Below are 144,179 nucleotides of genomic sequence, written 5' to 3' on the forward strand. Positions count from 1 at the left end.
GCCATGTATGACGTAGTGTGTTTCATGTATGTTTCACGGATTTAATCGTGATTATGTCTAATCTTTAAAATAACTCTATGCTTTTGTCTTGGGGCAAGGCTGAGTACAATCTCCACTTTTACAGATAAGAAAACTGAAGCTTCTTTCAGGGTGCACGACCTGTCTGTGGCAGAGGAAAACTCCGAAGCCAGGTGTGTTTTCACTCCAGAGTCTGTGTAATTCCTGCTCACCCTGATCCTCTTACAGAGCCGTGTGACATGATACGGAATAATGAAGTTTATTATATCACAGCATTGAAATGCCAGTTAAACACTAAAATCATGATGAGGATGGAATTCCAAAGAAAAACTTGGTGTTAGGGTTATGGGCAGTTTACGCGTTCGACAATTACATACTTTTGGATATTGATATACAAGTAAAATAAAGGAGGGAAAATTGTATTAATACTGTTTGCTGTGGATCTGCTTCTGGGATGGAAAGAGCTGTTTTAAGTAGCCTTGGTGCTAAGTAAATAAACCAGGGAGAACCGAGGACACACAACCTCATGCAGAGTAATAAAATCATCTCGTCCAAAAGGATGATAAAATCATCTCGTCCAAAAGGATGATAAAATCATCTCACCCAAAAGGATGATCAAATCAACACTAACTGTAGGAGTATTTCTAAATTTGGGTGCGTGTAATTATGCAATCTTAATAAATGACTTCACAATCTTTAACTGAGGAAGACATAAAATATTCATTTAAATGACCAAATATTTCATGAGAATGTACTTCATATGGGAAACTATGTTTGGCCCTGGAAATACAGAGATTAAAAATACTCTTCTTACTCCTAGGGAAATTATAACTTATAAAAGGGTTAACAACAAATTTGCTTTAAGGGGTCTCTAGCAAATGGATCCCGGTTTGTCACGAGCACTGCGACCCTTGGCAGATCAAGATAGCATGGTGGAAATGCCGTCAGAGCCAGGGAAATTAGGGCTTGAACACTGACCTCGATCCTTACTAGCTTTCAATAAATGGTGACCATTCTGAGGGCTGAAAGTAGATCTCTTAATGTGTCAAGGCTTCATTTTCTTATCTATAAACTGAGAGGTTTGGTTGATAGAAGAAAATCTCGTAGCTCTGGTATCTTTGACTCTATATCTTGAAAAATCAGATTCCACCATAGCAGATGTGGGAGGCTGTGTCACGGGCAATCACGAATATCGGGGAAAGAAAAGTAAATCGAGACTAATTTTTCTGCCACAGCTACTATTTCTCCTCAGTAAAGAATTCATTTCCCTTTCTCCACCCATTGTGCCTCCACTTGGCTATTAACTAGACTGCAACCTGACAGGCTTAAAATTCCATCTTATTTCTTGCCCACCCTAAGCTCAAGTAGCTAATGAGCAGAAAAACGACCAGAAGATGGGAAGGAGGATGAACAGCAGAGTTCTTCGACGTTAACGAAGGAAGTGACAGCTGAGAGCCGACCGCCACTTGTTGACCTTTTCGGGGAGCTTCTTGAATAAATACGTGTGGTTTAATTTCTTAGCAAGGTTCATACTCAAGACCCTCCCCCACCAGGATAGATTAAAAAAAAAGGGTAGAAAACATGATTTGATGAAAACAGTGTTAGGAATTCAAAATCTGAAGAAAGAAAGATGAAAGACAAAGCATTTAAAAAAACAGTCTGGCACTTTGAAAACCTTGAAGTCATGAAACTCCCTAGCATGATCTCAAGCTGCTGCCCTCTGCGACAGCTCCAGTTCCAGGACTCCAGAGTGGCACCAGCAGCACTCCTCGGTGTGTGGTCCCGAGTGGAGCCTCCCTGCAGCTGCCACTCGCCCACGTTGCTCCTCCGTGGTGACATCCACAGGTAGCGGTTCCCAGCTCCCCAGCACCTGTCCTTCCACGAACTGCCACGTGGTCACCCACTGTCTGAAGCTGGCATGCTGCCCTGTGCAACTGTCTCCACATCTGCACCAACTCTGCAGAAGTGGCTCTTTCCGTTAACTTAAGCTTTTAGAATGCGAGCCCTGAAGGGCAGCTGATATTTACTTGGTTTTCATATTCCACTCATGCTACTGCTGACCTCCACCACACACACACACACACACACACACACACACAGACACACACGAGAAAGCCAAGGTTCAAGGTCCAGGGACATAAAACACCTGGACTCGGAGCTGACTGCTGAACACGTACACCAGCGCTTCTGCCACGTGCCTCTCCCGGAGATGAGGATGCTGATATTCAGGACCACATGGTGCTGCCCAGTCACTCCTCACGCTCCCTTCATTGTTATCCGCACACTTGCCATAGGAAGCCTTCCAAGGCAATGTGGTGACAACTTGGTCACTTCACAATGGCCGTGCCTAAACTTGGGCACCAAGGACCATGACAAAGGAGATTGGAAGGATCGGGGACTTGGCAACAGCCGGTGATGTCATTGCTGCTTACCAACCTCGTCACTGTACACAAGTCATGTCAACATCCTCATGCTCCAGGGTTACGCCTGTTAATGTGTGGAAATAATTGGTCCTCAGTGAGTGCGTTGGGACTAGGGGGTTAGGCAAAAGCCCCATTTTTCTTCTTGTAGGTAATCCCCTCCTGAGAAGAACAAGGAGCGGATGTGAGAACAAGTTCAAGGTACAGTCCTAAGAGTTCTACAAGTTCAAGTTAGTCCGAAGCTAACTAACCTTCTAAAGGGACCCTGAACTTTCAAAAAAGAAAATTTTTTTAAATCCCAGCATTTTGTCAAATGGGCTGTAGCGCTCATTTGGATTTATATTATTCTTTATAGTTTACAAAAAGCTTTTTCTTTTTCTTTTTTTTTTTTTTTTTGAGACGGAGTTTCACTCTTGTTACCCAGGCTGGAGTGCAATGGCGCGATCTCGGCTCACCACAACCTCCGCCTCCTGGGTTCAGGCAATTCTCCTGCCTCAGCCTCCTGAGTAGCTGGGATTACAGGCACGCACCACCATGCCCAGATAGTTTTTTGTATTTTTAGTAGAGATGGGGTTTCACCATGTTGACCAGGATGGTCTCAATCTCTTGACCTTGTGATCCACCCGCCTCAGCCTCCCAAAGTGCTAAGATTACAGGCGTGAGCCACCGTGCCGAGCCCAAAAAGCTTTTTCTTTAATGAATGACAATCATAGAATCACTAAGCAGTGAATCTGGGTTTGAACAAAAGTCTTCTAACTCTCCTTCTCGTGCCTTCATCAGTTCATCATTATCTAAAAAGCAGATTCTGAAAGTAGGAAGGGTGTCCATGGACTGTAATGGTTTCGAGAAAATTAAACCAAGCAGACCATTAAAGGTAAAAAAGATCTTGTACTATTAGCAAGTCCACGCCACATTTTATACACAGGTCAGTGGAAAGGCACGGAGCTTTCTCCAATTCATGAAGCAATCTCATGTCACACCATGGCTGGAATTTGGATATCCAGCTGCCCACACTTCACCTACCCAGGACACACGCACACTCTCCTGTGAGCACACAGATCCGTAATTTAACCAGACATCCCATTTTCTCCATGCGGGAGAGTTTTGTCAACCAATTTACCTCGAGGATCTCATTCCTCTTCTTTCTTTTGTAATAATAAACAAGTGGATTAGCACGTGTTGTAATTCAGACCAAGGAAGAGGGAGCGTTGTGTTGAGGGGCTTCTGCGTGAAGTTCCCTTTCAAAGACACAAGAAAGAGTCAACACATTCTTCTGCCTCTGGATGTTGTCAGATGTGGACGTGATGCCTTGAACCACTGCAGCCAGGTTGCAACCCTGAGGAACCAGCCTTAGAATGAACCCAGTTTGGAGGAAATGAATTACTTGCCCCTGCAGTATTTAAACGTAACATTTTGTCTAAGCAAAATAACATATTCTTTTTTTTTTTGAGTCAGAATTTCACTCTTGTTACCCAGGCTGGAGTGCAGTGGCGCGATCTCGGCTCACCGTAACCTCCGCCTCCTGGGTTCAGGCAATTCTCCCGCCTCAGCCTCCTGAGTAGCTGGGATTACAGGCACGTGTTACCACGCCCAGCTAATTTTTTGTGTTTTTAGTAGAGACGGGGTTTCACCATGTTGACCAGGATGGTCTCGATCTTTTGACCTTGTGATCCACCTGCCTCTGCCTCCCAAAGTGCTGGGATTATAGGCATGAGCCACCACGCCCAGCCCATATTCTTATCATTTTAAAACCACTTTCAGTTGTAGTATCAGGCATTGTGCTTAAATAAGGAATAATGAATAAAATTTCTGTGTGGGTGATGGATATGTGGATTCCTATAAGCACGTAACTATAATCATCTATTATTTATTATTTATTCCTCATGACAATCACAGGCAGAGATTATTATTATATGTTCATTACCAATAAGGAAACGAAACAGGCTCAGAGAGGGTGATGATTTGCCCAAGGTCACACAACCTTGTGAATGGCACAAGACATCCCAGTCCCCGTGCCTGACACAGGGCCCAGGCCTTCATTTGCTTCCTCATACCACTTAGAGATATGGGGACTCTCTGGACAGGAACAAATCGTTTCCGTTCCAAAGTCTGACGCACTCACAGTAATTTAAGAACAGAAGTAAGGGTGAAGACCCAGAGAAGGGCTTTGTGAACTCTCTAAACAAAAGCAAAGCTAATGTATCTATTTACGGAGCAATTACTCGACAGTCCGATGAGAGACAGGTGAGATGATAGTCTGATAGTCTACCTTCTTTTTTTTTGAGACGGAGTTTCGCTCTTGTTACCCAGGCTGGAGTGCAATGGCGCGATCTCGGCTCACCGCAACCTCTGCCTCCTGGGTTCAGGCAATTCTCCTGCCTCAGCCTCCTGAGTAGCTGGGAGTACAGGCACACACCACCATGCCCAGCTAATTTTTTGTATTTTTAGTAGAGACGGGGTTTCACCATGTTGACCAGGATGGTCTCGATCTCTTGACCTCGTGATCCACCCGCCTCGGCCTCCCCAAGTGCTGGGATTACAGGCGTGAGCCACCGTGCCCGGCCGATAGTCTACCTTCTAATTCAGAGCACTTTTGAGAGTGAAAAACATGTGACTATTAATTAAGGCAGGACAACAGGCATGCACTCAGCCTGTTTGGGGTTAAAAGAGATGTGTGGTCAACAGACGGACAGCCAAGAAGCCTCCCCCACGTTTCCCTCTGTTAGAAACACCACCCTAAAGAAAACTGCTTATGAAACGCTCGAAAGGGTCCCATCATGTTCCTGTGTAAGTCTGTCCATTTCTGTGTCCTGTCACAGTCCATTTAGTGATGAACAATCTGTTCTGAAATTAAGAGAAACAAATCGAGCTAGGAGTTGGAGGGTAACTTGAGGATTAGAAGCAAATCGGTCCAGCGAGGCCTCAAGCTAGACGAGCAGTAATAAGAGTCCTTATCATTTTACCAACTGGCAGGCAGAGAAGAACAATGTGGGAGAGGAGAAACTGTGCCACGAAAAATTGAAATAAAGGAGAAAACAAAATAGAGAGGAAATACAAAAGAGCTGGGGCTGAAAGACAGCCGGTATCCAGGAGCGTATTTTACTTGCCCTATTTCACCATAACCCTGGGATACTTTTAATTACTTGGCTCTTTTACAAACAGCGTCTGACTATTTTGTCAGAGGGTCAAGGATAACAGCAGGACCTGCCCTTTCCTTGTGCTTAAAGGGACACCACCCCCATATACTTTCAGGGACACCCAACCTAGAACGGCTCGTCAAGAAGCACACGCATTTTTCCTGAGCGATCTTTCCCCAAAAAAAGCCTCTCCCGGAGGCTGCGCTTGCTAAGCTGGAGAGAAGAAGTCGGCAGCATCAGACACTGTCTAATAACCCAGAATGAGATTTTGTCTGAGGTGCGGCAAATGCTTAGCTGCTCTCCTGTTCGGTGCTCACACTGAGACATGTCCAGATAACGGAATTAGAGGACACGAAAAGAACAACCAGTGAATACAACGTCGACAATGAAAAGACCTGGATTTCGGAGAAGAAGAAGGCTTGAGTTTTGCTTTTGCCTCCTTTACTCTCAGTTTAGGAAATGTGCGCTTTTTTGAAGCAACATTAATAATGGTTTTCTCATTAACCTATTGGATCAAAACACTCACTTAATAAATTCCAGTCAGATTTGATCTGAGAGTTTATTATACACTACAGTTAATTAAAGCGATGCTTGTGTGAAAAATCTGGCCTCTTACTACATAAGAAAAAAAAAAAAAACTCATGTCCAGAGTGGGGCTGGAAATGATGAACATTTTCATATTTTAATTTGGTAAGTTTCACAATTCGCTTGTCTCCTTAACTGTAAATCTTTCAAATTGCTCAACCCCAATTAAGAAAAATAAAAAGCAAATCCAGAGTCAGTATTCACGGAGGAATGCTGTTGGCTAAGGCCCCAGATATTTTTTGTATCTCTGGTGAGTTGCTTGTAAAATTTCCAGGAAGTTTGGGAAAACTTCGCATTGACATCACTCAGAAAAACTTGGAAAAGATTTACCAGGGGAAAGACGGGAGGTCAAGCTGACTGTCTGGGGTACTGATCCTGTGATATTTGTAGACTCACTTAAGGCTGATGAATTTTGCAGAAATTTCCTTTTTCCCCTTCCTCCTTGCAGTTGTAGTCACTTTACTGTAGAATATTTTAATAATTTAACCACATTTTATTTTATCTTAGCTCTGAGCTTTCTTCCTTCTCAGGGTTTCCTTGTTCATCTTTATTAAAATAAATATCTGTTGAATACTTTCGAGGTATATGAAAAAGCGATAGAACTAAATTCTAAATTTTAAAAAAGTAAAATTTTTAGTTAAAAAAACAAATTGTTAGCCAACACAATTAATAGATTCATACATTAAAATGCTATAAATTGTTTTTTATATTTCAGGTTACTATGATTTAGGGGGTTGCCTGTTGATTTTAGCTTAAAAACAGTCACTTCAAAAAGCCCTTTTGACTGGATCAGAATTTCCCTTTTCTATATCTCCATTTTAATGCATACAGATTAATGTTATATTTCACAGAGAGTCTTTTAGAAATTTATAATAATCTTATAGATTAATGCAAAATGATAAAGTATTAAAATAGTAGATTAAACTCAGAAAAATATTTTTTCTGAGAGAAAAAAATGTCTCCTTTACAATACTACTTTTAAATGTGAATCTCACAGATACGTGCTACATTTGCAGGAATATATGTTTAAGAAGAAAAGTGTGGGGCTGGGCATGATGGTGCCTGCCTATGGTCCCAGCTACTTGGGAGGCTGAGGTGGGAGGATCACTTGAGCCCAGGAAGTCGAGGCTGCAGTGAGCTGAGATTGCACTACTGCACTCCAGTCTGGGCGACAAAGTAAGACTCTGCCTCAAATAAAAGGAAATAAAGGAAGACAGAGGAAGGGAGAGAGAGAAATAGAAAGATAGTGTTCACTAAATTGTATGCTTAGCTGAACACTGTTTTGGAAGCATCTTTATGGATATATAAGTTACATAGCATACAATTCTAACACATGATATGTGCAGTTCAATGCCTTTTACTCTATGTGCACATATGCACAGACACGTTGGGCTATCAACAAAGGCAAATTTTAATTACCTCAAAAAGAAACCCAATAATATCTGGATTTAGATATTTTGTATGCCTTTTTATTATAGTTTAAAATGGGATTCTGATAAACATCTTTTCATCTTGCTATACAATAGGTCTTCCAAGAATATACTGCTTTTAAATTCTTAACACTCGAAGTTACTCTGTATCTTGTGAACCCTTTCTTTACAACAGATAATGTCTAGGTCAGGTAAGATATCTTCTTCTAAAATCAGTGATCGCAGAACTCAGAGTACAGTAAGAATATGCACGACTATTCATTCAATATTAGTATTACATTTTAGGAAGAATGAATCAGGGAAGATTTATTATAGATATTCTGGTAGAAAACTTTTGCAACTGAAAAGGACTCCAGGCATGTTCTCCGTCATTCCAAGGTAGTTACTATTTACTGAAGATTCACTGTAGAGCATTTATGTAGAGTACTTTACAAGTGCTTAGCAATGAGTCTGCCACAGAATGTGAAGAGCTCTTTACGTATTCATTGTTCAATTAACTCTTGTGTTTATTTATTCCACAGTTTATAGATTAGATGTCAATATATCTTCCAGTTTTCAGGTGGAGGAACTGAGGTTTTAGAACATTCTAGAAGTTTCTCCAGATCACACAACTAGTGGAGTTTCAAACCACTAGCCTAGTTTTAAAGTTATTTTCAAAACTCCAGAGCTTAAACTTTTGTTCTCCAGGATTTTACCAGGGAATCTTAAACATCTGGATTCTGCAATTACACGGTATTTGGTTTATCACATATCTACCCATTATCCATCCCTCTACGCATTCATTAGCCCATATCATTTTTAAAATTTATTTCAAAGTAAGTTACAGACATCATCAGTACACTTCCCCAGCTTATTCTGCATAGCCTTAGAGTTTATTATCTGCTTACAGTTATTTTCTTTACTTTTTTTGTTTGTTTGTTTGTTTTTTGAGACAGAGTCTTGCTCTGTCACCAGGCTGGAGTGCAGTGGCACAATCTCGGCTCACTGCAACTTCCGCCTCCTTGGTTCAAGCGATTCTTCCGCCTCAGGCTTCCGAGTAGCTGGGACCACAGGCACGCACCACCACACCCGGCTAAGTTTTGTATTTTTAGTAGAGATGGGGTTTCACCATGTTGGCCAGGATGGTCTCGATCTCTTGACCTTGTGATCCGCCCGCCTCGGGCTCCTAAAGTGCTGGGATTACAGGCATGAGCCACCGCACCCGGCCTGTTTTGTATACTTTTTAGGTAAAATTGACAATCACTGAAATGTATAAATCTTAAGTGTACTAACAAACACATCTCCCTATTGAGATCCAGGACATTACAATCCCTCCATGACTGGACTCTTAAACTACATGACCCTACAGTGCCAGGGGCTGGTTTGTTACTCCAGTTAACAGATAGGGCAATTAGTCAGCTGTCACAAACACAAACTTTGGCACCATCCTCATATCAACCCAAAATGTCAGGGCAGGCATTATTTCATTCATGAGGAGGGAAAATCTCAGGTTAGAAGAGTTCACCTGAATATCGCACAATTTCAAGAACGATGAAAAAGCATGGTTAATATTGTCAGGGAAACGCAGTAGAGCGGAGTGCAGGTTCTGATGTCAGGCAGCTCAAACAGTAAGTCCTGGCTCAGCCTTCGCTTCCGTTTCCTCATCTGTAAAGTGGAAATAACCAGAGCATGCTGGAAGATTACTTGTGAAAATGAGCACAGCATTCTTCCTGGATCTACGTCCTGTTGTAATGTGACTTCACAACTCCTCCGTCACAACGTGCAGTCTACTTCCCCTCTCCTGAATCTGGGCTGCCCTGTGACTTGTGACTTGCTGTAGGCAACAGAAATCGTGGCCAGTTCTGAACCCGGACCTCAAGGATCTCCTGTGCTTCCACTCCTGCTTCTAGAAAGCTACCAAGGACTACGTGAAAAAGCTTAAGACGGAATGTGACCAAGGAGACACCACAGGGAGCCAGAGAAGCTACCACAGCCGAGGCAACGCTAGACCAACCAGCACCCACCTGGACAGCAGCTGACCACGGACTCACGAGGGAGCCCTCATGAGGCCTCCTCCCCACAGTGAACTCGAGCTTGAACTGCCAACCCACGGAGAATCAGGCACTAAATAATTGGTGGCTGTTTCAAGCCACTAAGTTTTGGGCTATACAGCAATAGAAAACTGTCACAAGTCTCTATTTCACCGAGGTATTGTGAGGATTTTAAGAAGTTAATACATGTGAAATGCTTTGAGCTTTGCATGCCCCTATAGGAAGGAAATATCAGTAAACCTTAACTATCACAGTCATCATCGCTGTTCTCCTCATCAGTGTTCTTAAGGCAAAGCTGCTCTAGTTTCTTTCTTTTTTTTTTTTTTTTTTGAGACGGAGTTTCGCTCTTGTTACCCAGGCTGGAGTGCAATGGTGCAATCTCAGCTCACCGCAACCTCCGCCTCCTGGGTTCAGGCCATTCTCCTGCCTCAGCCTCCTGAGTAGCTGGGATTACAGGCACGTGCCACCAAGCCCAGCTAATTTTTTGTATTTTTAGTAGGGACGGGGTTTCACCATGTTGACCAGGATGGTCTCGATCTCTTGACCTCGTGATCCACCCGCCTCGGCCTCCCAAAGTGCTGGGATTACAGGCACGTGCCACCATGCCCAGCTAATTTTTGTATTTTTAGTAGAGACGGGGTTTCACCATGTTGACCAGGATGGTCTCAATCTCTTGACCTCATGATCCACCCACCTCGGCCTCCCAAAGTGCTGGGATTACAGGCTTGAGCCATCTCGTTTCTTAATGATGACACTGAGATCCACTTTCTCCTGCGTACAGTGTATTTTCCTTACCTTCTTTCCTTAGAAACGTCTAATCATTTCTAAGCAGCTTTGTCCTCTGGTAAGCGCTTTGTACATTTCAGTTATCCAATACCGTACTGTATATACTAATATTGGTGTCTCTCCCCACTCCACACTGTGTGAATCCAAAGTGTATCTCGTTCACATTTGTACTGAGCACAGTACTCAGCTAACATTTATTGAATAAATGGTCAAAAATGAAAGACACAAGACATTTTATGCCAGGAACTCAAAGACCGTGTTTATTTCAGTGTCCTTTTATTTACGTGGTGTATCACCTTCGTCAGTTCATTTCTACTTATTTTCAGGACATATACCTTCTTCAAAATAACGACGTGTAAATTCCACATCTATTCCTGGGAGCCTGAATTTATACAAATATCACAGCCTTTCTAAAAAACTCTTCATCAGAGCCCACCCATACTTTAAATTGCTTTAAGTTGCTTTTCTATGAGATTTATGCCATAAAAGCTAATATTCATAGTTGAAGGCCTTTCATCATGGGAGGAGCATATTTGTGTGTTGTTAAATGAAGCTGTTCACTCAGATCCAGGCAAATATTAATTTATTTACAGTGAGATCAAGATTCTTCTCTCTGGAGAAGGAGACAACTTGTTTATTTGGGAATTATGTAGTGATAAAAAAAAATTTAGTGAATGAAAAATATGGCCCAGGTCATTAGGGCCCCAGGAGAAAATATCGTAATTAAAAATCGCACACGACTCTGGGATTTTCTGACGTGTCCGTTCATCCATGATTATGGGTCTTCGCTTCCTTCTTCTTTCCCTGTTGCTTGGTCACATTTAACCAGGTGGCCCTGCAGATCGCAGAAAGCACTGGCAGAGCAGGAATTAAATGAGGAGTAGGAAGGGTGAAGGGCAGGCTCTGTTGTCGATTTTAATAAACAACGTTTGAAAGTACGTTTTGCAACAGCTCTAACGTGGAATGTGTGCTTGGTAGCTGTGTTTTATCAGGCTATTCAAGAGAGATGCTTGGTGAGACCTGGGTATGGCGGAAAGCAGGAATGTGGAGGCAAGGTGGGTACTTCCAGCTTTCAGGCTGCCTTCTCACATTGGGCCCGGAGAACCGTGATTTTTCTGTGGCTTAATGTCATCGCCCTCCCTTGTCTGGCTCCTTTTTATCATCCTTTGGGAGCTATCTAGGACGTATATCCCCTGGAAAACTATTACCCAAATATTCTAGATTGAACAAGTCTCTCCCATTCATATTTGTCCCTACTCAAGGATCAATAGGACTGTAACTGTTTGTCTCTGCCAGTAAAGTTGGGTGGTTGTTTTGACTTTGGTTTTGAGTTTTCATTTTTGCTTTTGTATCCTGCATCCAACACCTCAAACAGAAAAATGATTCCGTAAAGGGTGGGGGGATAAACACGTGAGGAATATGTCACTGGATGAGCTTTGTGAGGGATCCAGAGTGGGGCCACCTGCCCCCTCAGTGCTGTCACCGTCTCTTTGATGACATAGGACATGTACATACCTAGAATCAACGCGTTTCATACACACACCTCTTCTCCAGCTTCCTGTCTACCTACAGTGTCATTGAGGATCTAATTGTTTCGATCCAGTGGTGACAGGGAGGTAACAGTAGCAGAATACAAAGTTTTAGAGACAGACTTAATTGGTTCTAAAATTGTAGTCAAAATCTGCAGTCTGTGTTTAAGTGAGCAAATTAATTATTTAACTGGACCTACTTTATTTTTAATGTAGGTTATTGACTGGTAAGTGAATCAATAAACTCAATATGGTTACAGCAGGTAGCCTAGTCTCACGGTCAATACGCAGCTCCAATCTCCAACTCACAACGATAAAAAGTGAATCAATCAGCATGAGCTGCCAAAGCAAGAAGGAGCGAATGTCTCTAAAAAATGTCCTGTGTATCCTTTCTCACATTTTAAAGCATCTCTTTGATACCTTTTAAATTATCCAATCCAGTGGCATTCACAGTGCCGTGTAGTGGTGAGCCCCATCCATCTCCAGAACTTTCTCATCATCTCAAACTGAAAATTCGTACCCATTGAGCAGCAGCTCCTCATCTCTCCTTTCCTCAGCCCCCGACAGCCACCACTCTGCTTTGTTTCTGTGAATTTGCCTCTTGCAGGTACATTATATAACTGAAATCACACAATATTTGTCCTTTTGTGTCTGGCTTATGTCACTTAGCATAAAGTCTCCAAGGTTCATCCATGCGGTAACATATGTGAGCATTTCACTCCTTTTTAAGGCTGAATAGCATTCTATTGTCCATTTACGTATTTTTTTTCATCTGTGGATGGACATTTCGGCTGTTGTGAACGATGTTGCTGTAAGCACTGGTGTGTTAAGTGTCTGTTTGAATCCCCGCTTTCCAATATTTGGGACATATAACTAATAGTGGATTTCCTGGACCCTCTACTATTTCTATGTTTAATATTTTGAAGAACTGCCATATTGTTCTTTACAGTGGCTGAAATATTTTACATTCTCAGCACCAATATACAAGTGTTTTAATTTCCCCACATCGCCACCAACACTTTTTATTTCCAATTTTTTTGACATAGCCATCCTTACAAATGTCAAGAGGTGTATAATTGTGATTTTGAGTTGCATTTCACTTGTAGCTAGTTATATTGTGTACATTTTCATGTACATATTGGCCATTTTTATACCTCCTTTTTAATTTTTGTTTTTTTAATTTTTTATTCTTTTTAGAGATGGGAGGTTTCCCTATGTTGCCCAAGATGTTCTCAAAATCCTGCCCTCAGGAGATCCTTCCACCTCAGTTTCCCGAGTAGCTGGGATCACCAGTGCAAGCCATGGCACCTGACCATTTTTATATCTTTTTTGGAGTACCACGTATTCAGATATTTTGCCCATTTTTTCAATTGGGTTGTTGTATTGTTACTGTTGAGTTGTAGAAGTTCTTTATATATGCTGGATATTATCTTATTATAGATATGATTTGCAAATATCATTTTCTATTCTGTGGATTGTCTTTTCATCCTCTTGACAGTGACCTTCCATAAACAAAATTTAAAATTTTGATCAAGTTCAGTTGATATGGTTTGGCCGTGTCCCTACCCAAATCTTAACTTGAATTGTATCTCCCAGAATTCCCATGTGCTATGGGAGGGACTCAAGGGGAGGTAATTGAATCATGATAGTGACTAGGTCTCACGAGATCTGATGGGTTTATCAAAGGTTTATGCTTTTGCTTCCTCCTCATTTTTCTCTTGCTGCCAACATCTGTGAAGTGCCTTTCACCTCCCACCATGACTCTGAAGCCTCTCTAGCATGTGGAACTGTAAGGCCAATGGAACATGTTTTTCTTCCCAGTCTTGGGTATGTCTTTCTCAGCAGTGTGAAAACAGACCAGGGTATCTACTTTGTTGTTATCGTTACACGTACTTTTGTTGCCATGCCCAATAAATCATTGCCAAATCCACTGTCATAAAGATTTTCTTCTATGTCTTCTTCTAAGAATTTTATGTTTTTAGGTGTAGATTTGCTACCCATTTTGAGCTAATTTTTACACATAATGTATGGTTACAGTGCAACTTTGTTCTTTGCACTTTGATATCCAGTTTTCTCAGTACCCTTTGCTGAAATGACTAACCTTGCCTCATCGAATGGTCTTGGCACTCCCACTGCAAACTCTTTGCAATTACAACAGGATTTATTTCTGGGATCTCTGTTCTACCTGTATCTTTTTTGACTATTTTTCATGCACTCAGAAACTGTATGTGCTGGTTCTATACACGGTGCAAGAAAAAAAATCAAAGAGAGGAAGATTAGAATCCTTAAAAGACGTAGACCTAGTGAAGTAGTGAGAAGATAGTGTCTTTTACATCTTGCTGAGTAGTATACCCCCAGCAGGATGACCAGCTACTTTAAGAACTACATGCAACAAAGAAGTGAATCTCACTTAAAATGAATGATTTTTTAAGAATGTATTAAGAATTGCCAAGTATCCAACCCTTGATGTTGAACTGATTGCTCTCCCTACATTACTTTTTGATCCATTAAAAAAGTTCCAAAAATTGTCCCTTTTCTACCATTTCTTTACTATATTGTTTAGCATCGTAAGAAATGTTGTGCTAATTGATCATTAAGGTTTCCAGTAAAAATAAGATACACACGAGAGAAGCTGCACATTTATGTGTATATGGATTTATTTCTCTTCCCACAACCAAAATGTTTATCCATTATATATTTTAAGTAGTTGTGAATGCAGAGGGAAGTAAAGGCAAATTTTACTCAGAGTAATACAGCTTGTTTTCTATAAAATCCTCAAGGTTATAATTTGAGAAGAAGGTGATTTCTCAGAGTTCCCTTTGCAGGGAAATGTTGACCCTTACCGTATTCACTGATGTCCTGCACGGCCTACCAGATTGGGAGCTGCAACCTGGCTCATTGAAGCCAGCCCCTGGTGAGGTTTCTGCTGAAGATCTTCATGGTTATCTGCAGAATCCCTTTCTCAATGTCTGAAGAACGTCTTTCCTAAATAATCAGCACTTGTACAACGTTAGCAATAACTTCATCCTTGTGTACGGATCATAAATGCACACATATCACAACTGTTGGCCTTCCAAGTCTTACCATCAGCTTTCCAACCTTTCAGAAGGATTTCTCCAACACTACCCAGCCAAAGCCATTGTTCCAAACCCACAGGTGGCTTGGCATTAGGCACCCAGCGGAATTCTAGATTCTTCAGCTCACTTCCTTCCCTTGGCCGCACTCTTGACCCAGGCCTAAGCAGAAAGTACCTCGAGGCGGGGATTGTATTCGTCTTTGGCACCATTTCATCCATTGTGCTCGGCCCTAGATGTCTCTTCCCTTAGATAAATATTAAATAACAACAAGACAATGATTGCTCTTTCCTCTGGAGGGAAGGGGATGTTCTCCAGGATTTACTTTCACCTTCCTCTTTTTTCATTTGCACATATCAACTAAAACCTTCAATTTTAAAAATAACTTTAAAAGGGCATATATAAACCAAACTTAATTTTTCTGCATTGTTGTGTCTTAAAGAAAATTTCTGATTTCTATTGCACTCTGACAGATTATTAATGCTGCCTTGGATACTTAGAAGAAAAATTATTAGAAGAAAAGAAAACATTAAAAATGAAATGAAGCATGTTCTAACTGCACCCTGCGAGCGCTCCATTTATTCTCAAAAGCCCTGCACATAGGTTGTAGCAAGTATGATAAACGTAAAATTATGAGGTGTAGCGTTCATTTTGTTAACTATCAAGAAAAAGAAAAAGCCGGTCCAAATTCAGGGAAGAAAATGTGCGCACTGTGAAATGCCAGGTCTTCCTGCCCCTGGGAGATGTATTTATTGGAAATTATATTGCAAGGAAAAAGTCTAAATAAAGTAAGTCCCTAGTTACTATGTCACGTGTAACTGCGTTGTAGAATACAGCCGCAATTTTGCAGTTATGTAGACGAAGCTGTCAAGCACTTGTTATTTTAAAGCTGGAACCAGGCAGCTGCCCTGACAGCCCTGTGGTCCCAGCTCCCGGCCTGATTCATGGCCGGCGCTGAGACACGGGAAGTTCATGTCTGCCCTAATCTAAACACCATGAAAATGGAACCTAAGAAGCAGTGCAGAAAGGTAAAAATAGGCTAAACCCCATAACCCAGACAAGAACCATGCAACACTCTTGGAGGAAAGAGAAGAGAAAATGGAAGCCTGTGAACCACAGCACCAGTTTATGTATAATTAGGGATACCCAGGACAGGCCCCAGTGCAAAATGAAAATGAAGGGCTCCTTGTTCGAAAATTAAAAGAATTCCGAGACAGTGACAGCAGAGCATCAAAGCAAGTGCAGGGACCTTCTAAGTGTGGGACCGCGAGGGACCGTACGGGTCACAGGCCCTGAAGCTGGCCTTGGAGGTATCTTTTAAACAACTGAATTGTTGCACAGCAATGAAACGTCAATTGCTTCAACGACAAGGAAATAGCGTCCCTCATCTGTACTATTTCATAACGGCATGGGGTACTTCAGTTGTAAATGTGTAAAGGTATTCAGTTTGTACACTTTAAAAGGTTTTTTGTTTCATGTATGAATTTACAGCAAATGGGCAAATGCTTGTGGTCATTGTAATTCTTTCCATATTTTTCTACTGACACATAGTAATCCGAATTCTGTGTCAACTCAACAGCAATGAAATCTGGACTCGTTTAGCCTGGACCATGACAGTCTTCACTGCTTTAGGGCCAGCCACTGGGGAAAAAGGAATATTTAAAATATACCACTATAACTATTTCTTTAGGGGCAGGGGAGGAGTTTGACCATTCCTACCCTAAATAAAGATAAGCTATGATTTATCTCCTATAACAAAAAAAGTAAATTTAGCCGTGCATATTTCTCATTTTAAGGAAATCACACTTTAGCCTTATTATTGCTCTGTATAAACAGAAAAGACACAAAACCTTGTCTTCCATCAAAAGCAATAAATTGCAATAGAGAAGAGAAGTGTCTACAGAGGCTGCTGATTTAAGCAGCAGATCTGGTCCTCAGAGTGCCTTCCTTTTTAGCAAGAGGGTGAGTGTTTGTCAGGAGACCCAGAGCCACTCCCTTTGGGTCCTCTCTGTAGCTCAGCTCAGAGCAGGGATCTGGGTGTACCTCAGGAAGCTCGTTGGACCCGTAACATAATCCGCCATAATTTGCCTGCACCAGAGCCCTGTCAGCAGGCAATGGTAGGCCATTCTGTTTAAACTGAAGTAATTAAATCTCTCTGCTCTCATAAAAATAAAAATACAACTGCCTGCTGCTGGTCAGTGGAATTGCAACGAGTGGAGGTAAATTTTAATTTCGCGGTGCAAGTGTTAAATTATTGCCCTCTAAGCTGACTGCCAATTCTGCCTGGAATCTCACCACATTTTAATAATTCGCCTTTTGTTTATAATGGAAAGAGACTTAGAAATAGCACATGTGTTATGATTTGGAAGGAGATTTTATGTGCAATTAGGGTCCTGAGAACCACAGCAACATAACCACGTTCAGGCTTCCTAATTGGGCCAGAGGAAGCTATCATTTCTGAAATGATTTGGGGGCCTTAACCTTTGTTCAACTTCTCTAAAATGCTTGGAATTATTTTGATAGCGTCTGCTTATTCTCAACATTTCCATCTAAAACTGTGTACTTTAGAGATGTGCTTCTCTGTTATGTGGATACTGTTAATGACCAATCTCTTTCATTGCGTTATGAAACTGTCAAAAATTGCCATTTATAAATGATTCTATGTGACAATTTAAAAATTTTTTAAAAATATAATCTTAGCAGAATTCCACTCTCTGCCAAGGATCAGAGCCAAATAACTATCAATAGGGAAATTATTTCTGTACAACCCATCAACAAAAAGCTGAACTTTCAAAAAAAGTCGATTTTGAAATATAATAAGTCTCTTGGGTTCTTACTGATGGTCATCGGATGATCTACAAATAGTCTCAAATATTCCTCATATTTATTGCATACCACTACTAACTAGTAAAATCCAAATGTAAAATAAAATACCTTTAAATAAAGAAAGTAGAGAAAAATCGCCTTAGTTTGTTTTAATCAATATTTTATTTCTTGCAAAGTACAATGACTGCAGTGTTCAAAATCAATGATTCCACGCATCCCTTGTAGTTCAATTGACTTGCTGCTCTTACACATTCTGCATAGCTATTAATGTAAAATGGAATTAAAATAGAGTGTTGTGCAGTCAAACCTGAATAATCGATACAGAGTTTATCCCACACCCCAGGGCATCTGCAAACACTGCTTAGGGAGTGAAGCAGCCTGACATCCTCCATATGCTATTGACTTGTTGAATCCCAAATTCTTTAATCTGAATAAAAAGAGCATTTTCAAACCGACTCACACTGGAGTAGCCCTGCTACATCCAAATCAATAATTCCTTAGAGATGGAAGAATGCATATTAGCCAAATAGAGCATGATACCTGCGCAGAGCTGAAGATAGACAGACAGATAGATAGATAGATAGATAGATAGATAGATAGATAGATAGATAGACAGATAGATAGATAGTAAGGTTTATATATATTGCAAGGAATTCCAATTGCAAGGTTTCAGCTCTGCCTGTATGGTACATACGAATATATGCCAAGAATAAAAATCAAGATAACCAGAATTAAATTTATAGAAAACTCGCCATTGGAGTCAGAAGATAAGAAAAAAATATGATAAGAATTAGGAATGGAAAGAGTAGGTGAAACCTGGTAAATCAATTCAGAGTAAAATTTTACGAACTGTATGGTGAGTTTATTCAGCATCTTAAATTTTCAAGCAAAGAATCATAACTTCTGCTTATTTCAGATATTCAAACTGTATAAAAATGGAAAGCAGTTTCCATTTTTCACATATACTCATTTAAATAATTTTCTTTTTTCAGTGAGATTCTGTCTGATTAACTTCATTGCTTTTTTTTTTTTTTGCCAGTTTTACTGAGGTATAATTGAGAAGTAAAAACTGCATATACTTAAGGAATACAGTGCGAAGTCTGGATTCATGTGTAAACTGTGAAATGATTACCACAATGAAGCTACTTAACATATCTGTCGCCTCACATGGTTACGAGTTTTGTGTGCATATGGTGAGAACATTTAAGATAAACTCTTGGGCCGGGCGCGGTGGCTCACGCCTGTAATCCCAGCACTTTGGGAGGCCGAGGCGGGTAGATCACGAGGTCAAGAGATCGAGACCATCCTGGTCAACATGGTGAAACCCCATCTCTACTAAAAATACAAAAAATTAGCTGGGCATGGTGGCGCGTGCCTGTAATCCCAGCTACTCAGGAGGCTGAGGCAGGAGAATTGCCTGAACCCAGGAGGCGGAGGTTGCGGTGAGCCGAGATCACGCCATTGCACTCCAGCCTGGGTAACAAGAGCGAAACTCCGTCTAGGGAAAAAAAAAAAAAAAAGATAAACTCTTTTGCCAAATTTTAAGTATACAATACGGTATTGTTACTACAGTTGTCGTGCTATATACTAGATCTCCAGAACTTCTTCACCCCACATAACTGACATTTTGTGCCCTTTTACCAACATCTCCCCCTGTGGCAACCACCATTCTACTCTCTGCTTTTATGACTTTGACATTTCTAGATTCCACATATAATATAAGTGAGAACTTAGTGTTTCTCTTTCTGTGCCTGGCTTATTGCACTTAGCGTAATGTCCTCCAGGTTCACTCGTGTTCTCACAAATGACAGGATTTCCCTCATTTTTAAGGCTGAATAACATCCCGTGGTATATGTTTGCCATATTTTCTTTATCCAGTCATCTGCCAATGGGCACTTAGTTTGCCTTGATATCTTGGCTATTGTAAATAGTGCTGTAATAAACATGAGTTCAGATGTCTCGTCCAGATACTAGTGTCAGTTTCTCTAAATATATACTCAGTCGTGAAATTTCTGTGTCAAACTGAATAGGACAAGATATTTGCAAACCGTATATCTGATAAGAAGCTAATATCCAAAATATACAAGAAACTCAAACAATTCAACAGCAAAAACACAACTCCAGTTTTTAAAAGTGAGCAAAGGACCCACTCAAAACAAGACTTGCAAGTTGCCCACAGGTAGACGAAAAGGTGCTAATGTCACTAGTCATCAGGGAAATGCCGATCAAACCCCCAGTAAGATATCACATCACGCCTATTAGAATAGCTATTCTCAAAAAGACAAAAGACAGCAGGGGTTGGTAAGCCCGTGGAGAAAAGGGATCTCTTGTCACTGTTGGGGGCAATGTAAATGGGGACAGCCATTCTGGAAAACAGCCTGGCAGGTCCTCAAAGTGTTAAAAATAGAATTATCTTCCCTGGCTGTGATTTTTAAGAAATTTAAGAACAAATGCACTTAGAATAGTCATAATCTTATATCTAATGTAGCTCCCTTAATCCCCTGATGCAAATCATCATCTCTAGTCTTCACTTCCTCACAATAAAATTGGCCCCATAGAATACAAAGGCAAACATACATATATACACACATAGGTATGTACGTGTTTATACACATGCGTCTCCCTCTATATTTCTATATATGTATGCATGCGTATATATGTGAATGAATATATATACATTCGATGTCCACCAAGGCAACAAATTTAGAAATCTTAGATCCAGAAGAAACTTCAAGAAGTCTTCTAATCATACACTCTGTCTATGAATAGGTCCCTTTCTTTGAACATTTCAAAAGATATGAACATTAGACTAATATTAGTAATTATCAAAGCTACATGAGGTCCTTGGGGATAAACTTCTCTATTTTTTCTGCTAATTTGCATGTGTTAAATGTCTGTAATAAAATGTTAAATACAAGAAATGGTGGGCTAGTTGCTATTATAGTTCTGTCTTCTTTTTTGTTTGGTTTTTGCTAATTATTTTGCCTCATTCACAATAAGAAAGACCACAATTTCCAATTCACGTGGATATTCCCTGGCATGTAGTTTCATAACAATTTGTCAATTTAAACCGTTAATGGTATTATTCACACTATTACCACCAATTCATTCTGCAAAATTTTATTATTCTCTGTTGTTATATGACACTCATGAGTTCATTACTCCATGCGCAAATAAACACAAGAGGAATTGTGTATTGCAAATATTTGACTATATTTTATTCAATCTAAGCTGCTATCACTACAAGACACACCATTGTTTTATGCATTACTAAGAAGGAACCTCTTCCGATTAAACATTGAAAATGCTCTCTTATTCCTTTATATTTTATTTCATTGAAACCTCTTTTGGAATTAGACATCATTTTTCATCACATAACACTTCTTATATAAAAATGAAAATAGAAACAAAATAAGTTGGTGAATGGGTTTGTAACTTCAAAATACTTTGTAAAAAAGTATTTCTAAAATTTTTTCACCTCCTACTCTGATGAAGAATCGCTGTCTGTGATTCCACACAGAACGCCAAGCCTCACTACCAGGAAGAACTTTGGTGACACAAGCATGTTCCATCACTGTCTACAGGCTTTTCTTCCAAGCTCCTGACACCATTCAAGTCCGTATGCGTGTATCTGTGTGTGCGCTCTACATGTATAATATTAGTTTTCCCCAGCTTTTCACGTTGAAAATAACAATCCTACAGGCAAGCTAAGGGAGTTATACAATGAACACCCATCCGCCTCAGTATGTTACATATATTGCACGGTTGCTTTACCTGTCTCTTTCCATTTAAAGTTTGATGAACCACTTGAAAATACATTACAGACGCCATGACACATCACTCCTAAATAGTTTAGTGTGCATCCTTCATGATGAGACTATTATCCAACATAACCTCAACACCATTATCCTCCCTAAGAATACTTAGGTTAAACCAGTAGCATATGAAATCCATATTAAAGCTCCCACAACTGTTCCAAAATGGTTTTTGGTAGCTTTCTTTTTCCCAGTCCAAGTTCCAATCAAGTTGGTTATTATATCTGAGTCTTTTCTAATCTAGGGCAGTTCCTCAAATTATGTGTGAGTGTGTGCGTGTGTATGTATCCCATTGACTTTGTCAGGAAGTCCAGGCCTGTCTTTTTGTAGAATGTCTCACATGATGGGTTTGCCTGAAGGTTTTCTCATGGCTATATTTAGGTTAAAGATTTTTAGCAGAATGTTACATCTTTAACATTCACTGTATTTCAGACACCCATCCCCGGATTACATGTATTATCTCATAATTGTCAAAGCAACCCTATGGATCATATTTTATATGCATCCTTATTTTATAGATGAGAGAGCTGAGACTTAGAGAAGGTAAGGCATGACCCACGGCACACACAAGAAGGTAGCAGAGCTGGGGTTTGCACCGTGGGGACATAAAGAGGTATGAAAGGACATTGCAGGAAGAGAATCCCTGGCCTGTTAGGTCTGATGGCACAAGACACAATGAGGGAGAGGATCAGGAAATAAAATTCAGGATGGGGTCTGAAGCCAAATCACAGGGAATCTTTATGTCAAGTTAATGAATTTGAACATTATCTAGAAGAAGAGTGACAAGATTAGATTTGCATCCTAGAACGATTACTCTGACGTCACTCCAGAGAACACACTGAAGTGGTGTGAAGTCTAAGCTCTAAGTGATGAGTGTCGGAAATAAAGCAGTGGCAGACAGAAAGAGACAAGGAGGCAATTCTGAAAATAACTGAGCTCTGAAATCAACAGCACTCGGTGGCCGGTTAGCAAAAGAGGGCAAGTTGGAAGGACACCGTCTGCCTGAGCCCCAGCTTCCCGGCTTGAGAAATTGGAATAGATGAATGAATTCTCTAGATAACCTAAGCACCAATAAAGCCTTCAAGGGAAATTACTCTTAAAATTTTAAAACACTCTATCCTAAAAATAACAGTCTTTTATGTAGAACATCAATGATACTACTTCTTAAAATTTTTTTACGTCATTTAAATTTGAACCCAAGGTTTCTATTTTCATTAATCTCTTCCCATGCTTCAACGTGTTGCAGATCTTCTTTCTTTCTTTTTTTTCTCCATCTTTCCCCTTTTTCTATTATATCTCATACTACCAAGGAATATTGGAGTTGTAAGAACTTTTCTGATAAAACATCTCTCCTTAGGTATTAGTTATCTATTAAAAAGAAACAAATTATCCTGAAAATGGAAACACAGATATTCATAGACATTTATTATCTTACATAGTTTCTGTGAGTTATGAATTTGGGAGCAGCTTTGCTAAATGGTCTGACTGGGCTTCTCTCATGAGATTTCTATCAACACATTGGCCAGAACTCCAGTCATCAGAAGGCTCAGCTAGGGCCGGAGGATCCGCTGCTAGGATGGCTCACTCCCACGGATGTCGGCAGCAGGCCTCCGTTCTTTCCCAGGTGAATCTCTCCACGTGGCTGCTTGATGCGGTGTTCTCATGACCGGTTAGTTGGTTTCTCCCCAAAGCCAGTGAGCCAGGAAAGTGAGCATGGAGGGAGAGATGACGCCTTTTATAACCCAGTCTTGGAAGTCACTCACCATTACTTCCACCACCTTCTCTTCCCTAGAAGTAAGTTACTACATCCAGTCAACACTCGAGGGGAAGGGGAATTAAGGATTATCAAAGCATCGGGGGATATATTTTAAAACCACCACATCGGGCTGGGCGCGGTGGCTCATCCCTGTAATCGCAGCACTTTGGGAGGCCGAGGCGGGTGGATTACGAGGTCAAGAGATCGAGACCATCCTGGTCAACATGGTGAGACCCCATCTCTACTAAAAATACAAAAAAATTAGCTGGGCATGGTGGCGCGTGCCTGTAGTCCCAGCTACTCGGGAGGCTGAGGCAGGAGAATTGCCTGAACCCAGGAGGCGGAGGTGGCGGTGAGCCAAGATCGCGCCATTGCACTCCAGCCTGGGTAACAAGAGCGAAACTCCGTCTCAAAAAGAAAAAACAAAAACAACAACAAACAAACAAACAAAAAACCACCACATCTTATAAATAAGTATTTTCATTCTATGCATTATTCATTAAAAGTAATTCTTAGTAATTAAAGTAATAACTCGATAAATAGCATTGCGTCCTACATCATCAGCTCAACACAAAGCTCACGTATTTGGCAGTTCACTTGTACCCGTTGGAGCCACTGTAAGTTTTGGAATCAGACAGAATGGATTAAGTACCAGCCCCTGTTACTTACATCTTTTAAATGTTAGAGAAACCTGCCTTGTAGAATTACTGTACAATGTAAATGAGGTAATACACATAAAACGTCTGGCTTGTATTATTCAACTGATACCATGTTTTTTCTTCTTTCCATTTTTAGTTATTCTTTTTGTGTGGGGGAAAGAAATAATTTAGAAAATGGATCTTTTTGTGTGGTTATATATTTAGACCACATCAGCTCTAAAAATAGTAATATACAGATGTATTGGATTGATGTGGATAGAGAATCATGTTATATTAACTCAAAGAGCACATCACAAAATATGACGCTTTGTACGATTTCATTTTTATAAATACATGTTTATGTTTATATTTACGTATATACACATGTGCATTGGTTTCCTATTGCTACTATAACAAAGTAACACAAACTTAATGGCTTAAAGAAGTATAAATTTAGGCCCAGTGTGGTAGCTCATGCCTGTAATCCCAGTGCTTTGTGAGACCAAGGCAGGAGGATTGCTTGAGCCCAGGAGCTCATTACCAGCCTTGCCAACATAGCAAGACCCCATGTCTACAAAAAATACAAAAATTAGCTGGGCATGTTAGTGTGCGCCTATAGTCCCAGGTGCTTGGGTAGCTGAGGTGAGTGGATCTCTTGAGCCAGGGAGGTCGAAGCTGCAATGAGCCGTGATCGTGCCACTGCAGTCCAGCCTAGGCAACAGAGCAAGACCCTGTCTCAAAAAAAAAAAGTATTATCTCATAGTTCCAGAGATCATACATCCGAAATAAGTCTCATTGCTAAATTGGAGGCATTAGCAGGGGTACATTCCTTCTGGAGCTTCTAGGGAGGCGTCCATTCCTTTGTCTTTTACAACTTGTAGATGCTGTTCTCAGGCTTTGGCTCAAGTTACCTTCCCTCATCTTCAAAGCCAGCAGCACAGTCTCACCAGCTCTCTCTGATCCTGATTCTTTGCCTCACTCTTTTCCTTACAAATACCCTTGTGATTATATGAGGCCCACCAGATAATCCAGAGAAATCTCCCCATCTCAGAGTCAGCTGATAGCAAACCTTAATTTCTCCTGAAACCTGAATTCCTTCTTGCCAAGTGACATAACATATTAATAAATTTGGGGAATAGAATGCAGATATCTTCAGGGGGGGTCTTATTCTGCCTACAATGTATATATGTGTTTGTATGTGTATATACATACAAACATATGAGATTGTAATTTACCAATATCAAAATATTATCAATGACTTCCTCTAAACAGTAGAATTTAGTTTAATATTAAGTTTATTCTTTATTTAATCTGAATTTTCTGTTTTTCGTTCCTTTCTTTTGTCTCCCAGGCTGGAGCGCAGTGGCGCAATCTCAGCTCACTGCAACCTCCGCCTCCGGGGTTCAGGCGATTCTTCTGCCTCAGCCTCCCAAGTAGCTAGCACTACAGGCCCGCGCCACCATGCCAGGCTAATTTTTGTATTTTTAGTAGAGACGAGGTTTCACCATATTGGCCAGGCTGGTCTCAAACTCCTGACCTCGTGATCCACCCTCCTCAGCTTCCCCAAGTGCTAGGATTACAGGCATGAGCCACCACGCCTGGCCCCTGAGCCACTGTGCTGGCCCCTCTGTTTTTCTGTTCGATGCATGAATTAATTTAATGGAATGACAACGAACAGATTTTTAAGACACTGAAAAGACAAGCCACACGTTGAGAAGAAACATCTGCAAAACTTGTAGCTGATAAAAGAGTGATATCCAAAACTATATAAAAAATAGTTAAAGTTCAACAATAAGAAAAAAGCCCAATTTAAAAATGGACAGAAGATTAGAAGAGATTCTTCATCAAAGAAGACCTGCAGATGCAGATAAGCACATAATCGTGTCGGCTGTGATGTCTGTAGGGAAACGAAAATTAATTCAACAATGGCATTCCACTACACACCTACTAAAATGGCAACAATCAGGAACCCTGTGACAACCACACGCTGGTGAGGATGTGGAGCAGCAGGAATCCTCACTCACTGCTGGCGGGAATGCAAAACGGCACAGCCACGGTGGAAGACAGTTGAATAGTTTGTTGCAAAACTGACCATTCTCCTGCCATGTGATCCAGTAACTATGCTGTTCGGTGTTGACACAAATGAGTTGAAAACTAACGTCCACCCAAAACCCTGCACACGAACGTTCATAACAGCTTTATGTGTAATTGCCAAATACAAATCTTGGAAGGAACAAAGATGTCGTTCAATACGTGAATGGATAAGCCAACCATGGTACATCCAGACAGCGGAAATTACTCAACAATAAAAATAAATGAGTTATCAAGTCACAAGAAGACATGGAGAAACCTGAAGTGCATATTGCTTGATAAAGGAAGCCAATTGGAAAAGTCAACATACTGTACGATTCCACTGTATGTTATACTGAAAAGGGGAAACTGCAGAGACAGAGAAAAGATCAGTGATTGCCAAGCGTTCCGTGGGTTGCAGATGGGAGTGGGGAGACTTCAGTAGGTTGATCGCAGGGACTTTTAGGGCAGTGAGCTGTTCCATATGACACCATTCTGGTGGATACATGTCACTGTACATTTGTTAAAAGCTGTAGGATGAATGACAGCAGGGTTTCTAAGGCAACTATAAGCCTTAGTGCATGCCACAACATTGGCTTAACCATTTTATGAAATGTACCACATTAATACAAAATGTTTAAAATAGAGGAAATCGGTGGGTGGGGGCAGTTAAATTTTCAGGCCCACAGTCAAGGCTTTTCTTTTTATGATAGAAGATGCTAAAAACCGAGGAACTACGAATTAGTAATGTCTCTCACCACCCCACATAGACCGACTTGGCTTCTATTAACTACTTTTACTAATAACACGAAGTGCAAAAGCCATTAATGCCGTCATCTAAAATACAATTGACTAAGTTTCCATCTCTGCAGGACTTTTAAGGATACCAGACATGCACCTTACTTTTCTGGAGCACTCAAAAGAGCTTAATAATCCTTTGCAAACTGAGTTGCCAAAGCTGCGCCAGAATTTTGATGTTTCCATTAATAAAAGATATATGCCTGCAGGAGGTACAGATTTGTGATCTCAGGATCCAGAGTTTAGGGGCAAAGGGAAAACGGCTCGCATCTGCACAATGATTAAATGCATGTTCAGGGAGAGGAACTCTGAAGTGTCGCTACAGATCTCACAAGACCTATTTGGACCTGGGGCTTGCCCCTGCGGGATATTTTTGATAGCTTTATCTGTGTCAGACACTGGGGCCCCATCCATTCTCACTTATCAATATGGCATAGTGGCTTCAGAGATGAAAATAAGATGAGGGGCCACGGGAAAAAAAATATAAAGGTCGGGGAACCATTTCAGCAAGCCTACACGTGGCCTGACCAAAATGCAGTGTCAGGGGAAAAAGGATAAATCACGACAACCAAGCCCCAAAATAGAATCTATAAATAGTAAAGAACTAAAACTGCTCAAAAGAAAACTAGAGGTAAACATACTTAGGAGCCAAATATCAAGTCCTATGAGTATGTCAACTAGATAGGCTGACAGAGAGAGCACCCTGAAAATACAGGCCTGGGCATTTATTAATAAAAAGCTGGAGAAACTGTAGCTCCATGAAGGCTCGTTGTGTTTTTAAGAATCACTTGACAAAAACGTGACAAGTAATACAATCTGGTCTTTAACTGTTTTAATCCATAATTTTTATTGTCCTTTTTATGCATAAGGCACTACACTAGATGTTGCAGCAGAGAAACAAGAATCAATTGAGTACTGAATTTTTTTGCACATTAAAATAGCTTTATTTTTGTTCTTACAAAAACTCAAGATAATTAAAAATAGCTATACAAATATACTAAAAATTGAAATTACTATCAGGAAAAGTAATTATTGACATTGCAGTCTACATTATTCAATTCTTTAAATATATATAGAAACATTATGCAGTGCGTCTGTAATAAGAATACAGTCTCGTGCGATATAACAGCATTTCAGTCAATGAAGGACTGAATATACAGTGGTAGTTCCCACAATACTACAAGGGAGCTGAAAAATTCCCGTTACCTAGTGATGTCCAAGCCATCAGAACAGAGTAGCACAACGCATTTCTCGTGTGTTTGTGGTGATGCTGGTGTCAACAGTCACATGCTGTCCTGGTTTGTACCTAGGGGCAATAGGCTATGCCCTACAGTCTAGGTGTGTAGTGGGCTACAACATCTCGTTTGTGTAACCGTACTCGATGTTTGCACAATGACAAAATCATCACCTAATAACACATTTTTTCAGAATATATCTCAGTCAAGTAACTCATGACACGTTTATACATGCATACCTAATCTGCAGTATTGGTCTGCTAGGGCTGCCATGACAATATACCACAACTGGGTGACTTACAAAAATGAAAATTTATTTTCTCACAGTTCTGGAGACTGGAAGTCCAAGATCAAGGTGTCTGGGTCTTGCTTCCAAGATCCAGCAGGTTTCCTTTCTTTTCTTTTCTTTTTTGCTGGATCATATGGTAATTTTATTTTGAACTTTGTGAGGAAATGTCTTACGTTTTCTATAGGGGCTGTGCCATTTTGCATTCCCACCAGTGACACACAAGAGTTCCAGTTTCTGCACATCCTTGCCAACACTTCTTTTTTTTTTAGTAAATGTACCTCTTGTAGTATTCTTCTTTTTAAAAAATGTCTATTTTATGGCATTTTAGGTTTTGGGGTACATGTGAAGAACATGCAAGATTGTTGCATAGGTATGTACATGGCAATGTGGTTTGCTGCCTTCCTCCCCATCACCTATATCTGGCATTTCTCCCCATGTTTTCCCTCCCCAACTCCCCACCCCTCACTGCCCCTCCCCTAGTTCCCCCCTACTGACCCCAGTGTGTGATGCTCCCGTCCCTGTGTCCATGTGTTCTCATTGTTCAACACCGTCTACAAGTGAGAACATGTGGTGTTTGATTTTCTGTTCTTGTGTCAGTTTGCTGAGAATGATGGTTTCCAGGTTCATCCGTGTCCCTACAAAGGACATGAACTCATCATTTTTGATGGCTGCATAGTATTCCATAGTGTATATGTGCCGTGTTTTCCCTGTCCAGTCTATCATCGATGGGCATTTGGGTTGGTTCCAAGTCCTTGCTATTGTAAACAGTGCTGCAATGAACATTCGTGTGCATGTGTCCTTATAATAGAATGATTTATAATCCTTTGGATATATACCTAGTAAGGGGATTGCTGGGTCAAATGGAATTTCTATTTCTAGGTCCTTGAGGAATCACCACGCCTCTCTTCCAGACTTGCAGACAGTTGCCTTCTCATGTGTCCTCACGTGATCTTTTCTCTGTGCATCACTGTTTCTGGTGTTTTGTGTGCCCAAATTTATAAGAACACCAGTGAGATTGGATTAGGGCTCACTTTAACAGGCTCATTTCACTAAATCATCTATTTAAAGCAGGGGTGTCCAATCTTTAAGCTTCCCTGGGCCACATTGTAAGAATTGTCTTCTTAGTAAAATACACTAACACTAACAATAGCTGATAAGCTAAAAAAAAAGAAAAATTGCAAAAAACCTCAAAATGTTTTAAGAAAGTCTACACATTTGCGTTGGACAACATTCAAAGCCATCCTGGGCCATGTGAAGCCCACGGGTTGTGGGTTGGACTAACTTTCTTTAAAGGCTCCATCTCCAAATCAGTCACATTCAGAGATACTGGGGACTAGAGTTTCGACCTGTAAGTTTGGTGGGAGAACACAATTCAGTATATTATATGTGTTTATATATATGTATGTATATATACACACACACACACACATCATGTATATAATTTCATATATATAATCTCATATTTAATGTCATATGTATAATGACAAATATATTTGAGACATTTTTAGTTTTATATAAGGATAGGATCATATTAGGCATTCTGTTTTATAATTTGTTTGCTAATCCATACCGATTGACTATGTACTAGGAATGAATGTAAGATAATTTATTTACCAAACTGTTCTTATTGAAATTTTAGATTGTTTATAATTACTTAATATATGCATAAGTATTTATCTATCTATCTATCTGAACTCTATCATAACTATCCTACTGTACACACTCATACATTTGGGGTTTGGGGCTATTTTTTCCTAAGAGAAATTCTTACAAGTAGAGTTGCTGGATTAAAGGACATGTATACAATACTATAACTTGCTCTTTAGAAAACTTTTATCAATTTAAAAAAGAAGTTTGCCTGTTTTCCAACATCCTGTTTATATTATCAGTGTTGATTTTAGACTTTGAAAATATAACAGATGGGAAATACCATCTTAATTTTTTAAGTTTGCATGTCTTTGCTAACTTCTGAAACTGGACATCTTTTTTTTTTTATCAGTTTATTGTCCATTTTAATTTGCTCATTTTTTAAAATTTCATGCTATAGTCTTTGCTCAATTTTCCACTAAGGTATTCCTATTTTTATTGTTGATTTGTACATATCAGATTTAGTTGTTTGCCTGATATTCACTAGAAGTGTGTTTTTTTTTCAAATTTGTTGTTTTCCTTCTAATATCGTTTATAGTAGTCTTCTGATATGCTGATTTTTTTTTAATGTTCTCCTTCTGTTCTTTTTTTTTTTTTTGAGACTGCGTTTCGCTCTTGTTACCCATGCTGGGGTGCAATGGCGCTATCTCGGCTCACCGCAACCTCCGCCTCCTGGGTTCAGGCAATTCTCCTGCCTCAGTCTCCTGAGTAGCTGGGATTACAGGCACGCGCCACCGTGCCCAGCTAATTTTTTGTATTTTTAGTAGAGATGGGATTTCACCATGTTGACCAGGATGGTCTCGATCTCTTGACCTCGTGATCCACCCGCCTCGGCCTCCCAATGTGCTGGGATTACAGGCGTGAGCCACCGCGCCCGGCCCTCCTTCTGTTCTTTGTATGAGGTTTTATTGTTATGGTTGTCAGCAACCTATAAAAATTATCCCCATAGTTCTGTAGTTGGCCATGCATGGAAAGGGCTGCCCCACAGGAAAACGATCACATTTTCACCAATCTGCATACAGTACTCTATGGACTATTTTGTATTTTGTTTTTAATCACATTATTGTTATTTTATGTATAACAATGACATAACAATCTAGTGTGGTTTATCAAATATAATTATCTTGCTGTCCTAACAGCATTAAATGAAAAGTTTGCCTTTTATTTAACGGTTTGAGGGGCCACGATGATCATATGCTATAGTCTTCTCTCTGTTCATCTTCATAGATTTTAGTCTTTTGGGCCGATTCTTCTTTTAAGAGACCAAGCACTGAAGTATGTCCATTTAATTTTCTAATTTGTCACAATGGCCATGAATTTTTGTCCTCTATCTCACTAATATGAGGACTCATGTTACTACATTTGCCAGTGCTTAATAAGCATCTCATTCTTGGGCTCAGTAAACTCTCTTAGATATAGTCTTCTTCTATTTTTGTTTTTTTCCCTCAATTATTTGAAACATACAACAAAAGTAATATATATAAGTTATAAAACATAATGACAACAAGAACTCTCAAGAAATCTCCATCCAGCTTGGGAATAAAAGCATTTTCGTTACCTTCCAACAACTTCCGTATATCCCTTCTGTTACTCCCCACAAATTTGACTCCTATCCTGACTTTTTTGATATAGTATTCCTTAAACTTGCTATGTGGTTGAGCATGCTAATATTTTCTAGAAATGTTTTTATCTAATTCATGTGTGAAAACAGTTTATGCTTTTCTGCATTATCTCAGTAATGTTTAAAGGCATCATGCCTCAGGAAATTGAAAAGCTTTCAATATTACCTTAATATCATAGTACTTATCTGTTTCTTGAAGACTTGATGGAACCCATTCTTAACTCAAGGGGTGGCCAGGCACCGTAGCTCATGCCTGTAATGCCAGCACTTTGGAAGGCCGAGGTGGGCGGATCACCAGAGGTTAGGAGTTCAAGACAAGCCTGGCCAACATGGCGAAACCCTACCTCTACTAAATATACAAAAATTAGCCGGACGTTGTGGCCTGTAATCCCAGCTATACAGGAGGCTAAGGCAAGAGAATCACTTGAACCTGGGAGGCAGAGGTTGCAGTGAGCCAAGATAGCGTCACTGTGCTCCAGCCTGGGAGACAGAATGAGACTCTGTCTCAAAAAACAAACAAATAAACAAACAAAGGGCAAGGAGGATTTGGGGGAATTCTGTCACGTCTTCTCCCATTCTTTGTAGGTTTCAATTCTGTTTAGGAGTGGTTTATTGTGAGTTTTGTTTTGTTTGTGGATTTTCATTTTAACTCTATCACTTTATTTTTAATGATGTATATTTTACATACAAGATGCACACATGTGCAAATATATCAGCCCACAATTTAAATTAACATTTGGTTTTTATTAAAGATCTCTCTACAAAATAATTCCTGGTGTTAGGACATGAATTTTTATGTGTTTGTCTTGCTAAGTACTGAGGTTTTTCTTGCTAGGTGCTAAGATTTTTCCAGGTACAGATTTTAGTTATCAATTTCATTATAATCTCCTTTTTAATCAGTTTTTTTCACCTATATATAATTACTTTATTTCTTTTTTTAATCAACAAATTTTCATTTCTATGTTCCGGAGTTGACTTGTAGGAGAAGCCGCTTATTCAAATGTATTTGTTATGAAGAATTTTAATATAGAAAAAGAAAGGAAGAGATTTGCTGGCAAAAACGAAACGGAGTAACTCTAGAACCACACAGAGAACAAGACTGAAAGAAAACAAAGGCCAAGTTTACACTGCACACCGTCCCATAGCTACAGATTTCCAAAGGGCTTAGTTACGTTCCAAACGAAGACATGTTGGCAGTTGCAATGTTAGAGAACACAGTCTGTGCACTCGTGTAGGATGTTCTGTGGGAACTCGCCAACCTTCAGCGGCATGTGTTTTCTGAAAATAGCAGTTTTGTGTGTTTCATACTATACATTGAAAAATGTTTTCATGTTTTCCTTACTGGCAACTTTTGTAAATGTCTCATAAATATTTGAAAATAACGTGTTTTTTTTAATGAAGTAGTTTCTTTGTATGTTTCTTAAAGTACTTGTCTGTATTATTTGGATGCTACATAACAGTGATTTTTGAACTTGTGTCCACAAACCCCTTGAAGAAATTTGAATTTTCTTCAAATTATAGGCACTGTTCAATGGCAGATCAAATTGAACGGTGCCTATAATTTGAAGAAAGTTGTATTTACCACTAATTTTATTTGCCTTAACAATAATTTAACTAAAATTTTTAGATAACGCTTAAAAAGGTATAAAAGTTTAAATTTATCACACGTGATCATCGATTTTGAAAATGGCAAGAATTACTACTTTATAATTATTTCTGGTTATTTGATTGGTAATATAAGTACGTTATATCTTCTTAATATGAGATCTTGTTTATAGCAGTAACATATATATTTTAAGAGAAACAAGACCTCATATTAAGAAGATATAACGTACTTATATTACCAATCAAATAACCAGAAATAATTAAGGGTATAATATTTTAGGTTCACAGCAGTACATGTGTTCTCATGTCTATTGCAATTCATACAACTTACCTTAAGATAACATTGTTTTACTCTGAATTCTTCTTTGATGTTAACATTGCTTATCTGCTTTCTGTTGGCTTTCATTGGCATAGTGTAGCTTGGCCTAGCCTACATTTGCAACATTCTCTTTCACTTTTGTTTGACGGGTCGTGTCTTAGAAACAGAATACATCTAAACCATTTTTTCTATCAATCTAAAAGTCCATTTATTTTAATAATGTATTCCACTTGCATTGATTTCAATAACTGTATGTTCTTTCATTTACATGAAAGAGTATGTTCTTTTCATACTCTTTTTATTAAGATGTCTTATTTACTTTTTTTTTTTTTTTTTGAGACGCAGTCTCACTCTGTCACCCAGGCTGGAATCCAGTGGTGCAATCTTGGCTATCTGCAGCCTCCACTTCCTGGGTTCAAGCAATTCTTGTCCCTCAGCCTCCCGAGTAGCCGGGCCTACAGGTGCACGCAACCGCACACATCTAATTTTTGTATTTGTAGTAGAGACGAGCTTTAGTCATGTTGGTCAGGCTGGTCTCGAACCCCGGACCTCAAGTGATCTGCCTGTCTCGGCCTCCCAAAGTGCTGGGATTACAGCCATAAGCCACCATGCCCAGTTGGGCTCCGTCGTTTCCACCACACACCAGAAACACAATAAACCCTAACCCTTCCGATTTACCCACTCGACTTTCTGAAATGTCCAACCTGCTTTTTTGTTGCCTCTCTGGAGTTGCTCAGTCCGTTGATTGTTCATCTCTGTTACTCTTTTACATTTGAGCTTGTTCCATTTGGTTTTAATTAAAGCTGTCATTTCAATCTCTATGTCTGTCCCATTCCCTGCAGTGACTATAGTTCTCTTTTGCTTTGTATGGTAATCTTCTTCACAATATATACCTTATGAACGATCTGAAAACTGTGGCTGTCCAAAAGAACAGTTAGGAATAAAGATGTTCTACCTCTTTCTGACAGGTGGTGTGGGAGGAAATGAGGCATTTGTATTTTTAACAATACCAACAAGTAATGCCATAAACTAAAATTTTATAATAATCACTCATATTAAATCATAAATAGAAGACGTTAGAAGGAAGTAAAAATTCAAGTGGTTGCTGTTTTTACTCCTCATAGAATCAGAAGTTTAGGGTGACTATAGTTTCCATTTTTCAGATATTATTTTGGGGAAAAAATTAACGCAGCATCAGAACACTGTCAAAATCCCACTATCTTCATTTCTTACAATAGCCGTAGTTACAGGAGTCTAAAACAGAGACATTTGACAAGTGTGTTAAGCCGCAGTGAACTGTTTACTTTTCAACAACCCTTTCAATTTGAGAGGGCATAAATAACACGTACCATAAATCACAATGTGTAACTAAGATAAATAACATCTTTAAAATGAATCACCTCCACTCTAGAATAGTTTTACGACAAATAATAAATGCTTAGCATTTAAAGAAACTTGGTTAACCCCATTTCTCAGTTGTAACATAAAGCTATTACATTAACCTAAAGGAATTGTTGGCCCAATACAGCACACATCCCAGATATAGCAGAAAACTTCAGTTTTCCTGGCAATGAATGCTTACCTTAGCTAGCTTAGCCATTTCATTACATTAGCTTGGTTTGTGACTGCTCCTAGACTTTAGCATAATTGATTATTTTATTTTATTTCTACGAGAAATTAGTAAACTGAATGGGAGACCCACTTTCCTCCAAAATGCATATTACAGTTTCAAGAAAGACAATTGCCATGGACTGAAAGTTTGCGTTTTTCCTCAAAATTCATATGTTGAGTCCCTAGTCTCAAGTGTGATGATTTTTGGAGGCAGGGCCTTTCAGAGGAAATTAGGTTTAGATGAGGTCATGATGGTGGAGCCCCCATAATAGAATCAGAGCCCTCATGAAAAGACAGAGAGACCAAAGCCCCCTCTCTCTCTCTGCTATGTGAGGATACGGCAAGGCCAGCATCTGTTAAGCAGAAAGAGAGCCTTCACCAGGAAGCAAATATGTAGGCCCCTTCATCTTGGACTTTCCAGCCTCCAGAACTGTGGAAAATAAGTGTTCGCTGTTTATACCTCCTAGTCTATGATATTTTGTATAGTAACTCAAATTTCTAATATACCAATCTATCTAGCAGCTCAAGCAACGTGAAACTACCTACTATTCTCTGCAAAAAGCAATTCAGATTATCACAAAGGAAAAATGTGTTCTCATTTGTGGTACTGGGAGTACTGAGGCAATTCAGGGGCCAGTAATGACATATCTTGACTAGTGAATGAGTGCCTTTATGAATATTCCCATAATAGACCACCACACCATTTAGGTGTGTGAATTAATGACTACAACAAATTAGTGTCTCTACTGTTTCTTGAGATTCTGCTATGTGCCTGGCTGTATTCCAGGTGGTAGAACTTCATGAATTCATTTCCTTTTAGAGATTAGATTATAAGGCATGAAACAAAAATGAAATAAGAAATAAATAATAGACTGCTAAATGTATAGTGAAAGGCAATAGTAAATTTCATGAAGAAACATAATCTAAGTATGGACACAGACATACCAGCCATGGCTTGTGTCCTTCACGTATGGGTTGTAAGTAGGGGAGAGATGCCACAGGGCCCACAGAATGTGGCCCAGAAGAGCCTGAAGAAGTGACATTTGAGAAGAATTCTTAATGATCCTGTGAAGGAAAGAATAAAAGTGCATATATGTCCCCGGGGCAGAAGTGAGCTCCATGTGTCTGAGGAATAGGAGAGGCGGCCGAAGGGACAGCTGAGGTCAAATCAAGTAGGACTTTGTAGAATGTGATTTTAACACATAGGATGTTTGAATGCAGTTTTTTACAGGGAAAAGGACAAGGATGTGATTTTGGAATATGCTGGTGGGAGACGGTGATGATTTGGAGTAGGGTACTAGCAGAGGAGGCAATGAGAACTAGTTGAATCCAGGCTGTACATTGAAAGCAGAGCCTGTGTAATTTTCTAGATAAAGAATTACGTTATCTGTAAACAGGGATCATTTGACTTCCTCTCTTCCTATTTTGATACCTTTTATTTATTTCTCTTGACTGATTGCTCTGGCTAGGACTTCCAGTACTACGTTAAATTGGAGTGGTGAGAGAGGGCATTTTTATCTTGTGCTGGTTTTCAAGGGGAATGCTTCTAGCTTTTGCCCATTCAGTACGATGTTGGCTGTGGGTTTGTCATATATGGCTCTTATTATTTTGAAATATGTTCCTTTGATGAAGGGACATTAAATTTTATCAAATGCTTTTTTTTTGCATCTATTGAGATAATTATTAGTTCTGTTTATGTGATGACTCACACCTTTTCATTTGCATATGTTGAACCAATCTTGCATCTCAGAAATAAAGTTTGGTCTATGTTCATCGAAGAAAATTGGCCTGAAGTTTTATTTTTTCGAGCGATTGTATAATTTTGAGTGATTTTCTTAGTATTAATTTCTGTTTTTATTGCACTGTGGTTAAGTGGTGTGGTTGGTATAATTTTTTTTTTAACTTGCTGAGTATTGTTTTGTGTCGATCATGTGGTCAGTTTTGGAGTGTGTGCCATGTGGCAATGAGAAGAATCTACATGTTACTGTTTTCAGGTGGAGAATTCTGTAGATGCCTGTTAGGTCTATTTGGTCAAGTGTTGAATTCAGGTCCTGTATATCTTCATTAATTTTCTGCCTCAATGATCTGTCTCATACTGCCAGTGGGGTATTAAAGTCTCTAAGAACTTGCTTTGTGAATCTGGGTGCTCCTTTGTTGGGTACATATATATTTAGGATAGTTAGGTCTTCTTGTTGAATTGAACCTTTTACCACCATATAATGCCCTTATCTTTTTGTGTCTTTGTGTGTTTAAAGTCCATTTTGTCTGAAATTAAAATTGCAAATCCTGGGTTTTTTTTTTTTTCCTGTTTGCTGTTTGCTTAGTAGATTTTTTTCCATCCCTTTATTTTGAGTCTGTGGATGTCACTGCATGTGAGATGGGTCTCTTGAAGACAGCATACAATTGAGTCTTGCTTCTTTATTCAACTTACCACCCTGTGTCTTTTATTTAGAGCATCTAGCACATCTGCATTCAAGGGTAACCTTGATATGTGCAGATGTGACCTGTCATCATGTCGTTAGCTGGTTACTATGCAGACTTGTTTTTGTGATTGCTTTATGGTACCACTGGCCTGTGTGTGCTTCAGTGTATTTTTGCAGTGGTAACAGATTTTCCTTTCCATATTTAGTGCTTCTTTCAGAACCTCTTCTAATTCAGGACTGGTGGTCACACATTTCAAGTCATAAGATTTGGGTAAACGTTTGGAAGTATTTTTCTCTATCTAATGACAAATACTACTACACGATAGAGTGTAAGACCCAGACAAATTATTATTTGTAAGACACAAACAAATACGTATACAAATACGTATACGAAATATACGTATTTCGCTCGCACGAAAATACGTATCGCCTCTTCAAGAGAGTGTGACAGTTTTGTTTAATGAAACCACAATAAATGCGTTGATGATGCTATAAAATGTTTATTACTTAAATATTAACTATGTGATAGCTTTAGATAATATCATTGTGCGTAGAAGGAAACACAGAAAAAGGCGCTAAATACTCAATTACTTGAGCTGCAGGCTGTGTCTTCTGCCATTAGCAGCCACACATGGTCGCCATCCGTCTCAGCACACATATTCCCTTACATCATCAATTCACTCATGTCACCATTGTATACACCAAGACAATACTCTGTTCTGTTCTGACTTCCCCCAACTCATAAAAAGTAATTTACTGGTTCTTTTTCTCCTCCAGCTCAATCACATGTCATTCATATCATTTTCTAATTGTTTCATGTGGGTCTTAGGAGCTCCATATTAGCCGAAATATTTGTTAACTAGCCAAAAAATGTGGCCCTTTTAAAATTTCAGGTTAAGTACCCTGTTTGGGGTTGGTACAGAGAGAACAGGCAGGGAAATGCCCCCTTGGCTGGAAGAAGGGGAAAGAATTGAGTACACGATATAAAAGTAATTATTCCCTTGCTGTAGAGTACACAGAGAGAAAGTAAGGCCAAAGAATTACTAAAAAGGAATTTCCTGCTTCAGTGACCCTGTTAGATACCTGTTAAGACCTTTAGCTTCCTCTAACATTTCCAACTAAACCTCAACAACAAAAAAGAGAAATCCAAGAAACGGTGGGAATTGTGTTAGAACTGGGCATTTTTGTCTTCAATGTCACTGTAGCTGTTATTCCCTGGCAGCTTAATTGTAACTAATTAGAATCTAGTTAAATAGAGAGACAGCATTAAAACCTTCTGCTTATTTTTCCTCCCTCGATGGTCGCAGTTGGTGTTTATATCTTCTCAGAGAAAAGGAAGTTGGAATTCTACAATCACTTGGAATTTTACTTCCATTTGTTTATTTTTGCTTCCAAATAATTTACACAGATTTTGACATTATGCTGTGGACTCTGCAAACCCCTGTCAGTGCTCACTGCCGGGTCGGTCACTGAATCCACTCAAGGCAGGATAAAACCCATCCATTACTCTGGTAGCTCTAATTGCAGGATAGCCAGAGGGTATCCATTTGGTCTATAATTAGGTCATTTCTCTCTCATCCCCTGCAAGTGTGTATAATTATAAATTAATTTAAAATCCCACTGTGAGAAAAGAAATTTGCTATAATATAAAAGGAAAGACAAAAGCTGCAGGAAGTATGTCTTTAAAAGCATTTTTTGGTGTTTCCTTCAGAATTAATCCTTGAAATTAAGTTTTTCGTTCTACTCTTCTTTTTCCTAGCTAGGACCTTTATCGTCGTACGTTTAAATTTTGGTTTGTTTTAAAGTTACACCACAGTCTTAAGGTATTCATGTGTCCTGCAGAAATTCATAGTAGAAGATCAAAACCATTCTTTGGGGAAGTAAAACCCATTGAGAGGCTGGCCTTTGAATGATGCTGAAAGGTGTGGTACTGTGCAGGTACTGACAGGATGACTTGTTACGTTCCACATTTTTCATTCTGTAAAGGTGCCACACTTGGGCTCTTTTAACACTTGCTTTTCTGTTTTCACAATAAAAAATATTATGTATTATACCAGGTGAGTAGAACATTAAAAAGAAAACAAAACAAAACCCGGCTCACTGCAGATCCTCCAGGAGTTGTTCTTTCCATCTGCTGGGTGAGCTGCTACCCCATTTGACTTCCATTATTCCAAACTCGAGTTAAATGCATCGCCCTGCGCATTTTTGGAGAGATGCTGCGGGTGAAAACACGCATGTCTGACAACAGATTAATCTCGACCAAGCTTTTGAGGCAATGTTTTGACTTGCTAGACTTCCCATTTCTGTCGGGGAATCAACGTCTTTTGTGAACGCGGGCAAAACATGCCAGGTGTTGCCTGAGTAAAAGCACGTAAAACTTAAACTCCGTACGTGAGCTTCTTAGTTCCTAAAATCGGAAGAAATGAGAGACATACACAGATGAAGAAAGATATTTTGCCATCAGATAAAGAGGAGGTGCTGTATTTGAGTCATTTCTCTAAAAGTATTTTGAGGCATTCATTATGATTCCTACAGAAATGTGAAAATTTTTTTTTTCAAAAAGTTAGATTATTTTGTTATTTCACAAAGACCCTTCCTAGCTTCTGACATTCCGCTTGGGGGATAACACCGGGAACGTGTCACACTTCTAAATTCTTTGTGTTTACCCTCTGAGATGGTGCTGTTACGATTCCTTTTTACAGGTGAGAAAAGCGAGACCCGAGAGGTTAATCAATATGTGTGAGGCCTGCCCAAGAGGTAATCGGAGCTCAGTACTCCTGATGTGGGAGTGCTGCTCTCAAGGCACAGTGTTATATTGGAGAAGGAGGAGTAATGGGAGGCCAGGTGGGTACCACACTTTGTCAGCCTGGGAACTCGCAGGGCAGGAAAGGCCTTGACTAATATTCTGTATGAGCTCACCAACTACTTTCCAGACTGGGTTTAGCAGTATGTTCTTAGAGCTGGTGGCGAATGCGCTTTAGTTTTCCATTCAAAAGGATATCTGTAGCTAAGGACTCTTTAAAGATATTTTACCCCAGCAGGAAATGTCACGGCTAAAAGCTGCAAAATCAACTTCTGATCAAAGTCTAGCCTTTAATTTGTGTTTATTTGGCAACCAAATGAAAGTGGAAAAGGGAATGTTATTGAAATCACTCCCATCATTAAAGGCTTTCAATTATTAGCAAGATAGCCTGTCATGAAAATAAGCAATAAAGAGAATTTTAACAAACACAGGGAGGAAAAAATCCATACAACACCACATTTTGAAAAAAAATACATAGTCTTCAATTTTCCACTTTCAAAACACCATAATTCCCACTTCTATTGTTTAAACCTTTAAAGACATTTAGATTTCATTCATAAATAACACTGAACCTTATATTTTATGGAAAACAAACCTAATGTAGTTTCTTCAAATCACTAACAGTCGGGGTTGGCCAATTTCTTATGTAAAGGACCAGATGGCAAATATTTTAGGCTTTGTGGGCCACACAGTCCCTGTCAAACCTTCCCTATCATTGCAGCTCAAAAGCTGTCACTGGTGATATGTTAATAAATGAATGTAGTCGTGTTCCAATAAAACTTTATTTATAAAAACAACCGGTAGGTGAGATCAGGCAGCCAGAATACAGATTGCCAGCCTTGACTTTACGCCATAGAAAAATCAGATGCATTTTTTTACCTTCTTCTAGAAAATAAGAATCTATTTATAAATCAAATGATTTCTTCAATATAATAATAACCAATAAGACCATTTCTAATAATAACGTCAAGATTTTATCCAGTGGCATAACAACAGTTCTATAAATTCCCTCTAATTCCAATGTGAATAACATGAATTGTATTTCTCTGTTTTAAACATATGTATATATACTCAGATACAACCGAAGTTTCAGAAAACTAAGGGATACTTCCTAGTCGTCTACACAACCGTGAGATCTGAATAATTCTAGATGCTACATTTGACTTCTTAAATGCTTTTATCACTGTAGCCCGTGAACACATGGACCATCACAGGGCAAGACAAAAATCACACCCATCTTACAATAAAGTAAGCTATTAAGAAAATCATAAGAAAGAGAAAACACAGTTACTATTAACGAAGTGGAAGTGGATCATCATAAAGGTCTTCGTCCTCATCGTCTTCACCTTGAGTAGGCTGAGGAGGAGAAAGAAGAGGAATGGTTGGTCTTGCTGTCTCCTGGTGGCAGAAGCAGAAACAGTCTGCATACGTGAACCCGTGCAGTTCAAATTTGTGTTGTTCAAGGGCCAACTGTAAGTTTAGGTGACTTTAACTTTGGTTATTACGTATTTATTCAAAATAAATTACTTAACCAAATAAATTAATTATCTGGTCAAGTCTCTCATTTAAAAACAAAGTCACAGACAGCTCCACGCATGGCATCCAGCACTTCCTTTTCATCTTCCTGCTCCCTCTCTCGTGAAAACAGACTCACAGTCGGTATCCAAGCCAAGTTCAAGGACACACCAAACTAAACAGGCTGAAACGCATCTCATTAAATTATGTCCAGGGAAAGAACGGAGAGGAATGAGGTGGTGACAGGGTCTGGCTCGAGTGCGCATGCTCATTTGTCTGTAGCCAGCCTCAGGTTTGGGACACCCAGGTTTCCTGTCCGCCAAGGATAATTAAGAATTTAATGACTTCTTAATGAACGAATAGTTTGGAGACTCCTGAACAAATTTATGAGACATGTCACTGCTTTATGTCTAAGATAAATCCTACTAGTAAATAAAATTCTCCCAGACAACTGGAAAAATCCACTAACGGCTATCAAAAAAATAAACAGTCACAATGAAATATCCTGTTTAGAATCACTGACTGAAGTGCTTCAGTTCTCTTTTAACTAAATGGATTCCTAAAATAAGTATTTCCGAGCGTGAACTATTCCAAGTACATAAATGCACCTAATGACTATGAACAAATTAGTTCTAAAAGTGGTTAATTGACCTTAGAATCATGATTTTTTTCCACCAAGCAGATAGAATACCATTTTTCTATTGCCACCTCAGAAAATGTCTACTCATCTCAAATCATATCACAGGATTTTGGAAAAAAAAAAAAAAACACTAGATTTTAACTTACATAACCAGTAAAGGCACTGAAAATAACGTAAAAGCAAGCCTAAATCTATGACAGCTCCAAAGTGGGTGGGACTTATGCCCTCATATCATTTGTGATGGTCAACAATGTATGTGCACTCAGATTTAGGGCAGTTGTCTCTGGAGGATCATGACAAAAGCTTTGCTGCTAACACGAAAGTCTGCTCTTCCCTTCTTTTCTCTCTGCCCAGCTAGATCCAAGCCACAGCAGCTCAAGAGAACCCGACAGGCTTGGGAACACTGTAAATGTAGCAGGACACTCCTTATTCTATTGTGAGTAAAAACGATGTCTGGTGCATGTCAGAATTCTTAGCTGGGCAGCTCAGCAGAGCCAACATGAAGCAGGGAGAGAGGATTTTAAAGGAAATGGCTAATTACTTAGGGTCCTGGCTCAATTTCCTACTAGATTTACTGCTAATTAATGTTCTCTTCTTCATTTTTACAGATCTAGTTGGTGAATTGGGGACTGCAAGTCACTTTCTGCTTTTCCTTCTGTAACTATCACCAACTTTTGCTGCTCCATTAGCAAACTGCCCTCCTGAGAATCCCTTTTCTGAAGGTTGGCTGCCTGGGCCATCTCGGTAGTCTTGACCTCGGGAATGACCTTTTGCAAAAGGACTCAGGGCAATAAGCTGTGATCAGTTAAACACAACAAAATGGGGCTCTAGTAATGGATAAGGTTTCCTTTCTGCTTCTTTCCTCTGTCTGCCTTATAAGGAAAGAATATTATTTTTCATGACTCTGTTATTTTTTTTCTGTTTCCTGAGCAGTTCATGTCAACAAGGCATGTTTCTAGGAAACTGCTCATCAGGGAAGTAAATTCTTGTGAATTTGAAAATCATAACTGCACAGAGGGCTCATAAACAGCACTGAATGATGAGAGGGAGAGAGAAGAAAATTTTAAATACAATTATTTAGATGTTATGAAGATCTGCAAAGATATCTTATCTTAAGCAAATATCAACTCCCTTGAATAGATAAGAAAATGATGGAGGCTTATTTCCAGGCATTATTTAATATTTCTAGAGGATCGCTCTTTATGAAAATAATAACAACTGTGATACAAGTTTATCATATGCCAGAATTGCAGCAAAGTAAACTTGTATCACAGTAGCACCCCTGAGCGGTTTTTTAAAATAAACTAAAGGGAGGCTTACTGACTGGTTTGTTTCAAAAACGCATTTGTATGGTGTGTGCGATGTGTCTCTTCTGTGTCCCTGCACAACATAAAACTCTACTCTTAGCCTCCTGAACCGAATGTAATGAGTGCTCAGACATACGAGCTTTTCAACTGAAACAACATGGTTTTGAATCCAAGCTGTATTAAATTTACTTTCTAGAGCCAAGTCTATGAGCCAATGCTGTCAGTTATGAATCCTGGATTAGAAGAAGTTGGAAAGTGGAGCAAGAAATTAATTAAAATAAGGCTGCAAAAATACAGAGGGGAAAACAAAAACATGTTCTTAAAATACTAAGTCTTAGATACTGCCTATGGAAACATAGGCTCCTCGCCTCCCCTCCCCTCCCCTCCCCTCCCCTCCCCTCCCCTCCCCTCCCCTCCCCTCCCCTCCCCTCCCCTCCCCTCCCCTCCCCTCCCCTCCCCTCCCCTCCCCTCCCCTCCCCTCCTCTCCTCTCCTCCTGTCTGTCTGGTTTTACTCACATTATAGAGGGCTCACCCTGGGCTCTATGAACTGCCCAGGGTAAGCCCTCTATAACATGAGTAAAACCACACAGACAGGATGGTACCCTGCAGATTGTGGATTTTCTCATCCAGCTCATGGGACCAGGTGAGTGACTGAAGACCTGCTACTCTGCCTAAAAAATCAAAGCCCAGTGGTAGTAGGGTGCATTATCATGGGTTTGCCACAAGTCACTTATTAGGGCTGGTCTAAATAAATAAACCCAACTTCCTGGATTAAATATCTCTGTTTTTTGTTTTGTTTCATTTTGTTTCACCATGAATGTATTGCTCCTGGGATCTTAGACTTCAGAAGGACATGGACATCTTTGGAGAAAAAAGTGTGTAAAATTTGCAGGTTTAGGGGGCATTAATATATAAATATTAATGACACAGCTACAATTAAGACAACCGTGAAAGGTGGCTCAGAAAACAGAAGGAGATTCTGTTTAAGAGAAAGGAAAGAGAACACAAGACTCTTCCTGGTAATCCAGAGAATTCTCCTGGATCCTGCCCAGGACCATCAAAGTGGTACTTCTATGAGTCTGCAAGAACCACAGCATTACTAGGCTTGGATATCTCCTAAAGTAGACACAGCTTAGATCACAACACCCAAGTTCTTTCAAATATCTGGAAAGCCTTCTAAAGAAGGACATACAAATAAGCCCAGACAGGGAAGACTACAATAAACACCTAATTCTTCAATGCCCACACATCAAAGAACATAAATTAGGATCAACACCATCCAGGAAAACACAACCTCACCAAATGAATTAAATAAGGCACTGGGGACCAATCCTGGAGAAACACAGATATGTGACCTTTTAGACGGAGAATTTAAAATAGGTGAGTTGAGGAAACTCAAATCAATTCAAGATAACACAGAGAAGGAATTCAGGATTCCATCAGACACATTTCACAAAGAGAGTAAAATAATTTTAAAAGAACCAATCAGAAATTCCGGAACTGAAGAATGTAATTGGCTTATTGAAGAATGCATCAGAGCCCTTTAATAGCAGAATTGATTAAGCAGAAGAAAAAATGAGTGAGCTTGAAGACAGTCTATTTGAAGATACACAGTCAGAGGAAATAAAAGAAAAAAAATGAAGCATGCCTACAGGATCTAGAAATTAGCCTAAAAAGGGCAGATCTAAGAGTTGCCCTACAGAAGAAGGAGATAAAAAGATATGAGTAGAAAGTTTATTCAAAGGAATAATAACGAGGACTTCCCAAACCTAGAGAAAAAATATCAATATCCAAGTACAAGAAGGTTATAGAACGTCAAACAGATTTAATCCAAAGAAGACTGCTTCAAAGAATTTAATAATCAAACTCCCAGAGGTCAAGGATGAAGAAAGGATCCTAAAAGCGGCAAGAGAATTCAAACAAATAATGCAACTCCCATATGTCTGGCAGCAGACTTTTTAATGGAAACCTTATGGACCAGGAGAGAGTGGCATGACATGTTTAAAGTGCTGAAGAAAAAAAAAAAAAGAAAACAGTTTTACCCTAGAATAAAACATCCAGTGATAATATCCTTCAAACATGAAGGGGAAATAAAGACTTTCCCAGACAAACAAAAGTTGAGGGATTTCATCAACATTAGACCTGTCCTCCAAGAAACGCTAAAGGGAGCGCTTCAATCAGAAAGGAAAGAACATTAATGAGCAATACATAATCACCTGAAGGTATAAGACGTGCTGGTAATAGTAAGTACACAGATAATCACAGAATATTATAGCATTGCAACTGTAGTATGCAAACTACTCTTATCCTAAGTAGAAAAATGAAAAAGAATAAACAAGCAATAAAAAATAATAACTTCAAAACTTTTCAAGACATAGTCAGTACAATAAGATGTAATAACAAAAGTTAAAAAAAAAAGTTGAAAAGCCAGGGGATGAAGATAAGGCATCAAATTTTTATTAGTTTTCCTTCAGCTTGTTTGTGTGTGTATCTGAACAGTGTTAAGTTGTTATCAGCTTAAAATCATTGGTTATAAGATAGTATTTGTAATCTTCATGGTACCCTCAAACCAGAAAACATACAATGGAGACATAAAAAGTAAAAAGGAAGAAACTAAATCATATTACCAGAGAAATCACCTTCACTTCAGGAAAGCAGGAAGAGAAAAAAGAAGAAAGACAAGACCGAAAATCAACCAGAAAATGAATAACAAAATGGCAGAAGCAAGTCTTTACTTATCAATACAAACATGGATATAATTGGACAAAACCTAGTCATAGCGTGGCTGAATGGATGAAAACACAAGCCCCATTGATCTGTTGCCTACAGGAAGCACTCTTCACCCATAAAGATACCCATAGACTAAAAACAATGGATGGAAAAAGATATTCCATGTCAATGGAAACCAAAAAAGAGCAGGAGTCTCCATACTTATATCAGACAAAATAGACTTCGAGACCAAAACTGTAAGTAGAGACACATAAAGTCACTATATAATGATAAAGAAGACAGTTCACCAAGAGGATATAACAATTGTAAATATATGTGCACCCAACCATGTCACACCCAGATACATAAAGCAAATATTGTGGACATAAAGAGAGAAGTAAGCCCCAGTACAGTAATAGCTGGAGACTTCAACATCCCATATTCAGCATTGGACAGATCTTTCAGACAGAAAAATCAACAAATAAACATTAGACTTAATCTGTGCTAGAAACCAAATGAACCTAATGGCTATTTACAGAACATTTCACCCAACAACTGCAGAATACAGCCTTTTCCTCAGCACAGGTATCGTTCTCAAGGATAGACCGTATCTTAGGTCACAAAACGAGTCTTAAAATACTCAAGAAACTTGAAATAATATCAAGCATCTTTTCTGACCACAATGGAATGAAAGTAGGAATCAATAACATGAGAAATTTTGCGAGTTATACAAACACATGGAAATTAAACAGTATGCTCCTGAATAAACAGTGTGTCAATGAAGAAATGAAGAAGGAAATTAAAAACTTCATGAAACAAACACAACATACAAAAATTTATGGGATATAGCAAAAGCAGTACTAAGAGAGAAGTTTATAGCTATCAGTGCCTACATCGAAAAAAGAAAAGAAATTTCAAATAAACAACATAATGATGCATCTTAAAGAACTACAACAGCAAGAGTAAACCAAACCCAAAATTAGTAGAAAAATAAAAAAATGAAAAAGATCAGAGAAGAAATGAAATTGAAATAAAAAATACAAAAGATCAATGTAACAAAAAGTTGGGTTTTTGAAAAGTTAAACAAAATTGACAATATTTTAGCCAGAGTATCTAAGAAAAAAAAGAGAGAAACTACAAATAAATGAAATCAGAAATGAAAAAAAAGAGACATTACAACTGATACTGCAGAAATTCAAAATATCATTAGTGGCTACTATGAGCAACTATATGCTAATAAATTGGAAAATCTGGAAGAAATAGATGAATTCCTAGACGGATACAACCTACCAAAATTGAACCGGAAAGAAATCCAAAACCTAAACTGACCAATAACAAGTCATGAGATTGAAGCTGTAATAAAAAGTCTCCCCGTAAATAAAAGTCCAGGACACGGTGGCTTTACTGCTGAATTCTACCCGACATTTAAAGGACGAATACCAGCCCTATTCTGAGAAATAGAGGAGTGAATACCTCCAAACATGTTCTGTTCTACGAGGCCGGTATGCTGATACCAAAACCAGATGGAGACACATCAGAAACAGGGAAAACTACAGGCTAATATCGATGGATATTGATGCAGAAATTCTCAAAAAAATACTAGCAAACTGAATTCAACAATATATTAAAAAGATCATTCCTCATGACCAAATGGGATTTATCCCTGGGATGCAAGTTTGGTTCAACATACACAAATCAGTGTAATACAGCATGATAATATAATGAAGGACAAAAATTACGTGATCATTTTTACTGATGCTGAAAAATGATTTGATAAAATCCAACATCTCTTCAGGATAAAAATCATACTGAATGGAGAAAAACTGAAAAGAAAGCCTTTCCTCTGAAACCTGGAACGTGACAAGGATGCCCACTGTTGTCACTGTTATTCAACTTAGTACTGGAGGTCCTAGATAGAGTAATCAGACAAGAGAAAGATATAAAGGCTATCCACACTAGAAAGGAAGAAGTCAAATTATCCTTGTCTGCAGATGAGATGATGTTATACTTGGAAAAACCTGAAGACTCCACCAAAAAAAGTGAAAAAAACTGTTAGTACCGATAAATCAGTAAAGTTGCAGGATACCAAATCTACATACAAAGATCAGTAGCATTTCAAGAGAAACCCAGCTATTATGAAGGCTGGAGGACTTCTGGAAGGCTGGAACAATCCTAAATTACCTTCAAGGATCACATTTGCCCTGAGAATTGGTTTCAGCATTCAGTGGACCCAGAATGTTTAGGTTATTCAGATACTCATGTCAGAAGCTAAGGGGTCTTAGAATGCCTGTAGTCCCTCTAGGGACTGAATAAATGCTTGGCTCTGCTGAGAGATGACGGTGATGCTAAGGACAGATATTAATAGCAATAAAAAGCAAAAGCTGAAAGGCGAGCTTGGCAATATCCTAGACCTTGATTAGTAAATTACAGTTCCCCCAGACTTCTCTGCTGCCGATGAGTCTTAGCATCACTCAGCTACATGACATAGCTAAGGTCACTTGTAAACCTTTGCATGGTTATTATAAAATATTCCTGGAAGATCAATATGAGCAATTGTGTCCTCTGTTATGACATAACCAAAGGAGAAAATATTTAGTTCATTGGATGTAGTTGGGGCCTTACTTTGACACCTAAGGAAAAGACATGGTCCTGCTAGTCTCAAAACGTTTAGTAGCACAGGAGGAAGAGACATTCTTTAGGGCCTTTTTCTTGCAAACCAAAATGACATGGGCACTCAAGTCAGGCATGCCTTGCCTTCAATCCCTTCTCAACAATTAAAACCTATGCCATCATGGGCAACTCACTTTACTTCATGAGTTACAATGTCTTTATCCGAAAGGTAAATACAAAGGTAAACTTGCAATGTCATTGGGAAGGTTAAACATTAGACTTAATAAACAGATATGTGTAATATACTTAATAAACAGTAATGTGTAATATAATGTCTAAGAAATAGTAGACAGTCAAGAAAGGCCACAGGTCTTCACATAAAGGGAGTAGATACCATAAAATTGGAGAAGAAACTTACATGTATATGTCAAAAAAGACTTCTCTTATGATTTTACTCAAAACATATTACAGATGTTCTAAGAGGATAGTAAGTCCTTGAAAATTAATTGCAAGCCACCCTGAGCTTAAAGAAAGAATTTTTCAGTAAAAGGGAAAATTTCACTTTGAAATAATGCAGACTAATTATACCATCTTTCCGTATTACTTAAGAACCAACTGATATAATCAGGAGAAAGCATACATGTGGGCGGTTTATTTTTCAAAAAAAAAAAAAGCTATGAATATCTGGTTAAAATTGTTTATTTTAAATAAAACTATTTATCTCAGTAGTTAGGATACTAATGAGTATACTTAATATAAGACATTTCCTCCAGATTTCAATCACTACAAATAAAACTGTATTAATCTTCATTATATTAACTCCTTTTTGCCTTATTATTATTTTATCACTGCCACTACTGTGATTAATTTAAATAACTTGTAGGAACCTAGGGACACATGCTGAATATAGCTTCTTAATCATTTTGTGAAAACATTTTAACAACTAAATATATCTAAAATTTTAATCAAGTATGTTGCTCATTTTCCTGAATTTCTGAAATGGATCTTCCTTTTAGAGTTCTAATTTTCCCCATTCCAGGCAAGGCTGCCCTTGCCCATAAGTAGTGTGAGAAGCCATCTCCTCTCTCACGTAATGAGGAAAGCTGCCGCCCAGGAAGGTCATCTTTATCTAAAATTCTCTCCTAGTGTTAAACTTTTGACTTCTGTATTGATGGTGACTAGGAAAGCACTAGTATTATCTTCAAGGCATTACACAGGGAGCCATCACGGGCCCTTTCCTACCAAAGTGTGAGACCTGAGGAAATGGATTTGGGAGGGAAGGAAAGACAGAAAGGCCAGCAGTAGATGCTGCAGGCAGTGGGCAAAGGCAGGTCCTGCTCAGGAGCACAGGACTTCCTGCAGGGAAGGGCCCAGTACCCTGTGATGAGGCTGGAGGAACCTGAAGGAAACCCAGTCTATTTCACAATTCAGCCTTGGGCCAAAGCAGAGTCACTGATGTCCTTCCTTCCCGCAGCCCAGAGAGCACCTTTCATTGATAAATCTGCCCTGTCTCAGGCGGGTGGGAATGTGAGTGCTACCTATGTCTGCCTCCTTTTCCTGAAACTAAGCTCACAGCTTGGTGCTCAGTCTAGTTATTAGACGAGGCCTGTAAATCCTAACAGTTACTGTGGAGTTAGCATCATTGAAAAATGGAGCTATTTAGCTGCAAGAAATCTATAACCTACTTTGCGTTCAGCCTCTAGGCAGTAAGAGCCTCCCGACAATTCTAAGTAGTAGCCTTGGCCCTTTTCTTACAGAGCTTTAGATAAGGAGATTTAAAAGCTTCTCTTTTCAGTCTTTTACTTCCTTATTTCCAGGAAAACATTCTTACCGGAAAAAAAAAAAAATCTTTCTGGTACAATTTAAACCAATTTCTTTTTGTCTGGAGGTCAAGTGAAACCAGGTGAATTGCTTGAGAGTGTAAACCTTATAGGTTTATGGGACACTCATGGTATTGGGAAGATCCTTAGTGAACATTTTTCTTTCGCAGCTAAGGATTAAAACACAGGGATGTATAGTAACTTGAGCAAACACACAGTCAATTAATCATAGATCTCCTGAGCTTTAATCATATGCAAATATAATAATTCTAAGCCATTAAAAACTTACTGGAATTATGGAGCTAGTAAAATAAAGAAAAATAGAGTAAAACAAAGAAAAATAGTAAAATAGAGACACTCAAACAATCTGAACAGGTTTGATCAGGACTCAGACTGCCTGGGTTCTATTCCTGGCTCTGCCACTTATTAGTGTGATCTTGGGGAAGTTATTTCATCTGCCCTTCAGTTTACTCATCTGTAAAATGGTGTCAATGATAGCACCAACCGTAGAGAATTGTTATAAAGATTAAATGAGCTTAGGCGTGGTAATAATAGCTAATGTGTTTTTACATGTCCAGCGTCTTTTCAATTGCTCTGTCTGTACTAAATTTCCACAGCAAATCCTTGACGTAGATACTATGGTTCTCCCCATCCTATAGACGAGAAAACGAAGGAGCTTATCAAAGCACCAGGTACATAGTGAGTGATCAATAAACCTTAGTTCAGGACATCATCGCCGCTGTCATTAGCATTATTATTTGGTGATTTACATGAAGATTATACTTCAAACTTTCTTGAGCAGATTGGTTTGCTTTTATGGTACTTCCAACCCAGAGTTTTTGGCAGCTCAGAAAAGGAAAACAATGAAAAGAAAATCTCACCTAAAAAAAAAAATCGCCTGCCCAAAGAAAAACCACAAACAGAATTCCAAAGCTGAATGTAAATGACATCGACATTACCCACTCTTTGGTATCATTGCCACAATGTTCCCTTTCATTATGTAGATGATAACACACACACACACACACACACACACACAAACTTTTTCCCCCACTCACCAATGAAAACCACAAAAATTTCAATAAGTTACAGTAGTATTAAAGGTCATGAAACACTTGAAATTCACATATTTTTTTCCTGAAATGCTCTTGTGACTCTTGACAACTCATTAAGGATCCACACATGTCCAGACTGGGCCTACATGATGGACAATGAGCAGCTTTCACTGGCTGCCTCTTAGAATGCATCAACCACAGGTGTGGACTGGTCAGTCTAGAGGGAGGACGCATCCCTGCAGAGAGAGGACGTTTGGTGAGACTTCCTGCCATTCCTTGCTGGCTTTTATTTTGAGATATAGGGCTGTAACCCAAAGCGCACAAGGATTAGAGATGTCATTTTATGTCAATTTTAAGACAGGAAACAACAAAAACCCAGAATAGCTATAGCATCGTTTGTCTGACGTGACACTTAGAAAGGAAGATGCCCCAGTCACATCAAACAATCGCCTTTTCAGGTAGGTTTTTTCTTATCCACTCAAGCTGGCAGCAGTTCTTACTGGGAATTTCATAAGCTGCACGACGCACTTTTTGCAAGAGAACAGTTATTTCCCACAAATGGGTAAATGTTACTTTGAATGGGTGAGTATAACTTAGAAACTACCGGGATACCGGAAAAAGAAAGCTAAGAGGATTAGAATGGGTAACACCACTAGCTCAAACCCAGTTTCCAAATGGTTATACCTACTTAACACTTAATGAGTTATTTTGGAAAGTAGGCAGTAAATTTAATTTTCAAAGACTGGCCAATTTCAAACAATATGCTCATACAAAGGCTGAACAGTAAATAACGCCTCGAGTAGTCAGCATTGTATTATAAGGAGGATTCTTGCAGAATACAATAATTTCACAATAATACATTACTTTCATTCATTAAACATTTCCTATATTTCAGGAAAATCACTTTGTGCTTTATATATGATGGTTCATCTAGCCCTTTAAGCAAAAATGTTTGGTTGAGAAGAACTAAAGTATGCTGCCTACATCACCTAACAAGAAAATGTCATACCCAGGATGGAAACTTTTCTTATCTTGAGCCTAAAGATTGCATTCTCCCCTAATGTTCATTCTCACAATGTGGGGAACACATTCCCTAAAGGTGTCTACCTATAGGCTACGGCACACGCGAAACGTAGGCTTAATATGGTACAACTTTCCAACATTTTACGATAGCTATGGGGAGACAGCTTTTTAAGTGTATAAAATTTTAAAGTAGTCCATCAAAGGTATTTCTGCAAAATTGCCACTTTGTAGTTCCAGACAATATAAATGTTTGTTTTCTTGTAAACACTGAGAACACGAAGAGGTTATATGTAAAGGGGGATTTGAAAAGCTGGTGGCTCGTGTGTACAGCTGATGCCCAAGTGGCAATGTTAGTACTTCTTATTCTTAGAAAGTGAGCGGAGGATCACAAATTGGTAATTAAATGAGTGTTTTAATTTTAAGGCCTTTTTGGTTTTAGAAAACAACATTAGATACCACAAACCAGGTCAATCTTATAACTGATTAACAAAATATCTATTGACGATGTTAAGCTTTGTTTCTTACCACAGGCTGATCCTTGATAACTCATAAATACTAAAAATTTTAAGGCCTATGATTTTCATGTTATTCTCCACTTGGTGTCTTTAAGGCAAAACAATTTTTTAAAATATATTTTCAAATGATAAGAGGTTTGGCAGATAAACACTGCAAGTTTAAAGTACAGTATTGATGCCAAGAAAAGCCACAGGTGTCTGAATCAGCCCAAGTGAGATACATGGTGCAGATGGAATACTATGCAGCCATAAAAAGAATAAAATCACATCCTTCACAGCAACATGGTTGGAGCTGGAAGGCATTATCTTATGGCCTTAATTAACGCAAAAGCAGAAAATCAAATACCACATGTTCTCACTTATAAATGCGAGCTAAGCGATGGGGACATATGGACATAAACATGGAAACAGTAGACACTGGGGACTCCATAAAAGGTGAGGGGGGAGAGAAAAGAGTTGAAAATCTACCTTTGGGTATTGTCTTCACTATTTAAGTGATGGGTTTAATAGAAGCCCAAACACCAGCCCTATGCAATATACCCTTAACAACCTTGCACATGTACTCCTGAAACTAAATTTTTTAAAAAAGAGAGATACCTGGCATGGTTGCTGATTCTCTCACAGTGTACTTGCAGCAGGAAAATGACCCATTGCCTTGGACACCACAAACATTGAAACAGCAAGACATAAGGTACACCTCCAAGTTCACTGAAAATATTAATCATATTATTGTGAAGATTAGAATGAGTAGACATCTTGATGTTTATAATGCAAAAAAGGAAAAATAAATCGCTCTGAGCAATAATTGTGAAATTGTCATTCTTGCAGCAAGTTTAAAACAAATCATGGACATTTGAGGGGGAAATCAATAGATTGTTTACAGTTAAAAAAAGAGAGAGGTCTTAGCTAGGGCCAAGACGAAGAACACGTCAAACTATACACTAAAATGCTAAGGGTCTGTTTGATGACCATTTTCAGAATCACCTTGAAAGGTAACATGAAAAAGAGAAAATTAGGTAAAGTCCTATCCTTTAGATGGGAAAAAACTTCTTCTTTTGGCAGAAAAGGGACAGTGAAACTAAAGAAAACAAATTACTTGCCTCACACAACATTGCCAAATAATGCAATTTCAAATGTCCAAGAATACAGTTGAATTGGGCGAGAGATTTTAAGCTCTTAAGTAAGTTAACGTATATGATCTTTTTTATTTGCTTACTGTAAGGCTGGTTGCCTCACCGGGAGCTCAGACGCACACCCCCCACCCCTTTGTCCGAAAGCTCGGATATGCTCGGGCATGTTCCCTTCTCCCTTTCTCGCACAGCCCAGCTTTCCCTTAAAGAACCCAGTATGCAAGCGGGGTCTTGTGATTCTAGCCAATAGCAGCCGAGTCTTTCTAGCCAATAGCAGCTAAGTCTTTCTAGCCAATAGCAGCCGAGTAATTCTAACCAATAGCAGCCAAGTCCTGTATGCAAACAAAGGCTTGTGACCTTACCCAATAGTAGTCCTGCTCTCCCACAACCAATCGAGCTCCTTCACTCCCTACAAAACCCCACGTCTGAGAGGAGTCCATGCGACTTCTCCGGCCCCTCCTGTCAGACCGCAGAACCTCGCCTAGGAGCCAATTAAATTTCTTTATTCCAATAACTGGCCTCAGTTGCCTCATTCGAACCTCACTTGCTTCATTCAAACCTTACACTTACTACATTTACAATGATTTTATCTATAAAGATATGTTAATTAAAAATGTTTACAGAGGTTTTTTTTTCAGTTTTAAAAAGATACACACCTATGTGAGTTGTTTTTTTTTTCGATCTAGTATGATTCACTAGAATGTACAGATGTCTGCAGGGATAGGGGAAAATCTACCAGTGGTTAAAACTCCATGAGTTATTGCTTACATTAAAGCCATAGGAAACTCTGCTTTTGCCAGTGACTACTGCAATCACTCACCAAGAACATTTCTTTCAAATGGTTTTGTTCATGATATTTCTCAGTTTGTTCTTTGAGTTGGGAAAACTTTACCACAATAAAAAATACTAGTTTGCACATGTGTTTGTTAGAAAATTTGAATTAAAATGGAAATGTACTTTGGAATCTTTCCCTACTACGTATTTTCTGGTGGAATCAGAAGGAGGTATTGAACAGAATTTTTGAACTGACATTTATTCATTATTTGTCTTTGCGGAGTGTAAGAAAGATAAGAAAAAAAAAGAATGAAATCTTGGAAAACGTGTTTGTTGACCCAGAGCCGTCCTGTTCAGACCTGTTCTTAAGGCTGAATGCCCTGAATCAAGGTTTGCATCAACTGTCCATGGCTACGTTGCTATGGGGATGAAAAATTGGATGAAGAAATTTGAACTCGGAGATTATGAATTATTGGTGACTCTTGATCTGATGCATGTTAAAATGTTTGTGATAAAACTGAAAAAGTGAAACAAACCATATTGCATGAATGAAGACTGTGAATGAGGTGTCTGCAAGATATAGCAGTAAAATCTGATGATGAGTATTGGAGACTCTTGCAGTAAAGACCCCTGCAGTTGGCTGTTTGACACGTGACCTAAGAGACATCGTTAATGAATGTCTTCAGCAGTGTCCTTAAAACACCAAGAGGCGTGAAATTCAGATGCCCTCAGAGAGACATAATGAATGCCGTCTAAAGGCCTTTACCTTTCTTGGAGGATTGGGATCAGCTGAATTTTGTCCCAAGGTCACCAGTTGGTAACCCTGCATTCCAACATGCCCCAGGCCTGCCAGCTTTTTGGGCAACTCTCTTCAGTCATTATTGTGACTTAGGTTAGAAAGCAACAGAAAATGTTTGCTGACCCTTGGTGTCACACGTTTGGAGGACCCTAATTCGCATAATAGGCAACTGATATTACCTATTATGTGAACTAGGGTCCTCAAAACGTGCGACACCAAGATACAACAGAGTCAGTCTGGATTACTGACTTGTTATTCAGAATTAGCTCTGTGTATGAAGGTACGATTTTCTGAAATTGCCGGTAAAATTTGCATTGAAATGCACCGTCTTTGAAAAAGGACATTTGATGAAATTAACCACTGTTCATCTATTATCTAACAAGAAAATATAGTTTTGATTTCTTTTGCCTTTCTGAAGATAAATAATGAAAAATTTTATTTCAGCGAATGACACCTTTGAATGGGATGCAAAATGCCTGTGTTTTAAACAATCAAGTACCTTCAATGACCCGTCAGTTTTTAGGACCTTAGTGATCTTTTTCCCTTCATTCCTGTTACAGTGTCTCAGAGGAAATGCCTGAGAACACATCGGACTCCATACTGATGTAAAGACGTGTGGTAAGAGAAACCCAGCCATGAGGCAGACTAAACACGGGAATATTTCTCATGGAATGGGGACGGAGCAGAGGACAAGGTGATAAAGAAATAATATCTTCCGACCTGGCACGGTGGCTCATGCCTGTAATCCCAGCACCTTGAGAGGCTGAGATAGGTGGATCACCTGAGGTCAGGAGCTTGAGACCAGCCTGGCCAACATGGTGAAACCCCATCTACACTAAAAATACAAAAGCCAGGCGTGGTGGCTCATGCATGTAATCTCTGCTACTCAGAAGGCTGAGGCACGAGAATTGCTTGAACCCGGAAGGCAGAGGTTACAGTGAGCCGAGATCATGCCACTCACTCCAACCTGGGCAATAGAGCAAGACTCTGTCTCAAAAAAAAAAAAAAAGAAATAAAAAGAAATAATACCTTCCATAATGTATGTGATCCTTCATACACACTAGAATCCTGTAATAAAATCCTACACTACTTGTCTCAAAAATAAATCGAAGTGTGTTTACTGTCATTTAGTCAATGTTAAGGGAGCATTTCATTTGGGATCCAAAATCTTTTACTGATAAGCTGCCATCACAGAATGACTTCAAGTCTAGCTAGGGCCTTCACTGAAATAGCTTCTAGTATGTGTTTTATACAGTCTTCGTTCACTCCATGCTTTATATATATAAACATATCTGTAACCTGATTATGATAATCTGATTATCTGTCTTTTTCACCTACTTTGTTTCTGTGTTTTACACCCTCATGGCTAAACTAACAACAACTTTAAAAGTATGAGCCACAGTTCCACCGAACACTAACGTTTTAATTGTTTTCCATGCCCTCTTTACATGAGTGATATTGATTTCATGTGATTTTTTAAAAACTTGCCACTTTATCCCGTGTATGTGTTTGTTGGTCGGGGGGCGGTGTTAGTATCTTATATGGGCATCATCTGTCAATCTCAAACTTTATTAGACAATTATGAAAGGGTGTGCTGTTTTGTTTAAAAGTTTATATGTTTAGTTATTCATTATTGGATTTAAAGAAACCTTAAGATTTCTCTAAGTTGAAGAAAAATTAGGTAAAATTCTTAACATTAAAACGATGATTAATGATTTTAACTGGTCCCATTTACCCAGTTGCAGAATCACTACATACTATTCTGAATGTAATGTTTGATTAAAGAGATGAGTCAAACCCTTTTATTTAGTGGTGTAGTTAGGGCAATCACTGTTGATGACTCACCACTACTGGGCAATCCTACCCATGAGGAAGAACTCATAGCTCCTCATTCCAGGGCTTCCAGTGGGTACTGTGGAGACTACCCTTTCCTTTCTTCTCTTATATAAATGCTTATCATTTCATGTTTACTTATTTATTTACTATACTATACCTCATGAATCGTATTGGTCATAATCTTTCATTCCCAACACAACATCATCCTCTTACATGTAGGACCTTTCTTTATAGAGTTTGTGGGTTTATTTGTTTTCTAATATATTTATTCTTAATTCTATAATCAACAACCCCCAAAGCACTATCTAATCGAAGAGCTATAATATACTACCAAAAATACTTTTTCCTAAGTGGTTCTCCCAATCCCACATCCCTGCCTTTTCTCTAAAAATAACCAATACCTGAATTTTATATCTATTTCCTCCTTGTTCTTTATGTAGATGAGTTACTGCATATATCTGATGCCTAAAAAATATTGTTTAGTTTTACCTGGTTGTGACTTTTTAAAAAAAGGATATCAAACTATGCTGTCTTTTGAGACTTACTTTATTGATTCAGCAAAATGATACTAATGTTTATCTGTGCCGTTGCATGTAACTAAATACATTCCTTTGTGGAAAGACACCATGATTTATACATTTTATGTCTATGTGTATTTGTATTATTTCCATTTTATTCCTTTGTGATCAGTGCTATTGTGTACATGTTTTGGGGACACATATACTAAGCTTTTCCTTGAATTATAACTTGGAGTAGAATGCAAATGTCAGCTGTATATTGTTTTCCAAAGTAGTTATACCAGTTTATATTTCCACCATTGAAGTAAAAGAAAATCCTGGATACACACTCCATCCAATGCTTGATACGGCCAGTCTGCTTTATTTTGCCATTCAAAGGTAAAGTTGATATTGCCTTCTTTTCTTTCTTTTTTTTTTTTTTTTTTGAGATGGAGTTTCGCTCTTGTTACCCAGGCTGGAGTGCAATGGCGTGATCTCGGCTCACCGCAACCTCCGCCTCCTGGGTTCAGGCAATTCTCCTGCCTCAGCTTCCCGAGTAGCTGGGATTACAGGCACGCGCCACCATGCCCAGCTAATTTTTTGTATTTTTAGTAGAGATGGGGTTTCACCATGTTGACCAGGATGGTCTCGATCTCTTGACCTCGTGATCCACCCGCCTCGGCCTCCCAAAGTGGATATTGTCTTCTTACTTTGCACTTCCTTCATCATCAATAAAGAGAAAGTCAAATTGTCACACTTTGCTGACATGATTGTATACCTGGAAAACCCTAAAGACTCATCTGAAAAGTTCCTAGAACTGGTAAATGAATTCAGCAAAGATTCAGGATACAAAATACGTACAGAAATCAGTAGCTCTGCTATACACCAACAGCATCCAACCTGAGAATCAAATCAGCAATTCAACCCCTTTCATAATAGCTGCCAAAAAGTAAAGTAAGGTGAGGCAGGGTGGCTCACACCTGCAATCCCAGCACTTTTAGAGGCCAAGGTGGGTGGATCACAAGGTCAGGAATTTAAGACCAGCCTGACCAACATGGTAAAACCCTGTCTCTACTAAAAATACAAAAATTAGCCAGGCATGGTGGCACACACCTGTAATTCCAGCTACTCAAGAGGCTGAGGCAGGAGAATCGCTTGAACCCGGGAGGCGAAGATTGTAGTGAGCCAAGATCACACCATTGTACTCCAGCCTGGGTGACAGAGCGAAACTCAGTCTCAAAAAAAAAGAAAAAGAAAAACAAGTAAAATAAAATACTTAGGAATATGCCTAACCAAAGAGACCTCTACAAGGAAAACTACAAAACACTGCTGAAAGAAATCACAGATGACACAAACAAATGGAAACACATCTCATGCTCATGGATGGGTAGAATCAATATTGTGAAAATGACTATATTTCCAAAAGCAATCCATAAATTCAATGCAATTCCCATCAAAATACTAACATCCTTCTTCACAAAACTAGAAAAACAATCCTAAAATTCATATGAAACCAAAAAAAAGAGCCTGCATAGCCAAAGCAAGACTAAGCAAAAAGATCAAATCTAGAGGCAGCATATTATCTGACTTCAAACTATACTATAAAGCCATAGTCACCAAAACAGCATGGTACAGGTATCAAAATCGGCATATAGACCAATGGAACAGAATAGAGAATCCAGAAATTAAGCCAAATACTTATAGTCAACTGATCTTCAACAAAGCAAACAAAAACATGAGGTGGTGAAAGGACATCCTATTCAACAAATGTTGCTGGGATAATTGGCAAGCCACATAAAGAAAAATGAAACTGGATCCTCATCTCTCATCTTGCACCAAAATCAATTCAAGATTGATCAAAAACTTAAATCTAAGGCCTGAAACCATAAACATTCTAGAAGATAACATTGGAAAAAATTCTTCTAGACATTGATTTAAGCAAAGACTTCAGGAGCAAGAAGCCAGAAGAAAATGCAACAAAAACAAAGTTAAATGGATGGAACTTAATTAAACTAAAAAGCTTCTGCACAGGAAAAGATACAATCAGCAGAGGAAATAGACAATCAACAGTGTAGGAGCAAATCTTCACAATCTGTATTTCTGACAGAGGACTAATACGTAGAATCTACAAAGAATTCAAACAAATCAGCAAGAAAAAAAATAAAAAAACAAGCAATCCCATCAAAAAGTGGGCTAAAGTCATGAACAGACAATTCTCAAAAGAAGATACACAGATGGCCCACAAACATATGAAAAAAATGCTCAATATCACTAATGATCAGGGAAATGCAAATCAAAACCACAATATGATGCCATCATGCAAATGACCATAATCAAAAACAATAATAATAATAATAGATGATGTATGGTTGTGGTGAAAGGAAACACTTTCACACTGGTGGTAGGAATGTAAACTAGAACAACCGTGAATGTAACTAGAACAACCCTATGATAAACAGTGTGCAAATATTCCTTAAAGAACTATTATAAAAGTGGGTCTACCATTTGATCCAGCAATTCCACTCCTGGGTATCTACCCAGAGGAAAAGAAGTCCTTATACGAAGAGGATACTTGCACAGGCATGCTTATAGCACCACAATTAGCCATCGCGAAAATATGAGACCAGCCCAAATGCCCATCAATCAACAAGTGAATAAAGAAAACGTGGTGTGTGTGTGTATATATATACTGTGGAATACTACTCAGCCGTAAAAGGAACAAAATAATGGCATTAGCTGCAACTTTGATGGGATTGTAGACCATTATTCTAAGTGAAATAACTCAGGAATAGAAAGCCAAACTGTGTGTTCTCACTCGAGAGTGGGAGCTAAGCTTTAAGAACGCAAAAGCATAAGAATGACGCAACGGACTTCGAGGAGTCGGGGAAAGGATGGGAGAGGAGTGAGGGATGAAAGACTACACGTTGGGTACACTGTACACTGCTCAGAAATCACCACGGAAGAACTTATTTATGTAACCAAACACCACCTGTGCCCCAAACATCTACTGAAATAAAAGTTTAATTTAATTAATATATACATACTGATTCTAGGATACATATTAAAAAAAAAAAAAAAAAGAGTCAAGACAACCAAGAAAAAGAAGAGAATCAGCAGAAAGAGGAGGACGAGGAGGGAGGAGGAGAAGGGTGAGGAGGAGGAGAAACTATAAGAAGAAAAAGAAGCGTAAGAAAAAGGGAGCCGGGGCGCGTTGGCTCACGCCTGTAGTCCCAGCATTTTGGGAGGCCCAGGTGGGCAGACCACCTGAGGTCAGGAGTTCGAGACCAGCCTGGCCAACATGGTGAAACCCTGTCTCTACTAAAAATACAAAAAAATAATTGGTCAGGTGTAGTCGTGCGTGCCTGTAATCCCAGCTACTCAGGAGGCTGAGGCAGGAGAACTGCCGGAACCTGGGAGGTGAAAGTTGCAATGAGCAGAGATGGCACGATTGCACTCCAGCCTGGATGCCTAGAGCGAGACTCCATCTCAAAAAAAATAATAAACCAATAAAAAGGGTGGGGAGAAGGTTAGCAATATCATTCATATTAGATTATCAAGAATTACTATGAAGCTACAGTAATTCATATAACATCAGTCTAAGGTAGACAAATGACCAGGTGAAATGAATAGAGATGTGAAAAACAAATCCATACATATAAAAATATGTGATATGGGACGTCTGTGGCATTATAAGTCAGTGGGGAAGAAATGAATTATTGAATAAACAGTTCTGGGGCACGTGCCCATTCAAATGAAAACAAAATTCACAAAAATCACTCAACACACCAAAATTTGTTCTGGATGGATGAAGTCTTACTATGAAAGTCAAATTATTATAGAAGAAAATGTACTTCTCTGTTATTTCGTTATAGACAAACATTTCTTAAATACAAAGGAAAAAGCACAAATCATAAGGGAAAATTCTAATACATTGGACCACATTAAAATCTGTTGCTCAAAGATGACATTAATAAAGTAGAAAAGGAAAGCCACAAATAGAAAGAAGATAATTGCAGTGCCTGTTACTGACAAAGAATTAGTGGCCATAAGTATAAAGAATCCCTATAAATTACAAGAGTAACAAATGATTGGAGCAAATATGTAACAGAAAAGGAAACGTGGTTGGCCAAAACTCACACGTAATAAAAAGCACGCTCACTAAAACCGCAGTGGGACACTGTTTTCCTCCCCACCAAAATGTCAAACATCAGGCAGTGTGATAACTACCAACTACTGCAGGGCCTAGGAAAAGTGACTGGGGATGCCTCTGGCATTATCGAGCAGTGCTTGAGAGGTATCGAACTTTTAATCGAAGGATTACATTCTGAAAGTTCCTCCCCATAAGCGTGTACACAAGGAGAGGGATGAAAATTTTCATATAACCAAGTTGGATATATTTTACAGTGAAATACCACAGCCCATTGAAAATGAATCGACAGCTAGGTCCATCAACATGACTGAGTCTCAAGACAGCATGGAGAAGGGGAAAAAGCACATCGGCGAAGAACACCTATTTTGTGGTTCATTTTCTATAAAGTTCAAAAATATGCAAAGCTAAATAACACATTATTTAAGGATTCAATCATACTAGGTAATATATTTTTTAACAACCAAGGCAAGATAAATACAGAAGTCAGTTTTCTCTGGGAGTACAGATAAGGATATTTTTAAGGATGGGAACACAAGGAGGCTTTAAAATTACTGGTTATATATATATATATATATATATATTTTTTTTTTTTTTTTTGGAGACGGAGTTTCGCTCTTGTTACCCAGGCTGGAGTGCAATGGCGCAATCTTGGCTCACCGCAACCTCCGCCTCCTGGGTTCAGGCAATTCTCCTGCCTCAGCCTCCTGAGTAGCTGGGATTACAGGCATGCACCACCATGCCCAGGTAGTTTTTGTATTTTTAGTAGGGACGGGGTTTCACCATGTTTACCATATGGTCTCGATCTCTTGACCTCGTGATCCACCCGCCTCGGCCTCCCAAAGTGCTGGGATTAGGTAATATTTTAAGTTGATCAGTGGATACAACAGTGTGCAGTGTCTTCGTGGACTTGATTCCTCACCCTCATGGGTGCTTAGGGTCCTAGACCCTCCTACCTTATGAAGAAATGTTTTAAAAGATGACCTTTTCTTTCTCTTGCGTAGTCAGAGTGTCATGCCCTTGTTCCACATGGCTTGCGATTGTGAAATACAAAGATGAAGTATTCTAGCATTTGTAGTGCCGGAAATACCGTGAAAGTTACTAGAGATGCCGCATTAATCATGTATTTTGTTTTCTGTATTTTGTGATACCTTGACATCTTAAAAGCCTTCCTGGCAGGAGGGAGATGGCCTCTCCCAGGGCTAACCCTTTCTTAGAGCAAACGTCTGGGCTGGGAGCATGTCTGTCATACACAAACCAGCCAATCTAACTCTCACACACAAAGCCAATAATGTATTCCCTGCCTTGAATCCTCCCAGATTAGAGCCTGGTACAAGACAACTAAAGATTACCCCTCTAGCCAAAACCCTAGCACTATTTAAAACTAATCAGTTCGAATCCCCTTTCCTTGCCTGGCCTTACCTTTTGCATGGAAATCCCCATAAAGGATCTGGGTATGCTCTGCCCTTGCTCCTGTCTTCTGACACTGACTGAAGCTCAGTGCCCTGTGGGCCTGCCTGGCATGCAGTGGCTGCCTCTCTGTGACCCATGGGCAGAATAAACTGCTTCATGCCAGGCCTCTCTTTCTTTCTGTGGCAACATCAGCTTCACGTCCAACGTTTACAAATGACGCCCCAGAATCATTTTTATGCTCTTACATTGCCCAACAGATAAAGGTCTTGAAGCCACGTCTAGTAGAAGCTTCTGCAGTTTCAATCTTTTATGCACAGTACGTATCACATATAAAGGTCTCTTTCTACTGGAATCAGAAATACGTGTTTTTCACAGTAAAAGCAACATTTTAGCTTGTTTTTCTTATCTGACCTGTTTCCACCTTGGGCCGGGTTGTGTAGGTGACTTGTTCCAAAGACAATTGCTGATTTCTACACGTGAGCCAAAGCATTTACATAGAGAAGTTGAATGTCTCTATAGAAATCTGTGGCTTTTATACAACCTGTTCTGGAAACAAATTGCAGAATCAGCTCAGGATCATTTTAGGTGGGACTAAGCAGCAGCTTGTGATCCTGATGCATCCTAAATCAACGTCATTGTTAGAACAAAGGCAGTGCCAGTGGGAAGAGGGAGAAAAACTTTTTCTTTTAACCTTTGACTTAGGTTAAGTTTTACCAAAATAATGTTAAGGAATAAATGGTGACCTAGTTTGTTTTGATTTAATAAAAATTTGGCAAAAGTGTCTAATATGGTTTCTGGCCTGATTTAATTGTGTCTGGGAAGCTGCTACTATCCATCCACATAAAAATCCCTTCCAAGCTGCCAGAATGTCCCTGCTGACTTATTTGGCAGAAAGTAGTTGTTGTGGCCTCAGACATGAACCAGCGAGAAGCTGGACTCTGTGAGTTTATGCAGACCTGACATGTGCCCTCTGAGACAGCCCCTTTGACAGTTATAGTCATCATGGCACATTTTCCATGAGCAAAAAATGTTGTCATAAAAAAACACTGCAATAATAGTTGATGTTGGGGGTGCTATGGTACTTGAGGATGGATTCTAAACTCTAAGTTCCTTTATAGCTGCAGGAAGACACAGGGCGGCTTTCAAGAGGGTTAATTACCTGAGTGGTAGTGGAAGTGTTACTTTCATTGTGAGCTGTGTGATATCAAAGCGTATACGATTGTCCCTTCGTATCTGTGGGGGATTGGTTCCAGGACATCAGCAGATACGTAAATCTGCAAATGCTCGAGTCCTGGATATAAAATGATAGAGTATTGCACGTAACCTATATACATCCTCCTGTATACATTCAATCATCTCTAGATTAAGGTAAATGCTATATACATAGTTGTTAAAGGACATTGTTTAGGGAATAGTGACAATAAAGACAAAGTCTGGATATGTTTAGAACACATGCAATTCCTTTTCTGAATAACTTTTATCATAGTTTGGTTCAATCCATAGACGCAGAAGCCAGGAACACAGAAGGCCAACTGTATTATCCAATGAACACAAAACGTAAAGCTGTGTCTTGTACTATCTTTCTGAAAATGAACATAGTTGTGGAACAAACTCAAACGTTTGCATAACTTCAATGGCAATCATTTTAAAACTCAAATCTAAAACTTTAAGTGCAGATAGGCTTTGTTTAAGAAGAAAACTAGAGGGAGGAGTTCTGTGTAAGACAAAGGGAAGAGACGAAGCTCCAGCATCCCTTTCTCACACGCCCACCTTTAACCTTTCCTACAAACCATAAGAAGGAGCTACCCTGACTCCCCACAGCAAGTGAACTCTGGCTTTCACCCGCAAAGAGAATTCTACTCCGGGGTTCTTGGGACGGGAGGAGCATAAAGCTAAATGCAGCTCGGGTTTATGCATTTGAGCCAAATAATTGGTGAGTCTGGCCAAGATTCAAGTTCATTCTAAAGCATTAAATCAAAGTGTTAGAGGTTTGGTTCCAACACTTTGGAAGGCCTCTAGTAGTGAATTACGAATCGGTCAAACCCCCACTCCCACCCCATAATCAATCCAGTTGAGGTGACAGGGCAAAGTGGTGCCAGGACCTGGCCTGTGTGGCAAAAATAAGCAGAAGAATCAGAACAGTAAATTTCTTTGTTAGCAGCTCTTCTGGGCAAGCAGCAGGGACTGAGGAAGGAAAGGAAGTCTCTGGCAAAGCGGAGACTCGGAAGAGGAAGGATGCAGTTATTCCCATACGGAATTGCAGAGAAAGGCTGGGACTCACAACGGCGGTAGAAACTCAACACACCCCAGACTCAGGCTAAGTGGTAGCAGACATCGGATAGAGCGTTCTAATTAAACCAAACAGAGGCAAAAACAAACAAACAAAACCCTTAGTGTAGGAAGAGAAGATAGATGAGACAAGAAACCAACCGGAGCAAAGTCACATTTCCCCAAATTTATGGGAAGCGGAAGCTCTGGGGTGGGGGCGTGGCAAGGAGGAGATGGAAGGGCTGAGACGCTAAGATCTTAACCCTTTGGGTTTAAAACAACGAAGGTAACAAAGCTGCTACTTAGGGGAAAACAACATTTTAATTAAATAAATATAAAGCTTTTAACTTACCAGACATAGCATTAAAATATATCACGGGGAAATAAATGTAACTGATACTTTCCAGATCAAGCTAATCTTGACAAGCAAAATTCCAGTCTCACAGCTGACAGCACGAGAGTATTCGATGAAATCTCAGAATGTTTAGGAATGAAAGGGCAGATGTGAGGAAACCCTGCCACGCCCATGCATTGCACTTTCTTTCTGCAAAACATAAATTGGAACGCCTTGATTAACAGTGATGTCAGCTTCTCTTTAGTGTCTGCAAAGGAAATGTGAGAAGTTTACGAAGCCTGCCCCAGAATGCTCAATGGGTTTTGATCGCAGGGACAGGGAGGGGTGGCTGGGGAACTGAAGAGTAGGGGATAATCTTAACAAATGAAAAAGGCTAACAATACCAATTCAGGCTTCCCAAACAAAGGTACAGAACCATACTAAGAGAAAGCCATCAGTGTGCAGGCGCATGATACACTAAATGTTACTGCTGGGTGTGTAAAATGACATTTCTGAAAACATTTTGCCTCGAGGAGAAAGCAAAATGTAAATCCGTTCTTTTCTCCTTTCTCGCTGAAAAGTCCATACTGCTATTAAATAAAGCCAGAACATTCCATCTTTTTATTTGACAGATTCTCCCACTCTCCTTATTGAAAATAACTTAACTCCAGGAACTGCACAGCCTCTCCACAGATTCTAAATAATCACGACTCCATAGATTATTCACCAGCAGCTGTGAGCAGCACACAGATTTTCCTAGACCAGAGCGGGGAGCATTCTGCAGCAGCCTTGAGGCAGCGTTTCCCCAGCCCTCAAGTGACTTTTAAGAGCCAGCCGGTCTGGAAAATGTTGAATTTGTTCATAGGAAAGGTAAATACTGCCAAAATCAACAAGTTCCTTCCTTAGGGGGCTGTCGAGCAAATTGGTCTACAGATTAAGACAGTTGACACAACTTGTGTTGGAGAAGTGAACCCCTTCGGCACTGGGGTTTTACCCCAGAACTGCATTAGAAAGCCGATAAATCTCTGCTGGAGGAATTACGAACTGTGTACTCAAGGGGTAAAGGAAATTAGAATGGATGTCTTCTATAAATATCTTAGACAAAGTGATTTTTTTTAAATGAAAAAGTAGGCCAGGAGGTTTAGTGAATTAGGCTAAATGCCTCAGCCACAAGGGTTAGATTGCTCGTTCTGTGTGACTTCACTGTGATTAGAAATATATGAAATGGTTTCATAGGTGATTGGTTACAAGTCAAGTAAAATGCTTTGATTAAAGTGGAATTCCTAAACATTTTCTGAATGTCCTGTAATTAGAGCCACCAAATAAATGTAGGATGCCAGCTAAATTTGAATGTCAGAAACACAACAAATAAATTTTTTTAGTACAAGCATATCCTAAGCATTGCACGTGACATACTTACACTAAACAATTATTCCACGTTTATCTGAAATTCAAATCCAACTGCGCATTCTCTATTTTTATTTGCTAAATCTGGCAAGCTCAGCAGTAACACATATAAAATAGGCCTGTGTTTTCCACGCTCTGACTCTCGAACCCACACTGAATTCATATTTGAGTAAGTATGGCCAGTCTCTATGTCTAGAACTATTAAGATTAAGTATTATTTATGAGATGAAAATCCAGGCAAGGTTTTCTATGTAGTTAATTCTAAAAGTTACTTTGGGGAATTGAGTTTCTTAAGGTTTCTTCCAGGTTGTATTTTATAACTATCCTGGGAATTTTTAAAAATCCTTATGTCCCGGATTCAGCTCAAACTAATGAAACTAGAACCTCTGAATAGGACCCAGGACTTTCACCTTTTTAAAGCTCCCTGGCAACACCAAAGTGCTGCCAAGGTAAGAATCACTGCTCTAGACGGGTTGGTACCAACCTGCCAATCTATGATCACAAAAACCAAAACCAAAAAGGTGGCTATTGCTGCATTGCTGAATGTCATTTCAGTCAGCAGAAAATGTCGTCGTCTTTTTTTCTCCTTCCTTGTCTGTAATTCAAAAGAACATACACAGCTACTGAAGGGAGCTAAATGGAGGCGTGAGGAATGGTGAAGAGAAGAAGGTCTTTAAAAACTTTCTAAACAAGACCTTCAAATGTAACAGGCATATAAAGACTGTATCAGTCTGGGTTTTATGGGCACAGCTGTTAAGTTAAACATCCATAAATCTATGCTCTTATCAAGGGATTGAAACTATATAGAAACATACATGTTTACTTTCACAGTGCACAGAGAGAAGTCATAAAGTGTGTATTTCAAGGACATAGCGCTCCACTGTTTGATTCTGGTTTTTTCCAAAAATACTTCCTATCAGTGTCAGCTATAGAACACTAAAACATGACAGAAATACCCAGCCAAATGTGGTATTTTAAAATTCAAATCATGGGTTCCTTTCCATTCCAATGTGCTCTTAAAACTACGACATGTCGCAAAGATCACTAAGGTTGGTTTATTTCAGCAAATGTAACTGACGGCTGAGGCAAATGTATTGCCTGAAGACTCATATAAGAAAATCCTTTCTGGGTTTGTCCTGGAAGTGGGCTGATAAGCCTGCTGCAGTGATGTATGCTCTTAAGCATTCGTGTCACAAAGATTCCTTGTCACAAAGCCCCGGGAATTGTTATATGATTAAAACCCCAGTCCCAGCACTTGCGAGGAGAGTTCCAAAGCGAGCTTCCCTATCTTATCACTTACCACTGGCCCCTCGGTGCATTTTGACACAGAGTATATTTACTTTCAACACTAACACATTCCCATGGCTCTACTCATGCCTCTCCTGGATTTAAGATTCCCATATACACTTTTCAACAAGTTGTTTTGTAATTTCAGTCCTCAAAAGGCTTAAGAGTTCTAATAAGCGTAGAGTTAACCAGATCTTTCATTAATACTGGAGAACTGATCATCGCTATACACAGCACTGATAGAATTTTTGGTTTGCCTTGTACAAGAAAAGCAGAGCTAGAAGTATAGCAATCATGAAATTATTTCATGTTTTATTTCATCTCTGCTCCCTTATGATACTAAATACTGTCTATATTTAAGTTCAAAGTGTTTTCCTTTGCTGGAATTGTGCCTTATATATTAGGGGGCACACTGGTTAAGTGAAAAGAGAAGCTGTCTGTCATCAGATTCAACCCAAAATACATGTGACTCTTATGATTCTGGCTTTCTAGACTTCTTTCTTCTTGCACTATGTGTTCTCAACCAATGCTCTCATCCATCTCAAACTCTTACATCTTCTCCTATGTGTTTATTACCCCCAAATGTGTATTTCCATCTCTAAAATCTCTTCGAAGTTACAATCTTATTTTTCCAATTGTCCATAGAACATATCTCAGCTCCCTAGGCTCAAAAACTTTGACACATCAACCTTCACATAGTCAACTACTTTACTCACTCTTCTTCCGTAAGAGTTTCTGTATCTGCCTCTTCACGTACATTCCTGCTTCTAACTTTCTGTATCAGCGGCCTTCATTAACTCACATCCAAACCATTACTATAACCTCCTATTTGAGCTCCCTAAATCGCCTCCATATATAGTCCTGATCATGACACTCCCCAGGGTAAAGGCATTTTTTAAAAAAAGCTTAGCGTATTTTTATTCTCTACTGACTAAACAGACCATGCTAAAGATATGGAAATTAAAGCCTGGGAATATCAGTGAAGAGGGATTCTAGCAAATAGTTCAGGATCTCAGTGGGAATCCTAGAAGTCTATACCCTAGGAGCAAGAGACAACCGGAGACCCATACAATAATTGCAACCAGCATTGAGTTGCGCTCCCTGATCAGATTTATGTTATCTGATGCAACTCTCTGTTTCTAATACAGGCCAGGGTAAATCTCTTGAAAAAAATATCAACCAGAGTCTGCACAACGTCTGTCATTCAGTAAAAATTTACTAGGCGTGTCAAGAAACATGACCAAAGAAAAGCAGTAGAAACAAACACTCTGTTTAACCAAGTTATTGAGGTTATTAGAGATGGGCTTTAAAACAGCTGTATTTAATATTTTTTCAGAAGTAGATGACATAATAGGGCATTTTACTAGAGAATTGGTATCTATTAAAAAGAACGAAATAAAAATTATAGAGTTGAAAATGTGACACTGCAATGTAGACTTGATAGACAAGTTTAACAGCAGATTGATACAACAAAAGAAAGAATTAGTGAACTAGTCGGGAGAAAAAAATACAGTCTGAAGCATAGAAAACAAAAGAAAGGGATGAAGTAACAGGAAAATTGTGAATGCGTATGTGTACAGCTTACATAAGTATACATATGCATATGTACGTGTGTGATACACAATATGTCTGAGACATGGAGAAAAATTGCAACATACATGTAATTGAAGTCTCAGAAGAATAGAGAGAGAACAAGGCAGAGAAAATATTGGACAAGATAATGGTTTTCAAAATATGGTCAACAATCAAATCAAGATGGAAATCTTAGAAATACATGCACATGCACACACACACACCCCTAGTCAAATTATTGGAAATCTTCTGAAACTAGGGACAAAAGAAAATACTAAAAACATCCAAAGAAAAACATTATCTCTAAAGAAGCAACAAAGATTTGCAGCTGATGTCTTCATAGAAATGATAAAATCAAGAAGACAAGGAGTGATATCTTTAAAGTGCTTAAAGAAAAAAAGAACAGCCAAACTAGAATTCTGTACCTAAAGAAAATATTCCTCAAAAGTGAAAGAGAAATAGATATTACCATACATATAAAAACTCAGAGAATTTGTTGCCAGCAGACAAGAATACACAAGAAAGAAATTGTTTCTTTTTTTCCAAACATGGTCATGAGCTCATGCTATTTTTTTTCTGGGAGTTTTGGGAAAGATATTGTTGGTGTCACAGTAGGGGAATAATTTTTAAATAATTTTTAAAATCGACCTATGAAATTGCATGTATTTATTGTATACAACACGATGTTTTGAAGTCCATATTCATTGTGGCACGGTGAGATTTAGCTAATTAACAAGGCATTACCTCATACTGTTGTCATTTTTCTTGCAAGAACACTTAACGTCCACTTTCTCAGCCTTTTGCAAGAATACAATATATCGTCACAAACTACAGTAACCATGTTGTATGATAGATTTGATGTGGCAGAAGGAAAATAATCTCAGGTAGCAACACAAAAAATGCAGGAAGAAATTTAAAAAAGCAGAAAGTATGTGAGTGATTGGAATCTAGTAGACGTATGGATTTTGTGACCGGACAGAAGTGGACAGCTGTTCATTAAGAGTACTCCAGTGCCTCTCCGGTGACTTCCGCCGCCAGAGCAGGACGTTTCTCATTTCCTGTTGTTACATTAGTGCCTAAAACTGTGATTGGCATACAGTAGGCACTTAATAAACATCTGTTTAATTGAATAGCTGAGTGAATATTGTCTTCAAGTCTGCATTATATTTAAAAATTTGGGGCAATAATAGACATGACCTTAGTTACCCAGACACAGTGTTAAGGAGATTAGGGATTGAGATAAAAATTAATGCTTATTTTTGGAGAAGGAAAGACAGGGAGAAAAGAGAGAGGAAAGGAAAGACACGAACTTGTGGTATTGTGGAGCAACGCAGAGAAGGATCAGGGTGAGAGCTCAACCCAATTGCGCTCTCTGCTCCTAAGCTATTGGAAGGAAAATCTTATTATAGCAGTGGTGCAGAAAAGGCAGCCAAGCTTCTTTTTGGAAATATATTTAGTCATTTATCATTTGTGGGCCAATACCCTATCAAAGGTCTTAGTAGCAATTTTAAGAGCAACACAATAAGGCTAAATATGCCCACGATGAGGATTACCCTAAAGGAAAGGAAAGGAAGCATGATGCATATGTTAGCGGGTTTCTAATCAGCGAGACTCACCGCTGTTATCCCTGTTAAGCTGAGATGGAATGGCTGTTACTGCAAGTGAATAAGGTGACTCCCTGCTACCGTCACCTCAGCGTGCCGACAGCACAGCTCTGCCGGTGTCATTCCCGAGCGGTCACGAGCTCATGCTATTTTTTCTGCAAGTTTGGGGAAAGATACGTTGGTGTCACAGCAGGGGATTAATAGGCAAGTGTCACGGTACCACACAGACAGGCAGAGAAAGGGAAACAGATTGGGGTCTTTAAAAAGCTAGCTACAGGCATTGATTACTAAGATTTAAAACTGAAGCCAAATTACATGGAAAAGGCATTTATGTTGGAAGTAGGATGGGGAACATTTGTAGATGAAACAAATAAGATGACTAAAACATAATTTTCTGTATTTAATTAAATCTTAAAACTATAGAATTTATTTTCTAGTTGATGAAAACTAAAAAAAAAACAACTAATCTCCTATAATTTTATGAGTATTAACCACCTACTTTTATTGTATAATAATTTTGTTAGCATACATTGAGAGATGTTTCTATTAATAGGTAGCATTACCCAGGTTTTTGTAACAGATACATTACATAAAATACATATTTTTAATCATTTTTCTTGAAGAAAATTAATACCTTTAAGAGAAACCAAAAGCTCCATTAATTAATATTAAATTATTTTTAAATCAATTAAAATGTGAATTCTTTCTCTCCTTTTTATCAGAAATGATGATTATATAGATCCTTTTGGGGAGTGAAGTTACCTAGAAATATTTCCAGGTATAAAGCCAGAGTTTCTAGGCACTTTGGTTCTCTTTAAGCTACTTCAAAGTAATTCAAGTTTTAGCATTAGTCATCATGTAAGAGAAACAGGAATGAGGTTCTTACCTGCCACTGAGAATGAGTTCAGAATGTTGGAAGACGTAGAAGTTTATTACAATCCTGATGCATTTCTAGTCGGCTAGAACCTCAGTGATAAGTTTCCAATATAAATGCTTGGTGATCAAAAACTTAAAGTTTTCAGACTTCTCATTTCACCAGGCCTTGCATACTTGTCTTGGTGTTCAAATGACTAAGAACGAATTTGTAAACTGCATGTCACAAGATTGGGCAGAGCACAAGCTTCCCGTATGTGTTATTTCCTTTACCCCATTGAAATTCACGGTTGGTGCTTCTCATCTACATCTGTCAATTACCATCATACAAAACAACTACCTGACTGCTGCTAATATTGATGGTTTACGTTTGTGTTGTTTGAGAATTTCACGTTAGTAAAGAATTAACTGAGCTCAAGGTCGATCAGTTCTTCCCTTAATATCTTACTATGGGCTCTGTATTTGTATGAACAAGTTTTAAAAGTACACACACACACACACACACACACACACACACACGTAGGCACACATATAATATCCTGCTGCAGCTTGGTTTTAATAAACAGAAAACACGAAGGAAACCAAAATTACAACCATAAAATCCCTATCATTAGTAGACAGGATCCTCCTCATTAGAAATTGCCATGCTTTCATAATTCTTCCTCAACCAGTGAGTTTGGTAGCTTAGTCATTTCAGGCTGGCTTCTGTCCTCGTTTGTCATGCCTACGTCACAAGGGTGTTGGAAGGATTAATTAGTTAACATGCAAGATTCTTTGAAGATGAAAGCACTCTGAAATTGCTAAGTGGGGCTAGCGTTCCTCTATAGTACATATTCTCCTTCTTATATTTATAAAGATTTATCCACCTTCTATTAACCCTTTTGACTAATATTATTTACTCAGACTTCTAAAAAATAATCAACTAGCTTCTCCTTTTCTCTACAAGTCTCAAATAATGTTTTAACTTATGTCCTCATTTCTCTCTCAGGGTTTTCTTGGGAGTATTTTTTCTCTTACTGAGAGATCCTGATATCCTTTCTCAAATCCTGCTGTGTATTTTCTTCCAGTTACATTTTTGTATTTGCTGGGTTTGTGGACTGGTATACCAAAAGATCACTAAAGGGAAAAGAAAAAGTCACTGTTATGAATCCTAGAGGCTTAGGCCATGGGAATTATTAATTTGGATCTATTATCATAGTCCAAAGGCCAGGCAAATGTATCTGTGCGGTTCAGTGGTGCAGTGGGCAAACAGCTGAGCAAGAAAGAAGAAGTGCATTACATCTAGGTCTGAATTTTCACATGCAGTTACCTAAAAAGGCTTTTTATGAGACTGAGTATACACTGAAAGAAATCTGATGAGGTGCCCTCAAGTATTCCAACTTCTTACCCTGGGTACAGCTAATGGTATCCAGGCCCATGGGTTATGGCTCTGCAAGACAGAAGAAGGAGGAGTTCCTCCAGCAGACCCAAGCCATGAGGAGGAGGCTCATTTCCAACAAGCACTGAAACACAGGGGTGCTTGCTACAGAGTTATCACAATTATTTCAGCTACTTAAATCTGCAAAGCAGCGCTGGTTCCCCACGATGAAATCCTGGGGTTTTCTTCACAGATCCAACTATGAAGTATCTGTCAAATATTTTTCCACTACTCTTTTGGCATTTTCCATTCTTATTGTAAGTGGGACCACGAAGTGTTTTCAAAAAATTATTTTTGGGCCCGGCACGGTGGCTCACGCCTGTAATCCCAGCACTTTGGGAGGCCGAGGCGGGTGGATCACAAGGTCGAGAGATCGAGACCATCCTGGTCAACATGGTGAAACCCCGTCTCTACTAAAAATACAAAAAATTAGCTGGGCACGGTGGTGTGTGCCTGTAATCCCAGCTACTCAGGAGGTTGAGGCAGGAGAATTGCCTGAACCCAGGAGGCAGAGGTTGCAGTGAGCCGAGATCGCGCCATTGCTCTCCAGCCTGGGTAACAAGAGCGAAACTCCGTCTCAAAAAAAAAAACAAAAACAAACAAACAAACAAAAAAAATTGTTTTTAAAAAGAGGTGTCTGTTATATTATACATAAAATATATATTTGTATTTAAGATGAACAATATAATGATTTGATATACACATACATCATAAAATGATTACCACAATCAAGCTAATTAATACTTCATGTTATTTTAAAAATATATACTCCCCAAGAGACAATGGTACTGACCAATATCTTTTCATTAAAGTCTACAAAAACATAACTACATGCAAATACTTCTGTCTTTGCATTTTGTTATTCTGCTAACATTTAGACATACTCAAATATATTTTTCATGATTTCTGTCTCAAATAGAATGAGCATAAACCTGTGAAACATCCATAAAATAAAATGAAAAATGATCTTGGCACAATGTATTTATTATAATCGCATACAACACATACACATACATGTATATGTGTATGACTATATCTACATTAGAAACCCATAATTATAATATTCATTTACAAAGGCACATTTTTAAAAATACCCATTTCTTTAACATACTGAGGAGGAAACTAACAATAAATCCAAACTCTTAAAACCCAAATGACTTTTACCCTATAAGTGTCCTTATTATGATGGTTAGAATGTATGCCCAGAAAGAATAACCTCACTTCTCTGGGGTTTTGTAAAAGCTAAAGAATTAAGTTTGTTATGCTTGACAACTTTTACTTATAATGTTTATATATTTTATCTATCAAATGTCATATTTATTGTTTCTACATTAGATTTTAGGTGAAAGTGTCTATATACAATTCTAATTGGCATTTGGAAATGATATTTTCTTCTCCCAAGAAATCTGAAAAAAAATTAAGTAATTTATTCTTAGAATTGAGGAATTCATTCTTAAGGAATACATAATAATCTCTCTGCGAGAGTATTTTGTATTTCAATGCGTTGCTTTTTTGATGATCATAATGCCCTGTAAAATAGGTGGAAGAGCTAGTATTTCCTTTATTTTAAGGCTAAAGATAAATAAAGACATGGAAATAAAACATCAGAAAGAAGGGTCGGAGTCAAGGCATTCCACTGACAACCAAGTACCCTAGAGGAGCAAGCCAACCAGTCTGGAGGAAACTCAGTCTAGCCCTGGACTCCGGCTCAAATCTCCTCATCAAAAATTGTGTCTAATTTTTCAAAAGAAGACATATGAGTGGCCAAGAAACACGCGGGAAAATGCTTGACATCACTAATCATCAGAACAATGCAAATTAAAACCACAAAGAGATGTCATATTACGTCAGTCAGAATAGCTATTATGAAGTAAACTGCATTTATTTTCATCTATCATTTCTTCTCTAATTAACTCAGTGCATCCAAATGTGTCTTTACTGAGGAATTGACAAATAAATAAATATCAGATAATGACATAAATGTTCAACAATAGAATGGCAAAAGATTATCATGCAGTACAATTATTAAAACTTATTAGAGAACTTATTAATGTAAAAAGACGTTCCTTAATATGGTTATAAGATTAAAAACTGTTATCTATAATATTACCTAATTTTGTAATGTACATTCATATACATAAAATATTATGGAAGGATAGGAAATGAATTTACATTATAGTACTTATATTATCTAACTTTTAATGAATAGGTATGAGTTTTGCACCCAGAAAAAAAAAAATAGTTGTTTCAATTGTGAAAAGGAAAATAGCTTAAAAATAAGACTTCAAAACATTTTAATATACCAAATCACCAGTGTTTCTCTCCAATTATTGTACTTAACTAAACATAAATATGTTAAAAACTTTCAAAGCTGGATAAATGAGGTATACTAAATATCCTAAATTGTGTTTCTTTCCATCATTTTAATTGTCATTTAATAGTTAACTTTATATCAGTATTATTAATGGCTCATATAGTAAGTTTATTTCTCTTTGTATTGTGGCATATGGCACTATTAACAGCAACTGTTCACTTTCCTCTCTATAGGGTCCATTCCCATGTGACTTACAGAGATAAGTCCTCCTGTGGGATTTTACTTGGCACGTGAAATATGAATGCAAGTGATATCCAACTGGAGGCGTTAGGAGCCATTGCACAACTCATTTCTCCTTCCCTCTGCCATATAAACTGCATGTCATAGATGGGGGATGAGACTTTAGCCCAGGTAATACAATGAAGGAAATGTGTGGGATCCAGAACAAAGCTGTCATTGAATCATAACCAACGTGTAACTTGAGTGAGAAGTAAACCAAAAAAATCAGTGTGTCACATCAGACATCTTACCCAAGATCCAGCCTTTACAAACAATTTCAATAATACAATCGAGAAGCACAGACAAAAAAGAGAGAGGCTTTGGACTTCCGGATTGACTCTCCAGGAGAGCGCCAGAAGAAAAGCTCTTTATTTGGTGTGGTCGCTTCACAGAGCCAGGAGAATTTAGGTTATAAAACATCTCTACTTTATTCTCTACCAGGGATATCCTGCAAGGAGCTCTCTACAGGTAAGAACTCTCTAGTCACAGCAAATGTCAATGGTTTTCAGCACATTTGCCAAAAGTGAAATCATGCCACCTAATTTCTTTCTTTGGGAGCATCCCCTTGGTAACTGGAAAAGAAATGAATTACAGGCCAGTTGCTTTGCATCCTTCCTCCCCAAGAGCAAACAATTTGGCCATAGCATTAAAAACAACAATACAACTAGTAAGTAGTGGCAGCATTAATATTCATGTTGAAATGTATTGATGATTTGTCACATGCCAAGCAGATTGTCTCCCATCACATAATTCTATTTTAGTGAAGAATGAAAGCAGGTCTCTTTCGTATTTATTTCTCATTCCTGGTTTCAGTGAGCTGGAAACGGAAAAGTAGCGGAGAACTCAATCCATCTCCCCTTTCCTCTTGTTGAATGCCTTGCCAGATATAGTTGCTACGTTATATCTATTCTTGCCCTTGTCTGGATAAGACCTGCTCCCTGAGCCTGTCCTTATTTTTCCCGAATGCATGTAATGAAGATGTTGTTGTAGGCTGTGGCAAGTGACAGATTCCTGAAGGTAAAGGTCTGATAGTTATAGTCTCACTGCTGAAAGAGTTTGTAACTCACCACCACCACCATTCTATGAGATAGATATCGCTACCATCCACAGTTTTGAGATGATTAAACTAAGAATTCAGCAGAATGAAGGGAATACATGCAAAATGTAAGGGTCACCAAAAATTTCACCGATTAAGATAGATGATATGCTAATGCGATATTTTTAATAATCCACACTCATGCAAAAAATTATAATAAACTAAGTATCAAAATATTTTTAAAGACAGTATCATTATGATTTTTTTCTTTTGCTTCAGTACTGCTCAGCATAGCATTGATGCTGACACCAATCTCGTCTTTACATAAAATATCAATATTTTGTTCATCATAAACTTTTTCATTAATAATGATTTTTAAAATATTGCATTAAAATATTATTTATGTTGATTACTGAGCATTTCAGTCAATAAATTTTATTTGAGCAGTTTTAGCCTTACAGCAAAATTGAGTGGAAAGTACAGAGAGCTCCCTTACCCCCATCCCCACACACAACCTCCCTCACTATCAACACCCCCTGCCAGATTGGTATAGTTGTTACAGTTGATGAACCCACATCAACACATCACTGTCACTGTAATTTACATTAGGATTCACTCAGTGTTGTACATTCCTTTTTTTTTTTTTTTTTAAGACAGAGTCTTGCTCTGTCACCAGGCTGGAGTGCAGTGGCACAATCTCAGCTCACCGCAACCTCCACCTCCTGGGTTCAAGCGATTCTCCTGCCTCAGCCTCCCAAGTAGCTGGGACCACAGGCGTGTGCCACCACACCTGGCTAATTTTTTTGTATTTTTAGTAGACACAGGGTTTCACTGTGTTGGCCAGGATGGTCTCAATCTCTTGACCTCATGATCCACCCACCTTGGCCTCCCATAGTGCTGGGATTACAGGCGTGAGCCAACGCGCCCGGCCCCATGCAGTCTCCGGCTGTAATAGTGGATTATCTGTTTCTCTTGGTAGCTCTGTCCAATTTGCCTCACGTGTTTTGAGGCCCTGTTGTTAGGCACATACACTTAAAGATTGTTACGTTTTCTTGAAGAATGTACCCCTTTATCATTATGTACTGTCTTGCTTTATCCCTGATAACTTCCCTGCTCTGAAGTCCACTTTTTCTAAAATTAATACAGCTACTCCTACTTTCTTTGAATTGGCGCAATCATGATATATCCTTATCCTGTCACTTGTAATCTATGTGTGTTGCTAAAGTGTGTTCCTTCTGGGCAACATAGAGTTGCGCTTTGTTTTTTGTTCCACTCTGACTATCCCTGTATTTTAATTGGGGCATTTTGACCATTGACATTTACCTAATTATTGATATAGCAAGATTAATATATACCATGTTTGTTACTGCTTTCTATGCATTTTTTCCATGTTTCCATTTTTGTTTTCCAGTCTTTTCTGCTTTTTCTGGTTTGAATTGTGCGTTTTGTATAATGTATATGCTAAGAAAAAAAGAGAAAATTGATGATGTAATTTTCTTTTTTTTCTTAGCATATACATTACCCAATTTTAAGACTCTCTTTAACATTTGCCCCAGAGCATGCAATATACATTTACAACTAGCCGAAGCCTACTTTCAGGTAACACTATAGCAGTTCATAGGTACTTTATAATAAGCAAATATTTATTATTTTATTTCTTTTGTCTCATATCATTACTGTAATTCATTTCACTTACATAGGAAGATGCATAAGTATGCTTAGGTGAAATGTCTGTCTATACGCACTCACATAAGCATACATAGTCTAATACATTATTCTGATACATTGTTGCTATCATTATTTTGGACAAACTGTTATCTATTAGATTAAGACTGGAAAGATAAAGGTTTTTATTTTATTATCAGGTGTTCATTCTCTGATGTTCTTTCTTTCTTTAGGTAGGTCTGAGTTTCTGACCTGTATCACTTTCCTTCTCCTTGAAAAACTTCATTTAACATTTCATGGAAAGCTAATCTACTGGCAACAGACTCTCTCAATTTTTGTTTATCTAAGAAAAATTTTATTTTTCATTCACCTTTGAAGAATAATATTACAAGGCACAAAATTCTAAGTTGGTGCTTTTCTCCTTCAACACTTTAAATATTTCACTCCACTCTCTGCTTCCTTACACGTTTCTGAGGAAAGGTTGGATATAATTTTTATCTTTGCTCCTCCCTAGGTAAGATTTTTTTTTCTCCAGACTTTTTTCAAGTTTTTCCTTTATCTCTGAATTTCTCCAGTGTGGGTATGATATGTCTAGGTGTGACTTTTTGGAATTTGTTCTGATTAGTGTTCTCTTAGCATTCTGTATCTGCAGTTTCGGTTTGACATTGACTAGAGGAAAATCTCAGTCATTATTGTTTCAAATATTGCTTTGTTCCTTTCTCTCTTTCTTCTCCTTCAGGCATTCCCATTATGTGTATGTTACATCTTTTGTAACCGTCTCACCATTCTGTTTTGACTTTTACAGACTTTTTTCATCCTTTTCCCTTTCAGATTTATAACTTTCTATTTTCATGCCTTCAAGTTTGGAATTATTTCTTCAGTCATGTCCTGTCTGCTAATAATTCCATCCAAAATATTCTTCACTTCTGTTATAGTACTTTTTATCTCTAACATTTTCTTTTAGTTGTTTCTTAGAATTCTTATGTCTCTGCTTACATTTTCATGGTTTTGTATGATGTATTTTTGCCTTTAAAGCTTTTAATATAGTAATTTTAATTTTTTTAATTCCTGGTTTGATAATCACAACACTTTTGCCATATCTAACTCTGGTTCTGATGCTTGTTGAGTCTTCAAATTGATCCACTTGTTTTAGTATGCCTTGTAATTTTTTGTTGAAAGGCAGACATGACATAATGGGTAAGAGGAATTGTGCTGAATGGACCTTTAGTGATGGGGTGAAAAGGTGTGAGTAGGGGAGGGTTCTGTAGTCCTGCGATTAGGTCTCAGTCTTTCGTGCACCTGTGCCTCTGGACTGTGAACTTCATCAGTGCTACTCAGATTTCTTTCTTCTCCCTTAAGTGAGACAGGGTGGCTGGAGGGGGTTAGCTGTGTCGTCCTTTATCTAGGTAGGTTAGGCTCTGATATAACTTCAGCATGTTAGGCTGTGGTAAAACAGTTTCTCCTGAGGGCAGGCCTTGTTAAGAACAGAATGTTCCGAGGTATTTCAAGCTGCTTGCTTTTCCCCATCCCTGCCAAAATATATAAATAACTCTCTAAAATTAATAAGTGAAAGGCAAATAAGACTTTCAAATAGGCAATTTGGAAAAAAAAAAAACCAAAGCCAATAAATCTGTGAAAAGAAATTTTCACTAATAACTGGGAAAATACAAAATAATAAAACAACGATAACTATTTTACACAATAAGATTGGCAATAAATAAATAAATAATAACAAGTTTGACTATCCCAGCTGTAGGTAAAGGCAAGGAACACTGGAATGTTTACAAAGTGCTGAGGGCTTTAAAATTATCTTAGCTATTTAGCAGAACTACTTGGCAATATCTATTAACACTGAAGGGGCAAGCTCCATGACTTATTGATTTTATTTCCAGGTATAAACACTATTTTTGAAAAACTCTCATCTTTGCCTGTGGAGAGACATGTAACAAAATTCTTACAGCAACATGTTTACAGCTAAATGTTGAGTGCAATCAGCCCTCCAAATCCAGTGGTTCCACATTAATGGATTCAACCACCTGTGGATTGAAAATATTTGGGGAAAAAAAGTAAAAAATAAGAATAATAAAAATAAAAAAATAAAAACAAAACTAAAAATAATACAAATTTAAAAACAGTATAGTATAAAAGTTATTAGCAAAGCATTTACCTTGTATTCAGTATTATGAGTAATCTAGAGATGTTTCCAATACAGCTGTGCGCCACGTAGCAACATTTCAGTCAACAACGAACTGCATGTGTGACGGTAGCCCCGTAAGATTATCACGGAGCTGCAAAATCCCTATCACCTAGTGACACCATAATGTTGCAGCGCAATGTATTGCTGTCTTGTTTGTGGTGATGCTGGTGTAAACAAGCCTACTGTGTTTCCAGTCTTAGAAACGCACAATACATACAATTATGTACGGTACATAACGCTTGATAACGTAATAAACAACCATGTTACTACTGATTTTGCATTTACTGTATTTTTTCTCATTATTTGAGAGAGTTCTGCTTCTACTTATAAAACAATGTTAACTATAAAACAGCCTCAGGCAGGTCCTTCAGGAGGTATTCCAGAAAACGGCATTTTTATCCCAGGAGCTGACAGCTTCGTGCGTGTTATTTCCCCTAAAGACCTTCCAGTGGAAAAGATGTGGAGGTGAAAGACAGTAATATTCATGGTCCTGACCCTGTGTAGACCTAGGCTAATGTGTGTATTTATGTCTTAATTTTCAACAAAAAAGTTTAAAAAGTAGTAAAATAAAATGAAAAATATTTCAAATAGAAAAAACTTATAGAATAAGGATATAACAAATATTTTTGCACAGCTGTACCATGTGTTTGTGTTTTAAGCTGTTTAAGGTTAAAATTTTATAAAGTTAAGCAGTTACAGTAAGTTAATGTTTAACATTAGCTAAATTAGAAACTCAGTGTAGCCTAAGTGTACAGTGTCCGACAGGTCTAGAGTAGTTCACAGTAATGTCCCAGGCCTTCACGCTCACTTACCACTCACTCCCTGACTCACCAGAGCCACTTCCAGTCCTGCAAGCTCCATTCATGGTAAGTTCCCCATACAGATGTATCATGCTTTTTTTTTTTTTTTTTTTTTTTGAGACGAAGTCTCAGTCTGTCTCCAGGCTCCAGGCTGGAGTGCAGTGGCACAATCTCAGCTCACTGTAACCTCTGCCTCCCGGATTCAAGCAATTCTCCTGCCTCAGCCTCCCGAGTAGCTGGGACTACAGGCGTGCGACCACCACGCCCAGTAATTTTTGTATTTTTAGTAGAGACGGGGTTTCACCATGTTGACCAGGATGGTCTTGATCTCTTGATGTCATGATCCACCCGCCTCGGCCTCCCAAAGTGCTGGGATTACAGGCGTGAGCCACCGCGCCCGGCCCATTTTCATACAATATTTTTGCTGTCCTTTTTTGATGTTTAGATACACAAATGTTTACCATTATGTTCCAATTGCCTTCAATATTCAGCGCAGTCACGTGCTGCACAGGTTTGTAATAAATAAATACACTGTGACTAGATTACACAATGGAATATTCATGATGATAAAATGAGTTAGTACTACACGCATTAGGAATCTCAAAAATTCATTGATGGGGAAAAGCAAGTTTTCCAAAACTATGCAGCAAAACACATAATAAATTGATTAGAAATATAATAATATAGAGTAAATCCGTGAAAACTTCATTGGAATAACAACCAAAAATTTTCTGGTATTTACCTTTTATGGGCCGCAAGAGAAATGTGATCAAAAAACGTTATCAATGTATTTATAAAAAAGTGGTATTTGTAAAATTTCTCAGATGGGGTTTTGTATACCTTCATATGTATTATATTTGATACCTGAAAAAAATGTGAATGGCTAAAATTTTTGATGAAGGGAATAAAACATAATCAACTTGTTTTTAAAAAGACATTAATGCTAAGAAGGAAATTATAAAGGTATGAAATACAATCATTGCATACAAGCATGGATATATTCCTCAGCCTTCAATAATAGCTGTATAGTCATAAAAACTGAATATTTAATCAAAATGTTCAGCACCTTCTTATTGCGAGGATGGAGAATGAACATATTTTTGTAGTGTAGAGTTTATGTTAAAGAACTAAATCCTTTGTCTTCACAATGGCAAGTCAAATGAGAATGTCCAAACCTAATATTTATTTAGGAATATTGAGGTACAAAAAGAATCAGATAAAAGATGGAATATGGTTGCCTCTAGAGAGAAAGACTTGGGAATGTATTAATCCATTCTCACACTGCTATAAAGAACTACCTGAGACTGGGTAATTTATAAAGAAAAGAGGTTTAATTGGCTCACAGTTCCACTGGCTGGGGAGGCCTCAGGAAACATACAATCATGACGGAAAGTGAAGGAAAAGCAGGCACGTCCTACATGGCTGGAACAGGAGGAAGAGCATGAAGAAGGGATGCTGCACACTTTTTTTATTGTTATTATTAAGTTCCAGGGTGCATGTGCAGGATGTGCACGTTTGTTGCATAGGTAAACATGTGCCATGGTGGTCTGCTGCACATAGCAACCTATCACCTAAGCCCAGCATGCATTAGCTATTTTTCCTGATGCTCTCCCTCCCCTCACCCCTGCCCCTCAATAGACCCTAGTGTGTGTTGTTCACCTCCCAGTGTCCATGTGTTTTCATAGTTCAGCTTCCACTTATGAGTGAGAACATGCACTGTTTAGTTTTCTGTTCCTATGTTAGTTTGCTGAGGATAATGGCTTCCAGCTCCATCCATGTTCCTGCAAAGGAAACAATCTCATTCCTTTTTATGGCTGCATAGTATTCCATGGTGTATCTGTACCACATTTTCTTTATCCAGTCTATCATTGATGGGCATTTGGGTTGATTCCATGTCTTTGCTATTTTGAATAGTGTTGCAGTGAACATACACATGCATGTATCTTTATAATAGAATGATTTATATTCCTTTGGGTATATGCCTAGTCATGGGATTACTGGGTCAAATGGTATCTCTGGTTCTACATCTTTGAGGAATCACCGTACTGTTTTCCATAATGAATGGTTAAACTAAAATACACACTTTTAAATAACCAGATCTTGTAAGAACTCATTCACTGTCATAAGAACAGCAAGGGGGAAATCCTCCCCCATGATCGAATCACCCCCCTCCCTGCCACCAGTCCCCTGCTCCAACATTGGGGAATACAATTCAACATGAGATTTGGGTGCGGACAGGAATCAAAACAATATCAGGGAGTTTAAAGGTAAAGAATGAAAACGGGCCAGGCGCAGTGGCTCACGCCTGTAATCCCAGCACTTTGGGAGGCCGAGGCGGGTGGATCATGAGGTCAAGAGATTGAGACCATCCTGGTCAACATGGTGAAACCCCGTCTCTACTAAAAATACAAAAAATTATCTTGGCATGGTGGCGTGTGCCTGTAATCCCAGCTACTCAGGAGGCTGAGGCAGGAGAATTGCCTGAACCCAGGAGGCAGAGGTTGTGGTGAGCCGAGATCGTGCCATTGCACTCCAGTCTGGGTACCAAGAGTGAAACTCTGTCTCAAAAAAAAAAAAAAAAAAAAAAGAAGACTTTTTTGAATGAGAAATTTTGGAGGACTACTTTAAACCATTAATGTATAATATTTCAATAAAAATAAATTTTACCCTGAAAATGAAATTAAGAATTGACTTCACTTCATGCAGGTTCTGTAACCTAAACCAGAGCTACACCTAACATTGACATACAACTACCTACACATGAGGCTTGAGTCTTCTTCCACTTTCTGGCATGCTTTGTTAATAGCATTCAGAGCCATCCAGAAAATATTGTATCTGTCAGAAGAATTCAGCCTCAAAATCCCAAATCATCAATTTAAAAAAAAAAATTTATCACTCTCACTACCTGAAAAATCCAAACCCAACAGCAAATATGTTATAGAAAAATATGAACTCCATCACCGCAACTCCTCATGTTACCAGCTGTTTATGGAAAAGCAGAAAATAGAGACGCAGTAGATGATGAGGTCATCTTCTTTCCTACAGGATTTATTCTCTCATGGGTTATACAGCCAGTCTTGTTTTGAATGACTCAAGTACGTGGGTCACTCAGCACTGCTACCCAGGGAAATCTATCCTGTGCAGCAACAGAGCACCTGCAGTGATGCTATCCTGCAGATGTGCCAGATGGGCTGAGAAACAGGAACAGCTCTTGAGGGAAAAAGACAGACAGGGAAACAAAAGTCTCTGAACAAGTATCCATTGACACCAGTATACCACGTAATTTCCCAGGAAGGAAAGACAGAATAACGTAAGGAGCATTTCTTTTTTCCGTTGTAAGCTCAGTGCCATTTCACCTACATTAAAGTTGGTCATGGCAAGATGGGGAGTTAAGGAAAAATCTGTAAGACCCTTAACCCAAGACAATTTTGGGGGATATAGACCAAGATAAGAAAATGACCTGTCCTGCAGTAATCACAGGAAATATATTTGTTCTGGTCGTCCATGTAGTGAGCTGCAAGGCAGGGCAATGTGTCCTAAATCATCATGTTTTGTTCAACGTCTGCTTCTCCTGTTCTAGAATGATCCTTTCCCTAGTTACACTTCTTCTTGCAATTTAGCAAGAAGGATATAATGAATAATATACTCATTTGTTCTGCTCTCCTTTCACCAACTTGAGACCTTTGCGTGGCTTATACTCATTTATTGGGTGTGATGCTAAGCTCTGAGTACATCCATAAGAATAAGATCACCACAGAAACTATGATTACTACTACTAACAATGACAGCTAACATTTTTGAGTATTTACTATGATCTAGGTATTAAACAAATTATCTCTTTTAACTCTCACAATGAAAATTATGCCTCAATTTTCTAATCTATAAAAATGAGGCTGATTATGGTTAAACAATGGTTCTAACTTAAGCAATTACTATAAAAAAATCAATGTATGGAAAGTCTTTGAAGCTGTGTTCGATGTGTAGAAATTGCCTCTGACATGTTAGTTGCTATTACTACAGGTGAGTTCATCCAGACCCATGGTTCTACATGCCATTTATATGCCAATGACTTCCAAATCTTGGTCACCAGCCCTTAACTTTCTGTAGAACTTCAGATTTACAGGTACGATTGCCTGATTTCATCTTCACGTAGACATCTAATGTGGCCAACTCAAAATTAACATAGTCAGCAGGACTCTACTTCCTCCCTTACCTGCAAAGAAAAGTCTAGCACTTCAGCCAGTAGACCAGTAAATCAGAGGCCTCCAACCTAACAGATGACACTGGTCTGTGGCGTGTTAGGAACTGGGCCGCACAGTAGGAGGTGAGCGGTAGGTGAGCAAATGAAGCTTCCTCTGTGTTCACAGCCACTCCCCATCACTCTTATTAGTGCCTGAGCTCCGCCCCCGTCACATCAGCAGGAGCATTAGATTCTCATAAGAGCGCAGACCCTATTTTGAACTGCGCATACATGTGATCTAGGTCGTACACTCCTTATGATAATCTACTGCCTGAGGATGTCACCGTCTTCCATACCATCGCCCCCAGATGGGACTGTCTCATTGCAGGAAAACAAGCTCATCTCTCACTAATTCTACATTATGGTGAGTTGTAAAATTATTTCATTATATATTATAATGTAATAATAAAATAAATAAGTGTACAATAAATGTAATATGTGGCCCGGCACGGTGGCTCACACCTGTAATTCCAGCATTTTGGGAGGCTGAGGAAAGCAGATCACCTGAGGTCAGGAGTTCGAGAACAGCCTGACCAACATAGTGAAACCCCATCTCTACTTAAAAAAAAAAAAAAAAAAAAAATCAGCTGGGCGTGGTGGCTAGCACCTGTAATCCCAAGTACTCAGGAGACTGAGGCAGGAGAATCACTTGAACCCGGGAGGCAGAGGTGGCAGTGAGTGGAGACTGCACCACTGCACTCCAGCCTGGGTGACGGAGTGAAACTCCATCTCAAAAAAAAAAAAAAAAAGTAATATGCTTGAATCATCTTGAAATCATCCCCCCGATTCCTGGTCTGTGAAAAAATTGTCTTCCATGAAACTGATCTCTGGTGCTGAAAAGGCCAGGGACCACTGCAGCGAATGATAGCAAGCGAGAGTCCGCATGGGGGAGCAATTACACAGACCGAGTGCACAGCCATGGTATAGATTCAAACTGGGTTCAAGTCCGTCACCTACTAGTTGGGTGGCTTTGGGCAAATTCCTTAGTCTCTTATTACCTTTGCTCCCTCATTCGTAAAGACTGGAGATAATCATAGTACCTACTTGCTGGGGCTGTGATGAGGAGTTCGTGAGGTATTATATATCTAAATGCTTAAAACAGCTCCTGGTACATAGAGTGAGCACTCTGTGAATGTCATGAATTATCGCCATGATCATAAAGATTCATCAACACATCTTTAATTATTTAAGTCAAAGAGCTAGAAGTTATCTTTGATTCTTTCCTATACCCTTCACTCTGACTCTATCAATAAGACCTATGGGCTTGTCTCAGAACATATTCCAAATGTGGTCACCTGTGCACACAACACCCATGTTCCCACAGTAAGATCAGCTGCCATAGCCTCATGCCTGGCTGACTGCAAAGATCCGAGGAGCAGTCTCCCTGTTTCCACACATGGCCGCCCCCCACCATCCATCTCCAAATCACAATCAGACTGACCATTTTAAATGTAAGGCGGGTGGAATCGCCCTCCGGGTGAAACCCACAGGTACAGCACTCTCTTCACGCTTAGAAATGTATCCAAACTCATTACTTAGTGGAGGGTCTGAAGACCAATCGCCCTTATGTGACTGGAGACAAACTATATACATATGTGTGTGTATGCCTTGGTTTCTTTTTTTTTTTTTTTGAGGCAGAGTTTCGCTCTTGTTACCCAGGCTGGAGTGCAATGGCGCAATCTCGGCTCACTGCAACCTCCGCCTCCTGGGTTCAGGCAATTCTCCTGCCTCAGCCTCCTGAGTAGCTGGGATTACAGGCACGCACCACTGTGCCCAGCTAGTTTTCTGTATTTTTAGTAGAGACGGTGGTTCACCATGTTGACCAAGATGGTCTCGATCTCTTGACCTCGTGATTCACCTGCCTCGGCCTCCCAAAGTGCTGGGATTACAGGCATGAGCCACCGCACCCGGCCTGCCTTGGTTTCTTTATCTACAAAATGAAGAGAAAGCAAGAACCCAGGTCTCAGGCTGTTACAAAGATGAAACGTGTTCATAGATGCAAAATGCTTGGCGTAGCCCTCGACACAGTTCACAGGGTTAGTGCGATTAACGTTTGCTTTCACTTCTCCCTCCCTCTCCTCTTTTCTTTCCCTCTCTCTATCACCTGCTACTCTCCAGCTGCTAAACAGCTTGTCCTCTCTTCTTTGAATAGGCCAAGTTCATTCCTGCCTTGGGATTTTCAAGCAAGCTATTCTCCCCACCCAGAATGTTCCTGTACCAGATCCACCCGATGCTTGACTTCTTCTTGTCTGAATGAATTTAAATATCTCTGCAAAAGCCTCTTCCCTGAATACTTCACTAATCCAAAGTACACACCCATTCCTCCCTGCCGCATGACCTGATTGTAATTTTCTAGATGATTCTTGTCACTAATTTTATATATAAGTGTTTACTTCTCTGTTTACTGACTGTCATCCCTTCAAAACATACTTAAACACACAGAGACATCCAAACTTCATGAAAGCAAAGATTCCGCTCATCTTGTGGCCTGTTGTCTCTTCGAAGTCTAGATGAGTGCTTGCTCTATGCTGAGTGTACAATAAATATTTCTGTTTTTCTGTCTGACAATTTATTTGAGGATCCCTTTAAATACTAACATCAGCTAACACTAATAACATTGATCCCGCTGTGTTCACAGAGTTCAGATCACAATGATATAGGGTACTTAATAAATATATGAATGGTAAAAGCATTTCTATTACATATATGTCCAAGGTGAGTATATCATAACAGCATAAATGTTAAGTATACAAAATTTTTCTACTAGATGTTTTTTAGCACAAGTTTCAATTGAATTCATTAGCTGTATAGACTCTATAAGAGCACATCAGACGAATCAGTAAACAAGTAACGTGTCGCATTTGCATATTATAACACATCTACATCCTTGAGACGAAGTCTGGGTTTGCCCAGCAGTCTCCAGATTGGCTGACGGGGAGTTTGCTAGGATGGTATTAGTGAGGCTGGATTCAGTTGCAAATTGTTTTCTCTCTTTGCAGATGTGAATTAGCTGAGGTGTGAAGTCACCCTCATCCTTTGACACATGATTGTGGTACTTGGATGGAGGATTTCTGAAAAAATAAAAATAAAAAAGCAAAGAATTAAACTGTGGGAGAGCTTGCAGTGCAGCTGGAAATAGCAGTTTCTGATGAGCAAGCTGAGCCAACAACCAAAATTAAATAAGGCTCTGAAAGCAAACCTACCATGGCTCTCCTGTTCTGACATCCCCTGGCTAAGGTCAGCAGCTGGGCCAGGCTCCGGTCTTTTGAATACTGCCCTTCAAGACTGACGTGAAGCCAAATTTAAAACCAGATGCCTGCATGGAAAGGAAATTAAGAGGCAGCCTGAAACATGTTACGTGAGAGTATTATTTATTTGATCATGTATAACTGAAACTACAATGATTTCAATCTCAGAACTATATTGGGTAATCAGGAATCATCTCTGAATGTGCCCCAATGTAATTAAGTGAAGTTTTAGCTCTTAATAAAAGACCAATAACCATGCTGCAAAAGCACATGCCGGAACTGAGACCTAATATGCTACTAACCAGAAATAGTTTCCACTGTAAACGCTTTATGGATTTTTATAGAGACATTAAGGCTTTATAGGTCTCAGAATGGATCCACATGTTCCACAAAGAAGCTATCTCCTTATTTTCTAGGAGATAAATATCTTTCTTCAACCAATGACCATACTTGGAGGTTCTCAATAATATTATTTTAAATCAACCAATTAAAGAAGCCAACCAAGAACTTTATTATTGAAGCCAGAGAGTCATGCATTCATTAGTCCTGGCACCAAAAGTGGTGAATACAGAAAATATATGATATTTTTTAAAGAATATCACAAGGAGATCCCGTCTTACCTTTTTATAATATACGCGGTAAGGCTGTGAGAATTCAGAGTTTTATCAAGGCAGCAAAAGCCTTCTTGGTACTGACATAATATTGAAACTTGGTGAATAATATTTTTTCAGCTATAAAACTTGCAATTGTGACAGGAGGGATATTTCCTTTTCTCTGAAACTCATTTTCTCATTTTTAACATTCAAAAATACATTCTCATTTTTCTGAAATACCACCAACATTTTCCTGGAACTCTTCGGCCCCTTTCCCTGTAATGTGAGCCAGTCTGATACATCTGCAGTGCCCTAGCTCTATATGAGTGGAGAAAAAGTGGTTACAACTTTCCCACTGATTCTGGGTGGGTGGAGGGAAGGAGAAGACCCATTCAACAAGTGCTGACTGATGAGTCTCTGTGCTTTGCTATGTTTTAGGCATTACACACTATGACTAGGCACTGGGCTGGGTCAACTCTATGCCAAGGTTATATTTAGGGTCACACGCTTGATTGGAACACTCTTCATTCTAGACAGTTCTGTTCTCTAGAATGTGAATTTCATTACTTCAAGGGCAGCATAACTTTGATGTAAATTTCATTACTTTAGGGACAGCATAACTTTGAACAACAATATCAATGGACAATCATTAGCAAAATGAGGAAACAAAATTAACTATTCTCCATAAGGCTCTGTAATCATAAGAATGTAACAGATCCATTAAAAATGTGTTTCTACATGTAAAAATTAATGTCAAAACGTCTGAACCTTGCCAAGAGCTGAGGACATTGTAGGTCTTCTCTTCAATTCATAACACTTTTAAGCTACTTTTTGACTAGAAATTCAAAGATAAGTAGAAGCCTAAAAATTCACTAACTAGTTTATTTCTAGTTATTTTCACAGTGCAACATTTAAATTATTGTGTTTGAAGTTTATGAAATACAAGCAAAGGGGGCATTTCACCATCTATAGATATGTACGATTTCACCATCTATAGATATGTACGATTTCACCATCTATAGAAATGTACGATTTCACCATCTATAGAAATGTACGATTTCACCATCTATAGATATGTACGATTTCACCATCTATAGATATGTACGATTTCACCATCTATAGATATGTACGATTTCACCATCTATAGATATGTACGATTTCACCATCTATAGAAATGTACGATTTCACCATCGATACATATGTACAATTTCACCATCTATGCATGTGTACAATTTCACCATCTATACATGTGTACAATTTCACCATCTATACATATGTACAATTTCACCATCTATAGATATGTACAATTTCACCATCTATACATATGTACGATTTCACCATCTATACATGTGTACAATTTCACCATCTATACATATGTACAATTTCACCATCTATAGAAATGTACAATTTCACCATCTATAGAAATGTACAATTTCACCATCTATAGATATGTACAATTTCACCATCTATAGATATGTACAATTTCACCATCTATAGAAATGTACAATTTTCTTCTGAAGCTGAAAATTCACAATAATTCTTTGTCACAGCGGAAGGTGAGGACCAGCCGGGATGATTAATGAAAGTGAGCAAAGATATTGGTGAAGACCAGTGGGTAAACAAGTGTGTCCCTGCTGTCCAGAATCACCTGCAAATGTTCTCAAATGTACTGGTCCTCGCATTCAGACGTTTCTTTTCCTCTTTCTGAATTAAGAATTCCTATGACCTGGTTAAGCAAATACTCAGTGGAAGGAGAGTCCATATTTCATGATGAAATGCAAGGGAAAATAATACACACCTTGTCTTTCTATGACTAGCGCAAAATCTAATCATTCATTCCTTTCCGTGGCCCACACTGGGTTGAAACAGCCGTAGCCTGTCTGCCAGGTGAAAAGACTTAATGTCCCTCTTGAGAAGAAATTAACTGCTCAGACAGACGGAGGTGAAATGGAGTCTGTCTTCTGTCCTCAATGCAGCCATTTTTCTCTTGTAATCTCTCTCTTCCGTTCAAGCAGAATGAAAACTTGGATCTTTGCCTTGAGCAAATTTCACTTCCAAGGCTCCAAATCTGGGACCGCGTTGAATTGCTGAGGCTGACTTCTCTCGCAGCAACTTTAAAATCAGTCAAGTCCGGCACTCACAAGAGAAGGAGGGAGGCAAGGTGGTGGTCCACTTTCCATCTCACACTGCCCTATGGGAATCCTGCCCCTGATTCACTTATTCAGAAAAACCTTGCTGGATTAGCCTATACTGCAAATTAACATAGCCCAGGCAGGTCAGTGGCAGAAAATCAAAACATACTCAGGTGTGTGACTTGGGCTTCCCCAGCCTGTATGGCTGTGGTTTTCTGTCCCAGGATATCAGGTAGGAGAGGGATGAGGGGGTTATGGTCCGGTTGTAGACTCAGCCTTTCGACCAAAAAGAATCGTCTTCTGCCAAGATGATGTGTTTCCTCCACAAAGTGGAAATGTGTGTTTACAGAACAGAAAACTATAAGGAAACTTGAGGTACTTACTAGTCAGGGCTTCCCAGAGAAACAGAATGGATAGGATGTGCGTATGTATAAAGAGAGCAGTTACCTCCTCTGAGGTCCCCTTCCACACACACTCTCTCCTGGAAGCCTGTCTTCCCTCCTAAACTCCATCTCTCTCTCTATTCCCTTCCACTCAGTGTGGAAGCTGCTTTTCTCTCCTGGATTCCATCTTTCTGGATTCTCTCACTCAGCATGAGAGTTAGATGTTTCTTTCTCTCTCTTTCTCCTGTTTCTCTCTCTCTAAATAAATCACTTTCTACAAAAAAAAAAAAAAAAAGACAGTAATTATAAGAAATTGGCTCACGGAATTATGGAGGCTGGCAAGCCCCAGGACCTGCAGGGTGAGCTGGCAAGTTGGAGATCCAGGAGAGAAGATGGTGTGGTTCCCAATCCAAGTCTGAAGACCTGAGAAGCCCAAAGGCAGGGAAAAGTGATGTCCCGCTTTGAAGGTCAACACAGAGGAAGAATTCTTTCTTACTTAGGGAAAGCCACCATTTTCTTCTATTCAAGCCTTGGGCTGATTGGATAAGGTCAATCTGCATAGTTCAGTCTACCAATTTAAATGTTAGTCTCACCCAAGCACAGCCACAGAGAAACACCCATATTAATGTTGGACCAAATACAAAGCACTCTGTGGCCCAGTCGAGTTGACATATAAATTAACCTTTATAGCTGAGATGCTGGTTTATCCGATGTGCAGCCCCTATACGGACGGCCAGACCTCACATCTACTCCAAGTCCACTCTCAGTTCCAGCTCACAATACAAGTGTAGGGTGTTCGGATGCTTCCTTTCTTTGCTCTTCTTAACTTGGTGTAGGATCAAGACACTTTTATTCCATAAACTTAGTGTAGAGCCAGATATGACACCAATTTACTTCATTCTTTATTAATATCTCTTTCCTTGTTCCCCTTCACCCTTTCATTTTAATCAGTGCTAAAACAAATGTTCTACTTACCTAACAAAAGTTCGTTATACATTATTAGCCTACAATACATGAAAGCAATCACTGATACTTCTTGTAACTTCTCGATCAAAAGAAAAAATCAACTGATTTTTGACAAAGGAGCAAAGATAATTCAGTGGAAAAGGGTAGTCACTTCAAAACATGTTGCAGCAACAATTTTACAAAAAAATTTAGCCTACACTCAAATCCTGTATATTTCATTAAAAAAATTAACTCGGGAGGCCGAAGTGGGTGGATCACAAGGTCAAGAGATCGAGACCATCCTGGTCAACATGGTGAAACCCCGTCTCTACTAAAAATACAAAAATTAGCTAGGCATGGTGGCTCACGCCTGTAGTCCCAGCTACTTGGCAGGCTGAGGCAGAAGAATTGCTTGAACCCAGAAGGCAGAGGTTGCGGCGAGCCGAGATCGCGCCATTGCACTCCAGCCTGGGTAACGAGCGAAACTCCATGTCAAAAAAAAAAAAAAAAAAAATTAACTCAAATGGATTATAAAGTTAAGAGTATGATACGAAACCACAAAACTTCTGGGAAAAAAAACCGTAAAATATCTATATGATTTTGGGTTTGGTGATCAGTCTGTTAATACAACACCAAAAGCATAATCTATGAAAGAAAAAATTGACAAACTGTACTCTATTAAAATAAAAAACCTTTGCCCAGCCAAAGAGGCTGTTAAGAGAATAGAAAGACAAGCTACACACTGGAAGACCATATCCGCTAAACATGCGTCAAATAAAGAACTTGTATCCAAAAATACAAAGAACCCCTGAAACTCAAAAACAGCAAAACGAAAACCCAATTAGAAACTGATCAAAAAGTCTGAACCATACCAAAGAAGATATACAGAAGAGAAAAGAGGAAAACATGTTCAACAGCATTAGTATTAGAGACTTGCAAGCTAAAATAAAAATGAGATAACGACATAAACCATACTACCATCTAGAAGGACTGAAATTTAAAAATCAGACAGTATTAAATGCTGGCCAGAATGCAGAAGAGCACGAACTCTCATTTATTACTAATGGAAATGAAAATGGTACGCTCACTTTTTAAAAGAGTTTGGCAGTTTCTTTGCAAAACTAAGCATCGTTTTATCATATGATCCAGCAATCACACTCTTAGATATTTATCCGACTGATTTGAAGATTGATGTCCACACAATCAGCTGCACGCAAACGTTTACAGAAACTTTACTCATAATGACCGAAACTGAAAGCAACCAGGATGTCCTTCAGTTGGTGAATGGATGAACTTACTGTGGTGCCTTCATACAATGGGATGTTATTCACCAATAAAAACAAATGAACTATCAAGTCATGAAAACACATGGAAGAATCTCGAAAACAGCCAGACTGAAAGGCTATGTGTTGTATTAGTCCAGTTAAATTGCATTCTGGAAAAGGCAAAGCTATAGTAATAACAGTTGCAGGATCAGCAGTTGCCAGGACAGAAGAAGTGGGGTGTTGCCCCGTTATTAAATACCTTCATGAGTACAGGTTTTTTTTTTATTTCATAATTCTTTTTTTTTTTTATTGCCTTTTAGGTTTTGGGGTACATGTGAAGAACATGCAAGATTGTTGCATAGGTACACACACAGGACAGTGTGATTTGCTGCCTTCCTCCCCATCACCTATGTGTGGCATTTCTCCCCACGCTGTCTCTCCCCAACTCCCCACCCCCCGCTGTCCCTCCCCTATTTCCCCCCGACAGACCCCAGTGTGTGATTGTTTTTAAAGTTGTTTAGGAGTTTGGTGGATATCAGGACAGAACGTAGCCTGGAGAGAAAAGAAAAAGAATCTAATTGTATTACAAATGCATGAAATCACTGCGCTGAAGGGACGGGGAAGGGGGAAAGGTGCTGACCTTAGTAACTCTGGAAATGTGCGGACTCCATAAGCCTGAAGGCAAAAAGCGTTTCACATGAACCGTGAGCTGTAGTTAACAGTTATTTCCCGCGCGGCCCAGGTTAACGTTTCTAATACTGGCACGGGAGTGTGGGTTTACAGGCTAGGGGACGAGGCTGTAGCGGGCTGTCTGGTAACGAACTAGAGTTGGAGACGTCAGTATGAACCCATATGTAGCTTAACACACACAGAAACGGGCTCGTATAGAAATATGTAAAGACGAGTGTATTTAAGCAGTAAACGTACATCTGGTGCGTGTATTTTCTTCTTTTTATCTCAGTGGGCTGAGAAGGACACCACCCAGTAGCAATGCGCATACCTGGCACCCAGACCTTGATTTCTAATATTATCCTCCAAGAAAAGGAGCCACACAGCTGCTTGGATAAACCGCTGGTTGTAAGACCGAGGCAGAAAATATACCAGATGAGTGCGGAGCATCTCGTAGTCCCAGAAGGTAGTAAAGAGTGTTAAAAACACACATGGAGGAGGGGCCGGGACTGCTGAATGGTGGCGCTCACACAGAGGGAGGAAAGGGGCGAGGGGATGCAGCGTTTTCAACCGGAATGTCCAGGCACTCACTCTGGGACTGACTGAACCCTTGGAGGATGAAGCAAATTAGGGCCGGGCGATGGTCCACCCGCAGAGTGACGTGGCGTCAAGGGAACCCCACCCCAGCCAAGGAAAACGGTGAGCGAATGTGTGGCTCCGCGAAACCACGCTTCTCCCGTGGATCCCTGCCACCCTCAGGGCAGCAGGCCCCCTCGTGAGCCCACCCCACCAGGGCGCTGGGTCTGGCACACAGCAGCGCGCTGTCAGGCGCAGAGAGAGCCAGGAGCTTTACAGACTCTGCCCCGGAATCCCCGGCAAGCTGGGAGGTCCGTGCGTACCCTAGAGAGGGGGTGAACCCACGGGGCCGAGCAGTGCTGGTCTGCGGGCTCCGCTTCTGTGGCACCTCACCAAACAAGGCCCACGGGCTCAGAACTGCAGCCGGCCACAGCCGGCCACCGGCAAGAGCAAGGGGCCTGCCTGAGACGGATGCAGCCCCTGCGGGGAGGGCTGGGCCGCTGTCTCCGCTGGGGGGGCAACCCAGCCGTTCCAGCCTGCGGGCTTTGCAGGGTCCAGATGGTCCCGATGAAGAGAGGTCTCCCCCAGTGCAGCACAGCTGCTTTGCCTGAACGTGATCAGGCTGCTTTCTTTCTTTTTCTTTCTTTCTTTCCCTCCTTCCTTCCCTCCCTCCCTTCCTTCTTTCCTTCCTTCCTTCCTTCTTTTTCTTCTTTCTTTTTTGAGACGGAGTCTCCAGGCTGGAGTGCAGTGGGACAATCTCAGCTCACAGCAACCTCCGCCTCCTGGGTACAAGCAATTCTCCTGTCTCAGCCTCCCGAGTAGCTAGGACTACAAGCACGTGCCAGCAAGCCCAGCTAATTTTTTATTTTTAGTAGAGACGGGATTTCACCACGTTGGCCAGGATGGTCTCGATCTCTTGACCTCGTGATCCGCCTGACTCAGCCTCCCAAAGTAGACTGCTTCTTTAAGTGGGACTTCAACCCATTCCTCGTCATTGGGTGGGACCTCCCAACCAGGGCCTCCAGCTACCCTTGCCTGCCCATATTCTGCTGACAGAGCTCTGATCTCTCCCTGGGACAGAGTGCCTGCGGGGAGGGAAGACCCATCACCTTGGTTGCTTGGGCAACTCAGCCATTCCAGCCTGTGGGTTTATTACTCTCCAAGCTGACCGGAGAAGAAGCAATTTCCCAGCAAGGCTGTTTTGTCAAGGCGTGGCCAGATTGCTTCTGGAAATGAGGCCCACATCCACTTCTCCTCACTGGGTGGGTCCTCCCAGCCAGGGCCTCTGACCATCCGCACCCATGTTCTAAGGCTGACTGAGTTCTGATTTCTCTCTGGGACAGAGTGCCCAGGGGGCAGGGCAGGCCACCACCTTGACTGGGGGTCCCAGCCAGTTCAGCCTATGGGCCTTGCAGAGACCAAACTGATTGGGGGCTGAACAGACCCAGTGAAGGGTCCCCAACACAGCACAGCTGCTCTACCAAAAGCAGCCAGACTGCCTTTTTTTTTTTTTTTTTTTTTTGACAGAGTCTCGCTCTGCCCCCAGGCTGGAGTGCAGTGGTGCAATCTCGGCTCACTGCAACCTCTGCCTCCCAGGTTCAAGTGATTCTCCTGCCTCAGCCTCCAGAGTAGCTGGGACTACAGACGTGTGCCATCACGCCCAGCTAATTTTTATACTTTTAATAGAGAAAGGGTTTCACCATGTTGGCCAGGTTGGTCTCGATCTCTTGACGTCATGATCTACCTGCCTTGGCTTCCTTTAAGCGAGTTCCTGATCCCCTTCCTCCTAACTGGGTGAGACCTCCCAATGGGGGTCCTCCAACCTCCTCCTACAGGCATGTTCAGGCTGGTGTCAGGTCAGTACACTCTTGGGATGGAGCTTCGAGAGGAAGGGGCAGGCTGCCATCTCTGTTGTTTCATAGCCTTCACTGGCGATACCTCCAGGTACTTGAAAAACCGAGGTGACTAGGTCTGGAGTGGATTCCTGGAAAACCACAACAGCCTTACAACAGAGTGGTCAGACTATAAAAGAAAAGCGAACAGCAACAACAAAATCAAAAACCCTATCCAAAGGTCAGCAACCTTAAAGACCAAAGGTAGATAGGCCCGCAAAGATGAGAAAAAGTCAGCACAAAAATGCTGAAAAACTCAAAAATCCAGAGGGCCCCTTCTCCTCCAAATGACTGTAACGCCGCTCCAGCAAGGGCTCAGAACTGGGCTGAGGCTGAGACGGCTGAAATGACAGAATTAGGCTTCAGAATGAAAACAAACTTTGCTGAGCTAAAGGAGATAGTGTAACTTAATGAAAAGAAAGTAAGAATCCAGAGAAAGCAATGCAGGAGCTGACAGCCAAAATAGTCAGCACAGAGAGGAGCATAAGCGACCTGACAGAGCTGAAAAACACACCACAAGACCTTCACAATGCAATCACAAGTGTTAATGCAGATTACACCAAGTGGAGGAAAGAATCTTAGAGCTTAACGACTGTCTTTCTGAAATAAGACAGGCAGACAAGAATAGGAAAAAAAAAAAAAATGAAAAGGAATGAACAAAACCTCTGAGAAATGGAGGATTGTGTAAAGAGACCAGATCTACAGCTGATTAGAGTACCTGAAAGAGACAGGAAGAATGGAGCCAATTTACAAAACGTATTACGGGATATCACCCAGGAGAACGTTCCCAAGACAGGCCAACATTCAAAGTCAGGAAATGCAGACAACTCCGGTAAGATACTTCATGAGAAGATCAACCACAAGATACATAATCATCGGCTTCTCCAAGATCAAAATGAAAGAAAAAATATTAACGGTAGCCAGAGAGAAAGGCCAGGTCACCTACAAAGGGAAACCATCAGACTAATAGCAGACCTCTCAGTAGAAACCCTACAAGCCAGAAAAGACTGGGGGCCAATATTCAACATTCTTAAAGAAAAGAATTTCCAACCTAGAATTTCATGTCCTGTCAAACTAAGCTTCCTAAATGAAGGAGAAATAAGATTCTCTTCAGACAAACAAATGCTGAGGAAATTCGTTACCACCAGACCTGCCTCACAAGGGCTCCTGAAAGAGGAACTAAATATGGAAAGAAAAAACATTACCGGCCACTACAGAAACACACTGAAGTAGACAGTATGAAGCAGCCACATAAACAAGTCTGCAAAATAACCAGCTAGCATCATGTTGATGAGATTAAATCCACATATAACAATACTGACCTTAAATGTAAATGGGCTGAATGCCCCAATTAAAGACACAGAATGGCAAGCAGGATAAAGGGTCAAGCCACATCAGTCTGCTGTCTTCAAGAGACCCATCTCAGGTGCAAAAATACACATAGGGTCAAAATAAAGAAATGGGGGAAAATTCACCATGCAAATAGAAAACAGAAAAAAAGTAGGGATTGCAATCCTAGTTTCTGACAAAACAGACTTTAAACCAACAAAGATCAAAAAAGACAAAGAAGGGCATTACATAATGGTAAAGAGTTCAATTCAACAGGAAGAGCTAACTGTCCTACATGCCCCCAATGCGGGAGCACCCAGATTCATAAAGCAAGTTCTCAGAGACCTTCAAAGAGACTTAGACTCCCGCACGCTAATAGTGGAGGCTTTAACACCCCATTGTCAATATTAGACATCATTGAGACAGAAAGTTAACAAAGATATTCAAGACCCAAACTCAGCTCTGAATCAAGTGGACCCGAGAGACATCTACAGAACTCTCCACCCTAAAACAAGAGAATATACATTCTTCTCATTGCCATATGCCACTTACTCTAAAATTGATCACATAATTGGAAGTAAAACAGTCCTCAGCTGGAAGCATTCCCCTTGAAAACTGGCACAAGACAAGGTCGCCTTCTCTCACCACTATTCAACATAATGTTGGAAGTTCTGGCCAAAGCAATCAGGCAAGAGAAAGAAATAAAGGATATTCAAATAAAAAGAGAGAAAGTCAAACTCTCCATGTTGGCAGATGACATAACCCTATATCTAGTAAACCCCATCATCTCAACTGAAAAGCTTCTTAAGCTGGTAAACAACTTCAGCAAAACCTCAGGATACAAAATCAATGTGCAAAAATCACTAGCATTTCTATACACCAATAACAGATAAGCCAAGGGCCAAATCACAAATGAACTCCCATTAACAACTGTCACAAAAAGAATAAAACACCTAGGAATACAGTTAACAAGGGAAGTGAAGGACCTCTTCAAAGAGAACTGCAAACAATTGCTCAGATAAATCAGGGATGACACAAACAAATGGAAAAATATCCATTCTCATGGGTAGGAAGAATCAATGTTGTGAAAATGACGACCATAGTGCTCAAAGTAATTTATAGATTCAACGCTATTCCCATTAAACTATCATTGACTGTCTTCAGAGAATTAGGGGGAAAAAAGTATCTTAAAATTTATATGGAACCAAAAAAGAGCCCAACTAGCCAAGGCAATCCTAAGCAAAAAAACAAAGCTGGAGGCATCATGCTTCCTGACTTCAAACTATACTACAGGGCTACAGTAACCAAAACAGCATGGTAACTGGTATAAGAACAGACACATAGACCAATGCAACAGAAAAGAGAACCCAGTAATAAGACCATACAGGTCGGAAATTTACTAAGATGTCCTACTCATTAAATGGAGCTAGAACTGGCTAGCCATATGCAGAAAATAAAAACTAAACCCCGTCCTTATTATGTATAAAAATCAACTCAAGGTGGATTGAAGACTTAAATATAAAATCCAAAGCTATAAAAACCCTAGAATAAAACTGAGGCAATACATTTAGCACACAGGCACAGGCAAAGATGTCATGATGAAGATGCCAAAAGCAATTGCAACAAAAGCAAAAATTGATAAATGGGATCTAATTAAACGAAAGAACTTCTGCACAGCAAAAGAAACTATCAACAGAGTAAACAGACAACCTACAGAATGCAGGAATATATTTGCAAAATGCCCATCTGTAAAATGTCTAATAGCCACCATCTGTAAGGAATTTAAACACATATACAAGAAAAAAACAAACAACCCCATTAAAAAGTGGGCAAAGGACATGAACAGACACTTCTCAAAAGAAGACATACATTGACCAACAAACATGAAAAAAAAAGCTCAACATCACTGATCATTAGAGAAATGCAAATCAAAACCACAATGAGATACCATCTCACACCAGACAGAATGGCTATTACTAAAAAATCGAAAAACAGCAGATGCTGGTGAGGTTGTGGAGAAAAAGTAACACTTTTACACGGTGGGTAGGAGTACAAATTAGTTCAACCATTGTGGAAGACAGTGTGGGAATTCCTTAAAGACCTAGAGGCAGAAATATCATTCGACCCAGCAATCCCATTAGTGGGTATATGCCCAAAGGAATATAAATTGTTCTATCATAAAGACACATGCACTCATATATATCACAGCACTATTCACAATGGCAAAGACAAAAAAAAAAAATCAACCTAAGTGCCCATCGATGATAGACTGGATAAAGAAAATGTGGTACCTATACACCATGGAATATTATGCAGCCGTAAAAAAGAATGAGATCACGTCCTTTAGAGGGACATGGATGAAGCTGGAAGCCATCATCCTTAGCAAACTAACACAAACGGAAAACCAAATACCATATGTTCTCACTTATAAGTCAGAGCTAAATGATGAGAACACATGGACACATGGGGGTGAACAGCACAAACTTGGGCCTGTCAGAAGGTTGGGGTGGGAAGAGGGAGAGGATCAGGAAGACTGGCTAATGGATGCTGGGCTTAATACCTGACTAACGGGATGATCTGTGCAGCAAACCACCATAGCACACATTTACCTACGGACATCCTGCACATGTACCCCTAACTTGAAAAGGAAAAAAATTAATGGTGGGTATGTCAAAAAACCACCAGGGTCAACTTAAGAGTCTCAGTAACCAAAGGTAGAACCATCGGAGCAATAACTAAGTAAAAGAGTATTGGATTATTGCCCAAAGCATAAAATAAATATCTATGAGTCCAGAACAATATAAAGATGTGATTCAATAAAACAATGAGAAAGAAGAGATGTCTCCCATGCAGAAGAATTAGACATTTTACCTAGGTGCTCTGCCTTCTGTGAGGTGGATTCTAATTCCCACCTCCTGCAGTGTGGGCTGGGCACTGTAACTTCCTTCCAAAGAGTACAGTATGGAAAAGAGAGGGAAAAAGAGTAACTTTGCGTTGGCAAACTGACAGCAACCCCAGCCAGGCACTCGGGCTTGTCATCACCAGCGGTACGTCTTGTTGATTGTATGTGCTCTCGATGAAGTGACGGAAATGGCACATTACTTCTCTGGTCTTCCTCCTGAGAAACCATAATCCCAGGCTAATCGTGACAAAAAACAGCAGACACCCCCATGTAAGGGACAGTCTACAAGATACATGATTAGTACTCCTCAGACGTGTCAAGGTTATCAAAAGCAAGGAAAGTCGGCCGGGCGCGTTGGCTCACGCCTGTAATCCCAGCACTTTGGGAGGCCGAGGCGGGTGGATCACGAGGTCACGACATCGAGACCATCCTGGTCAACATGGTGAAACACCGTCTCTACTAAAAATACAAAATTAGCTGGGCATGGTGGCGCGTGCCTGTAGTCCCAGCTACTCAGGAGGCTGAGGCGGGAGAATTGCCTGAACCCGGGAGGCGGAGGTTGCGGTGAGCCGAGATCGCGCCATTGCACTCCAGCCTGGGTAACAAGACCGAAACTCCGTCTCAAAAAAAAAAAAAAGGGAAAGTCATCTGAGAAACTCACAGCCAAGAACTACTAAGGAGGCAGGAGACCAAATGTACTGTATTCTGGATGGGATCTTAGAAAAGAAAAAAGACATTAGGCAAAAACTTGAGAAAATTTAATAACGTATGGCCTTTAGATAATAACGCTGTATCAATACTGGTTCATTAATTGTCACAGATATACGAAACGAATGTCAATATTAATAGTAGGGTAAACTGGGTGTGGAGGATATAGGCACTCTCTGTACTATTTTCACCATTTTTCTGCAAATTTAAAACTGTTCTTAGAGAAAAAAGTTATTTACAAAAAGAAAAAATATTTACAAAAAGATAAATGTCTCATCTAGTTTTATGCTACCTTTAAGGTTTACTCCAAGCATTGCACTACAGTTAGAAATGTTATCCCAAAATTCTACTTTGAAATGTATTCTATAAATATCACCATAAGTAAGTTTATGCTATTTGTTGTAAGGAGTCAATCACACTGATTAATTCATCGTTTCTCCCAAATTTTTAAGAGATTTAAAAAATATTCATTTCAAATAAAAATATAAAAATGACACATATCCTCTCTCTCAGAGGTTACTCTGACTCCTATAAAATGAAGAGAATGTTTCAAACCAGCCATATATCCAAGGATTTTTTTTTTTATAGTTTTGGATGACAATTTATTCCCTATGCTCTAATGCTTTTCAGTATTACGTTTAATAACTTGACATGCCAAAATATATAAGACAAAATGTCAGAAACCTGAATAAATGTTTGAATTTGATCTCACTGCCATCAGGCAAGATCACGTGTAGAACAGGCAAGCGGACAGCAGCCTCACCTACTTCTCTGCAACCACTAGAGAATACATGCTGTCTCTCTCCCGTGTATGTACTCATCCCCGTCAAGGTCCTTCCTTATGCCTGAGTTGAATCCTGTGTGCTGCAGCCTAATTTTATTTCTTCCTATTATCTTTTCAAATAAAGATGGGAATTACTCGCTGGCCAATTTCTGCATAGCAATCACGCACGCAGATCATCATTAAATAACCATTCTTTTCGGATGAAATGTGCATAGTCCTTCAATCGTTTCAATTCCAAGGCTGAGCCTTTTGTCTTCTGGTAGGTGGTTATCTGAACACTTTTCTAATTGCTGCAGTCTTATCTTTAGCATAGCACCGAAGAGTTCAACTTGACGTTTAAGACAATATATTTGAAAATCCCTGTGTGATCATGAAAAAAAATAGTCCATGAAAAGAACAAGGTAACTAATTTTATCATTGGGGATGGATTTTAACGGAAAACATTCTCCATTAGAATTTCAATCTTCCTTTTGTGTATTTGGATACAAAAGAGAGGGCAGAATCCGATAGACTATAACTTTTTAAAGCACATCCTTCCCATGCAAATATTAAAACACAGGCTCTGTGTTGAAACATCAGGGTGAGATGGATTGGTGGGCAATTTTTTTTTTCAGTACTAAGTAGTCATAGAAAAAAAGTACTTGATATTTTGCCATCCCTGGAAGCTCTCATCTCAGGCAGCAAGGCTCCTTGAACTGTGGAAAGGCTTTCCTGCTGTTCACAGTGTCTGCACTCACACAGCTTTTGGAACACCATTTAACTGATTTCGTCCAATGAGCCTAGAGAGACATAACCACCTTCTCTTCTGGACTCTGCAGGAGATCCTCTCCCATATGAAGGCCTGGTCACTTGGGCCCACAGGGATAGGATTAATTCACTGCTTTCATAAATGCAAGGAGTTACTTATGAGAACACAATGTAAAATGTACATAAGACACCTAGCACCGGCCTGGCATCTAATAAGATCCCAGAAGAAAAGCTATTTCTTTTTTGAAAAAAAAGGCATTTACAGATTACAAATTTGAGACCTTGTAGCTGTGGTAGAAAGGTGGTTTTTTCCCCTAATTTTGTTAATGAGAATTGTGTGTGTGATACTCTGTTTGCTTGGTTATATGGATTTTACTTCACCTGCTCCCTTCCCTGCAGCCCTCACATCCTCAGATGTTCAGCAGAGGTCAAGTTGACACTCCCCCCCTCAGCTCTGAATGGTGCCATTCATTAAAGCCAGTGAGGGAAACCAAATTTTAAGCTGATGACGAGGAAATTAAGTGCTCTGACACCTGACTGCCCCTGGAGGAAATGACACGTATTTTTTTAGTGTTCTGTGAATCTCATACAATCTTCCATATGATTTGGCCTTACACCATCCCCAAAGATGATAATCACCGGTCTGTAATTTTCAAGACTGTCCTAAGGTAGAAGACACCAACTGGTGCCAGGGATTGGAAAAGACATTATTAAGAAAAAGCAATATTCTAGGTCTGTGATTATCAATATTTACCTGGAAATAACATAAAGCGAGGTAATGATTTCAGATCTGCAAAATACTTCTGGCTAATTTATCCAGGTAATTGAGATGCATTTGACATTTGTCACATGAGGCATCTGGACGACTAAACTTTTCCTAAGAACTCACTAAATAATTTCCTCTTCGGGAATTTTCCTTCTCAAGAATGATGATGCTTTTCTTCCCTTAAGCTAATCTCCACAAGCATCTGCCTCCTGCTTGAACATGTTCACGCTGAGAAGCGCAAGCCCATGCCTGTTGGTAAATAGCAACTCTGCTTTGAAGTAAGAAATACTTTTAGCCCACACCTGTAATCCTGGCACTTTGGGAAGCCAAGGTGGGTGGATGACTTAAGCCCAGAAGCTTGAGACCAGCCTGGACAACATGGCAAAAATCCTGTGTCTCTACAAAAAATAAAAAAAATAAAAAATAAAATTATCCTGGCATGGTAGAATGCACCTATAGTCCCAGCTACTCAAGAGGCTGAGGTGGGAGGATTGTTTGAGCCCAGGAAGTCGAGATTGTAATGAGCTGTGAGCGCACACAACACTCCAGCCTGGGTGACAGAGAAAGACCCTTTTTCAAAAAAAAATTTTTTTAGGCATGTATATTCGTGATTCATCTTTGGACGTGCAGTGTATTTGAATCTTCTGGATGGAAGAAATGTATCACAAGGCATGGCTCATTTACAAGATTCTGAATAAGACAGCCCATGAAGGGGAGTTATTAGAAAGAACAGAACGGCTATAGCACCAGAAACCCAGACCTCTGGCTTGGGGCTAGGTTGTAGCTTTCATCTCAGATCTTGAGAAGCTCCATTAGTAGGAAAGAACCCAATGTGACAGCTTAGTCACATCCTCTCTATTAGGAGCCACATTTAGGGCTGAGGGGTGTACAGAGGAACCCTACTTTCTGAACACAGGCATCTTCTGCTCAAACCGAAACATTCAAAAAAACACGAAGTGTACACAGGTCAGATTTGCATCCCATGATGAAGAGATCACGTTCTTTAAACTGTGCTGAAGGGGCATCCAAACCATCTGTCTTCCGCTTCTTGGTGGCTTGTCACAAAGAGTCATCTGACTCTAAACAGGAAACATTTCCACATTATAAATAGAAAGGGCATGACAAATATATTTTGCCTAAAGAAAAATATTACTGAAATAAATAAACCCAAATTTTGGTAAAGCGTCAGCCAAAATATGTTCATCACTGTCAGTTTGACTCAGTCACATAGCATTCCCAAGTTAAGAACAGCTCCAGGCTGTTGCTAAATTGGGATCATAAAAGATGTCTTCATACACAGAATCTGTATTTCCAAGGAAGAAGCAGGGTGAATTTTCCCCTACTCTCTCTATAAAAGAACAACTGAAAGCTAACTTGAGGAAAGCCTCCCTGCTTGTGTTTTATTTTGGTTGCAGTCACCCTTTCCCCATCCTCACCACCACGACCTCCAGTAGAGGGAATTACTTGACTCCATCCATCCAGTGTGCAACCATTATGCCTTTCTGGAATGCAATTGCCTGAGTTTTGAATCTTGGCTCCCCAACACGGCTCTATGAGAGCCAGCAAATCACTTGCCTAGCCTTCCCTGTTCCTCAGTATCATAATTTGTGAAATGGAAATAATCATAAAGACCTCAGGGCTTTTGAAAGGGTCCAAAGAAATAATGAAAGGCAAATGCCTAGGTGTGTACTCAGCACAGATCCATGAACATTGGCTATAATTAATAGAGATACCCGAAGCATTTCCTTGAGCCACTTCTATAAAACACACCTTTACAGCACATGATTTCCACTGTTTGTGTGCATTTCTTACCATCGAAATAGGTTGTGAGGTTCTGTGTTGAAAATCTCTTTACGTTCATCAGTACATTGCCTTATTGCTTTAAGCAAAGTGGGTGCTTTGCAGTGAAAAGTCCTCATAGCAAAACATTTCGCAAATCTCTAAAAACATTTTCATTTTGCTTAATGAATGACAGTATTCCTTCAACCCAATTATTGATCATCTATGCCTCTAACATCAAAATTTAGCAATATTTGATTTTCAAAATGACTATAATTTCAATTATAGACAAAGGCATAACGTTTCTGCTTTAGAGTTAGCAAAATGGGGAATGTGGGTTCTGCCTTGTCCAGAATGATGGCGACAGAAGAGCAAGGTGCTTCAGGATGGAATTCCACAGGCACTGGCAGGCACGTTTGGATGGCACACATCTTCCATAGACGTGAGTCACTGAGCTACACTTTGGGGTGATGAATGGATCTCCGGTGCTCCAGCAGCCTTGTCCACAATGGCAAATATTCAGTGCATCCTTTCAGCTCTCTGCATTTCCTGTCAACGTGTTGATGATGTGTGCAGTTTATATAAATTCATTAGCCTTTTTATCTAAAATTGAGGCTGGGCAAGGTGGTCCATACCTGTCATCCCAGAGCTTTTGGAGGCTGAGGTGAGAGAATCTCCTGAGCCCAAGAGTTCAAGACTGCAGTGAGCTAAGATCATGCCATTGTATTCCATCCTGGAGACAGAGGGAGACCGTGTTCCTAAAATAAATTCTAAAATAAATAAATAATAAAAATAAAACTGAAAATACTATTTTTGTTTTGCAATTCGGGAATATAGTATTTTCTTGATCACTGTATTTATATGTTTTTACATACAATTTTTAATCGTCATTAACACAGCACATTTGCTTGCTCGTGGGAACCAACCCAGGACAGCGGTGGGGTCGGATGTTCTTTCCCCTTAATGCCTGAACACGTGCATTCCCGGATGATGAGGGAGGAAGGATTTCTGCCTTGATGGTCTATGGATCTTTCCCCAGGAGGCATCAAAACTGTGCAGTGACATCCTACACAACTCAGGAAGTAGAACAGTCTTTACTCATACTATAAATAATTTTATTTTGGGGGGGGAATATGATTTTGTTTTTAATTTAGAGTGAATTAAGCAGCATAACACAGAACAGCCTACCCCTGGAGAATAAGATTTGGTGACAAATGTCAATTAGATTAAGTTTTAAACAATTATTACAAACTTAGTTTATAGCACAGCCACATAAGTAATTGTGACAATTCCCAACAGCAAAATCTAAAGCTTCAGTTAGGCCTTGAGACTCCTAAATATCATTTTTAACTTAGTTTAAAATTCATGTGGATAATGGGGGAAAATGACAAGGTTTTGTTTTTTTTTAATTTTTGCCTTTTGGTTTCATGCATCCCTTTCGAAACTCAGTGTTCTCTCACATCTGTTTTAACTGTCTCACAATTGACAACCAATATTCTCTTCCTAGGAATTCTTTTAGTATATAAAGCAAGCACAGCACTATTATTTAGCCTCTTCAGATAAAATGGAAAAACACACAATATATATACACACACACACAGACACACACACACACAGAGTCACTGATCAAAAGATCGGCACAGGCCAGGACCTAAAACAGAAGGTGAGTAGCCGTACTTGACTGAAATTAAACCAGGCCAGGGTTGACCCAGACCCAGCCAACAGTTGTTGACGGAGGCTTTGAAGAGGCTCTATCAGGTATATATCAGATTATTCTTTAGCCCTAGCAAAGGGGCATTGAAGATCTGTTGAGTTTAAAAGACAATTTCCTGATGATTTGACCCTGCCAGGGTAGGAACATTCATGCCTTTGGCCTTTAAAACCCTCTACAATCATCCAACTCAGTAGTGATAGTTTTCCTAGGTGTCTAAGCTGCTCAACAAATCATCCAAAACTTAGTGACTTAAAACAACAACCATCATTTACCATCTCTCCGTCTCTGTAGGTCCTTCAGAGTGTTCAGCTGTGAGGCTGGCTCAGGGGCCCGCAGGAGGATGGATCTGGTGATGGCTCAGGTTGGGGACATTGCCAGGTTTCTCCTCTCATCTCTCTGGTGCCAGGGCTATAATGACTCAAACAGCAGAGGCTGGAGAGCTGAGATGCTCAGGCACCTCTTTCTGTGTCTCTCTGGAATATCCCTTTGCCAGAGTGTTTTCAGGGTGGCAGGCCCTCTGACTTACTGGTTCAGGGCTCCCGAGGCATGTTTCCCCATGAGATCAGGAGACTGGGGGGACAGAGTTGTGTCACCGTTGCTAACCCAACCCAGAGGTGGCCCAGTATCACTTCCACCATTTTCTGTTCATTAGAAGCACGTCCCTACGTTCAGTCCACGTTAGGAGAGGGAACTTGGACTCCATATTTTGAAAGTGCTGTGCAAAAACTTCAGAGATGTGTTCCAAACCATTACAGTGGCTATACCTAATGATTACTTATTTTCATAAGTACTGGATGGGTTTTTCCCAACATGATAGCAGGTATAGATTTTTCTTCCTTAAAAACTTTAGCGCTTAAAACATACAGATCATATGTCATCCTTTTTATTATATGATGAAATAATTCTTTTTTCTTTTTTTTTTTTTTTTTGAGAGGGAGTTTCGCTCTTGTTACCCAGGCTGGAGAGCAATGGCGCGATCTCGGCTCACCGCAACCTCCGCCTCCTGGGTTCAGGCAATTCTCCTGCCTCAGCCTCCTGAGTAGCTGGGATTACAGGCACGCGCCACCATGCCCAGCTAATTTTTTGTATTTTTAGTAGAGACGGGGTTTCACTGTGTTGGCCAGGATGGTCTCAATCTCTTGACTTCGTGATCCACCCATCTCGGCCTCCCAAAGTGCTGGGATTACAGGTGTGAGCCACTGCGCCCGGCCTGATGAAATAATTCTTAAGCAAATGTTTTATGAAATAAGGAGAGCTATAAATAAATAGAGTAAATAAAATGAATACATAAATATCTGGATGAAATGCTCATGAAGACGCCAGACTTAAAAATGTTATCAGGTCACTCATGCCACCTGTTTACTTGTCCTATGAATATTATCTCTCCGAAAAGATAAAGGCCAGTGCTTTAAACAAATCATATGCACAATTTTAAATACGGGTAAAAATAATAGATGTTGAAAAGAAATATCCTCCTTTTACAACCTCTTAAAAAATCATGCCCCAAAGCCACTGAGACTTTTTTCTGGACACTTTCACTTTAAATATGATTCTCATTTGAAACTGACGGAAACTAGAGTAATTATTAATACAAACCCAATAGGCCACAATTAATTTTGGCCTCTTGTTTATGCCTCACGAACTATTTCTGCAATCAACTGATATGCCACCACCGGAATTAACACTAAGATGTTTCTTCGGTATTTGACAGGTGTTAACACTGACTAAGAATCACAGCCTTTTAATTAGCAAAATTCATTGTGTGGAGGGCTACTGAGGGTTTTATCAATTTAAAAAAATTCTTTTTTTGAATAATAGTGAAAATTTGGCTCAGCACTTGAATGTCCCCACAGAGGTGAGCATATGAAAGAAACCACTCAACCCAGAAAATAAGAGACAATACGTAAAAATAATGCAGTATTTATACCCCTTCTGTGATCCTTCCAGAAAGAATTATAGTGGATTATATGCAGGGAGACTAAAACTTAGAGCTCTAAATAAGTAGCAAAACCAGACAGGACGCGTGGAAAAAAGACCAACCTAAGGTTAAACGGAGTTTGTAGAAAGCAAAATGCGTGTGTTGAGGATTTCTTATTTCAAAAGTTAAGCTTGCCACATATTATAACATCAACATATTCAACTACTATTTCGTGTCATTTTCACGTGTTTCTATAAAACCCGAGGAAGGAATTGAGGAGGAAACAAGTCTCACTTCTAAATTTGCTATTTTATATCTGCCGATCGTTTTCACACTGAAAAGAACTGAACCGATATAATTTCAGAACCAAAGAAAGGCACATTTTACAGGGCAGGTGTCCTGGTCTACAACTCTCAAACAGAGAGTAAGTATCTATTCTTGTGGAGAATGTCAAGGCTGAGGTCAGAAGCCCCAGGGAAGGAAGGTATATTGAACCATTTTGGTTTACAAATAAGTAAAGGAAATCTCAGAGCAAAATTGCCCAAGAGACTAAAAATATGGCATAATTTTTAAATAATAAAATTAATTGATTATGAATAATAAAATCAATTAAGTTTTAAAACTGGGACATTTCCTCAAAATAGATTTTTTTCTTATTCCCTGCAGTTTAGAGGCAGATGGACTCCAATGACTGTGTCTCTTTGGGTATTAGAATGAATGGGATCCTGCTCTTTGAATTCGCAGACTTATAATAATAGTCCTTACCACTCTGCAGCCTCTGCCATGTGGCCTGGATTTTAATTAGTATACTTTTAAAATATAATCAAATCTGAAATTATATTTTTAGCTGTCTCCGGTGGAAAGCTATAGCAGCAGGTAGGACTGAAATGAAAGGATTCCCATATCATATAAAGGGCCCCATAAAGAAAGCTATCAAGATTCAGGTGCTTCATTCCATCCTGGACAGCAGCAAGCTTTGGGACCAGAAACCAATGCTCCCCCTCTGAGGTTCTCCATTTCCAAATTCGTCCACTTCACTAATTATCTACGATCCCTCTGGTTCTCAGTGGTTAGAATTATTTGAGACTAATCCTAATGACTTCGGTAATAAGGCCTCAAACCTAAAATTACATGCCAAAAATGAGACAATCAAGAAATAAACTATGATTTAAATTCCCCCTTTGGGACTGTTTTCAACTCTGACACACCCAGCCAGCACATGGAATACTAACCAAGTGCTATTGCTGACTGGACACATTGAAAAGTCACCGCGATTTTATCCGTCAATTAGTTACTGAGATGCGATCAAATATAAAATATAGTCATAGATGCTGAGATAGGCATGTGTGACGTGCCACCCCTCCCTGGAGTTGCTGACAGCACACACGGGGATAGGCGACAAGCACCCCAGTAAAGAGGAAAGAACAATGCTGGACAAGTGATGTCACGGGATCCTTCAGGTGTCACCGCGCCAGCCGGAAACCTCTGTGGCTGGTGGCACCTCTGTTTGAGCTTCAGTCACACCCACTGGGCTCATTCTGCCCACTCAACCTGTCCGGCTGTGCTTAGCTAATGCTGCCAGCCTGGGTCCCACACCTGCCAAAGGCAAGCCAGGCATGGAGTGACAAGAGGTGTATGATTGAATGAGCACAGGGGCTGGCCACAGAGCACAGCCAGACGCATCGGCTGCTGTGGTGCGACAGGCAACTCCAGGCGCCGGCACAGGCACCGACTCTATGTGAGGCTGCGGCTGAACCAGATGTACCACACGCAGCTTCTGCCATGGACACCAGCGTCTGGACAACAGGACTACAGTGGCACTGAGAGCTCAGAGCGCCAGGAGCCACAGATCCCCACAGAGGGTGTTATAGTGTGTCACAGCCCTGGCTCCAGAAGTCCCCATGTCTGCGCTCCCAGAAGGGCACAGCTCTTCATTCCCAGACTGGGAGTGTGTCACCACCCACAGCTCAGCAAGCCAGTCAGAAAAGCATTATACCTCCTTTCGCTCCAGCCATTCAGTGGGTCCTGAGTGCTTGTCTCATGTCCAGGAAGAATGAGTTTATGTGGACTACTGGGGGGTAAGAAAGGCAGAGAAGAGCCTTATTGAGAGACAGAACACCTCTCAGCAGAGCGGAGGCCTGAAGTGGGCAGCTCCTATCCATGGGCAGGTTGTCCCAAAGAGAGTAGAGGAGGCCCAAGGTGGGTCATTCCTGTCCGCAGGTAGGTTGTTCCAGAGAGTGTCTGAGTGTGGCTAAGTCCAGGATTTTTATGGGCTCCAGAGGGAGGAAGTGCATGCTGATTGGTCCATGACTGGCCATGGTTGGGCCTGGGAGAAGCAGCATAAGTTCTCACTCCAGATCATGGACTCTACCTCGAACTGGCAGCCCGGCCCCCAGGCTTCAGTCCGTCCCTGGCTTGAAGATGGGATTTCACTGGGGACCAACCTCTTCCCACCTAGAAACCTGTCTGCCACCTGCCACCATCAACATGCTCTCTGCAGTGCCCAGGCTGTCCATGCTGAGGCGTCCCCGCAGAGCCACCCTCAGCCCTCTGGGTCTTTCTCCCTGGGCTCACGGGTGCCCAAAGTTTCACAGGGGGCTGGGGCAGCAGGGGGCTGGTGCATTAGCACCGCCCTGGGCACAGGCACACCCAGCCAGGTGTGGGAATGGCCAGGGAGTGGGAGCAGGCACTTCCAAGCCTGCTAGGGCACGAGTCTTCCCAGACCCAGAGAGTGCAAGGATGCCCGGGTCTGGGGCCGTGGCTGCGTGGCTGAAGCTGTGCCCGGGAGCGTGGGGCTCCTCCCCCACCAACTCAGTCGGGTGCAGAACTCCCACCTGTTCCTGGCCCCCACCAGCTCTGTGGAGCACATGGCCCCAGCTGCAGCAGGCATTCTTGCAGTGGCTGCTTCAGATGGTCTGCCGCCACCATCAAGGAGAAAACAGGTCACAGTGATATCAGGGCAATGATGCACAGGACGAGAAACGTCCAACCACTTTGCTAAATGTAGCAGTGTCTGTGAAGGGTCTCCCAGTAATTTCCTTCAGCTCCCTGTAAAGTCACCCCAAATAAACATAAAATCTATACAGGAAATGATGGGCTTGCCATGCAAATACAGACTGAAGGCCAGCCCCGTATTCCTTACTTCTCACTGATTATCCCATTTGCACAATTCCCAAATAAAGATTCTTGACCTTTGTTTGATGACGGTCACTTTTTAAGGAAATCAGATCTGTATGAATTGGTTAGTGAGGAAAGAATTCCCAATTCAGGGCTCGTATATAGTAGCCTGAACTAGCATGCCTTAAAAACAAGGAAAAGGATATTGAGGGCTTGACCTGAAAATCATTTTTTGAGACGGAGTTTGGCTCTTGTTACCCAGGCTGGAGTGCAATGGCACAATCTCGGCTCACTGCAACCTCCGCCTCCCGTGTTCAAGCAATTCTCCTGCCTCAGCCTCCCGAGTAGCTGGGACTACAGGCATGCGCCACCATGCCCAGCTAATTTTTTTGTATTTTTTAGTATTGGTTTCACCATATTGACCAGTATGGTCTCGATCTATTGACCTCGTGATCCACCCACCTCGACCTCCCAAAGTGCGGGGATTATAGGCGTGAGCCACCATGCCCGGCCAGTACCCAAATTTAAATCAAGTACATGATTCGATCATTCTTAAAGTTTTTTTTCGAAAAATTTTTAAAAAGTTACGACAGTAAGCTCTTTGTTTCTGTCTGTTTCTACCGTGCCTGTTTCACAGTAGGATTTGAAACTTACATTTCAAAATATCCTGAGAAATAAGACTCCTCTTGTGTTCCTGACCACATGGAAGCAAAAATAATAAGACAGGCTGAGAGTGAACACGTTTGCAGATCCATGCTTAAAACAAAAAAGAAGAAAATAGATGAAGCACTTGATGTTTGGAATCTCTTTTCAAACTGAATCACATTATTTGTATTTTCAAGACCGTAAGCTTGCGAGGATTTCCTGGTCGTTACTGGTATTGTTCAAGTGCGTATTTTACAATCAATGCTCTTTGGGGGTTTATAAGCTTGTTTGTGTTTTCATGGTGTCTATCCACAACTAAAATAGGTTGGATTTGCTGATTACATGAACATTGAGCCTACTGGTTTTAAGACACAGTACGTTATCACCATCGCTCCACGGAGATTCATCTTTTTCCATTGAGTTTTTATGTTCAGAAAGTATTCACTTTTTTTTTTTTTTTTACAAAGAATGTAAACCATTACTATTAACTCTAGAAAATCTGAGGATGAGTTTCTGGTGGAACAGTTCTGGAAGATGGTTAAATTCTCAAGGCATAAGTCACTTGCATCTAATAGAACACGATAGATGTTTCTTTCTAATAAAACACGATAGACTCCAAGTGTCAAAGAAAATAGCCTCAAATAATATAATCATGGGAAGTAGAAATGGCAAAACAGTCAACAAAGCCAACTTCCCAGTAAAAATCTCAGGAGGTTGTTTTCCGTATACTCTTTTCATGAAAAAGATTTGAAGTAGTTTACAATAAAACACACACACACAATAAGACAAAAATAATACAGAAAAGTAAGATTGAGAAGACAGGCACGTCATGCAAGGCTTTTAGGGAGACGTTGCCTAGGCTATCTCGCCAGCTTTCCCCCCGGGCATGCGGAGGACTCTGCTCTCAGCCCTGGGCTGCTGACTGACGCTGTGTGACTCGTATGAGCTAATGAAATAGGAAGGAAGGCGACATGTGCCACTTCCTAGTGCAGAAATGAAAACCCCATGAGTGAGCCTGGGTTCTCTGCTCCCCTGACACTTCTACTGAGGACGGCGTGTACTCCCAAGGATGAGGAGTTGGAGCCTACCTCCACCGGGACTTCTGAAGGAATCTCCCTGCCAACGGCCCTGCCAAACTGCTCAGGGCTTTTTGTTGATTCTACTAAATCACAGAAATTTGAGGGGATTTCGGGCATATCCTAGCCAGTCCTGACAAATGCTGTTAGTGATTATTTCAAAAACTAAAAAGAAATGTCTGTTCCCCGAAAGGCATGGGTAAGTGAGATTAACAATGATACAAAGCCTAAACCAAGGAAATAATTGTTCACCAAATGTAATTGTGTTAGGTTATGTTTTTTGAGTGTTTGCATCTATTAAATGTTCAACATGCATTATCTCACTTAATCCACATGTGAGAAGGTGAGTTGAACACAATTAAATAATTTACATGGTTTCTAAGAAATGGAGCAGAGTGGGTCTACTCCTAAAGCAGAACTTGGAACTGTGATTCCAAAACACGACTTTTGCACAGAGGGTTGCTGGTAAAATTACCACAACTCAATAGAAGAAAAATCTTTTCCTAGTTCCAGATAGACTGAAACTTGGAACGTAAAGTTTTAAGTAAGGAGCACAATGAACAATTTATGTGACAGTAGTAAGAATAATAACAAGAACATGGGCTACGGGACTGAAGTAGGCACAGGGTTGGATCCTGGGGTGACCACGCTTTTTGAGAAAGATAATTAAGGAAAACAAGATGCCCTCTTATTCAGGTGAATACTGTAGAGTATCACGTGAAATCTAGAGGTCCCTAAGAGAGATGCTAGTTTGGCATTTTTAAAACATTTTTTTTTGAGATGGACCTTTCACTCCTGTTGCCCAGGCTGGAGTGCAGTGGCGTGATCTCAGTTCGCTGCAACCTCCGCCTCCCGAGTTCAAGTAATTCTCCTGCCTCAGCCTCCCAAGTAGCTGGGATTACAGGAACATGCCACCAGGCCCAGCTAATTTTTTTTTGAGTTTTTAGTAGAGACGGAGTTTCACCATGTTGGCCAGGCTGGTATTGAACTCCTGACATCAGATGATCCGCCATCCTCAGCCTCCCAAAGTGCTGGGATTACAGGTGTGTGCCACGGTGCCCGACCTCTTTAAAAACTTTTTTATTTTAAATAGTTGTTTAAATATTTCAGTTGGCATTATTCTGAAGTAACTGCAGATTTACAGAGTTGAAAAATGACATTTTGCTTATCAATTGTTGACATTTTTGCTTTCTCTGTCTCATACACAGACGTATATATACACAAAAATTGTTGGTTGGTTCCGAACCCCTGAGGGCGGCGGAGTTCTTTCGGACTTTAAGTTCAAATATCTATTTCTTCAACACAAAGACATGTCATCTTCTATCTACAGTACAATTATACATTTAGGAAGTTTACCATTGATACTACTGTTATCTCATACAAATGCTTCCTGACTTACAGTGGAGCTAAGTCCCGATGAACCCATCATTAATTTTAAATTCCGTTAAGTCAAAACTGAATTTAATACACCCAAGCTACCAAACATCACAGTTTAGCCTAGCCTACTTCACATGTGCTCAGAACACTTACGTCAGCCTACTTTGGGGCAGATCATCTAACACAGGGGTCCTGAGCCCCCAGGCCAGGGACTACTACTGGTCCATGTGCTGGCTGTGTTTACAGCCTCTCCTCATCCCTTGCATTATGACTGAGAACTGCCTCCTGTCAGATCCGCAGCCACATTCGATTCTCACAGTAGTGCGGACCCTGTGTTCACTACTACTGTGAACTGCGCATGCGAAGCATTTAGGCTGCGTGCTCCTAATGAGAATCTAATGTCTGATGATCTGTCACTCTCTCCAGTCGCCCCCAGATGGGACCGTCTAGCTGCAGGAAAACAAGCTCAGGGCTCCCACTGATTCTACATTACGGTGAGCTGTATAATTATTTCATTACATATTACAATGTAATAATAATAGAAATAAAGTGAGCATCTAATGCAATGCGATTGAACCATCCCTAAACCATCCTCCCCCTTGCCCTGCTCTGTGAAAAAATTGTCTTCTGTAAAACCAGTCCCCGGTGTCAAAAAGGTTGGGGATCCATGATCTAACTAACACAAAGCCTATTTTATGACAAAGTGTTGAATATCTTGTAATTTATTTGAATACTGTACTGAAAGTGAAAACCAGAATGGTCGTATGCATGCTTGAAGCAGTCTCTCCTGAAAGCACACGTCTTTTGTACTAAAGTCCATATTCAAATTTTCCAGTTGCGCAATGATGTTCTTTAATCATCTTTAATTTAAAGTACATCATGAGTCTCTATCTTTTCAGTGTGGCATGTTTTAAGAGTAGAGATCAGGCGTTTTGAAGAAACAACCTCTGCTTAGATCTAGATCATGTATTTTTTACAGGAAGTTCACATAAACAGTGTTGTGTACATACCCGCTTGCTGAATTATTTGCAATCTGTTATCTGTTTCTGCTGCCTACTTCACAAAGCCTTTTGGGTTCAGATGAGACGATATCTTTGAAAATTCTTTAAAAACCGTAAAGAATGTTACTTCCATATGCAATTAATAAAAATAATGTGTTGCAAAAATACAAATATCAGTTTCTTTTCAATGTAAATGTCACAAATTCAAAATGAGCATTCTCCAATTTCAAAAGGAAAAAAATAACATAATTATTGTCTTAACTGTATTGCAGATAATGAGCTATTTCTAAAAGCCCATATGTGAGATGAGATGGTAAAAGTATTTGAATAAAATTAAGCAACTCACTCAATTATGTTGAAGTATCTGAAATGAAAGAGCATGCTTGATCTAAATTATTTTGAATAAATTCTTCATTTTCCTGCTTCAGTTAAGTGAATATAGACTATAGGAAAACTAGAATCTAACCAAAGTGTAGATCCAAAATATTGGCCCTGTCACTTTCATACTGAGAGGCCTCCTGCAGTCCAGGGCTGAATGATCACAAAACACAGCTTACGTAGGTTACTGAAGACCTCTTTGAGGCCTGGATGTAGAGAAACATCTGAATGCCCAAAATGTATATGAAAGTCTCCGCAACAACACATCAGTCTGAATAACACAAAATACAAAATATCCTCAAAATTCCACTCACGTTCCTAACACTCACTTTTCACATTGCTGATGGAGGCTCAAAAAGAAGAGATTGCAACCGAGCAGTCTCAGAAAACTATTGGTCTTTTTCTATGCTGGGGTTGTTAAGTTCTGTTTTGTTTTTGCTTTGTTTAGGCTGTTTCAGATAAATGAAAGGAACAGCAAGAGGTTACAGAAGTCACTAGTGTAAGATTTCTCATCGAGTTAAAGGAGGAAACAGAGACCGGAGTAAGGAAATTAAAAGCCAATTTATTCAGCTCCCGGGCGAGGTTCTATGGTCCTGGAAAGGGGCCAAAGGAGTCGCGCTTCTCTTCTTGGGGCCTGGGGTTTTATAGGGAGTGGGGTTTTATAGGGAGTGGAGGTAGCTGATTGGCTGCGGGGAAACAAAGAGGAGGTAGTTTCATTGGTTATGAAGGGACTGGTCTCCTGGCAAGTGGGCTGGTCGAGGACATACAGGGCAAGCTGCCATAGGGCAGGTCTTTGGCGGGATTTTTCAAAATTTCAGCGGGTGCAGGACTGAGATTGGAATGCAGAAATGGGTGCGGGGAGCCCGCATGGGGAGAGCAAATGCTGAGTAATGTGCTGCGAATGGTGATGTAGTTTTCAGGCGCGGCGAGAGAAGGGCGTGTCCATTCAGTTCCCAGCAAGGCAACCGGCCTTACAACTAGGGGACCCAGAAACCTCGGCATGTGCCTGATTTATCTTAAGGACTGGATCTATCCAGTAGAGGGTAATCAACCTTCAACATTGGCCATGCAGTAATTAAGAAGTAGATTACTGCTATCGTTTGGGTCATCTGTGTCTCCACCCAATTCTCATGTCCAGTGGTAATCCCCAATGTTGGATGTGGACCCGGTGGGAGGTGATTGAATCATGGGGGCCATTTCTCCCGGTTTGTCACCATCCCCCGGGATGTTGTCAAGGCAAAAGTGAGTCATCACCACATCTGATTGTTTACAAGTGTGCAGCACCTCCCCCTCCACCTCTTCCTCCTGCTCCAGCCATGTCGGATGTGCCGGCTTCCCCTTCCCCTTCCGCCATGATCGAAAGTTTCCCGAGACCTCCCAAAAGCCACAATGCTTCCTGTACAGCCTGCATAACCAGCCAATTAAATGTCTTTTTGTTATAAATTACTCCGTTCCAGGTATTTCTTTATAGCGTTTTATTAGAATGGACTAACAAAATTAACTAAGTAAAAAAGATCTTGCATTAAACAATAACAGTTTTCATGTTGGGGGGTTTATGGACACTTAGTGGTTTACAGATCACTGTCAAAAAACCATGAATGTCCACAAACGGCAAGTGAATTGTACATGTTTGGGGAGAAGCCCCATAGCATTCATTAAACTTGCACAATAGCTGAAGCCAGGTTAAAAACACCTCCAGTGGTGTGATGTGATCACAGGGGTCTTGACCCACCTCCCTCATTAACGTAACTGATCTGATTTTGCTTCCCTGATGCACGTCCCTGTATCCCCCAGGCTCTTCCCCTCTACCTGGGTCCCAGCTACCGTATGCCCTTCACCCTTGCCTTGTCTTTGCCTGGATTCTGTTTCCTACAGCTGATCCCTCCTCCATGATATACACTAGCCCTTGTCCCACTCCACCTAGTATTGTACTGGAAAATCCTACCCCACCACAGGATGATTGCAAGTTGTTAAAAGTATTTATACATGGATAGATTTTCACAATATGCATCCTCAAGGTCAATGGAGACATTGTGAATTACTTCTATAAAGCACCGAAATATATTTAAGCAGAACATTAGACTGATTATAATTTGTTTTTAAATTTCTTAACTCACATACTTTGGAAAATAAAATTAATACAATGTCGTTAATTGGCTAATTTTAAAATGAATCATAAGGAAGTCAAATCTGGCATGTATTTAATACAATAGTCGTAGTAGGAAAATTTAAAACTGAGTATATTCCCAAAAATGTTATAGCTAGTGAGAATACATTCTTGGGTGGTTTTCATAATTGACTGGGTCATACATACATACACTTCTCAAATAATGTGGAAATTATCATCATTTATAACATGAAATTTAGACAGCACAGGTCAAGAACTGCTACAGTGAAGGCCTCAGCAGTGAAAATGAGTTTGTTCCTTTCAAATTTCTTTGAAATGATTAATATTTGACTAAATTCAGAATGCCAAGTAAGAAAGAAGTGGAGGTTCAAGGGCTCACCAAGAAAAATGATGAATTTTTTTCCCTGTGGAAGATCAGGAATCATGTAATATAATTAAAACATTTTATTAAAAAAAAAAAAGGCAAATGTTCTAAGAACTTTCCTAGAATCCCAATTACGACTGCAGGTGCCAGTCACACCAACACTTAACTGGTTTGGTAACTGTTTTTGCTAGGGGCACAATAAAAAATCTTAATTTAATTTCTTCACTATTTTCAGGGTCAGATATCCCCAGCAGGCACGAGAGCATTTGCCCAATGACCTGCACTTTTCAGAGGAATGTGAAGGAGCAGTGATAACTGGAAATCTACTAAGCTTTGATTCTGACCTCCACACTCCCCCTGGCAGTGCATTTAAGTCCCAGCCATAAAAAAAAAAAAAAAAAAAAAAGAAAAAGAAAATGGAATCTCTACGAGTGGAATGACATCCTGAGAATTATGCCAGCCTGAAGAAAAGAGTTTAATCAATTCGGATGGAGAAAAGATGGAGTGAAAAAGCCATTTATAAAATGGCCAGCACGATAGAACAGCTTGCACTGATGTGCACTCTTGATTTCTAAAACATTATGACATAGATGACTTTGCTTGATACTCCCATTCACTCTGTGAGGTTGGAAGTGAAGTATTTTCAGCCCTTTTTGACAAATTGCAATTTTTTTAAATTAGCAAACAAAGAAGGAATGTCAGGCAGCAAAAGGGTGTGGTGCTAGGCATTAACCCTTTGAGAGATCGGGTGAGCTCCCAGAACGAGTCCTTTGGTGCCATTTCTACATCTTCCAGCCGCTGCTACTGATATGGCTTGGCTGTGTCCCCACCCAAATGTCGGCTTGAATGGTAGCTCCCATAATTCCCATGGATTGTGGGAGGGGCGCAGCGGGAGACAATGGAATCATGGGGGCAGTTTTCCCCGCACTGTTCTCATGGTAGTGTGTAAGTCTCACGAGATCTGATGGTTTTATAGGAGGGGTCCCCTTTCGCTCGGTTCTCATTCTCTCTTGTCTGCTACCGTGTAAGACGTGCCTTTTGCCTTTTGCCTTTTGCCATGATTGTGAGACCTCCCCAACCATGAGGAAATGTGAGTGCATTAAACTTCTTTTTCTTTTTTTTTTTTTTTTTTTTGAGACGGAGTTTCGCTCTTGTTACCCAGGCTGGAGTGCAATGGCGCGATCTCGGCTCACCACAACCTCCGCCTCCTGGGTTCAGGCAATTCTCCTGCCTCAGCCTCCTGAGTAGCTGGGATTACAGGCGCGCGCCACCATGCCCAGCTAATTTTTTTTTTGTATTTTTAGTAGAGATGGGGTTTCACCATGTTGACCAGGATGGTCTCGATCTCTTGACCTCGTGATCCACCCGCCTCGGCCTCCCAAAGTGCTGGGATTACAGGCTTGAGCCACCGCGCCCGGCCAAAACTTCTTTTTCTTTATAAATTACCCAGTCTTAGGTATATCTTTATCAGCAGCATGAAAATGGACTAATACAGCTACCCTGAGCAAGGAGTTCAGTGATATTATCACGACCTTCCGCTAACAGCTCTGGGCATGCAAATGCGGGGGTTTCCCTTCCTGATTCCTTGTCTCAAACCTCAGACAACTTGCCATTTAACTAGCTGTCTGATTTCCTTGACCCACCAACCGTTTTTTGAAGCTTAACATCTAGGGAGGAACCTGCTTTCAAGTCGGTATCGACAATATGGACCAACTTCATCACCGTCATCCCACGTCTGCTCTCAAAATGAGAACAAGAGTAACTATAGAAGCTGCTCATGTTTACCTTTCTGGGATTTGGTTTTCTTGTATTTAAAATTAAGGAAGAAGAGAAAATAAGTCCCCAAGACCCATACCAATTCAAATACAAAAGGTTTGCCATCTGGTAAAAATATTTGTAAGGCAATCACTCTTACAAAACTTACTTCTAAGGCCACTGGAGAATCTTTAGAGGTTCCACTAATTTATATGTTCACTACCAATGAATATTTCTATCCAAACTCACATCTAAACAACCACATAGCTATTATCACAGCATTATAAAGAGTATCCAAAAGGCTAGTAGAAACAACCCCAACCTAGAAATGACTCAGAAAAATGAACAGTTTGTGCAAATGCCCCTTCCTCCCATCAGCTCCTCACCTCTGGGATCCCTGGTGTGGCTGCCAAAAAAAGCCATTCTGGGTAGGCAAAAAGCATGAGAGGAATTGGAGGTTCAGAAGTAAAGAAAGGAAAGATACTGTGAAAAAGGCAAGGCAGCATGGAGCTGCCCAGGGACAGATGCACAGAACGAGCTGACCTTCCCCAGCCCAAAAATATCTTCCCCCCACTGTGCCTGAAGTTTTGACTATACTTTGGCACGCTGGCTAAAATCACATCACTGGGATATGCTTTCTGGATAATAAGCAGAAGGCTTTTTTTCCCCCCCAAAAAATGCAACTAACTCTAGGAGAGTTCAGAGACTGTCAGACGCTTCACGCACTTGTGTGGGTTGGTTCAATCAGATTGCCTTCCTCCTGATACCCAGCTGAGATCAACAATCCTGAGTTAGTCAGAGTTTTGAAAAACTGTAAAGGGTAGGTAGGTAATTTTGGTGAGACATAATTTTAGGCAATGGGCTAATTTTGGTTAATGTAGATGGAGAAGTCTAGAGACACTGAAAACTGGAGAAGTTGCAGAAATGTCTTAAGAATGTCAATTTCCTATTTTCAACTGCTTGGAGCTACCCTCATACCCAGGAAAGGAGGGACCAGACACTTTGCCTGATATTTCATGCTTTTGAAGATTAGGTAATAATTCTTTCACAGATGAGGAAACTGAGTCTTAGGGAGGTAAAGGGACTTGCCCAGGGTCGAGGTCAGATCAGGTTACCTGTAACACTGCAGGCTCCACTCCATCCTGTTTCTTACCCTCTTCCTTTTGGGTTTCTTACTACCCTCCTCTTCGCTGCTACCAGGACTCAAAAGTGGAGGCAAGAATATTCACACAGCAACATTGCACAGGTGCCGATTCCGTGATCCCACCTGGCGAGCCTGATGGACATGTGTGCCATTGTTTCTGCGGAAGAAAATATGTGCTGGGCTCCATGTTGGCTGTAAAATAGCCAATGTTTAAATAAGATATTGGCATACAATTGTTCTTAAATTGAGGAAATCCTACTCCCCCCACCCCCAGCTCCGCCACCCAGTTACAAAAGTAAATTAATAAAAAATGTAGTGCTAACTTCCTATTTGTAATCTTCTCCAGTTGCTCCAAGGCATTACGGCTGGCGTTGACTTGTACTCTTTGAGCATGAACTGTCCTGCACAAGTCAGGCTGGAAATTTAGTCAATGTATCAAACAAATAAATCAATGTGAGTGAATAAAATCTAATCTGGGTCTCTTACTCAATAACATAGTTACATGCTGGGTCTCTTACTCAATAACATAGTTATATTTATTTTTCAGACTAGATTGCAGAGACAACCATGGACTATCTCTGGCTCTCGCTGGCAATGAAAAGCAGCTACATGTGGTCTAATTTATTTGCTTTAGAACGACCAGTTGGGACATGAATGTGTTTAATATCTTCTGGTATTTTTTCTCCCCTTTTTTGTGTTTTAGTCTTTATTCTTCCAAGAGGTTGACTGTAGAGATGAGAAGAATGGACTAATTCTAGAACCAATAATGGCGAGCTTAACTTGGAAATATGAGCAGATAGGCAATCTCAAGATTATGAGATCATGTGGAGGGCGCATTGAACAAAAAATCGTGAGTTAAAAAGTACAGTCACATGTATCAGGTAGTTGAGGTGTTAATGAAGCAATTCTATTTTAGAACTTTTTTGGAGCAAACTCTTAAATTCCCCACTCCCATTTCTATCACCAGTCTTTGGTTTAATCTTGGTATTTTCAGTCTAAGGGTGGGAGGGAACCTACTGGCAGATCTTTTGTAAATTAAGCTACTCAAGGGCACAGCTCAGAAAACTCAATTATTAATAAGGAAACGCCTACGATGAAATTAGTAATTCCAGGGCATGATGTAAATGTGAGAAAATAAGACAAATGTGATTTGAACCATTACTCCCATTTCTGAAGGGAGGGGAAGCGATTTCCTATCCGAAACTTCTTGAAGAAACAGAAGCTAGGTGCAGGTGAAAGGATTCAGGAAAGCTGGTACTGAATGTAATTAGGAGCTGTGCAATCACACCGCTAATGCCCAGGACAGAGGATTGGATAAAGAAACAGTGGTATGTGCATACAATGGGATGGGACTGACAGAGGGAAATCCTGTCGTATGCAACAACATCCATAAACCCGGAAGGCACTACGCTAAGTGAAACAAGCCAGGCACAGAAAGACAAATACTGCATGATTCCATATACGATCAATCTAAAATATTCTAACACATGGAAGCAGAGCCTAGAACAGAGGTGCCATGGGCTTAGGGAAGGGGCCGTGAGGAGTTGCTATTTAATGGGTATAAATTTCTAGCCATGCAAGCTGGTTAAGTGCTAGAAGTCTGCTGTACAACGTGGTGCCTATAGCTAACAATATTGTATCGTACACTTACAGCTTTGTGAAGAGGGTAAATACCATGTTAAATGTTCTTGCCACAATCAAAAAAAAAAGATAGCTTGGCTTCAAATCTCAGACCCACCATATATACTACCTGAGTGGCAGTGGCCTGCAGCAATTTTTTTAACTTTGCTCATTTCAGAGTGAGGGCTGCCAAGGGGAGTCCTGAGACCTCAGTTGGTTAATCCATGTAAAAGCTTTGGGCGTAGTATAAGCCCTCACACACCATTGGCTGTTTCTCCAGGCCTGGTGGGCTTGAGATCTCAGGGAAATTTGGCTTCTCTGGATCTCATTTGCCCAATAAAGATGACACAGTGAGGCAGCCCTGAGCCAATGCCACATTTGTGAAACAGAACGAGTGACCCTGGGGACAGCAGAGCAAGTAAGTACTAAGGAACGTCGTCAATGCACTCCTTACAACCGGCAGGAGTGGATTAAAGCAAGGGAGATTGTCAATTCCCTGCAAGAATTTCCCTATGAACAAGAAAGCTTCCTGAGCCGCTGCCTGAGATAATTCAATTCCAAGAGCTCTACCACTAACTAGTTCTCCCCTTAGTTTGGAATTTTAAAGTGTAGACCAAAGATTGACCTTAGCATTGGAGATTTAAGCTTTTGCTCCTAAAAAGTTCTAGAATGGTTTCATTGTTTTTAAAAACCTCAGCCGCTTTACTGCTATGTGACTGTATTTTTAAAAATTCATCACATCACTTGTGATGCAATGCATCCACTCACACAAGTAGTTCTGATCCTAAAATTTTCTATGCCCTCAAAATTCCAAATTTCACTTCTTCCCCATAATGTAGCCCCCACCCCAAAGCATTCCTCTACGTACCCATGAATTTCACCTCCAGTCACAGCTCATTGCCCTCACAGTCACTCCTCAGGCTGAGTCTGTCATAAGCTCTCTACATAAAACTCTCCCATCATCATTTCAGCCCAGAAAATTCCAGTCACAATTGCCTTCTGGGGAATCTAAATCAGGTTATGGTAATGTGACAGCTCATTCAATATCCTGAAACTCCCCAGCCTCCAGCCATCCACTCCCATTCACAAATTCATATTTTATAGAAAAACTTTAAATGAAAGCTTAGATTAGGCAAAGATTGTAGTTTGGTCAAAATACCTGCTGGGATTCACATTCTCTACGGAGGAATCTGACTAAATTCTAGAGAACAATTAAATGCAGTCAATATTACTTAAAAGTTTTGAGTTTTTCAGTAAAGGCAGTCTGACAAGAAACAAGGATCTGGGACTTGAAGGAGGCACCCAGAGATTTCAAGTTTCAAATTTACCCTCGAACATCAGGACTATTACAGAGCTCCTTTGATTCAGACCAAAGTGGTCAAGACCATGTTCAGGTAGCTCTTATTTTTGACAGTGTTGGAATATTTGACTGCATGAGTTGACAGCTGAACGGACATTAGAGGCTTGAAACAACGTGCTTTGCCACTAAATGACCATGTGATCTTGAGTAAGTCACAACTCATATGGGACTCTCTATTCTCATCTATGAACTAAGGGCTAAGTAAGACAGCAGGCAAGTCTCCTCCCAGGCTAAAACGCTTTTCCATGCACATTCAGCAGTCAAGGCCACGTGGCCAGGCCTGAAGGGTCACAACCTAAATTTCATTTTCTCAGCGAAACACGCTCACACTGATGATTCTCGATGTTTCTATCCTCTTTGGAAATGTATTTAAAGATGCTATTACTGTCTTCCTAATACCAAATTCATATAAATTATCATCCTTTTCACTTTTATAAGTAGGTCTTTAGTTTTTAAAACATGCCTACAAATCATATTGAAATGCCAGCTTATCAAGAACAAGATGCCTTTTGTCCAAGTCAATAGAACCTATCCTAAATCTGTCATTTAAATGATCACTCACGAAATCATCGCCTCCTGTAAGAAGATACAAACTAAAGGGAGACACAGGTGTGGTGGAATGGAAAGCAGGCTGAATACTAAAACTCTGGTCCCATTTCTGCATCTTGCATGAGTGGCCTCATGATCTTGACTGTCCCTTCCTGCTCTAAAATTTGGTTTCTCTGGAAAACACACTCCCGTCATTTCGGCCTTGAGTGTCACAATCTCATATGGTAAAATTGAGGTTCTGGTGCATAGCAAACAGTTCATAAATGCTTATTTCATATACAAAAAATTGAGCAGAGGTTCTCACCAGATTCTACTGTGCTCAAGTTCATAAGAACTAAGAAGAGTGGAAGATTCCAAAGGAGGAATATAAACTTATAAGCACATACAATTGCATTTTCTGATGGACCCTTAACTATTCACGTATAAATTTCCATTTTAGGAGTATATACTTCCCACAGCAAACTCAGATGGTTTGTATGTCATGTTTGAACGTTATGTCATGCTTTACACTGTCAGAAAAGGAGCCGATAGCCGTATCCTTGGAGATTTGTAACTGCTACAAGGTGCCTAGTGTGCTGTGCAGGGCTAAAATATTCAAGAAATCTGATTGATGTGTTCATCCTTGTTCAATTAAAAAAACAGGCATTAGAGAAATCGTTCAAATGAGGATCAAAGCCAAAGAAAGCTCAGCTCTTTCAAAACTGATACTTTTCAGAGTCTGGCTAAAAGGTAATGTCTCCCAAGGTACTGAAAGCTATTGTGTTATCTGGGGAGGGATGATAATGTCTGCGTGACCTTGGGCAAGTCTTTTAGTTACTTATTTATAAAATCAGGCACTCAAACCAGATATCTTTTCCAGCTCTAAAATTCTATACCTGAGTCTGAGAACGAATGCCTTCTTGCAGATGAAGTTGAATCCTGGCTTGTTATTATGATACAGTGTGGTTCAAATATAACCCAAACAAATCCATGTCTCCCCACTGCACAAAAAGCAACATCCAGAGTAAGCTTGATTTACACGGGAATTAGACCCAGCCTCAGATTTCAGCGTTATGACGGGTTTCCACCAGAATGCGCTTGAGTCTCCTCCACCCTGCCCAACTGTGCAGTAAATCTTCAGGATGTGAGATCAGTACTTGCTCTGATAAATAAATGATCAACATTAAGCAAATGCACTAAATCATCAGCTCCTCTCTCCTCAGTCTCCCTTCTCTGCCAAATTCCTATGGAAACAAACAAACAGAAAAGTCAGAAGAGAAAGAAAAGCAGAAAATGTTTTCGGCCCAATACATGATTTGTTTGACCAAGATTGCCCTACATTTTATCAGCGTGGCCTCCACCTGCCCTCCCACCTCGCAGAACTATTTTCAGCACATAGACCAATGCTTATTTTTGTAGATGCACTAAGCCGCATCTCCTGTTAGGCAGTTTTTGGAGAGGAAGTTATTCCTTAAGCTCATCCAGCTGTTTTCTCAAGTGTACCTTTAGGAAAAAGGGAACGGCCGGCCTGAGAAGACATGGCTAGCTCAGAACTGCCCCTCGCGACCGCAGTCCCAGAAAAATATCTCAGGGAACTTACCTTGTTAATAGCAGATCAGCAGCACCTCGTTGTCTGAAGGGCAGTCATCTCATTTCTTTACTTGGCCATAGTAAGTCCTGGATAATTACTTCTCTCATTCTAATTTAATTTGCATTAAGCCCAGGGTGTTTAGTTTTTGAGACCTAACACTCAAATCTGGCAGACACTGGCCTGTGGTTAGGAATGCAAGACTCCTGGGAAAACATCTGGCCTCATTCTGAATAAATGCCTGAATTCATTTTATTCTCATCTAGTAACCTCTCTGAATGTCCTTCCTAATGAAGTATATGCTGCACACACGTTATTTTAAAATAAAAATAGATTGACAAATGACCTTTTAGAGAACCAGGGATAGGAGAATGTTTGCTACTTTACCATGAATTAATCATTAAAATGATTCCTAACGTTTCCCTAAAATTCTCAAGAACCACACAAGACATCCCAGTCTGACAATCGTGCTTTGAATGGACTGCAGCGTTTCCAGCTTTCGTCACTCTCACATTGCCATCCTGTGACTTTACTGAGTCACGATCACAACTGCAGAATGAAGCGTGCTGCCCAAGCTTTCTGTGTACAGTACCTATCATGTCGTTACCAAGCGTTACAAAACTTAAAAAGGGTGACAGCAATATTTTAACTATGAATTAACTAGTAGTCACTTAGAAACTGTTGGCCTTTCGTTAGCCTACAGACATGCACTCATATTTGCATATGTATTTGTATATGTTTGTATATGCATAATAGATATATGTATATATTAGACTATCAACTGAAAGTGTTTTTATTTCAATAGATGAACTATGTTTGAGAAGAACTAAGATCTCCAAACAAATGTTAATGCATCTCTACTCTGTAAGGCCAGTTGCCTCGCTGGGAGCTCAGACACACCCCTCTCCCTCAACAGGAGCTCGGACACACCCTCCTCCCTCGCCGGGAGCTCGGACACCCGCCCCCTGCTTGCCAGGAGCTCAGACACACCCCCTTCCCTAGCCGGGAGCTCGGACACACAACCCCCTTCACCGGGAGCCTGGAAGAAAGCCCCACCAGGACCTACCTGATACCATTTTGTCCCATCCGGGCCCCACTCCCTGCCTACCATTTTGTTCCATCCGGGCCCCACTCCCTGCCATTTTGTCCCATCCGGGCCCCACTCACTTGGGCAGAACCAATCAAATGCCTCCACTCCCTATAAAACCCCACGTCTGAGAGGAGTCTGCGTGACTTCTCTGGCCTCTCCTTTTGGACCGCAGAACCTCACCCAGGAGCCTGAATAAACCCTTCGCATTGGATCTTCTTGTGCTGGCCTCAGTTTCTTCCTTTTAAACTCGGCAAGAACCCAAGAACCTTACATACTCCAGCTACAGAAATCCAGTGTAATTCTCTTAATCTACTCACTCCATCATATTCAAGCAGAACTTTCAAGAAAATACTCACCTATTCTAGATGTTTCTCTGTTTAGCTCCAGAAAGCTAAGAGACCATGCATACTTAAGCTGATAAAATGTCACTGAAGCATCCAACCTAAGGGGACACGCAGTGCATTTGAAGTAAAGAGAGCAGTGGGTGATACAATGCCTGCACCTCCTCATTTTCTCCTTCTGAAAGTCTGACCTCCTGGGAGTCTGCATTTGAGGAGTGAAGAAATACAAATGGTCCAAAGCAGTGTGTGTCAGACTCAAGGCTTGAGTCCTACAAGTGGATCCAACCAGTCTCAGGAGGGTAACATCAGGTCTATTCTGATTCAATGAGTAACTGATGGGTAGTTTGTTTTTTGGTTTTTTATGCATTCAATCAATAAAAGTAATATGATTTCGCTCATTACATTTTTTTCAGTAGTTCTCCATATTAACTAGTTCTATGGAGTACTGCCTGGTATATGTTATATTCTCCTCTTCCAGCCCTCCTAGAAATATTTAAATTATGTAAAAAGTTACATTAAAAGGTTTTATTAACAGAAGATTCTAGGTAAGTCTTTATTAACAGACTTCTAGATAAGTCTCTTCTAGACTTATCTATAAGAGCTAAGATACTACCATCTTCCAATATTTGTCATGGACTGCAAGGAATCACTGAGAATTCCTGGATGGTGTAATTCTCAAAACCCATCCCACTTTGCATTTGTGAGCTCTGAGATGTGTGGTGTTGGCGATGTGGGCCTTGGTTCCTTCTTCTAGACTCTCCTGAATTCCCTGAACCTGGTCCTCTTCACAGGGGACCTGAATGTCTCATCAGTGTGCATTCCTTCACCCCTCCACTCCCTCATCCAAGCCACCAAAATCCAGAGGCCACCAAAAAATCGTCTCTATGGAACATGTTTGCCACATTTTTGACTTGGTGTTCCCACTGTAGCCATTTCGATACCAGGGACTCCTTGAGACCATCACTTGGATGATTTTGATCCTCCACATTTTGACATAATCTAAAAAAATAAAATAAGATATTGTAACATGAGCTTTCATAAGTTGTGTGTGAAGTATTCACCCTCACTGCATCCTTGAGCCATAGGCATTATGGATCCCCAGAGTCAAGAGGGGACATCAGCAAAGCGACAGGGGCTGAAGAGGCGGAGCTGGAGATGCAGCAGAGGTTAGTGAGCCAGAGGTCATGTTCACCCCCAACTTCTCACCCCCAAGCAAGACCACTGAGCAAACGCTGCTTTTTTTCTGAAAAGCCATCTATAGTTTGAAAGACCTGCATTGTGACTTCCCAGAGTCAACAATACATAACTAGAGGGAATCATATAAAGCAGCAATGTGATGCAGGTTGCACAGGAAATCTGCAGTTACATTCCTCTGGATAATATATTTCCTATGTAGGACATCTCTGGCTTTGGAGAATGGGACTAATGGCCCCGTCTGGAGGCAGATGCACTTTAGAAATGAGATTCCACTTCCAAGCACAGCAGCATGAGAAGTTCTGCAGATGCACTTCCTAGCAAAACTGGTAAAAATTATTTTTATAAAAATAAAAATTAAAAGCTCTGGAACTGATCTGAAGGTCATACAGCAAATGAAGAAATATTTATTCAAGAAAACTTACTAAACCTCAGTAAAAACAGCAACAATCTATAATATTTGTGCCAAGACCCACTCCCTCCCTCTCCCATCCTAGCTCAATGAGATGGAAAATCCACCCCAGAGAAGTATAGCCAAGAACACGAGGTTTGCTCCTCACCCAGTTCCTCAAAGGATTATCGTCTCTGGAGGGGCAGGACATCCCCATTCCTCTTGCAGCCCTCAGCTACCTATTGGAGAGGTTAAGTTCCAGGCAAGTGACGCTGAGAAATGAAGGTTTCTTTCTTCCACTCAGCCCCGATTTGTGGGACAGAGGTTCTGCCTTGGGTCTGGCCCTGCTGAAAATTATCCAGCCCCAGTTGTCCTTGTCTCAGCTGGAAAGGTAGAGGCTTCACACTCAGAGAAGAGGGCTGAGAAGACCTAAGACCACTGCCACATCCCCCCATTGAGCACTAAGCTTTTAAAGCCCTAATGTCACACTGTCCTAAAAGCAGCCAGGTAAAAGTGACTCCTCATTAACATAGGAAACCCAATCACAACAGTAGCTGATTTCTTTTTTATGGCTTTTCCTGCCCCTCCATCCCTTCCTTCTCCTCCCCCTTTTTTTTTTTTTTTTTTAGAGAGTTTGACCTGAATGACTAAACTATAGACACAAGGGATTTATCTATGTCTGTCGTGACTCAGAGTTTAAGCATCCAGTTAAATATCTCTAGGCTTCAGTTCCTAGGGTTTTCCAAATTTCTGCTGACAACTATTTCATATGTAGACATTTTAAAAATAGGATTCAACTGTTTAATCATGCTTGATACAATTTTTAAACGTAATGCTTTTTTTGGTATTATTAACAACATTTTTTAAATAAATTTTTATTTTACATGTTCGGGTTTGTTATGTAAGTAAACATGTGTCATGGGGATTTGTTGTACAGATTCTTTCATCACCCAGGTATTAAGCCTAGAACCCATTAGTTATTTTTCCTGATCCTCTCCCTCCTCCCACCCTCCACTTTCCAATGGCCCCCGTGTGTTGTTCCCCTCTATGTGTCCATGTGTTCTGATCATTTAGCCCCCACTTAAAAGTGAAAACACGCAGTAATTGGTTTTCTGTTCCTGTCTTTGTTGGCTAAGGATAATGGCCTCTGGCTCTGTCTATGTTCCTGCAAAGAACATGATCTCATTCTTTTTTATGGCTGCATAGTATTGCATAGTGTGTATGTACTATCCTCTTTATCCAGTCTACCACTGATGGACATTTAGGTGGATTCCATATCTTTGCTATTGTGAGTAGTGCTACAGTGAACATACCCATGCATGTGTCTTCATGATGGAATGATTTATATTCCTTTAGGTGTATACCCAGTAATGGAATCGCTGGGATGAGTGGTGTTTGCTTTTAGGTTTTTGAGGAATCACTACACTGTCTTCCACAATGGTTGAACTAATTTACACTCCCACCAACAGTGTATAAGTGTTCCTTTTTCTCCACAAAAAATAACGAGCATCTGTTATTTTTTGACTTTTTAACAATAGCCATTCTGACTGGTGTGAGATGGTATCTCATTGTGGTTTGGGTTTGCATTTTTCTGATGATCAGTGATGTTGAGCTTTTTTTCACATGCTTATTGGCCACATATATGTCTTCTTTTGAAAACTGCTCTTGTCTTTCGCCCACTTTTTAATGGGGTTGTTTTTCTCTTCTCTTGTAAATTTGTTTAAGTTCCTCACAGATGCTGGATATTGACCTTTGTCGGATGCATAGTCTGCAAACATTTTCTCCCATTTTGTAGGTGGTCTGTTCACTCTGTTGATAGCTTCTTTTGCTGTGAAGAGCTCTTTAGTTCCATTAAATCTCATCTGTCAATTGTTGCTTTTGTTGCAATTGCTTTTGGTATCTTCATCATGAAATCTTTGCTGTTCTGTGCCTAGAATGGTATTGTTTATGTTGTCTTCCAGGATCTTTATAGTTAACAGCTGAGTACTTACTAGAAACAATGAAGGCCAGAGAGAGTGGCACAGCATATTCAAAGCACTCATAGCAGAAAGCTGATGGCCAACAACCCTATTCCCAGCAAAGCTATCTTTCAAAAATTAAGTTGAAATAAAGACATTCCCAGATAAATGAAAAGAGAGAACTTGTTGCTAGCCAATTTGTCTTACAAAAAGTACTAAAGAAATTTCTTCGGGCTGAAAGTATGTCATCCCAGAGGTTAAATACATGAAAACACAAAGAGCCTTGGCAATAATGATTAGGTAATTATATATATATATTTTAAAAAAGCATATATACATATGTCTTCTCTTTTCCTTTCTCAACTAATTTAAAAAGCAATTTGATAAAAGAAAATGCATATAATTTATTTTTAGGTCTATGACATATGGAAATATATTTATTATAATAGGACAGAGGAGGTGGGTGGGAACAAAGCTGTTCTAAGCTAAGAAAATCAATCTACATGGCTACTGAAATCCATAGGAACAAAGGGAGAGATACAGAAATCACACAAATGAAAGTTAATATAACAAAAGATAAAATACATATAGATACTCTGTTTTCTTCTCTTAGCATCTTAAAATTGAATCTATATAATATAATTATAGGAATATAACACTGGGCTTGTAACATGTATAGATGTAATAAATATAACAAGGATAACATAAAATGAAGGAAAAAAAGAACAAAACTGTATTGGAGTAGTATTTCTTATGCTGGAATTAAGTTAGTATAAGTTCAAAGCTGGTTATGATAGGTTGATATATGCATGCTAAGTCATAGAGCAACCACGAAGAAAATAACTCAAAAAGTTAAAAAGAAATCATTAAGAAATAAAAAGGCTACATTAGATAATATTTGCTTTATGTAATGTGTGAAAATTAGAGGAACAAGAGAGGCATGAGAAGTATAGGAAATAAGAGGTAAAATGGCAAATGAAAATCCAACTATATCAATGATAAACTTAAGTATGAATGGATCAAAAAATCTAATCAAAAGGCAGATACTGTCAGACTAGACAAAGAAAGAAAGAAGACCCAATCACATACTGTCTTCAGGAGACACACTTTAAATTCACAGGCACAAAGAGATTGAAAATATAAAATGTGTATATATATCATGCAAACAGCAACCACAAGGAAACTGGACTGAGTATACTAATATTAGAAAAAAATAGACTTTAAAACAAAAAATGTATATATTACTCGATATGAACTGGAGTATTTTATAATGATAAAAATGTCAATTCATTAGGAAGATAGAACAATTGGAAACATGTATACCTGTAACAACAGCGTACCAAAATATATGAATTAAAAGCGGCAGAAATGAAGGAAGAAATAGACAATTTAACAATACTAAATGGAGACTACAGTGCCCCACTTTCACGAGTGTATAGAAAAACTAAGCACAGATCAACAGAGAAACAGAAGTCTTGAACACATTCATCCAATCAGACCTGACGTACATCTAGAGACTACACCACCCAACACCAGCAGACCCCAGGCTCTCCTCAAGGGCACACCGGCCAACTCCTTCAGGACAGAGGATATGCTAGGCCATAAGTCACACCCTGATCAACTTTAAAGTACAGAAATGGTAAATGGCATGTTAATCTACAAATGTTGGTTTATAAAGATGAGATAGTTTTCCATCTTTTATTTTCCATTTATTTCTATCTTTAAAAAATTTATTTAAACATTTTGTAGCTTTCAGATTATAAATTGGTACCTCCTTGATTAAATTTATTTCTAAGTATTTGTTCTTTTTGATGCTATTGTAAATGAAATTGTTCTCTTAATTTCATTTTCTAATCATTCATTGCAAATATATAAAAATGCAACTGCTTTTCTGTATTGATCATGTATCCTGAAGGCTTGCTGTACTCTTTTATTAGTTCTAATAGTTTTTCAGTGGATTCTTCAGAATTGACTACATACACGATTATGTCACATATGAATGGAAATTGTATTACTTTTTCCTTTCCAATCTAGATGTATTTTTATTTATTTTTCCTGCCTAATTACCCTTGCAATTGCCTCCAGCACAACATTGAATAGAAGTGGTTGAAGTGGTGAGATATAATATTCTTGTGTTGTTCCTGGTCATAAGGGGGAATAATTTAGTCTTTAATTATCTAAAGATTTAATACCAATTCCTCACAAGCTTCTGCAAGAAATCGAAGATAAGAGAACATTTCTTAACTCATTCTACACAGTATTATCCTGATACCAAAGCCAGACAAAAACATAATAACAACAAACTATACACCAGCATGCATGCCTTACAAATACAAACACAAACATCCTCAACAAAATACTAGCTAATGGAATCCAGCCACATATAAAAGGAAATACACATCATGACCAAGCATGTCTTCCTAGGAATTTTCCATTCATCTAAGTGATCTAATTTATTGGTAAATAAATTCCTTTAGAATCCTTTTTATTTCTGTAGGGTGGTAATAATATCCCCTTTCGTTTTTTTATTTCAGTTGTTTGACTCATTTCATGTTTGCTCCCCTCATCAATCTAGTTAAGGTTTGTCGATTTCATTTATCTTTTCAAAGAATCAGATTTTGGTTTCGTGAATTGTCTCTGTTGGTTTTCTATTCTCTAATCTTTAGCAGTACTTCCTTTCCTGCACCTGCTTTGGGTTTAGCTTATTCTTTGCCAGCACTTTACGGTGGGAAGTTAGGTTACTGAATTAAGATCGTCCTTATTTTTTAGTAGAGGCATTTATAGCTATCAGTTTCCATCTAACCTCTGCTTTACTCACATCCCCTAAGTTCTACATGTTGTTTTGTTACATTTTCATTCATCTCAAGTTGTTTTCTATTTTCCCTTTTGGTTTACCTAGAAGAGAGTTAATTTCCACATATTTGTGAATTCCCCAAATTTCTTTATGATATTTATTACTAATTTCACTTCACTGTGGTCAGAGAACATTGTTAAAATGGCAATATTTCCCAAATTAATCTGCCACGTGATTCCTACTAGAATCCCAGTTACCTTTTTTGTAAAACTTGTCAAGCTAATTCTAAAATTCATATGAAATTGCAGAGCAGCCAGAATAGCCAAAATCATCTTGAAAATGAAGAATGGAGTTGGAGGGTTCACATATTCCAACTCTTTGAAAACTTACATTGCAGAGAAACAGTAATCAAAACAGTGTAGTCCTAATGAGGGACTTGTAGATCGATGGAACAGAATTGGAAGTTGAGAAATGAAGCCATGTGTCCGCCTTCAACTGGTTCTGACAAGGCCATTCAATGTGGAAAACAAGTCTTTTCAATAAATGATATCACACAACCGGATAGCCTCATTTGGCTATCCAAATTGTCATATATGACAATTAACTCAAATGGATCAGAGACCTAAGTGTAAGTGTTAAACTATGGAACTCTTAGAAGAAAACATTAAGGTAGATCTTCATGACCTAGTGTTTGCAATGGATTCTTAGCTATGGCATCAAAAACACGAGCAACAAAAGAAAAAATAGATGATCTGAGTTAATGAAATTGGTATGGTATGCAATTCCACCCATAGACAAATACTCAAGAGAAATGAAAACACATCCACGCAGAAACTTATACACAAATATCAATAACAGCATTATTTAGAATAGCCAAAACTTTTGTGTTCCAAAGTACGCCATCAAGAAAGTGAAACATAATCCTCAGAATGGGAGAAAATATTCACAAATTATATACTTCATAAGGCATTTATTTCCATCTACACTATATAGCTCTTCCAGCTGAATAAATCCCACATAACGCCAATACAAATGGGAAAATTATTGGACACCTCTCCAAGAAGATATACCAGTGGCCAACAAACACATAAAAGAATCTTAACATCATTAGTCATTCAGTGCAAATCTAAGCCACAATAAGATGGTACTTCATACCCACCGTGATAGCTATAATCAAAATATCAGACAATAGCAAATGTTGACGAGGAGGTGGAGAAATCCCGACCCTCACACACTAGAGCCACTTTGGAAAATAGTGTGGTAGTTCCTTTTTTAGTCAGCTCAGGTTGAGTGGCTTTTGATAAACATATTTCTCACAGTTCTGGAAAAGCTGAGAAGCTGAGATTGAGGTGTCAGCCGATTCCCCACATGGCTGAGAGAGGGAGTAAGTTCTGGTGTCTCTTCCTCTTATTATAAAGACACTAAATCCCAACATGAGGTCTCTGCACTCATGGCCTCATCTAAATCCAATTCTCTGCCAAAGGCCCCTTCTCAAAATACAGTCACATTGGAGGTTAGAACTTCAACTTATGAATTTGGGGGAGGAGGGGACGGGCACAACTCTGTCCACAGCATTCCTTAAATGGTTATTTAAACATAGAGTTATCATAAGATCTAGCGATTCCACCCACAGATGCATACCCAAGAGAAATGAAAACACATCCACACAGAAACACAAATATCTATAACAGCATTATTTAGAATAGCCAAAGGGTGGAAACCATCTGAATGTCCATCAACCGAGGAATGGACAAATAAAATGCAGCACATTCGACCATGCAAAGTAATGAAGGACTGATACATTCTACAGCATGGCTGAGCCTTTCGGATATTATTCTAAGTGAAGGTAGCAAGTTACAAAGATCACGTATTATATAACTCTGATAATATAAAATTTCCGGAATGAAAGAAATTTATTAAATTTTATTTATAGAAAGAAAAAGTAGATTAGTGATTGCTTAGGGCGTGAGAGAATGGTGTGATGAGGGGCTATAACTAAAAAGAAGGGATTTCTTTTAGAGGTAATGGAAAATTTGTAAATTAAAAATGTCAACAGTTGCACATATCTTGAATATACTGAAACGTATCAGATTGTGCATTTCAAATGGGTGCATTTTGTGATATATAAAGATCCCTTAATTAAACTTAAAAACCTAGAGACTAACAGTAACTTCATGGTCTTTTGTGATTATAAAAGTTACATTATTTAGTAGTGGGCATAAGAATAGCAATAATTATAAATAGCTTTAAAGTAAATAATGTATAGATAAATTAAAAAATAAGAGCAACAGCAATAAAATACCAGCCCATAAAACACGTAAGAAATACAAAAGTGAATAAGAGGGTCCCATAGCCTTGGTGGGTGGGGCAGCGTAACAGGCAGGGACGTAACTTTAAAACATAATTTTGCTCTTTGATAGGATCATTTTCGTGCAGTAATGTCAAAACTGATCATTCAAAACGGCCTTGTCAAATGCCCCACAGGGCTGTGGGTTTGCCCTCTCTGCAGCAATCAATTCATCTCCCAAATATTTGATCTGCTAACAGCTATTGTGGCCACCTCCCAAGAATCCATGGCCCATTCTTTCATTTCAGGCCATTAAATCAGCTTTTTAAAATCTATAGTCCACAACCACTACTAAACTTCTACTAATTTTATTGAGATAAGAGAGTAAGTAAATCGTCTTACCCTAAAACTGAATCCTTCTTCATTCTCTTTGTCCTTTTTCTTTGCTGTCCAGAGACTCACACCAGTTTTCTTTAGTTTTTTGGTCTTTTTTTTTTTTTTCTCTCAATCAGCCTTTCAGGTCATTCTGCACATTATTATTCAAATAGTTTCTCCAGGGCACATTTTTACATTTGTTTTTTAAAATAACAATTTAACATTTATCAAATAATTATATGCATACTTGCATACAATTATTATGTAACTCTATTCAGCAATAACATCATTTTTAAAAATTGTATTAAAAATAGGACTCTAAAGAGAACTGGTATGAAAAAAATAAAGCAGAAATCCAAAAGGTCCATGGTCTACTTTTTTATAAACGATGAAAACATCTAATTTTAGTCAGCCTATAAAACTACACCCAGCACAACTGTTTGCCAAGTAGACGTCTCCATTCTTTGGACATTTACAGAGACCCTTTCAACCAAGAAGACACTATTACTCATGATCTCAGCTACCGAGATGGTTGCCTTGGGTTTGTTCTTCGCTTTACCTTCCCTGATTACAAAAAAAAGGAAAAGAAAGAAAGAAAGCACATCCACTGTTCCGCTCCTACGTGGGAATGCTGCTGATAGACTTGCTTCTTCTCTAATGGCATCATTTAACGTGATCGCAAAAACGATATGATAAGCTTGCTCTGACTCCCATTGCAACGGTAAAACCAACTGAGTGCTGTTTCAGAGCCCACACCACCGAAAGAATATCAATCCCGGAAAGGATGGTGAGGAACAAAAGGAAATCCAGCACAGATGTTTCAAATAAAAGAACTTTAATGAGGGAGTGATACAGAGAGTTGTCGAAAACCTTAAGGTAACTAACAAGGGCTGTTGAGACAGCCTGACTTGGAACGGTGAGAAACTGTCAGCACCCGTAGGGCTGGAAGGGCAGGGAGATGCAAACGTGCTGTTGGAACTCTGTGAGAGCGTCAGGCTGGAGGCCAGGGTCACCCAGTGGGAGCTGCCATCACTGAGGGACACAGACGCTGCCTGAGCCAGGGGGCTGGGGGTGGGGAGTGAACTGTCCCAGATAATCTCTCTGGCTCTCCTCTTTTTCCCTGTCTCTCTCTGCATTCTGGTCTTTGATTTCCAGCCAGTGAGCCCAAGGAATGAAGTCCACAGGAGTCAGCTCCCCTATGCAGAAGGAGCAAAGAGCTGGACTGGGAAATGTCCTGTGGAGGCAAATGTGGAGCGCTCTAGTCTAGGTGCTTGGGAAAGAGAACCCAGGCATCTCAGGAAACACCCTTAGACCAAATACCTAAGATCCTACTACAGCTACCAACTTTTAGCTCTTCTGCAAAAGCAGGATAGCCTCCAAGAGCTGTTTCCAAGGATGAGCAGAATCTTCATTTCCCTCCGCTATCTCCTCTCAATTTCACCTTTGGTGAACACCCCTTCTTTCATGGTGATTCTCAACGGACATAGACGACACAGTTATAACTTTCCTGGGAAAAGATCCGGAAGTTGAAGTAGGCACACTGGCATTCCTTTGATGGGATCTGGGTTGAATATTAGAATGTTCCATCAGACAAGGAAGTCTGGTTGTTGAGAACCAGCTGCGGGTGGTCATCTCCTTTGGAGCAAGAGCAAAGCATCCTCAGCCACCACAGGGTTCTGTCCAAAGGCCACAGCCCCTCCTTTCTCCCTGAGACTACTGCCCGTCCCTGAAATGACCATTTCTCACACCTTTACCCAGTTTACTCTCAAAATATGAGGCTAAGCAGCCGTTACCTTATGACTGCCATCACAACTAAGGCTCTGTTACTAACTAGCACAGACGTCATGGCGGAATAGACTCAGGACTCTCCTGTGCCTGCAGCCTTCAGAGTCAGGGGGGTACTCAAGGAGTAGATCATGCTATTTGGTCTGTCACACAACATCAACTTCATTGTGCCTGTATCAGCCAGCTTCACAGCAGGGAAAGAGTTCCACTCCAATGACCCAATTGAAAAGATTTTAATGAAGGGACAATTTCAGAGGTGTGAGCCTTAAGGGAACCGATGAAGGATGTCGAATCGCTCAGAAGTTTTCAGTTATGGGAAACTATTACCACTTTTAGGGCAGAAAAGGAAAGTGGGGGGTGCTGATAATGTGGTCACCATGTGAGCTGGAGTTCTGCAGGAAGGCCTGCCAGGCAGATGTCAGTCACAGAGGGACACAGATACTTCCAAACAGGAGATGCGTGTGGGGTGGGGGAGGTGAATTCCCCCACCGACTTCTGTCTCTGTCTGCCTCTAGTATCTGGCAGATGCCTCCCTCTGGCCATGCCTCACCCTTCCCAGGAGCAAAGGCACTTAGGTAGGCTAACACATGAGGGTCCATCTGCCTGGTCCACTGGTTGGAAAGGAGCAAGACATGAGACGGAAAGTAACCAGCCCAGCCTCTCTCCATAGGAACCTGCTTAAACTACTTAATAATACTGAGAGAAGGCTTTGGATTCTTACCAAGGGGACTCAATGACAGAAACGCTGAAAGATTTTGCTAGTTATATAACAATTGCCCGGTCAAATCTGAAAACAGCATTATAGATTCCATTTTAGGGCTAACAGTCTGGTTCAGGCACAGAAGTCCTAAGAATACAATCTATTTATGTGAAATTCTCTACATTAAACACACATGCATGGTATATTTTTCATTCTGTCTTATCAGTAACATTTTTTAAAAATAACTCTTGGGGAGTAGGTAAAGGTACCATTCAGCACCTCTAATACGTGTGTATCTGTGCACATGCACAACTCTCACACACACTCTCTCCTATAGAACTGGAAAAGATAGCACAAATTGCATTATATTGATGTTTGAAAAATTGCATAACTTCTCACCTCAGTTAGAACTGTAGGTGCCCAGTTAATTTTCTTTCTTTTACTTTTTGTAGAGATGGGGTCTCACTGTGCCGCCCAGCCTGGTACTTATTATTGTGAAACAGTGGGATTATTGTTTATGGAAATCACCGTAAATATAAATGGAGTACTGTGATTTAGCATCAAAGCATGGCGGGGTGGGGTTCTGTGTGGCCTTTTTTCTCTTGTTTAGTATGCAGAAAACTATACACTTCCTTCCACTCCAGTTTCATTGTATCTGTCACACCACAAATAATATGATCAATCACAATTTGTCCCTACGGTCAAATGCCTTGTTTCTCTAAATTAGGTATTTTAACTGTCTTTTCACTTTACATCAGAAAAATTGGCTATAGACTCCAAAAATAAGTCATATTAGTAAAGCAAATTTGATAATGCATATGAGAAAATACTGCGTTGCAAATGAAAATTTTACCAAATAAAGTTTCATTGGGTTTTGGCTTTTATTAGGACAGTATCCCTTTAGTTTAATCTCCTCATACAAAGTTGTCCTCAGGCCTTTTACTTCAAGAGCTACATCTAATAAAGTTAACTCTTCTTTTGATATTATTTTTGAAGTAAGCTATTTACGCAGTTGTAACTCTAATGACTCCAGAGACTTGAAGGTTCTTGACAGTTTTTATTAACATTGTAACATCTAGGACTAAAAGTAAACTAACTTTTACATTTTCAGTGTTTACACGGATTCTTTTATGATTGCTAGTTTTATAATCTCACGTGCCTTCAGAGAACATTTTTAAGTAGTAATTTAAACATATCGTTACCTGAAACACAATGAAACTTTTAAAGTAGCTTCCACTTCAGAACAAATCCACATTCACCTTTCCTCTTTCCCCAAATCTCATCC

This window comes from Aotus nancymaae, unplaced genomic scaffold, assembly GCF_030222135.1.
Source record: "Aotus nancymaae isolate 86718 unplaced genomic scaffold, 86718_ANA_hifiasm-v0.15.2.pri h1tg000077l, whole genome shotgun sequence".
Lineage (NCBI taxonomy): Eukaryota > Metazoa > Chordata > Mammalia > Primates > Aotidae > Aotus > Aotus nancymaae.